Source organism: Pan troglodytes, chromosome 4, assembly GCF_028858775.2.
Source record: "Pan troglodytes isolate AG18354 chromosome 4, NHGRI_mPanTro3-v2.0_pri, whole genome shotgun sequence".
Taxonomy (NCBI): Eukaryota; Metazoa; Chordata; class Mammalia; order Primates; family Hominidae; genus Pan; species Pan troglodytes.
The window spans coordinates 78,719,279-78,841,174 of NC_072402.2; the positions used below are offsets into that span (position 1 = coordinate 78,719,279).

The 121,896-nt window shown below is 41.4% G+C and overlaps 4 protein-coding genes and 1 pseudogene across 10 annotated transcripts; 3 read left to right on the top strand and 2 right to left on the bottom strand.

The window, feature by feature from the left end:
- Positions 1-13,511: 13,511 nt before the first annotated feature.
- Positions 13,512-37,307, top strand: C1QTNF3 (C1q and TNF related 3). Of its 3 annotated transcripts, XM_016953466.4 has the most exons (7): positions 13,512-14,167; positions 21,236-21,347; positions 23,536-23,690; positions 28,115-28,244; positions 33,007-33,106; positions 36,265-36,420; positions 36,563-37,307. In XM_016953466.4, the coding sequence occupies exons 1-7, from the start codon at positions 13,532-13,534 to the stop codon at positions 36,615-36,617; spliced, it is 1,344 nt and encodes a 447-aa protein (XP_016808955.1). In that variant the 5' UTR covers positions 13,512-13,531; the 3' UTR covers positions 36,618-37,307. The 3 variants fall into 3 exon arrangements, with proteins under 3 accessions (XP_016808955.1, XP_003310807.2, XP_517838.6); XM_003310759.6 differs by lacking the exon at positions 36,563-37,307 and having other exon boundaries at positions 13,516-14,167; positions 36,265-36,515; XM_517838.7 differs by lacking the exon at positions 36,563-37,307 and having other exon boundaries at positions 13,677-13,948; positions 36,265-36,515.
- An 11,578-nt stretch (positions 37,308-48,885) lies between these two features.
- On the top strand, positions 48,886-69,929 carry AMACR (alpha-methylacyl-CoA racemase). 3 transcript variants are annotated; one of them, XM_009449327.5, is made up of 6 exons: positions 48,886-49,243; positions 51,117-51,260; positions 52,298-52,458; positions 58,213-58,399; positions 67,607-67,998; positions 68,748-69,929. In XM_009449327.5, the coding sequence occupies exons 1-6, from the start codon at positions 48,997-48,999 to the stop codon at positions 68,799-68,801; spliced, it is 1,185 nt and encodes a 394-aa protein (XP_009447602.3). In that variant the 5' UTR covers positions 48,886-48,996; the 3' UTR covers positions 68,802-69,929. The 3 variants fall into 3 exon arrangements, 2 of the variants coding, with proteins under 2 accessions (XP_009447602.3, XP_009447603.1); XR_010157261.1 differs by lacking the exon at positions 52,298-52,458 and having other exon boundaries at positions 48,905-49,243; XM_009449328.4 differs by lacking the exons at positions 52,298-52,458; positions 68,748-69,929 and having other exon boundaries at positions 48,887-49,243; positions 67,607-68,442.
- A 1,274-nt stretch (positions 69,930-71,203) lies between these two features.
- On the top strand, positions 71,204-110,719 carry SLC45A2 (solute carrier family 45 member 2). Of its 3 annotated transcripts, XM_063811344.1 has the most exons (8): positions 71,204-71,235; positions 72,589-73,060; positions 74,849-75,025; positions 93,042-93,367; positions 102,551-102,694; positions 103,591-103,714; positions 107,898-108,109; positions 110,399-110,719. In XM_063811344.1, the coding sequence occupies exons 2-8, from the start codon at positions 72,676-72,678 to the stop codon at positions 110,621-110,623; spliced, it is 1,593 nt and encodes a 530-aa protein (XP_063667414.1). In that variant the 5' UTR covers positions 71,204-71,235; positions 72,589-72,675; the 3' UTR covers positions 110,624-110,719. The 3 variants fall into 3 exon arrangements, with proteins under 3 accessions (XP_063667414.1, XP_526962.3, XP_024212412.3); XM_526962.9 differs by lacking the exon at positions 71,204-71,235 and having other exon boundaries at positions 72,247-73,060; XM_024356644.3 differs by lacking the exons at positions 71,204-71,235; positions 93,042-93,367; positions 107,898-108,109; positions 110,399-110,719 and having other exon boundaries at positions 72,247-73,060; positions 103,591-103,708.
- LOC104006477 (26S proteasome regulatory subunit 10B-like) lies at positions 84,627-86,424 on the bottom strand (annotated as a pseudogene).
- Positions 110,720-114,259: 3,540 nt separating the features above from the next.
- Positions 114,260-120,150, bottom strand: RXFP3 (relaxin family peptide receptor 3). The gene has a single exon (XM_054684419.2). It carries the CDS (start codon positions 118,516-118,518, stop codon positions 117,109-117,111), a length of 1,410 nt encoding a protein of 469 aa, XP_054540394.1. The 5' UTR covers positions 118,519-120,150; the 3' UTR covers positions 114,260-117,108.
- Positions 120,151-121,896: the final 1,746 nt, after the last annotated feature.

Sequence of the window (121,896 nt, forward strand, 5' to 3'; positions counted from 1 at the left end):
GATTCCTGAACATTATTAATAAGTGTTCTACTTTTAAAGGGAACCCAAAGTTTGCATTGGTCAGGTGACCTCTGCTCACATTCCAGTAAGGATGTGGTTCTGCTGATGGCATTAGTAGGTTACTATTTGTGCTTGTTAAAATTGCGGTTTTTTTCTTGTTATTTTTCCTGTCTGCACTGTATTTCCAATTCATGAAAATGTCTCAACTACCTGGACTGGTTCATTAGAATGTAAAAGTCATGGCCGGGTGCGAGACTCACACCTATAATCCCAGCACTTTGGGAGGCCCAGGTGGGAAGATCACTTGAGCCCAGGAGTTTGAGACTAGCCTGGGCAACATAGTGAGACTTCATCTTTACCAAAAGAAAAAATTAGCCAGGCATGGTAGCACATGCCTGTAGTCTCAGCTGCTCGGGAAGCTGAGGTCGGAGGATCACTTGAGCCCGGGAGGTCAAGGCTGCAGGGAACCGTGATTATACCACTGCGTTCCAGCCTAGGGAACAGGCTGACACCCTCTCTCTCTCTCTCTCTCTCTCTCTCTCTCTCTCTCTCTCTCTGTATATATATATATACACACACACATATACATATACATATATATGTCATGGTAAAAGTTAATAAGTATGATTCTTAGAGACAAAATGATGTCAAAAATAAAAGGTGAACTAAAATATGCACAAGCATGAGTAAGAGAAAAGACAAAAGTGCTGTACCATGATGAACATCCAGGATTGCACACATTGACTCTGTTCCCTCACTCCCCCTTTTTTCCCTTCCCTGATATGTTTTCTATCGTGAAACCATAAAATAATGACTTGGAACTCATCAAAACCTTGCATAATTTTCAATCAAAGCAGAGGACCTTTTCTGCGAAAGTAATGAGATTTTTCTGGAGCAAGTGTAGAATCATGCATTTCAGGATAAAACTGATGGATGCCATTTCTAAATTGGAGAAGGGAGGTTTCTGAAATTCCAGTGACAATGACTAGGGTAGGTGATGCATCTTAAAGTAGGTTGATACCAGGAACTGCAGCCATCTAAAGAGAGGGTCCAGATTTTGACGGGGTGAGTGTCACAGGACAATTGACCGTATTTCCCCGAGGCTGAGCAGCTGTCCCCAGCTGCTGTGTGTTTCAGAGCTGAAGACAGATGTATGCAGATTTCCCACTGCATATTGGAAAATATTAGATTTTCATGGGCATAACTGCCAGGACGTTGAGTCTGCCCCTGGAGTTTTGATTTATTATTAAATTCCCCATGGACTTAGAAAACAGATGTGGGTCACCCAGCACCTATCAGGGTATAAATCCATGTCAGTGATTAATCTGTAGCCTTAAACTTCCTGTTATGAATTGAAAATCCTTCTACAGCCAGGGAATGTAAATTTGATTAGGTTGACAATTTATATCTCCCTCCCATGCCTGAACCGATAGGCAGAACACTGTAATAATACTGTGGTCAATTTAGAATCAACCCCTTGTATGTCAGTCCTCAGATGTTAATTGGATGTTTCACACAGAGGTCAACTTTGGCTTTGAATGCCTCATCTGTGCTGATTGGCTGTTGTCATTGTGTTTGTTGTGCAGTATCTATATACTTTTCATACGGTGAGAATCCCTCCTTTTGTGTGACAGTAGTGGGATTCAATGTCCTGCTGTCCAGTGTAGTACTTAAGTTTGGAGTTTTCCCCTTCTTTCTACCATGTGGTAGCTATGGCATGGGCATATAGTTTAGAATTAGCCAATCAGATAATTGGATAACTCCTACCCAGGAATTTGGAATAAATGACAAAGAACAAATGGTCAGTTAAGAAATAGTTATGGTGGTTTACAGGTGTCCAGGAGGATGTAAGGTCTGACTCTACCAACAGTGACATTACAGCCAAACTGTTCCTGCTGAAAAATAAATTGATTAGTTTCCTGTGTGGAACCATCTATACAGTTTTGCCTGCATTTTTCGAAGCCTGGTCCTTTAGCTGCCAGTCAATTCTGTGAGCACCTTGTAACTTTTTGATGCAAAACTTTTCTGCCTAAGACAACATGTGATGATTTCTATTGCTGACATTCAAATCCTTAATTGATATACATGCTTTTTGGTCTACATATGGCAGAGAGTAGTGATGATGATAATCAAAAAGGAAAAGGAGGGAGAAAAGGGGGAGATAGAGGAGATGATAAAAAATATGGACAGATATAGAAGATACAGACAAAACCAAAAAGGAGACAGATAGGAAGGTAAAAAAAATACAGATTCCTACAGTTGGTTTAGAATCACCACTTATTGCCCTTTTAAAAATTCTATTTTTCCATGTGCTGATAGTTTTTCTTGAGTTATGGAACACAGTGACTTCCCCTACAATCTCTTTCATAATTCAGTCAAGAAGATCCTGGAGTGATCAGGCTTAGAATAGACCAGTGGTCTGCAAATTATGGCCTGTGGGCTGCCATTTGTTTTTATAAATAAAGTTTTGTTGGAACACAGCCCTGCTCATTCATTTCTGAACTGTTCATGGCAGCTTGCAAGCTACAGTGGCAGACCTGAGTAGATGAGACAAAGATTCTATGGTCCATAGAGCCTAAAATATTTATTACACAGCCCTTTACAGAAAAGTCTACTGGCCCCTGGATAGAGCATCTGAATCTCTGGGAACTGAGATACAGAACTGTGTTTATCTCATCTTTCACGCCTCTCCTAGATGCCCTCCTTTTCCAGCTAAAGTTTCCCAGTGTGGAGGATTAATACAAGAGGTCTGCTCTTTTTCAGTGGGCTAAGATCCATTTTCCCAGAGGATAGGAGCAAACAAGGAAGAAGAGATGAAAACAGCTCAACTCTCTTTAATCCTATTGAACTCCCCATCTGGGGGCCTGGTTCTGGGGGACTCTGAAAGCCATGCTTCTGGGCAGTGTGCAGAAGCAAAAGGCTCAAGGTCACACCGCTAATTATAACAGCTGAGACCCAACGCCAGGTCTTTCCGTACTCGGCCTGTTTCTCTGCTTGTCACTCTGCCTCATCAGGGAAGTCTTAATAGGAGTAGTGGCATTTGAGTTTAGCTTAGAAACCAGAGGGATAATCTAGCCAGCAAAAACTTAATTCATCTCTTTTCAGTACATAATTACTGAAGAGCAACATCTCATTGTACTAGATACACAATATGTCACCCATAATGAAGCATGAAGATCACTGGACTAAGAGTCAGCAGACTTATGCTTTGGTTCTGGAGCTGCCACTAATTAGCTGCACTGCCTTGGGCATGTTACTTCTATTTTCTGGGCTATTATTCAGTCAAATATAATAGGGTGGGGAAATGGGTTAAATGGGCTGCAGCTGGCTCTGCTTTTCTTAAAATCCTGTTGTACTGTTATTGCTCATCACACAGGTGTCCTTTCCAGAGATACACATGCCGGTTAGGTGCATAAAAACTGGATGATTATGTGCCAAAGTCTGTCTTAAATGGGGCCATCCAAGGATGCAGTTATGGAGCATGAGCATTTGACTGGATTTGTAGGAAGGCATGCAGACAGACAGGCAAATGGCTCTGAAAGATGAGAGCCCCATGTCACACCAGCAGACAGGAACCAATGGGACACGGTTCGGTGGACTCCTGGTTTAGAATCCAAGAATGCTTTTTCTTTACTGCCTAGTTTAAGGCTCAGAATAAAGAAATGTATTTGGGATGCCAACCCCAGATCTGCTCCCTTTGTGGTTCGGGTGGAGTGTCTGAAATCAGCATTACTCATGTGGAAACATTTTGCTCCTTAATAGTTTCAGAGTCCTGGAACAGCCTGTGGCAAACCATGAAAGCAGGCAAGACAGAGCAGCTCCATTATTTGCTGAATCCAGTGATTAATTTTCAAGGCACACTCAAGGTTTTATAAGGATTATTCATAAATTTATACAGCTTTATTCCTTTAAGATGTTTATCTCTGTTTCTATATAGAAATCTGGCCTTATTTTTTCAAATTCACCTTTGGAAAAATCGAAGAAACTAAGAAAATATCTTCAAAATTGCAGAAGCCTCCCAAACTTAACACCAACACCCTGTAGTATCTGGAGCTCAATTCAATGGAGGCATAATTTGTCCCAGCCAATTATTAAAAAAAGAAATTGTTTTTAGTGATCTGTAACCTCTTAATAGGTTTAATGACTCAAATCCTATTTTAATTGCTTAATCACGAGCAGGAAATACAAAACAATTTATGCAGACTTGATGTTTTCTGTCTAGTAATTTTCTTTAACTCTGCCCCTTTCTCCAATCCCTGAGCTGTAATAATAGCCAACATTTGACAGTGAGTGGGTGCCAGGCACTGTGCTAGGAAGAAAGTGTTTTGCTGCAGCAATGTCTCTTTTAATCTTCACAACAACCATGTAAGATAGATATCATGAGCCTCATCTTACTAATGAGGAAACTGAGACTTAGAAAGGACAAAGTAACAGCTAGAAAGTCAAGGAGATGGAACTCAAACTCAGGTGGGTCTGCAGCTAAAGTCAATATGCATCCATCTATTCATCCATCTATCTGTCCATTCATTAGCAGATATTTATTGCCATCTGTCATATGGCTGGCACTATGTTAGGCATTAAAAGTACAGTAGTAAGAAAATAAAGATCTCATTATGGTATAGATGGTCTAGTGAGAAGAGAACAGCATTAATGAATACAATAGATAAATATAAATTTTAATTTGAAAAGTACTGCAAAGATGACATTTTAGTGCTCTGAGATCACAGGGGAAAGAACATATCTAGTTAAGGATGTCTATCGAGTGGGACAGTCCATAGACTATCTGTAGTAATAAATTAATTCTGAAAGCACAGTGGCTTAACACAATAAAGTTTATTAATAACTTGGAGTACATTTTTTTTTTTGAGACGCAGTCTTGCTCTGTCACACAGGCTGGAATGCTGTGGTGCGAACTTGGCTCACTGCAACATTCACCTCCAGGGTTCGAGCAACTCTCCTGCCTCAGACTCCCGAGTAGCTGGGATTACAGGCGCCTGCCACCATGAGTACATGTTTTATAAAGGTCAACAGAGAGTTCTCCTCCACCCAGTCACTCAAGGACCCAGGCTGACAGAGACTCTGCCATCATAGCTCCACTACGTGGAACACATGGCCACCAAAGTAAGTGAAGGAGGAGAGGAAGAGTAGGATGATCTCACTGAATGTTTTCAAAGGCTAAGCTGAGGAATAGCTTGCCTCACCCACACCCATTGGCCAGAACCCAGTCAGCTGGCCCCAATTTAACTGGAAAAATGTCTAGGACGTGGCATTGTTTCTGTTGTGAGAAATCAGGAAAGGCCTCCCAGAAGAAGGACCGGACATGTAGAGGAAGTACCCTGCCTTCTCAGGAAGTATCTTGGGACAACCAAATAAATAGAGGATTTCCAGCTCTCTAAATCCTTCAGCTCCCTTACAATTGCCTTATTTGAGCTCAGGCAGTGTTTAACTAACCAGTACAGCACATACTTAATCCATTAATTTGGTTTATATTTTCCGTTTACTTATTCTACCAAGGACAGGCATTTATGGAGTATTTACTATGTATGAGTTGCAGAACAGGCTGTATACAAAGATAATCTTGGTATTGTTATTTCCCTCAAGGATGTTTAATCTAGTTGAAAAAATAAGACAGATATGTAGAGTATTAAGTAATAACACAATAAAGACAATGTTGAACCACCTCAAAGGTGTAAACAATAGAAAATTTATTATTTCACGTAGAAAACAGTTGAATGGTTTGAAGACTGGGCAATTAGGTAATTTGGTGGCTCACAAATGCCATCTAGGACCAGGTTATTTCCATCTTTCTGCTCTGCTATCCTAGGGTTTGCTGTAGTGTCCCATTTTGTATGTAAACATGACTATATTCAGTGGAAGAAGAGAGAGAAGAAGTACATTTCCTTTCTGTATGTCCCTTTTCAGGAGTAAGGAGTCCTTCCCAAAATTCCCCAGCAGATTCTCTTCTTTATCATATAATGTCAAGTCCATGCCTAAAATAATCCCTGGCCAAAAGATGAATCTAGTCATATTTTATTTCCTGTGACTAGAACTCACTTTATCTGAAAGACAGAAGAACAAAATCAAGACTCTGTTACAAGGTGTTCCATGCTGGGTAGGTCTATGCAAACCTACCCCCAAAGTCCAAGGAAGCTGAGAGGTCGAAGACAGAAGCTGACATATGCAGTTTCTCTGAAAGAAACATTTAATAGGAACTTAGGAAGAGAAGCCATGTCTGCGTCTCAAGTGGTGGTGAGAGGAGATGATGGATCCCTGTGCCATTACTCCCCAAAGCCAGAACTTATATGTCATAGGGAAGGGGTATATGTGATTCAGATGGGATGTGTAGGACAAGTGAGGTATGATAACATCAAGGTTGTTTTAACCGAAGGGCAGGATTTACAGTAAGTATGTGCTCTTACCTAAGGAACAATAAATATACTGGAAATTTTAGAGGCCTTCCCAGGACAGGTGTTAATCAGAAGTCAACATGGAAGATTAGCATTCAAAATGGAGTTGCTTTGGCCTCCACAAAAAGAAAAAAGAAAATAACAACAAACAGTGTCTGCTATAGTGGTGATGCCAAGCGCTGAGTAGCTTGGACATGTACCATAACAGCAAGAGAACACTTTGTGGTATTATCTGAATAAGCCTAGTAAACTTCATGAAGAGAGAGTAAAATAGGAGGACTTTTAAGGCAAGGAGACAATGACTAGGAGAGAGGCGCACATGAGAAGGATTGATGAGCAATGGAAGTAACTGGCTAACTGGGGTGGAGGGGTCTATGGAACCCTAAAGAAGGCTGAGCTTGGAGGAACTGGGGATGTGGACAATGAGGTGATCTCTGCAGCTTCATTCAAAAAGACTTATACTATCTTCTCTGGAATATTTCAGAATGAGAAAGTTATCTTCCATTGTCTCAAGAATCACTGGATTATTCTTCATGATTATCAAATGTTCTCAACTCTCCTGAGATGTTTATTTACTTTTTACAGTGTGAATTTTTTGTGTCAACTTGGCTATCTTGTGGTTCCCTGTTGTTTGGTCTAACACCAGTCTAGATGTTGCTGTAAATATATTCCTTTAGATGTGATTAATATTTAAATCAGTAGACTTTGAATGAATTATATTACCTGCCATAATGTAGACAGGCTTCATCCAATCAGCTGAAGGCCTTAAGAAAACAGACTGAGGGACCCTGAAGAGGAAACAATTCTGCCTCCAGACTGCCTTTGAACTCAAGACTGCAATATCGACTCTTGGAATTTCCAGCCTACTGGCCTGCCCTGTGAGTTTCAGACTTGCCAGCTCTCACAGTCACATTAGGCAATTCCTGAAAATCAGTCTCCCATTTTGAGGAATTTACTTGGATCTTTCAAGATCCTGCTGTAGCTAAGCAAGATCTTCAAGAAAACCCTTGTCTTGCCTTCATTGTGTAAATGCAATTTGCCTTGTCAAATGACTAGGAGGCCAGTATAGCAAGGTCCCTTTGGGAAACTGGGTTCCGGAGGGTCAGAGCTGCCTCTGCTTCAGGCTTCTTCATGATCTGGATCAAGCTTGTTTGACTTCCATCTACAGAAGACAACCTTGGCTTCTCAAAGAGCAAAATAGGGCTGAGCAGGCTAGCCCTGGGGAAGGTCACTGTGTCCTAAGGCTAGGGGAACCAAGGGAAGAGGTTGGTGTTATCTGGATTTAGAAGCTGGAAGAAGGGACCCTACAGGGCTGAGACTCAGGCTTCTGAGGAGGGGGAACTGCCCAACTAAAACTGATACCTTTGCCAGGGTACAATGAGGCTAATTCTGGGAATATAGAAAGAAGCTGACCTGGAACCAGCTACAGCCACCAGTGTCCAATACACAGTTAGCAGGTCATCTTAGTGAGAAAGACTCAAAAGATTGTCTGTGAATACCCTAAATCCAATCCAGGTATACTGGATGCAAACACTAGGAGAAAAAAGAAAGCTTTTATATAAGGAATTATATTGTCCTCTGTCTGAAGAAAGAAACGATTAGGAAAGATGGAAGTGATCTGAATAAAATTTACAAAAGGAGAATTCAGACAGACCAACCTGGGTGATGTGTTTCAAGCTCTGCCCCAGGAGCTTGAATGTCTGTTCCTTGTGGCAGGAGCATTCCTAGAGACTGGTGCATCAGGTTTTATGTTGTTGTCTCTCCGCTCCAGCTCACCCTTCAAAACTCTGCCCTGGGATGTTGGAACTCAGATTCTGCAAATAACTTTTCTCCTTTGTCAACCCATAGGGGGTGACAGAAGAGGGTCCTGGATGGCTGTAGAAGACACTTGCTCTTTTTTTTTTTTTTTTTTGGCTTGCTGTTTTTGTGTCATCTGAGCAAAGGCCCTTAACCCTGGTAGCTATAGTTGGTTCCAGGTCAACTTCTTTCTATATTCCCAGAATTCTTCTCATTGTACCCTGGCAAAGGCATCAGTTTTAGTTGGGCAGTGCCCCCTACACAGAAACCTGCAGGGTCCCTTCTTCCAGCTTCTAAATTCAGATGACACCAGCCTCTCCCCTTGGTTCCCTCAACCTTACAAGATGGTTACTTCCCTGTGTTGTGTAATTTCTTATAGTAAATTCTCTGTGTTAAAATATCTAGTGTGGTTTCTGTTTCTCTGTTTGGAGCCTGATGGACACAAATGCTCAATGACACCAGCTGTTAACATTATCCAACAAGTTCTCTCTCTCTCTCTCTCATGCACACACACACACACTCACTACCATGCTTAACACACACATCTCTGATTAGTATTTGGCTTCTCAAATAGATTTGTCTACCAAGAGAATTTGTTTTTCTGCAAACATCTATAATACATATAGCCAGTTTGAGAGTTATATTTTTCATTATAAATGAATACATTAAGATGATAGTTTTTGTACATGAGTCTCTGAAAGCCTTATTCTTGTGATGGAGACAGATCCATTCCTGGGACACTGGCAGTGAGTTTCCTGCACTTGAATAATGACCCTAAACATGTAATTCCACCAAAATTGTAACATCCTGACCAGCTGACCAACTTCCTCTCTTATTCCTTTGTTCCTCATTTTGCCCTGTGCTGGTGGCAAGGTGAACCCATTTTTCTTCAAATGGCAATATCTAATGTCTATAGGCAATGTCCCCTTTCTGAACACACTCTGATTCTTTTTAAAACTTCTTCTTCAACTGGAATTTCTCTGTAGAGCATCTGAAAAAGCCCTTAACATGAAGTCATAAACAACCAATACAGCTAAACTACCTCATCTCAAGGTGTATATTAATTTTATTTGTATATTGATAAATCTATAATTGGTTTAAATCAAAGAGACTAAGCCTTGATTTTAGAATCTCAGAATTCACTGTGCTTAGTACGGGGAGTATTTTTCACTGGGAAGAGGCAAGAGAGAGGTGGGTCACATTTCCACTGCTCTCGAAAATCATGCAAACAGTTGCCTCCTTTAGCTGCTCTTTAAGTTGGCACTGATACAAAGACACGTTCAGTCCAACACAGTTCTTGACTGTCCCTTGGCCAGACCATAACTGATCTCCTTTTGGCTTAGGCCACAGTGAAGCACCATGGGGGAGGCCACGGAGTACCTACACATCTTATAACGGCCTCCTTTGTAAAGCTAAACAAATATTTCCCTCTGCCTTGCAAAGCTGAGTCACAGATCTGGCTTTTACATGTATATTCATATGCATCTGCACCTCTGCTGCTCACATTAGTGGCCGTGCCAACATCCTAACTGGGCCCTTGGGGCCAAGGCAGGCAGGATGCAGTGACAGTCCCAGTGTATCCAGGAGCCTGATGTCCTCAGGTGTCTTTTGTGAACTTTCACAGCCAGAGACAACTGTGCAGAACTGGGACTTCATCACCTCCAGGGAGGTTGCCTGGGGCAGATTCTAGATGTTTTTAATATTCCACCCATAGGTAAAAAATTATGCCCAATTGTTATTCACATCTTTGAAAACTAGACATAAGGAACATTCTGGAGCATATATGAAATGCTAACCAAGTAAGATTTAATAATAAACCAATGTTTAAAATGCGTTTAATGAGAAATTACTGGAGGGAAGTAAAAGATACCTATATTGAAAGATGAGGGACTCTTCTCTCTGGCCCAGTTTTCTACTTACTGCCCATGAACTTAAGTAATTTACTAAATCTTTTCAGACTGTCATCTCTGCGTGTACAAGATAGTACATGTATAGACTCCAGACCTCTACTGGGTCTGGAGTGTTTTTTTTGTTGTTTTAAAAAGTTTTCATACATGTTCTCCCTATTTGTTTGCTAAGACTGACATAGCAAAATGCCACAAATGAGATGACTTAAACAGGGAAATTTATTGTGTCACAGTTTTGGAGTCTCAACGTCTGAGATCAAGGTGTTAGCAGGGTTGGTTCCTCCTAAGGGTTGTGAGAGAATGATCTGTTCCATGCCTCTCACCTACCTTCTGGTGGTCTGCTGGCAATCTTTGGTATTCCTTGGCTTGTAAATGCATTACCCTCATCCCTGCTTTCATTTTCACATAGTGTTCTCCTGTGTGCATGTCTGCCTCTGTGTCTAAGTTCTCCCTTTTTATAAAGACACAGTCATTTTGGGTCAGGGCCCACCCTAATGACCTCATCTTAAGTTGATCACCTTTAAAGACCTATTCAAAAGTAAACTGAGGCACAATACAGTTTTAAAGAGTTTGAGCAAACAGCAATTCATGACTCAGGCATGAGTCTAAACCAGAAGAGGTTCAGGAGCTCTACCAAGGGAACACAAGGGGTGGGGAGGCTTTTACAGGACAAACACAGATATAAAGCAAATAAAATAGTTGATTGGTTACAGTTGTACAATTGCCTTATTTGGTCTCTCCCATTGGAAAGCTTCTGAGTCATTTAACTTACATTGTGTTTTTCTTTAATATAGGCATTTACAAAAAGTTGCTGAAGTTAAGTTTTGCCTATGTTTGCAAACCAAGCAAGGTTAAGGCCACTTATGAAACCTAATTGGCTTTGTCTGCTAAGGGATTCTTCAGGCCTGGTGTCTATTTTCATTTACTTTAACATCCCTATTTTTAAATAGGTCATACTTGTAGGTACTAGGGATTAGGACTTAAATTTCTTTTTGGGGTACATAATCCAACCCATAATACTTTCTGACCCCAATTCTTGAAGGCAGGCTCCCTGGCAGCTCTCAGACTGACCTCCTTCTCTCTGCCATTGACCCATTATTGATTTCTTGGGAGAGATCAATAATGGGCCAATGGCAGAGAGAAGGAGAGATCCTTCTTTGCAGAATCCTTCTCTGTAGATATTTCTCTATAGCAAGGCAGGAGAACTCACTCTGGAAAGACAGATGGAGTCCAGTTCTTTCCAGCTGCATAACACAAGACAAGTCACTTTACCTCTGCAAGCTTCTATCACCTCATCTATAAGATGGGATCATAGGTTTGCCAACAGAAGTCAGTGAGATAAAGCAAAGTAGTACTTGGCTAGCACATGGTAAGTGCTTAACAAATTACGGATATTATTATTTATTCCTTTTGAGTCAATGAGAGGATGGATCAGTGATTCCTAACCCTGGATGCACCTTAGAATCATCTGAGGGAAGCTTTTAAAAACTGCCCAGGCCCCAATACAGATTCTGACTCAATTGGTCTGGGATAGAGTCCAGGCATTAATATTTTTAGAAGCTCCTTGGTTTAATATGCAGCCAGGGTTGAGAACCACTAGAATAGATGACAGGATTGAAAACACGAATGGAAAGTCTCAATGCGGTAGAAAGTCAGAGGCTGATTTATAGTTATTTAGCAAGATGGCCCACTTCGTGGGGGATGCATGATGGTGAGAGCCAGAGACAGCTCTTGGAAAACCTGTGAATTGGGTGACCTAGATTTCAGAGCCACTGCTTGCTTTGTGGTCTCCCTGTGACATTTTCTCTGGGCCTCCCTGAGGAGGGAACACCCCCAGTGAGACACTGCTCTGGGCTTTCCTTCCCACAGCAAAAGCCCATCCACTTGCTCACCCTCCAAACACAGGCGCCATCCTTTCCCCAGCTCCAGCTCCAGGTCTGGGAAGAAAATCCTCAGTTACTAAGAATAACAGTTTGACACACTTCCCTTCCCAGGGACATCTACCTTTTAATGGTGGACATGACAGAACTCAAGGAATCCTCCAGTGAGGAAGGTTTAGATGCTCAAGGGTAGACTTGTAGCACGGAGATGGCTGAATTTTTATGCCCTACTAGGTGGGAACTGACTGCTTGGACTGAACATGACTCCCAAGGCCTCTGAACTGTGGCCTGGAGAGCTTTTAGTTCACAGAGTAACTCTCTCCCTCCGTCCCCAGCACCAAACCCTTTCCATGTATAAGTGTGGACTCTGGAAGCGGCTGTTCTGGTAGCTGCAGGAGGGGCCAGGCTAGCTTTTGACAGTTCTGGCCACTTCCAGAGATGGCTCTTGGTTCTCAGGCCCTTGGCTGAGCAATGGGGGCAGCTGTCAACAGCTCTCTCTCCTCTCCCCTTTCCCCAGCTGCTCTGACTCTTCATCAGCAGGCTGAGCTTCTCCAAGCCTCAGTTTCCCACAGTGCCTCCTCGCCCCCTTCTCATCAAACGCTTGCCACCCATGCTATTTACGGTCCTGGGTCTCTCCAGTTTTCATGAGAGAAGGCCAGTAACATTTTCTTAAGCGAGTGAATGAGTAATATAAATAAAATCGTATGTAAATAGAAGCAATTTTTGATGACAAAACTGTTTAAATTCTCTTAATTTATTATCCTGAAGCAATTAGGAATGTCCATTTTCTTTTTGGCTGAATTAATAAAAGTATAGCAACTAAAGCAAAGACATGAGAATCCTCTTAATCTGGATACGCTGTGTTTGAAATAACGTGTTTGGTGCTTTCCACTTCTTCAGTTTTGTTATTTATTTATTTTTTAAGTAGAGACAGGGTCTCACTAAGTTGCCCAGGCTGGCCTTGAATTTCTGGGCTCAAGGGATCTACCTGTCTTGGGCTCTCAAGGTGCTGGGATTATAGGCATGAGCCACTGTGCCCGGCCCCGTTTCTATTTTAATCAAGAATATGTCAAAAGAAAGAGGAGCCAGAGACAGCCTTCTCTTAACACAAAGCAGGGTGTTGTATCTTCATCTGACAATAAGTGACTTGGTTAACTTTGATTTAATTTTGGCTTTTGGGAAGTCATGGGGAAAAGAAGTAAAGCTGAGGATGGCGAAATACCTTTGCTAAACCCAGAGACACTGCACCTGAATCCTGCTCAGTGTTTTGTAGGCAACCAACTGCCTTCTGCCACTGGTATCCGGAAGGGGAAATGAGTTACCTTAAGTGGGCCAAAGTGGGGAAATACTAACAGTACAGCTAGAAACCAAGAGCTGTCGTGAAAGCCCTGAATGGGTTCCCACTGCTATTTCAGACAAAACTGATGCAGTTAAGCCTGAATTTCCTGGCAAGCGCAAGGGTAGATTTTTCCAAAAGGCTTTTTAGACTGCAAATACACAGCCTTTCCATGTCTAATCACAAAAGCAAACTGCTGGACACATGCTCTCTGTTCCCAGCTGGTTGTGTATGTTTTCTTCACACTTCAACAGAAACGTGCCAAGGTGTGACATTTATGAATTTCGCCAACTGGGAACTGTGCACACAAATCGTTCTTGCTTGTGGTGTGGGAAAATGATGAATGGGGGCTGTTCTGCCTGGGGAGGAGGGCTGCTGTCACTCTGGCATGCCTACAGCCTTATTTATTACACACCAAAGTATAAAACCACTCCGCCGCTGCAGCTCTCAGCTCCAGTCCTGGCATCTGCCCGAGGAGACCACGCTCCTGGAGCTCTGCTGTCTTCTCAGGGAGACTCTGAGGCTCTGTTGAGAATCATGCTTTGGAGGCAGCTCGTCTATTGGCAACTGCTGGCTTTGTTTTTCCTCCCTTTTTGCCTGTGTCAAGATGAATACATGGAGGTGAGCGGAAGAACTAATAAAGTGGTGGCAAGAATAGTGCAAAGCCACCAGCAGACTGGCCGTAGCGGCTCCAGGAGGGAGAAAGTGAGAGAGCGGAGCCATCCTAAAACTGGGACTGTGGATAATAACACTTCTACAGACCTAAAATCCCTGAGACCAGATGAGCTACCGCACCCCGAGGTAGATGACCTAGCCCAGATCACCACATTCTGGGGCCAGGTACTCAGAATTCTCTTCTAAGGATTTTTGTGAAAGCTTAATGAGTGTTGTTGTTGTTGTTGTTGTTGTTGTTCTTGTTCTTTTTTTGGCTCAGATTCTTAGAATCAATGAATGCTTTCGAGAAGTTCGCTAAGCTGCTTGTGAATCTCTTTCTGGATTGCTCTTGGGTACAAGAGAGACTGTCGGTCTCTGTTAGAAAATCAGCAGAGGCAGCAATGATGTGATGGGATAGTGGCCGTAGCATCTCCCCATCAGAAAGGGGAACCTGGCCAGCCAGCTTCCTGCTATGCTGGGACTTGATTTCCTTCTTGCTCTGTTGGTCCGGAAAGGAGTGCTGACCCATGCAGACAGATCGGTCACTGTAGACAATCATTTGTTGTTCTTAAGAGAATTGGGCTTTCTTCATCCCTTCCGGCAGGGAGAAGCTGCCCTTTGAGTTTGTCAAAAGCAATCAAAGTTTTTTTACTTTGATTTGTGAGTATACTGTGACATTTCATGGCAGTCTTGTTTATTTGATTTATAGCATTCTAGATTGTTAAGCCTCTCTGTTCAGCCTGTTTTAAAAAGAATTAAAGAGTTAAATAAAAAATAAACTGTTTGAAATGCATACCTTATAGCATGATTTGATGCCTGATAATCACAGAGGACTTGATCTATTTCTCAGGTTATAAATTCAGCTCTAAGGAAATATCTTTAACTCTTGGTAGTATGAGAGTGAGTTAAGATTTCAGTATAGTGAATTGCAAATTGGTGAAATTCAATGTAATTTAAAATATTAAGTACAGGAAGAGACATATTTTGAATTACCCTCTAGACATCTAGTATGCTGAAAACTGTTAGAGGGGGCAAGAAGAGTTACTTTGAGTTATATGATATTTGAACATACAGGTTTTTACTACAAGATTTGATTACTTTAATGCATTAAATAGGACCTGAAGAATTTCATGTAATTGAAATCTTAATCCTTCCTACCATGGATTCAGAAGTTTGGGTTGGTTGTTTGGTTATATGGTCAGACCAAGATCACACACAGAATCAATTGCAGATTTGAAACTAACCCAGAACTTCTAACTTGACCACACAAGGCAGTTGCCCAAACCATTCTGTGGGGGATGCATCCAGAGAAAATTGCTTCTTTAAGGAGCCACGGAAGAAATGATAATCTCTAAATATGATCCTATCTTTTGAAAACCACTTTTAGAGATTGTCTATTCATCTGATAATCTTTTGGCTAAAGGGTAATGATTAACACTAATTTGTGTGTGGGTTTTTGTTTGTTTTTGTTTTGTGGTGAAGATATTTTCACTTGTGTCCAAGACTTGATCTGGACTTTCCATTTCACACATGGTATCTTTCTTGGCCAACAGATGGTATCTTTCCTGGCCATGACAGTGTGATTCCCCCAGAGGAAGCAGAAGGAAGTTAAAGGTTGTCTTTGGTCATTATGTCCTGACAACCAACACCCAGCAGGCCACTGAAATTCAAATCACATTTCTCCTTCACTCTACCTTCTAGGTTCCTGAAGTATTTTCAAACAAACCACCAATAGGAGATATTGAGGATATTTAGAGTTACTGACATTCTGGAAGTTTTCAGTACAACTCCTCTACCAACGGCTATGGAAACCACAGTTTGAATTTAGGATTGTGCTATGTTCTTCCTTCTTTCCCTACTTCCCCTGTCCCTTTTCTTTGATCATAATTCAATTTTCCTCTTATTCATTCAGTTCCCGTGTATTTCTTGTGCTTCTACTTTGTACCAAACTTTAAAAGGGGGGCCAGGGATATATAAAGATAAATATGCCTGAGCTCCCATGTCCAAACCATCCTGAAGGGCTGTAGTAGAGATAAATTTTTGTTAATTAAATTAAGTTTAATTAAATGCCATGTGTTAAATAAAGTCAGTACATGAAAGGCAATTGGGCAAAAGTGTCAAAGTACTGATAGTTTTTGAGCTGGATCTTAAAAGATGGGATTAAAAGAATGACTATCCACAGCAAATTTTAAAAAAAAGTGCTGCAACAGAAACTGGAAAGCCTGTGAGGAGTTGGCTGTGGCTGAAGCTCCTGGGTTGGGGATGCAGGGGTGGGGGTTGGGGGGACGATGGGACATTACATGATTTTAGTGCCAAGAAGGATTCTGCTAGCTGGTTTAGGAGCTTAGATTTTGCTTTGCTAGCTAGGTTTTGTTTGTTCATAGCAGGACAGTGAGGTAATCAGATATATGGTCTGGAAAGATGCTCCAGCTGTGGGTTCATGGTGGAGTACAATGGCCAGAGATCTGGGGTGGGCAGACCTGGGCTCTTTTTTCCTGGTATTTTCTTCTCTGTAGCCTCTTTTTCATTCACCTTTGTCAATCTCCCCTCCTTCTCCCGGATACCCATTTCTCCCTCCTCCCACTTCCCTTCCTCTTCTTTCTTTTCCCTTTTCTTGGGGCAGGAGGTTTAAAAAAAGGAGCTATGACTCTCCTTCCTAGAAGTCACTTACTAGTAGTAGAGCTCAGTTCTGCATCACTACCCCTAGGCCTCCATCTGCAAAATTGATGGAGCATTTCTTAGAGACAAACTCTTTCTCGCATGCTGCAAATTTACCTGCCTTTTGCATACAAATTTGTCCTGCTTTTGGGAAAGGGGATGATAAACAAGGAGATCATAAATAGCAACTACCTACATGTAATTTTCCCTTACCTAGGAGAAAACTTCTGAATTAACACATCCCTTCCAACTTGTTCTAAGAGTCCCAGCAAAAGATTCAACAATGCAAAAGCATTGCTCCATTCAACTGAACTTTGAAAGACAAGGCCAGAGGAAGGAACGTGTAATGCAATGCTGCTGAAGGGTTCTCACGAGGTGCTCGACTAGTAGCAACCAGAAGTCTCTCACTGTTCTGGTGGCAGCTCTGTGCCCTCAAAGTGCCCTCAAGTAGCTTGGTCTTGCACTTCCAATCCTAGTTGGCTCTAGCATTGAGCAACTTCATCTCCTGGAGCTGAATTCTTGTGCCTAGATACTAGACTTTAAAAACAAAATGTTTCTAAATTATTATTTGAGGCTTTGGAAAATACTTTAGTATCTTTGCATTGTAGAGCTGGAAAAAAATGCAAGACGATTGTAGGGAAAAAGTGGGAAATCTTCTCTTGTTTCATCCTCTGAAGATTCTCTGAAAATTAACTGTCCAAAGGCAGATCAATAGGAGAAACACACATACCGCATGGGGATGATTTCCCAGTAGCCCAATGTGGTATGCATGCTTACACACCCTTCCAGGTAGGGTAGCAGGGAGTTGGGGAATGTAGAAGTAAATTACAAAGTTCCTCTGAGCCCTGGGGGAGGTGCTGTTACCAAAAGTGAATCCACACGGGTCTGCAACAACCTCAATTCTTGGCTCCTCAATTCCATTGAGGGTCATAAGGCGGAAGGAGAGACCAACGCAAGTTTTAGAGCAGGAATGAAAGTTTATTAAAAAGTTTTAGAACAGGAACAAAAGGAAGGCAGGTATACTTGGAAAGGGCTAAATGGGCAACTTGAAAGACAAGTGCACGGTTTGACCTTTTGACTTGGGGTTTTTTTACGTTGGCATACTTCTGGGGTCTTGCGTTACTTCTCCCTTGATTCTTCCCTTGGGGTGGGTTGTCCACATGTGTAGTGGCCTGCCAGCACTTACTTGGGAGGTGAGCATGCATAGTATGTTTACTGGAGTTGTAACCATGCTCACTTGAGGTATTCTTCCCTTACCAGCCAAATGCTCCTAGGAGGTCATTTGCCAATTAAACTCTGCCATTTTGCCTCTTAATGCACATGCTTGAGCCCACTTGCCCAACTCCTGAGATCTTATTGGGAAGCTGCCGATAACCAGTTTCAGGTTTTTGCTATCTTTAGGAAGACTGCCTTTACCCGGCACTGGCTGCAACCAATTATTATTTTAGAGAAACAGTTAAAAGCCACTTGATCATCACCTGATGATCATCTGATATTCCTGGTCAGGTGGAGCCCTCCCCTACCCTGCTCATGTCTGAGTAGCTACCTACTGTAACAGTGTCAAGAAGGGAAGGGAGAGAAATTTACTGTGAACAGAGGTTGTCTTAAAGCTTCCCAGATTATGGCTCCTAGCTGCCCTCAGGAAATAGAAAAAAAAGCCTGTCTGAGCCTTGTGATGACTCCCAGTCTCTTCACTTCTCCAGTGGTTGATCTTTCCTGGTTATTTGATGAGATTCCTAAGGAGGGGGTCTTAAGACAATTGCATTTCTTTTGGAAAGACGCTTTCTTAGTCAAATAAAGAAATTCCAGACAGAGTCCCTCCCGGCACTTCTGGAAAGAAGATCAGAGAGACTGGGAGGCAGGGAAAGGTCAGAGAGAGACCTTGGATCTGAGGCTTCTCTCTCTTTTTTTAATAAGAGATTTGCCACAAGCCAGTTTTCCCTGTGATAGCTCTTCCAATACGTCTTTCTTAAAACACCTAAGTTCAGAAGGATCATGAGGCCCCTCTCTCATGATCTGCATTCATACTGAAAATCAAGATCAAGCAAGCTTTTGTCCTGCTCTGCAGAGCCTTCCATCTTCCCTGTGCTCACCTTATCTTTGTGGCTTATTTCTGAAGCCCTCCATTTCCAAAGCACTCAACACGCTGAAGCAGGTATTTTGAAGAGTCATTTTCTGTGCACCAACACCACCTCATCCAATCCTCTGATTTAATAGCCAAAAACAAAACAAACAAAAAAAGATGTCTGGAGAACAGCGACTTCTCTAAGGTCACGCAGCACTATGATGGAAATTCTGGTTTCAGTCCAGTGGGTGTTTCAACATTCCTAAGCATCTCAGTATTTCCATTCCATTCCTACATCGATGGTTCCACTTGAGGATTTTCCCTCCTTCCCCTCCCTTCTCTATCCTTAAAATTCATCATTGGCAGAGCCCTGGATTTTCTGAGGTTTAAAAGGCTGAATTTCACATTGGCAAAACCATAACAGGAAATATGGAATCCTTCCTTCTCAGATTACAGTTTTGGATTAGAAGGTGGGGTGTGCCGTGGTGTCTTTGACTTTCCAAGTGTCCTGAAATCCCTCAGATAAAATCCCTGAGATGAAATCCCTCATCTCAAACCAATGGCTTTAGTTGACTTTTCTTCCCCTACCAATTTGACAGAAGGTTTTCATAGACTCTAGTTCTTGTCCAGGCTTGAGCCTGGTAGACTGAAGACAAGACTAGGAGTTAGCTCTAAGTTATAGCTCCTGATCAGGCAAGACTTGGGTTCTGAGAGGTTGCAGGAGAATGCTTGTGCTGCAGATACTGTTCAGTGTTTTCCCTGAATAGCTTGGTGGAAAATTTTAGGACAAAGCAGTGAGAGAGTGAGAACAAAATTCAAGCCCATTTTTTATTAAAGAAAAGATAGTAAGGTCTAAATGTTTAACTGTGTGAAGTTTTGATCCAGTTCTCTGCTTAAATTTTTAGTGACAAATACAACTTGAATTTTAAATTCTTTTTTCCTCTCTCTGTGTCTCCTTTTTCTTTCTCTTCTTCCCTGGCCTCCTTTTTCTCTCCTTTGCTTCATTTTTTTCATGAATCTCTTAGCAACAACATGCTGTTTTCAAAAGACCGTTGAATTATAATTGATGTCTAGGAACATTTCCACAAGTATTTTGTATGACATAATTAAAAGGCAAGTTGCCAGTTTAGATGGGAGTTCAAATTTCATAAGCAACTTTAACTCTTCTGTCAATCAACTTCCACTAGGTCTTTAGCTCTTTGACGGTAAACATATATTTTAGAAATTTATCTTTGTATAAATAAGCATTTCACTCAGTGTCATACTTGAGCATGTTTAGTACCCATTAAGTGCTTATTAAATATTGGTTCAAACAGTGAGATAATCATTTCACAATTTTTTTTTTTTGAGACTGTGTCTTGCTCTGGTCGCCCAGGCTGGAGTACAATGGTGCTATCTCAGCTCACTGCAACCTCCACCTCCTGGGTTCAAGTGATTCTCCTGCTTCAGCCTCCCAAGTAGCTGGGATTACAGGCATGCACCAGCATGCCTGGCTAATTTTTGTATTTTCAGTAGAGATGGGATTTCACCATGCTGGCCAGGCTGGTCTCCAACTCCTGACCTCAGGTGATCCACCTGCCTCGGCCTCCAAAAGTGCTGGGATTACAGGCGTCAGCCACCATGCTCGGCCCAATCATTTCACATTTTAAAGTAGAATGTGTGAAATAGAAATCATGTTAAATAGTTGATTTACTTATAAAGTTAAAGTTGTTTCAAGATGTAGATAATTAATAAAAATGTATTGGACTTATAGTTAATAGCAATGTATTATATTCTTGAAAATTGTTAAGAGTAGATTTTAAGTGCTCTCTCTACAAAAACAGTATATGAGACAACGCATATGTTAATTAGCTCAATTTAGTATTTTGCACTGTGTACTTATTTTATAACAACATGTTATACGTGATAAATATATATATAATTTCTAGTTGTCAGTTAAATAAGTAAATAAATGTATTGGACTAAAAAATACTTTATTTCTAAGACAGTTTAAGTGTGCTATGGCTGTTTGAAAAACTAGTGTTACTATTCAGAATTTCTAAGAGATCTTAATCTAGCTCTTAACTCAGTATCATGGATATAGTAAGCATTTAAAAACAGTGCTTAAAGTGGATAATTCTTGTAATTTGAGGACCATCTACTCAATTTAGCTACATCTGGGGCTATGGCAGTTGGAAAAGAGAAAAGGCTTCCAAGTCCACTTCTGAAGGAGTTTCTTCCTTTGCTGTTACAGTAGCAGCAGGAAGGCACTTTCCAGAAACAGGACCCAACTTCCCACCCCCACCCACACGCTTTTCAAAGAGCATCTTCCTCTATTGACTTTCTTGTTGCCTTTTCCTTTGATCATCAACTGACCTTAGCTACTCCCTGACCCTTTGCCATTGATATCTCCACCCCATCCCATCTTTTGTGATCTTGCTGTGATTCGATTGGAATTAAGTTTACCTAAGGGCCAAGGCCAGTGGAAATTTAAAAATCCTAATTGCTCACAAGTACCTTTTTTTCTGAAGCTTCTCTTTCTGTCTTTTTAGTCTCCACAAACCGGAGGACTACCCCCAGACTGCAGTAAGTGTTGTCATGGAGACTACAGCTTTCGAGGCTACCAAGGCCCCCCTGGGCCACCGGGCCCTCCTGGCATTCCAGGTAAGGATGAGCAAGACATACTGTCAATCTAATTGCAGCCTGAGCTAAAGTAGGAGCAAAGGGCAAACCTTAATAATTTGGGATCACTTCTGTGTGATCCAAAGGATCCGCTAGACTCTTGGCACCCTGGAATACCAGGTTCATAGACTAGGAGGCTCCTCAACAGCATTGAGTCCGAAACGACCAGGTCATAGTCTTCGTTCCAGTATATCTGCCACAGCGTGCTTTATGAAGGGCAGAGTAGAGCCAAAAGCTTACTGCTCTGGGCTACAGCCATCTCAATGCCAGTCACTGAGCTGTGCATCCTTCTGTGTGACTCTAGGTCCAGCTAAGTGCTTCTTCCTCCAGTCTCAGGATCTCTCCATGTTCAGCCGTCTCTCAGTTGACTCTCATGCCACTCTTGGCCTCATGGAAACATTTTTAGGCTCCAGTACCATGTAGTGATATGGGGAATGCTCTGGAGCTACATGAGACCCCACTAGACCAGCAGTTCAGTCACCTGTACTGTGCCGATGCCACCAGGCATAGGAGAGTGCCGCGGGCCTGCTGGTACCCTGGGTCAGTCCAGGAAAGGGTAGCCCAGGTCTCCTCAATATGGGGCTCCCAAGCCTATCTTGCGTTTTATTGTCTTCATCCTCAGGTTAATCCCTAGGGTAGGGCCTCATCTCAGGGTCTGGCCAAAGTCCACTGGCTCTTCTGTGACTTACTCTCATTGATGTTAATATTTATCAAATGTGGTTCAATTTTTTTTCTACTTTTGAGTAGCTTCTTGCACAAAACCAAATTTACAGCAAGAAAATCTTATGTTAAACTTTAAACTACACTTACTGGCTTGGAATCTATGTCATTGGCCATCAAGGACAGCAGCCAGCAGGAGCAATGATGTAGGGGTAGGGCCTACTTCGACCCTTGTAAAATCTTCTCAGGTCTTAACTCTTCTGAGGTTACACAAAAGATTGGCCTTGGTTAAATGTTTTCTAACCAGGAAATGGCTTTGTCACTGAACACATTAATTTGTAAACACAGTCAAAGTTCATCCATTTGGTAGGGTTGTAAGCCTGGTATGGTAACCAACCAAGGGTAGCATGCAAAATGAACAGCAAAAAGCCTGAAATTTAGCAAATATTAAAAATAAAGAAGAGGTGTAGAAATTGTCTCTTGGTGGCAAAGGGAAAAGTTAAAATTGTTTTCCAACTCTTGCTTTCAAAATCATTGCTGTAATTTGTTTAATGAATGAGTTTACCTTTTCCCCAGTTATAAAAGTGATGTGTTTTTTGTAGAAAACTTCAAAGAGACAGAAAAATATACAGAATGACATGAAAATTACTCATGTTCCACATTTAGAAAAGAACCTCTGTAAATATTTTTCTGTAACTTATTCTTGTCTTTTTTTCCCTATGGATATAATACATAAATACATATTTTTCCAAACAAAGATAGTATCATGTTATTTCTATTTACTCATAACTTTCTTTTGCCTGAAACAAAGTCTGGCTCTTTTGTCCAGGCTGGAGTGAAGTGGCATGATCCAGGCTCCCTGTAGCCTTGGCCTCTTAGGCTCAAGAGGTCATCCTGCCTCAGTCTCCCAAATAGCTGGGACTACAGGTGTGCACCACCACTCCTGGCTAATTTTTTAATTTCTATTTTTGTAAAGATGGGATCTCGCCATATTGCTCAAGCTTGTCTCAAACTCTAGGGCTCAAGTGATCCTCCCACCGTGGCTTCGCAAAGTGTTGAGATTACAGTTGTGAGCCACTGTACCTGGCCACTTATAACTTTAAAATCTAAAAATATCATGAATATCACTATATCATTAAATGTTTTTCTTCAGCCTTCTTTTTTATGACTATATAACATAGTTTCTAGAATATGTCGTGCCCTCCTAGTATTGGTGATTATATAGGTGGTTTCCAATCTTTGCTATTTTAAATGATAATGTGATAATCAGATTTGTACACAATTTTTCCTCCAAGCCTCGCTTCAAAGGATAAACAGGCTTTGGAGCTTTAGGGTATCTAAGGCTTCTTTCAGAGCCTATTGCCCTATTTAGATGATGATACCCCTTGGTTATATTTGGGATTGTTTTGAATGGTCCCCTTTCATAATTGAGTTTGGATAGTATGTCTAGAAATGGATGGTAAGTATGAGTGACTGGGTTTTCTCATGTGATGATGTCTGGTTGTTTAAGGAAACCATGGAAACAATGGCAACAATGGAGCCACTGGTCATGAAGGAGCCAAAGGTGAGAAGGGCGACAAAGGTGACCTGGGGCCTCGAGGGGAGCGGGGGCAGCATGGCCCCAAAGGAGAGAAGGGCTACCCGGGGATTCCACCAGAACTTCAGGTAAACCATCCTCGGTACATCTCCTGGTGGCTTTCCAACCTGCCTGACCACAAGGGGCCAGGAATCAGGATGTTCGAGCGCTTCCTCAAGTCTTCCCCAATCCTGAGTAAATCTGAGTCTCAGTTTGTTCATCTACATCACAGGATGTTTGCATAAGGCCCATACTGTCCAAAAGGAGGACTTAGATATTATTCTTAGGGAGGAGAGACATTTATGAAGGGTGAAATCTAAGTCCCTCATAGAACCAAATCCAAGGCAACCCTAAATATAAACTTATCTCCTATTTTCCCAAATAAGATGTTTTAAGAATGTAATAAGATGTAATAAGGGTTTGGGCCAACTTGAATGTATAAACATTTAAATACATAAATGGAATGATGAAATGTCTAGTTATAATATTGTATTTATTAACATTATTATATTTACATATACTAATCCATACATAAATATTGATATATATTGTTTTCTCTCAACTCAGATTTTGTGGTATAATTTTTGTTTATTTTTTGAAACAGAGTCTTGCTCTGTTGTCCAGGCTGGAGTATAGTGGCACGATCTTGGCTCACTGCAACCTCTTCCTCGTGGGTTTGAGCAATTCTCCTGCCTCAGCCTCCCTATAGCTGGAATTACAGGCATGCATCACCACACCTGGCTAATTTTTATATTTCTAATACAGACGGGTTTTTGCCATGGTGGCCAGGCTGGTCTCAAATTCCTGGCCTGAAGTGATCTGCCTGCCTCGGCCTCCCAAAAAAGTGCTGGGATTACAGGCTTGAGCCACCACACTTGACCTTGTGGTATAATTTTTACTTGAGCTTTTCTTGTCAGAATCTTCTTTATCAATGGAGAATTTCAGTTTTGAGCCATCCAGTCAGTGTTCCAGACCAGATTACATTCATTTCAGCATAAAGTTTAAAAAATCAATTTATGAGGTTAAAACTGTACATTTTTTTCCAGGCTCAAGTACCCATTTACCTATTCTTTCTCTCTCTTTTAAATGATCATTAAAGTTCTTATTGCCAACAAGATCTTAAACTTGTAAATGTGAGGTTAGGTCACAAGAAAAATTACTAACTTTGGGTTATTTCTGGAAGGTGGAGGAGGGCTAATATTTTGAAATGGATCCCCTCTGGGGGACTTCTATCAGCATTGAAAACTAGCATTTTTTAAAAATTAAGTTTCTTTCTGACTAGTGTCTTCCCAAAAAAAGTAACTTGTGGATAAAAATAAAGTAACTGAGATAAAGTACTGCAACATGAGAGATTTTTGAAGAACTAGACTATAAAGCGATTCTTGCCTGAAAGATCAATTAGGGGGAAACTGTCTTTCATTTGTGCGTGTACGGTGGTGGTTTGACCCTGTATAAGTTCCATCATTTTTCTGGGCCTTGGTTTTTCAAGTTTAAAATAGCTTGAATAGTTAGTGTGTTACTCTCATTTGTGGGTTTTGCAACTTTTAAATGAAAGCCGTTTTGTTTTGTTTTGTGTGTGTGTGCACAGGCTGGAGTGCAGTGGTGTGATCTTGGCTCACTGCAGCCTCCACCAAGGTTCAAGCGATTCTCTTGCCTCAGCCTCTGGAGTAGCTGGGATTACAGGTGCGTGACACCATGCCCGGCTAATTTTTTTGTATTTTTAGTAGAGACGGCATTTCTCTATGTTGGCCAGGCTGATCTCAAACTCCTGGCCTCCAGTGATCGGCCTGCCTCGGCCTCCCAAAGTGCTGGGATTACAGGTGTGAGCCACTGTGCCTAGCCAAATGCTGTTTAATAATTTCAGCAACCTGGGATCCATGTGCCAGTATAAATTTACAAACAAAAAGGCTAGAGATGCCACTCAGCCAGGTTAAGGTATTTAATAAGACAGAAGATAAACATCTCAAAGCTAGACACTCTAACCCATAACCTATGAATGGTAAACCACGGAGAAGGGGCCCTAGAGTAGCCAGTTTGATAGAGAACATTCTGGGCAATTATTAAATTTGTCCCATCAGCTATTTTACCCTAAAATCACAATACAAACATTTGGGTCTTACACAGATTGTGAAGGAGGGAACTTCACATTCTTTGAAGGTCCCAGCAAATTAAAGAGTTTATTAATCTAACTTACACTCAGTTTCAATGACTCATTTGGACGAAGGATTAACTTTGACTTTCATAGCTCATTCTTCAATGGTGGTTTTAAGCAAAAGCTTTTCTTTTCTTTTCTTTTTTTTAACCTTTATTATAAGTTCAGGGGTACATGTGCAGGTTTTTTACATAGTTAAACTTGTGTCGTGGGGATTTGTTGTACAGATTATTTTATCACCAGATATTAAGCCTAGTACCCATTGGTTATTTTTCCTGATTCTCTCCCTCCTCCCACCTTCCACCCTCCCATAGGCCCCAGTGTGTGTTGTTCCCCTCTATATGTCCATGTGTTCTTATCATTTAGCTCCCACATATACATGAGAACATGCGGTGTTTGGTTTTCTGTTCCTGCATTAGTTTGCTAAGGATAATGGCCTCCCGTTCCATCCATGTTCCTGCAAGGGACATGATCTCATTCTTTTTTATGGCTGCACAGTATTCCATGGTGTATATGTAGCACATTTTCTTTATCCAGTCTATCATCAATGGGAATTTAGATTGATTCCATGTCTTTGCTATTGTGAATAGTGACAAAAGTTTTCTTGACAGGCGGAATTGTCTCAAGGCTTTTAAAATTATTGTTAACATTTTGTATTTTGAACTTCAACCCTGTCTTTGGATATTAGTAGTATAGAGGTGGTAACAATAGTAGTAGTGGTGGCAAGAGGAGGAAGAGTACTACCCCATTCTCCACTTAGGGGATATAGAAATTTGAGGCCCAATTACTAATTACTCAATTGCCAAGTGACAGAATTAAGAGAGGTGGACCTTAATCTCATATCTTTGGACCCAAATAGACAGCCTTATTCCCAAACTCATAGAGCCTCTTGGTTGCCACCGTGAGCAGGTTTCTCAAGTTAATTCTCTTTGCTGATCTTTTACTGATTAAGCAGAGGCTTTCAAAGTTGCTTAAAAGATTACACATAAAGTATTTGTAACCATTCCCAGAAATGGGTGTTGACCATTAAATGACTTCTCGGATTCTCCCATCTCTAAACTTTACAATTCCAAGATGACATTTTTTCATCCAAAATCATGCTGAGAAATTTTTGCTGTTCTAATATTCAAAAAGATTGCTAATTTTAGTAAACCATTTTTCTATATTTTAGATAACTGCAAACACTCCTTTTTACCTTTTCAAGGTTATTCACGTAATATCTTTTCACTGTTAAAAAAAAATTAGAAAAGTTCTGGGCCAAAAATAATAAAACATGCCAAGAGATGATTACTGTTAACATACAGTTATGTAACTTTTCAGATTTATGCATACTTAGATACATGTTACTTTTAAATATGATGGGAACAGATATACTTATTATTACTTTATTTCATGAATGACAATCTATCCTAAATGTCTGTTCATATAAATAAATACAATCCTATAGCTTTAAAATTAGTATCTTTTTTCTGAATATAAAATTAATACATGCTAACTTGAAAACTATAAGTGTAATGAAGAAAGGAAAACTTTCCCACGAAACTTCTACCAAGAAAGACCTGCTATTAATAATTTCAAGAATATTCTTGCAGATATTTTTCTGAATTGCCCACACAATAACTCCATCCACATAGACACAGTTAATAAAGGCTGGTATCAGATAATAATGATCTTGTGTTGTCTACTTTTTGGGTAAACAGTGTATTGAAGATATTTTCTCCTTTTATACAGATGCACATTTAGATCAGCATCAAGAATTCTCAAAGTGTATTCAAAGAATTAATTTCATTAGAAATTAATAGGCTGGGCACCATGGCTCACGCCTATAATCCCAGCACTTTGGGAGGCCGAGGAAGGTGGATCTCTTGAGCCTAGGAGTTTGAGACCAGCCTAGGCAACATAGTGAGACCTCGTCTCTATAAAGAAAAAAAAAAGAAAGAAATTAATAGGTATCTTTTCGGGAAAAAATAATGCAGGGTTACCAAAATTAAAATGTTTGGCTATAGGGTTTCTCAGGTCCTTGAATTTGCTAATGTGCATTTCTCGGCTATAAGTGGAAAATTTCATATAAAATTTTCTGGTATTATTTGATAACAGAATTTTAGTATTTCAAAAATCATTTGAAAGACAAATAATCTTTGAAATATATGTTCAGAACTGTTGATAGACATTGTCAATCTAATGGCTGCATAGCATTCAAATGTTGGAATTACCATAATTTATTTGTTTGTCTCTCCATAGATTGATGTTTATTCCCAATCTTGCTGTTATGTATAATGTTTAACAAACTAATCTGCATAAAAACTTCTTGACTTCTTTAAGATAAATTGCCTATTTATTGACCAATAATTCTTTCCTTAGATTGCATTCATGGCTTCTCTGGCAACCCACTTCAGCAATCAGAACAGTGGGATTATCTTCAGCAGTGTTGAGACCAACATTGGAAACTTCTTTGATGTCATGACTGGTAGATTTGGGGCCCCAGTATCAGGTGAGATGGAAACAAAGGATGAAGATTGAGTTAATCAATGTAATAATAAAGACAATTAAGGAAGGAAGGAAAGAAGAGAGGGAGGGACGGAGAAAGGGAGGGAGAGAAAGGAGGAGGAAGGGAGTAGGAAATAATGACATTAAGGTAGTTATTTTTTTCTGATTCAGGTTAAACCAAACAGCTCATTTAGATTTCTGTTGGATTTCAAAGTAAACGAATTAGAATCTGAAAAGACAAAAATAGTTTTTAAAATATGGCCATAGTCATTAATATTATTAACTCTGATTTAGACCGAGCTAAATAATTCTTAAGAGGACATACTTACCTCTGACTTTAAAAGTCCTTAAAACATAATTCTCAGTTTAAATGTGTCATAACTGTTTCCTCCCCCTGCCACCACCTCAAGGAGTGCCTGATCCTATTTTTTTAATTAAAAGAAATTGAACAGGTAATACATTTACTTATTTAAAAAGTTAAGGCCCGGCGCGGTGGCTCATGCCTGTAATCCCAGCACTCTGGAAGGCCGAAGCAGGCGGATCACGAGGTCAGTAGATAGAGACTATCCTGGCTAACATGGTGAAACCCCGTCTTTACTAAAAATACAAAATATTAGCCGGGCGTGGTGGTGGGCGCCTGTAGTCCCAGCTACTCAGGAGGCTGAGGCAGGAGAATGGCTTGAACCCGGGAGGCGGAGCTTGCAGTGAGCGGAGATCGCGCGACTGCACTCCAGCCTGGGCGACAGAGCGAGACTCCGTCTCAAAAAAAAAAAAAGAGCTTGTTTATGCAAATGAATACAAATATATCTTCTCATATTTCTAAATAAAAGCTAGGACACTCTACATTCTGATTGTGTCTTGCTTTAAAAAAAAAAAAAGCTAACAATATATTTTAGAAATCTTTTCACGTCATTACTTCATCTTCTTTCTTGTAGCTGAATGTACCAAAGTATATTTAATGAATTCCCTTATTGCTGGACATTCGGGTTGTTTCCAGTTTGCTTTTTTTTTTTTTTTTTTTTTTGGTGGTGGTGGATTTTGTTTGTTTGTTTGTTTCTAGACAGGGTCTCTATCGCCCAGCCTGGAGTGCAGTGGCACCATCTCAGCCCACTGCAACTTCTGCCACCTCTGCCTGCCAAGCTCAAGCGATCCTCCCCACTCAGCCTCCTGAGTAGCTGGGACTGCAGACCCAGGCCACCACACCTGGCTAATTTTTGTAGTTTTAGTAGAGACGGGCTTTACCATGTTGGCCAGGCTGGTCTGAAATTCCTGGCCTGAAGTGATCCACCTGCCTCAGCCTCCCAAAGTGCTGGAATTACAGGTGTAAGCCACCATGCCAGCAAGAATATACCACTTTGTAATTGATCACTTACAGGTATATCTGTAGGCTAAAGTTTTAGGAATATTATCAGTATAAACATATCCATAATTTTTATCAATTTTGCCAAATTGCTCCCTGTAAGGGTTGTACCAATATACTTAAATTGTCAAGATATGAAAGCACTTATTTCCTGATAGCCTTATCAACAAAATGTGCTTTCAAGTTTCTGGATAGTTGATAAATAGAAAATCCCACTTTACAAACTTTTTACTTTAAATTAATTTTAGACTTATAGGAGAGTTATGAAAATATTATACAAAGTTCTCATATTTTGTTTAACCATCTTCCACTACTATTAACATTTTAAATAACCAAAGTGCAATTATAAAAATAAATAATGAACCTAGGTACAATACTATGACTAAATTATGGACTTCATTCAGATCTCACCAGGTTTTTCTGATGCCCTCAGCTTTTCATTCCATTTATTGTCTGGCCATTTCTACCATGGGTTCACGCCTTTTGTTCTATAATGTTCTTTTATAGAGGTATTTGCTTTATTAGTATAAATTCATGGCTACATTTTTCATCTACTACATGACAACATTTTTTCTTGGAGAGTATTGTTAATCCATTAGGGTCATTTTTGCTTTTCTTTTCTACTTTAAAAAATTAACTGAGGGTTGAATGAGTTTAATTTTCCTAGACCAGCCGTATGCTCTAGTTTCTTGGTGAAGAAAGGACCAGGGCAGTTTCTAGACTGGATAACTCAAAGGCTCCCTCCCCTGCTGCCAGGGGACTAACGGATTCTTTTAAGTATGGCCCTGATGTGCGTTTTTCTTGGTCACACTTCCACTACCTCTCCAGACTGCACCGGGTCCATGAAAGCTTCTGAAGCCAGCCTTATACTTCCTGGTTCCCTTGCCTTCAGGAGACTTTTTCTTTCTTTCTTTCTTTTCTTTTCTTTTCTTTTCTTTTCTTTTTTTTTTTTTTTTTTTTGCTGGCAGATTTTGAGATTGGCCACTGCAGGTCCTCTTTCCACATCCTACACTGTATCTAGCAACCATCACCCCAAACACAGCCTTGCTTCCGCTCAGCCCTGTTCACAGGAGCTTGTTTTCAACATTGCTCTTCCACGTGGCCCTCACTATCAGGGAGTGCATTTCTCCTGGCACTGTGTGACACCTGCTGCCACCTGGCCTCCTCAGAGCCTCGCCCAACCTCGTGTTATCTCCACATGACTCTGTCCACCCTCGGGGCATTTGGCAGCACTTACAGGTATTTTTGAAGTTCATTGATTTTCTTCCAGTCTCCTAGCGTTGCAGAACGTGGATATTTATTTGGTTTTTGTTTTTCAATTCTACTCATTTCTCTATATGGTATCCAGAATTAAAAGGAAGAAACTTCTGATGGAGGCAGTGGCCCTGTCAGATTTTCACAAATGCTTTTAAGTGCACCTTGATTTATTTTTTCTACTCAGTTTAAGTCAGAAATGAACTGAGATATGAAATGATAGAAGCAATCTTTCATCACACTTTAATGTCATGAAAATCATCTTTAAATGTTCTTGTGTGATTTTCTGCTCTGAAGGTTTATGTCATAATTTTCTTACAACTATTCTGTTAAATGCTATCTATGCCACAGATTATATTAATGCCTAGAAATACCTAGTCCACATTTCCATGGAATTAAATGGCTTTATAATTGAAGCCTAAGTAAGGATTTAATTTTTTAGAGCTCTCTTGGGCCAGACGTTCAGCTTCTAGTGATACCAACTGTCATTTGACTCTCACAGTTTTCTGTTTCAGTCTCCATTTTTGCAATAGATTGCAAAAAGACCATTTTGTCCTTTTCAACTTTGGGAGTGAAGAGACGGAGAAGGCTGGTTTTTGAAATTACAGCAACACAAAGACCTCCAAACCGTAGTGCAAATGTGTCTCCTCTGGTTTCAGTACCTTCCCTTGCAGGAAAGCCACATGTGGTATAATACATACTCACTTCGGTATTTCCAACTCCAGGCATTTCATTTATTCACCATCTGGTGTTTTAGTCTCCTCTTTCTAACATGTTTTTGCAACCTATTTTTAATAGTAGTCATCATTTTGTAAGAAAAACTAGTATATTTTCCTGTCATTTTGATTTCAGCTTTATCTTCTTGAGGCATTGAAAATTATGTGTGTGTATGTGTCTAATAGGAAATTTTGTAAAATGTGAAAAACTAAACACATATAAACTATTTTCCTTGAGGCTTTTAATTTTTATCTGCCTTTACTTTTCCTCTGTGGGCCAATCTCTAGGCATATGAATAGGCATGATAAACTTTTAGGCCATTTCCTTTGTTCCCAGAACATTGAATATGCATTCCTGGCACTAGACAAAGCATCATCATACTTCTTCATTTAATTTGACTTAGAATCAGGTGAATTGACATGGCACCCTTACAACTTTCATCTTACTTGATTGCCCTTTGAGAAAGAAATAGAACTATCTTCTATTAAAGCTATTTCTGGGTTATTGTCTTGAAAGGCCATTAGTTTAAAATGTAACATGGAAATCAGTAAGAGTTTGATGACTTATGTTCATTCACCTTTCCAAAATGCACACCAAAATCCCAGATCATTTAGAGTTTGAAAAATTTTCCTTTTGTCTTGTCTGTGTGCTATTGGATTCTTCTTAATCATTCAGTGAAAGTATCTTGTGTGCTGGAATTTAGAGTATATTAGGTCATATTATATTGCTTTCAATTAGGAGCCCTAGGCTCTTATTAAAAAACTCAAATCTTTTAAAATATATGTTCGTCTTTTTCAAATGAAGAGGATACAGACTTTTAGTGACAAGGTCCTGTTGCTGAGTCTAAGTTGGATCTTTCTGTTTGTTGTACATAATTTCACCAACATACAAGGAATAGCATGAGAAATTACCAGAACCATTTCTTTAGAACTCATAAACATTTGTTCTGTGCTCCAGGATTTCCTCATCTTTGGCTAATCCCTTTGGTGAGTTTAATCATCTGTTATATTGTTATAGTTGCTCATTTTCTTAAGTCATGGAGCATCGTTGTTCAACCACAAACATCTCTGCACCTTGGTAACACGAGTTCTGTGGTACATGAGGATGATCGCTAACCTATGCCCAGGAACAATGCCTACTTTGCCCTAAGCACTTTGTCAGGGCACAAGGCAGTGAGATACAGCTAAAATGAGGTAGGCTGCTTCCCTTAAAGACTTTTAAGTCTTATTCGGGATACACAGTGTACACATTGAAAGCACTTGGAAGGGGAGTAGATATAGGGACATTCCTGCAAATTAAGGCCAAGGAGAGACACCATACTACAAAGAATATCAATAAAAGACATGTGAAGGCATTTGGCAAATCTCCAGGTATCTCCAGGTCCTCAATGTATAACATGTTAATATCAACATGGATATATACCTGCTTTTTTCAGGTGTGTATTTCTTCACCTTCAGCATGATGAAGCATGAGGATGTTGAGGAAGTGTATGTGTACCTTATGCACAATGGCAACACAGTCTTCAGCATGTACAGGTGGGTGGTCTTTTCTGTCATGGGTCTCATCCATGCTGCCATTGTTTGTTCAAGGAATGCCTAATGACAGGGAAGCGTATAGGAGTCAATAGAGCCTGACATGGCCCCTATCCTTAATAAGAGCCCTCATGCACCAGTATGGCCACATTATCATCATTATTGTTTGGGAAAAAGTAAATCTGATGAACTTGAGCATCAGCAGGTTGATAAGAGGCCTTGCATTAATTACTAGCAGCACTCCCAATAACCAGTCATTTGGATTATTTTTATAACTCATTATTTTTCTCGTCTCTCTCTGCCCCTTTTTCTGCTTTCCCATTCTCCCATGCCCTCTGATGTTAGCTTGGAATGTGGCAAAGAGGCAGAGAGCCGACACCTTTCTTACAATTAAAAGGGCCATGAGTTATCTATGAAAAACTTTGTGGCTGTTATCATTTCCCTGTTATTTTTGATGATGTGTGATAATTGCTGTGTTTACTTCTGGAGCCTTACCTGAGTGGGAAGATGTATTTGAAATGCCAAAAGACAGGAAGATGAGTTAGGGTAGGTGAAATTGTTGCAAGTAAGAGATCCAGTTACTCTAACATGCTAGAAGTTGATTTTTCTTCACCAGTCCAGGGCAAGAGTTCCAGGTTGAGAAAGAATGAGGGGTTGTAGGAGAGGTGCAGGTTGGGAGTGGGTTTATTCTTCCTGTTTTTTGAGGAAGCCAGGCTGATGAAAGCAGCTCTGCTGTCTATAAAACTGACTTTGAGCCAGGCGCGGTGGCTCACGCCTGTAATCCCAGCACTTTGGGAGGCCGAGGTGGGCAGATCACGAGGTCAGGAGATCGAGACCATCCTGGCTAACACGGTGAAACCCCGTCTCTACTAAAAATACAAAAAATTACCCGGGCATGGTGGCAGGCGCCTGTAGTCCCAGCTACTCGGGAGGCTGAGGCAGGAGAATGGCATGAACCCGGGAGGCGGAACTTGCAGTAAGCTGAGATTGCGCCACTGCACTCCAGCCTGGGCGACAGAGCGAGACTCCATCTCAAAAACAAAACAAAACAAAAAACAAACAAACAAACAAAAAAACTGACTTTGAAATTCTCTTTGGTCATTGTCATTGCCAGAGTCAGAAGGAGAAAAGCTTGCTGCTGCAAGCTTGTGGAAATATTTATGGATCAGGAATTCTGTTCAGAGAACTTAGTCACATTGTTTTCCACCCAACAAATGCAAGGGTGACATGGAATTGCAGTGCCAATGGAACAGAAGAAAGGGGATTCTGGTGAACAGCTAACCTTCTCTGCCCTCTGGCTTCCAAATATCTGCTAAATTCTTCTTCCTACACTTACAATACATGTCTCCCCATCTCTCTGTCCCTATGGGAGACAGCCTGTGAAGCACAAATAATGCATCCAGCTCAAAGCCCTGAGTCAGTCAATGAGTAGTCCTTTTTATCGGATTGGTTTGTTGGCTGTTTTTCTCTTTGGCTCCTGGTTCTGTCCTCTAGGAGGGTCTTCTTTATCTGCTTTTCTCTGTGGCACATCTGAAAGGTGAGCAGGGCCTCCTCGAGGCTCTCTCACAGCCCACTTCCTGCTGGTGCAAATTTGAAAGCGGAGTCAAACAGCCCAAGCCTCTGGAGTCTGGTTTTGTGTCTCTGGCAAACCCATTTCCTCAGAAACTTACTTGGCAGGCTTTTACTCTGTTTTTTACTCGATTTTACTCTATTTACTTAGCTGGCTTTTACTTCATTTGTTAAATAGATTAAGTGAAGTCAGTTACATGTGTTACTAAACCACACTCCATATACTTTTCTTGACAGTTTTCAGCCTGCTATTCCTTGTCTTCATGCCTTTCTCTCAAGTTAATGGAGTTACCCTGAGGCCTTCTAAAGCAATCGATTTGGGCAGAAAGGCAATATTTTTAATCCATCAGATTGTGCCACAGCTGTGTCTACTTGATTGAATGAGTAGTCTTTTTTTATTATGATTTTACTTTAAGTTCCAGGATACATGTGCAGAATGTGCCGGTTTGTTACACAGGTATACATGTGCCATGGTGGTTTGCTGCACCTATCAACTCATCATCTAGGTTTCAGACCCTGCATGTGTTAGTTATTTGTCCTAATGCTCTCCCTCCCCTTTCCCCTCACCCTGCCACAGGTCCTGGTGTGTGATGTTCCCCTCCATGTGTCCATGTGTTCTCATTGTTCAACTCCCACTTATGAGTGAGAATATGCGGTGTTTGGTTTTCTGTTCTTGTGTTTGTTAGTTTGCTGAGAATGATGACTTACAGCTTCATGCATGTCCCTGCAAAGGACATGAACTCATTCTTTTTTATGGCTGCTGAATGAGTAGTCTTAAGGAAAAAACATCAACTTTATCACTGCTCTTCCAGATATAAAGACACCTGGCTTTTTTAACCTTGTTAGGCCCCAATCACGTAGACACTATTTACTTCCTTTTCTTCAAACAAGTCAGTTTTTGCCTAACTCATCTTTTGTAGCAACATCTTTCTAAAAGCAGCAAAGAGTACTTTGGCTTTTTCCAATCACTTCCCTTTCTTACCCTACAGGCATTAGATCTGTCTTCCAAGTTATCACGTTTTCCAAATGTTTTTGCACAGCGTAACATGGATCTTCTGCTTTCCCAGACCATGATATTTGTTTCCCCATTGCTCCTTGCCTGACCATGAGCCAGTGTAAGCCTATTTTTATTTGGGTTGCGGAGCAGCCTCCTTTTGTACCAAATTCTAGCTTAGTTAGGGGAAGCTAAATTACTGTAACAAAAACCCAGTGGAATAGCTCAAACATAATATAACTTTCTTTCCTTCTCATCAAACAGCCCAAGGTTGTTCCAGGTTGGAGCAGAGAAGAGAGAGAGCTCTTTTCCACATGGTCTCCAAGAACCCAGTATTCAACATATGGCTTCTAAGATCATTCTGGTCATTGTCATGAACATTCCAGACAGTCATAAGAAGGAGCAGGGAGGGGTTTTGTGAGAGTGTTACTAGCCAGCTTTAGAAGTGGCACATAGGTCATTTCTGCTCACAGGCTGTTTACAGAACTTAGCCGCAGGATTATACCTGTGGGAAGGAGAGAAGGGGAGCACAGACTTTGGTGAAGAGCTGGTTGTTCATGGCAAAGACTAAGTAGTTTGTTCCTCTTTTTCTTTCCAGCTATGAAATGAAGGGCAAATCAGATACATCCAGCAATCATGCTGTGCTGAAGCTAGCCAAAGGGGATGAGGTTTGGCTGCGAATGGGCAATGGCGCTCTCCATGGGGACCACCAACGCTTCTCCACCTTTGCAGGATTCCTGCTCTTTGAAACTAAGTAAATATATGACTAGAATAGCTCCACTTTGGGGAAGACTTGTAGCTGAGCTGATTTGTTACGATCCGAGGAACATTAAAGTTGAGGGTTTTACATTGCTGTATTCAAAAAATTATTGGTTACAATGTTGTTCACGCTACAGGTACACCAATAATGTTGGACAATTCGGGGGCTCAGAAGAATCAACCACAAAATAGTCTTCTCAGATGACCTTGACTAATATACTCAGCATCTTTATCACTCTTTCCTTGGCACCTAAAAGATAATTCTCCTCTGACGCAGGTTGGAAATATTTTTTTCTATCACAGAAGTCATTTGCAAAGAATTTTGACTGCTCTGCTTTTAATTTAATACCAGTTTTCAGGAACCCCTGAAGTTTTAAGTTCATTATTCTTTATAACATTTGAGAGAATCGGATGTAGTGATATGACAGGGCTGGGGCAAGAACAGGGGCACTAGCTGCCTCATTAGCTAATTTAGTGCCCTCCGTGTTCAGCTTAGCCTTTGACCCTTTCCTTTTGATCCACAAAATACATTAAAACTCTGAATTCACATACAATGCTATTTTAAAGTCAATAGATTTTAGCTATAAAGTGCTTGACCAGTAATGTGGTTGTAATTTTGTGTATGTTCCCCCACATCGCCCCCAACTTCGGATGTGGGGTCAGGAGGTTGAGGTTCACTATTAACAAATGTCATAAATATCTCATAGAGGTACAGTGCCAATAGATATTCAAATGTTGCATGTTGACCAGAGGGATTTTATATCTGAAGAACATACACTATTAATAAATACCTTAGAGAAAAATTTTGACCTGGCTTTAGATAAAACTGTGGCAAGAAAAATGTAATGAGCAATATATGGAAATAAACACACCTTTGTTAAAGATACTTTCTAAACTTGTTTTTAATAAACTTTAATAGTCATAGAATTGTAAATCACTATGGTTAACAGAAAGTGAAAATATTTTCATGAAGATGATGTGAACAGCCATGTGAATAGGTGACTTGGGCACACAGCAGGGTCATATGACTCCAGAAACTTCGCTTTTCAGTTATTCCATTGTTATAATGTCAACCCTTTAAGACATTGATGTTTAGAGGGCTCACAAATAAAATCTGAATACCTGTAAGGAAAAAGGTTTTTTATCACATACCTTAAGTCTTTGTAATGTTCATGCTTAAATTCTAAGTTTTCACCTTAGTGACACACAAGGTTTGGTTGTAGGCAACAAGTCCCAGCTATGTGGGAAATTGTTTCACAACAGAGATGGGAAAAGGTGCAGATAATTTCCAATGCCTTCACAATTTACCCATGACCAGAAATATACTTGGAAGACTAATTTCACAAGTGTCCCAAAACTGAGATGCTAAAAAGGAAACAGTAGGTAGGTGTCATAGGAAATTTACATGTACCATCTAATAAACAAACTTGCAAATTCTAAATCTTTTTTTTTTTGAGACAGTTTCACGCTGCTGCCCAGGCTGGAGTGCAGTGGCATGATCTCAGCTCACCGCAGCCTCCGCCTCCTGGGTTCAAGTGACTCTCCTACCTCAGCCTCCTGAGTAGCTGGGACTACAGGCGCCCACCACCAGGACCAGCTAATTTTTAATGTTTCTAATAGAGACGGGGTTTCACCATGTTGACCAGGCCGGTCTGGAACTCCTGACCTCAGGTGATCTGCCTGCCTCGGTCTTCTAAAGTGCTGGGATTACAGGCGTGAGCCACCGCACCCAGCCGCAAATTCTAAATCTTAAAACAACTCTGCAAACGAAGCACTTGAGTTTCTGCTTGCTTCAGGGATGTAATACGGTGTAGAACTGTTTCACATAATGATCAGCCTTGGTAATTTTCCAGTGTAGAAAACATTATATTTGACCCTTGGACAACAAAGAGATTATATTGAAGGAATTTTATTGATTGTATCATGAATAAAAGCTGAAGTCAAAATTAAAATGTAAAAAAATAATTCAGAGGATGGAATATGCAAATGTAAACTCCAAACGATGTGGCTGGAATTCATAAACATTTACTTTATGCAAGATGCTGTGCTATTCCAGGCACTCCTATGGCATTTAAAGTACAATTCTTACCTTCCCTAATTTTTCAACCTAGTAGAGGACAATAGGCTAAAGGGAATAAGTACATGGATAACAAAACATAAAGTAGAATGTTTTTACAGCCATAGAAGGCAAAGGGCTAGGAATTCACAGGAGAGAGAAACAGTATCTAGCTGAGAGCATAAGAAAAGCTTGTGGAAAAGATAATATTTGATGGCCAGAGACAATTTCTTGCTTTGGTATGTTTGAAGTGTTATATTTAAATATATATATTTTTATTTAAAAAACTCACTATAGAAAATTTATAAAATTCCCCAAAATATTTAGTATAAAATTAATCATCCCATCAAATATTAAATAATATTACTATTTTAAAGTGTTTATTTCAGTCTTTTCCTGCATGTATTTATGGCTTTCATTTTTAACTATAGTAATAAAATAATTTGAAATTAGCTTTTTATATATTTTTGTATCTTGCTCTAATGGGTTGGACTAAACATATTAAGAACACTCTCAAATGCTACTAAGGACAATTTGAAAACATAATTTTAATGAGTGCATAATTTATTTAACTTTCCTGTTTTGGAAAATTTTTTTTTTTATTACAAATAATATGTCATGAGCATTCTCTTTTTAAAAAAATAAACTATGTGTGCATATAATTATTTCCTTTGATTAAATTTCCAGAAGTGAGATTATTTGGTAAAAAAGCCTAGACATTTTAAAAGCTGTTAATAATGTCACATTTAAAAAAAAATAGCTTAAACTTATGTAAGGAGGGACTTTATTCAAAAGGATTATTGCCATAAGGGGAAGGTGACTACGACAATAGGGAAAAGGCTCTGAGATCTATGAGATCTGTAGCTCAGAGGACAAACACAAATAGGCTTTCTTTTATGGAGAGAAGTAAACAAGAACTGGGTGCAGGGGATGGGATGGGTGACAGGTATGATGGGACATTGACTAGGGAACACTTTTTCCTGAGTTCAGCCAGTTCCCTGAAGGAGGGGCCTCTAACTTTAACATGGCTCCATGTTCCAGTGCCCAAAGTGGGCCAAAGTTTAGGTACCTGGGCAAAGGGGAAAAGCCTTACTAAACTTCGGTCAAGTCAAGTTAGTTTGCATTTTGCCCAGATTGAACAGTTCAACAAACACTTCAGCTATTTATAAGACAAAAAAAGTGGGAATTTAGAGGGTCTGTGCCTGGTCATGTTCTATATAAACAAGAAAGTTTTAAGTCATAAGAGAAAGCATGATTCTTTGCAGCAAGCCATTTCCCAGAACAAAAGGGAAGGAGGATTTTTAAAGTTCCTTTCCAAGAACACGGGGCTCAGGTAAGGTTCAACATTGCCAATAAATATTGTCAAATTGTCCTCCAAGAAATCTGCACTTCTACTAGCAATATTTGAGAATGCTAGAAATGCTGCAGATAGGTAGGATTGTGATTCATGAGGATGGGAGACAAAGTGTTCTATGCAATGAAAAATAGTTTGGAAAAAAAAAGAGGCAGGGAAATTGCAAGCTGTTTGTATGCAACAGCATAGTGTGCAGTCAGCCTGGAATGAATTGCTGATACAGCGTTAAAGCAGGTATGGCTAGAAAGGGAGACAGAAGGAATGCCATAGGCTTTCAATGCCAAGGTGAGACCTACACTTAAATTAGCAGCTAAAGAATCACTGTTAAATTGTGATCAATATTTTGATGTAACCAGGGCTAAGTTTTAGGAAAATCAATCTGCTGAAAATGGGAGGCTTTGAGGTGCTCACATTTTTTTTCTTTTAAAGACAAGCATTGATTATGTCAACCTTACAAAAAAAGACACTAGAAAAAAATTAAATATGTTGGGTTTACTTGGTAATAGAAATAAGTATTATAATCTGAATGCATGGAATGGCAAACCATGAGTACATTTGGTGAGGCAAGGGGAAGGGGAACTTTTGTTAGCAAAAAAGGTTTACATAAGCTGCTTAGAAACAGAGTTCATTGGTTCTAGAGGTTGAAAGCCAGAGTTGTTAGCAGTTTATGGATGGAGGCGCTGTTAGTGGGCAAGTGTTCTTGAGAACATCATATCTGAATTATTACAGTCCTGGAGAATGTCTAGTCATAAACCAAAGGGTTTTTAGAAAGTTCTTGGAAACAGTTTTTCTTATCTCAGACATATAAGCACGAGCATCCTCTTTTTCGGGCTTTACCAGCTCTATTTTGTCTGGGTCTGATGAAAGTGATTTCATCCTGGTATCTGCAACTTTCACAGCTAGCTAATGCTGAACATACATCCCACCCTCTCCCCACCAGCCCCGCACAATTTCTTCTCCAAATGTTTATTGGACAGTGCAAGGTAAGGAGGCACAACCCCTGTTTGGATGGTAAGTGTTAATCCAGTGGAATGGACATAGCAACATCATGCTTTGCAGAATGCCTTAAAAATAGTCTCTACCCTTATTTCCCCTGCAGAAACCCCACAAAACACACCCACTGTCACTCATTTTGACTCTTTAGTGTCACAGCAATATTGTGGAATAAGAAAGAAGTCTCTCCCCTCTTGGCATAAATGAGTTACTTTTTGGGCAAGTTACTCAATGTCTGTGCCTGAGTTTCCTCACTTGTAAAATTGGGTTGTCTGCTAGCATGTACCTCAAAGAATTGTTAGAAGAGAAATTAGTTACTGCATGTTTTAATTATTTAGTGATACATAACGACCACAAACTAACAGCTTAAAATAGCACACATTCGTTGTTTTATGGTTTGTGTGGGTCAAGAGTCCAGGCATGGCTCAGGCAGATTCTTTGCTTCAGAAGCTCTCACAGGTCTACCGTCATCAACGAGGGCTGGCTCATCTGAAAGCTCAACTAGAGAAGGCTCTGCTTCCATGCTCCCTAGTGTTGCTGGCAAAACTCCATTTGTTGAGGGTGTTGGGTTGAGGGCCTCAGTTCTTTGCTAGCTGTTGTCTGGAAGCCACCCTCAGCTCATTATTATATGGGCTTGTCCAATGAACTGCTAACTTCATCAAAGCATGGAAACTGAGAATATGATGCAGAAAGTCTGCTAGCAAGATAAAAGCCACAACAGCTTAGAACTTAATCATGGAAGTGACATCCCATCACCTTGTGGTATTCTGTTGGTTGGAAGCAAGTCACCAGGCCAGCCCAAACTCAAAGGGAGGGGGTTTCACAAGGCCATGAATTCCAGGAGGAGGGGATCAATTGGGCCATCTTAAAGTTAACCTTAGATTGCCCTCCAGCCCCTAATGACTCAAATAATTCCCACATGCAAAATACAGTCATTTTCTTGCAAGGTCCTCAGAGGTCTCACATCATCATCATAGCATCATCTCAAAGTCTAGAATTTCATCTTCTGCATCATGTCCAGATATGGGTGAGGCTTTTTGGAAGTAATTCTTCAGTCCAGCTCCTCGAGTACAGTTACTTTTGATCTGCTAACCTGTGAAACCAAAAAGAAAAGTTATTGGCCCCCCAAATCTAATAAAATAGTAGGACAGGAAAATACATATAACAGGTGTAAAAGTTTCTATTCAAAAAAGAAGGGAATGAGAGTGACAAAGGCCAAAGATTCATAGCAATTCTTAAATCCAGTTGGTCAGAAATTATAAGTTCCTTGATTAGCTTTCAAGGCCTATAACACTTCAGCATGTATCTCAGAGAGATTAGTTTAAAAAAATATAACCATAAAAAGAAAACATGGGCTGGGCGAGGTGACTCATGCCTGTCATCCCAGCACTTTGGGAGGCTAAGACAGGTGAATCGCTTGAGCCTAGGAATTTGAGACTGGCTCTATTTAAAAAGAAAAAGAAAAAAACAAGATGATAACCACAAAAAGAAAAATGATAATCTCAAAAGGAAAAAAATTCTTAATATTATCAAGTATCCAGTCAGTGTTTAACAATATCCCAATTGTCTTACAAATACCTTCCTACTGTATGTTTGGTTAAATCAGGATTTCAAACAATATTTGTATATTACATTCGATTGATGTATCTAAGTCTTTTTAAATGGGCAATAATTTCTTGCTTATTTATCATTTACTTTCTAACATTGTGGATTTTGCCAATTATATCCTTTGGTTTATCCTATATCCTCTATATTTCCTATAAGTAGATAAATAAGATGCCTTGATTAAATTTAGGCTTCAGATTTTTGCAGAAAAACTTCATAGGTGGTTCTGTCCATTGCATCATACAGGGAGGTACATAGTGCCCTATTATATTGATATTACAGTTATCAGTGGATTCGGGATGTCAAAGCCAGATTTATACATTATAAGTTCCCTGCTATGGACTGAATGTTTGTATCTCCCCAGAATTCACATATGGAAACCCTAATCCCCAGTGTGATGGTATTTGGTGATGGAGCCTTTGGGAGGTGATATGGTTTGGCTGTGTCCCCACCCAAAAAATCTCATCTTGAATCGTAGTTCCCATAATCTGCATGTTTTGTGGGAGGGACCCAGTGGGAAGTAACTGGATCACAGGGGCAGTTTTCCCCATGCTGTTCTCATGATAGTGAGAGAGTTCTGACAAGATCGGATGGTTTTATAAGCACCTGGCATATCCCCTGCTAGCTTTTCTCCTTCCTGCTGCCTTGTGAAGAAAGTGCCTTGATTCCCTTTCACCTTGAGCCATGATAGTTTCTTGAAGCCTCCCCAGCCATGCTGAACCGTGAGTCAAACCTCTTTCCTTTATAAATCACCCAGTCTCAGGTATTTCTTCATAGCAGTGTGAGAACGGACTAATACAGGATGTGATTAGGTCAGGAGGGTGGGGTCCTCATGATGGGATTAGTGTCTTCATGGGACATGAGAGAGAGCTTGCCTCTCTGTTTCTCTCCCTCGCACTCTCTACCTTGTGAGAACATAACGAGAAGCCACAAAGAGTGCCTTCACCAAGAACTGACTCTGCCAGCACCTCGATTTTGGACTTTCCAGCCTCCAGAACTGTGAGAAATCAATGTCTGTTTAAGTCACCCAGTCTATGGTGATTTGTTATAGCAGCTGAAGAGACTAAGACATTTCCCCCTTTAGCTTTTTGCCTAATGTTTTCAGCAGCCACTTAGGATTATAGCTGAAATCTGCTATTTCATTTGGGGTTGCAAATAGTGAAAGTTTTAAAGACAGATATTCTTTCATTAGCTATTTGGTTATCCTGAAATACCATTCATATGGAGGGCAAGATAAATATTCAACTTTTACAATAAAAAGTTGGTGCCCTAACAACCTCCAGCAGGGATCAATGAAGGCTTTAAAAACCATTATTGTGAACTCATGAATGTTCATAGTATTTGATGTGTTTTAATCCACCACAGTCACTATTCTAGTTTAACGGGCTCCATCTTAATTGTCAGTGGGAAGCCCTTCAAGTTAGTCCCTCTGCCCATTTGGGTCAGATTTAGGCTGGTGCCAATCCTGCACAGCTGGCAGGAGTTCAGCAGGGCAGGGGTGAGTGGAGTCTCTGTGCAGACTCTCCATCCTAACCAGACATTCATGCTGCAACCTTGAATGTGACTCTAGCAGCTCAAACTATTCTGTGCCCTGCCAATTGCCTGAATTCTGGCTTTCCCAGTAATTCTATGAGCTACTTGGTATCCTTCCAGTGAACTTTTTTTTTGTATTTATGCCAAGAATCCTGATGGATCTAAGAAGAAGTAGTAGAAATGGGAAGCCAGTTAACATAAAATTGAGTGGTAAGGTAGTTTAGAAAAATAAATGCAATATAATATACTTTATCAAATAAAAACCAAAATAACATTTTGACAAAACAAAACATAGTATATAAGCAGTACAGCTATGTCTGCAGATAGATATAATGGACTGTAGGACATACATCAAAGTCATGGGAGTGTTTGTCTCTTTTTTTTTTTTTTTTTTAAACTGAGTCTCACTCTGTCACCCAGGCTGGAGTGCAGTGGCATGATCTCATCTCACTGCAACCTCCACATCCTGGTTTCAAGCAATTCTCCTGCCTCAGCCTCTGGAGTAGATTACGGGGGCCACCACGGCCAGCTAATTTTTGTATTTTTGGTAGAGATGGGGTTTCACCATGTTGGCCAGACTGGTCTCAAACTCCTGACCGTAAGTGATCCACCCACCTCGGCCATCCAAAGTGCTGGGATTACAGGCATGAGCCACCGCACCTGGCTGTGTTTACCTCTTGAATGCTGCGGTGGGGGAGGCAAAGAAATCTCACTACAGGTGAAAGTTAAAGAAGACTTTAGCTATGGAAGGAGTTTAAAAGCAGCTTGCATTATGATGCATTTACCCCCTTACTACAGGGATGCCCTGAAAGAGAAAGAAAAAGGCAAGTGAATCTCCATATTAACTGGATTTTGTGTAAATAGATGCATGATATTGTCTAGGAGGAAGAGAATTGAAAGACTGAATGCACTTAACAAGATATCCCTGGCCAAAGGATTATTTATGGTAAATAAACCCGGAATCTAAGAAGCATGGTTCCATAGCTAAAGCAATTCTCTGAGATATAAAATGAAGTCTATTAGGTGACCTGAGAACCTCGTTAGAGACTTCATCTGTAATTTGGGGCAGAGGGGGTATTCGTTTACTAAGGCTGCCACAATGAAATACCACAGACTGGTTGGCTTAAACAATAGAAGTTTAATTTATCACAGTTCTGGAGGATAAAAGATCAAGATGTTGGCAGGTTTGATTTCTTCTGAAGCCTCTCTCCTTGGCTTGAAGACAGCAAGTGTCCTCACTTGATCTCACTGTGTCCTCACATGGTTCCCTTAGGTCTGTGTTTTTTTGGTCCTAATCTCCTCTTCTACAGATACTAGGATTGAATATTAGTCATATTGGATGAGGGCCCACCCATATGACTTCATTTTGGCTCTATCTCTAAATACAGTCACATTCTGAGGTATTGACGGCTAGGGATTCAACATATAAATTTTTATTGATTTATTATTAATACATAATATTCGTACATATTTATGGAGTACATGTGATATTTTGATACATGCATACAATGTGTAATGATCAAATCAGGGTTTTTAGGATATTCATCACCCAGAACATTTATCATTGTTTTGTGTTGGAAACATTTCAAATCTTCTCTTCTAGCTTTTTGTTTGTTTTTGTTTTTTTGTTTTGTTTTGTTTTCTTTTTGGAATAGGATCTCACTCTGTCTCCCAAGCTGGAATGCAGTGGTGTGATTATAGCTCACTGAAGCCTCAAACTCATGGGCCCAAGTGATCCTCAGACCTCAGCCTCCTGAGTTAGTAGGTTTATAGGTGTACACGACATCCAGATAACTTTTCAAGATTTTTTTTTTTCCAAGACAGAGTCTTGCTCTGTCGCCCAGGCTGGAGTGCAGTGGCACGATCTCAGCTCACTGCAACCTCCGCCTCCCTGGTTCAAGTGATCCTCCTGTCTCAGCCTCCCTGGTAGCTGGGATTACAGACACGCACCACCATGCCCAGCTAATTTTCATATTTTCAGTAAAGATGGGGTTTCACCAATTTTTCAAGTTTTTTGTAGAGATGGGGTCTCACTATGTTGCCCAGGCTGGTTTCGAACTTCTGGCCTCAAGTGATCCTGCTGCATCAACCCCCCAAAATGCTGGGATCACAGGTGTGAGCCACTGCATCTGGCCACTATTTTGAAATATACCATATACTGTTGTTAACTACAGTCACCCAACTGTGCCATCAAATACTATTATTTAGCTATTATTTATTCCTTCTATCTAACTACATGTTCATACCCATTATCCAATCTCTTTTCATCTCTGCCCCTCCATCATTCTACTCTTTATGAGATTAAATTTTTAACTCCCACATCTGAGTGAGAACGTGTGATACTTTTCTTTCTGTGTCTAGTTTATTTCACTTGACATAATGACCTCAAGTTCCATCCATGTTGCTGCAGATGACAGGATTTCATCCTTTTTTTATGACTAAACAATATTTTATTGTGTATATGTACACATTCTCTTTGTCCATTCATCCAGTAATGGACACTCAAGTTGATTCCATATTTTGGCTATTGTGAATAGTGCTGCAATAAACATGTGGGTACAGGTGTTCCTTTGACATACTGATTTCTCTTAAGATTTTTATCAAGACAATATGTGCACAGCTGAACATAGACCCTTATCAGTTTTTGATTTTGCCTTTTGCCTTGTGATCTTTGCTTTGCCCTTTGCCTTGTGATCTTTATTGGCCTCAGAAGCATGTGATCTTTGTTCTTCTTGTTTGCCCTTTGAAGCATGTGATCTTTGTGACCTACTCCCTGTTCTTAAACCTCCTCCCCTTTTGAAATCCTTAATAAAAACTTGCTGGTTTTGCGGCTCAGGTGGGCATCACGGACCTACCGATATGTGATGTCACCCCTGGTGGCCCAGCTGTAAAATTCTTCTCTTTGTACTCTTTCCCTTTATTTCTCAGACTGGCCGACACTTAGGGAAAATAGAAAGAACCTATGTTGAAATATTGGGGGCGGGTTCCCCCGATACTTTTGGACATATATCCAGTAGTGGGACTGCTGGATCATATAGAAGTTCTATTTTTAGTTTTCTCACAAACCTCCATACTGTTTTCCATAATGGCTAAACTAATTTACATTCCCACCAACAGTATATATAAGTTCCTCTTCTCTGCGTCTTTGCCAGCATTTGTTATTTTTTGTCTTTTTGATAATAGCCAGTCTAACTGAAGTAAGATGATATCTCATTGTGGTTTTGATTTGCATTTCCCTGATGATTAGTGATGTTGAGCATTTTTTCATATACCTGTTGGCCATTTGTATGCCTTTTGAGAAATGTCTGTTCAGATCCTGTGCCCACTTTTTCATGAGATTATTTCATTTTTTGCTGTTGAGTTGTTTGAGTTTCTTGTATAGTCTGCATATTAGTCACTTGTTGGATGAATAATTTGCAAAATATTTTCTTCTATTCAATAAGTTGTTTCTTTATTCTGTTGTTTCTTCTGTTGTGCAGAAGATTTTGTTTAATATAGTCCCATTTGCCTATTTTTTGTTTTTGTTGCCTATGCTTTTGAAGTCTTAGTCATAAAATCTGTGCCTAGGTCAATGTCCTGAAGTGTTTTATCTGTTTTCTTATAGTAGTTTTATAGTTTTGGGTTGTATGTCTTAAGTTTTTTAATCCATTCTGAGTTGATTTTTGTGTATGGTGAGGGATAGGGGTCTAGTTTCATTCTTCTGCACATGGATTTCCAGTTTTTCCAGCACTACTTATTGAATAGAATGTCCTTAATGTATGTTCTTGGTGTTTTTATCGATAATCAGCTGGCTGTAAATATATGGATTTATTTAGGGGTTCTTTATTCTGTTCCATTGGTCTTTGTGTCTATTTTATGCCAATAGAATGCTGTTTTGGTTACTACACCTTGGTAGTATAATTTGAATTCTGGTAGTGTGTTGCTTCCTGCTTTGTTCTTTTTGTTCAGTGTTGCTTTGGCTATTCAGGACCTTTTGTGGTTTTATACAATTTTTTTTTCTATTTCTATGAAGAGAAAGCCACAGAGTCCTAAAATAATTCTAAAATTCATCATGACTTTCTTGCCTAAAAGATCTTGATTTCAATCGTGCCTAGTTTTGCTTTAATCACTTGCTTGAGAAATACATAAATCCCCACTTAAGATTAGTGCAGGCATATCTCTGGCACCCATTTCTGGTTCTATTAAAATTCCTAGAGATGTCAAAAATTACATTAGGCCACCTGACAGGCTATACCTAGAAGAGAAAAAATGATTTGTAAAAGCAGTGGGGCTATTTGCGATTGCTTTTTTTTTTTTTCTTAAATATCACCTATTAGGTTGAAAACCTGAAATTGCAGCTTTCTGTAGAAATGGCGGAAGACAAACTAACATTTTTAAAGCGCTCTCATTTAGCTCTGATGAGTACTACACCCCTGATATTCTTCTGATACTAAAATAATTTTCCTAGTGTAGTCTAAACTTTTTAAAAAAGACATGTAATCCGCGGAGTTTGTAACTCAAAACGAGTGCATCTAGGAGGTATTGCAAGCCGTTTCTGGATTAAATTCCCAGCTAGCTAGCTAGGGTGAAGAAGACAATCTGCAGCCTAGGGAAGAAAACGCTTTCGCATTGTTCTTACGTGTTTACGTTATTTTATTTCCCTAGAGCGAGGCAGGAGTAGGGACTCGAATGGTACAGTTGGGCTGGGGATCGCCATGGTACAATAAAAGCGTCCAGAGAGGACGGTAACAGGCAGGAGCTCCAAAGGTCGGTCCCTGAAATTTAAGACTCAGGAATTTAGGTTGCACAAAAAGGAAAGCAACCTACTGCCTTTGGCACTGGCGGTCCCGGGAGGCCGGGGGTGAGGAAGCGCCCAGTGCGCAGACTCCGCGGGCTTGCGCAGGCCCACAAAAGAGGGACGGGGGTGGTGCCTTTGGGGCGCGGCGCCGCGGCTGGGGGCGTGGCGCCGGGGATTGGGAGGGCTTCTTGCAGGCTGCTGGGCTGGGGCTAAGGGCTGCTCAGTTTCCTTCAGCGGGGCACTGGGAAGCGCCATGGCACTGCAGGGCATCTCGGTCGTGGAGCTGTCCGGCCTGGCCCCGGGCCCGTTCTGTGCTATGGTCCTGGCTGACTTCGGGGCGCGGGTGGTACGCGTGGACCGGCCCGGCTCCCGCTACGACGTGAGCCGCTTGGGCCGGGGCAAGCGCTCGCTAGTGCTGGACCTGAAGCAGCCGCGGGGAGCCGCCGTGCTGCGGCGTCTGTGCAAGCGGTCGGATGTGCTGCTGGAGCCCTTCCGCCGCGGTGAGCCCGGGCCCCGCGGGCTGCTCTCGGGAAGTTCCCGCGGAGGGGAGGGGTCTGGCCGTTCGATCGAGGCTGCACCCGCCACACCTTTGCCCTGTTGCCGCAAGAACCCTTGTCGGCCCCAGCCTTCCAGATTTTTGCCTCCTAGGGTATTGTTAGTGATCATTCATCCCAAACTGGATTGTCCAAAACTTGGGTTCTGAGATACTGCTGTTGCCCGGTTTCTCCTTTTGCCTCTCTGACTCCTTCCCAAATTCCTCCTTTTTTTTCCTAAGAAACGTTCCGTATTTGCCTTTCTTAATTAATTGAGGGTCTTGAACCCTGTGAGAATCTAATGAAAGCCATAGGATTCCCTTCCTGGAAAACTGCATATAGGCGGTCATTCGGCTACCGTTTTGGAGTGCTGTACCCTCAAGCCATCCACGGGCCCAGGCTAACGCTCCTCCCTGCCTGAAATGCTGGCGTTCTAAGTCTCAGCATCTGCTCCCTGAAGCCCAGTTACCCATTCCCATCATTTTCACCTTTTTGTAGACTTCCACCTTTCAGAGCGGCAGACGCTGGCATACACAGGTCCTGGGCATCGCCGTCAAGGCTGCCCGCCAGGCAGCTTCCACAAATCCCAAAATGAGCCTTTCCTTCTTCCTTCTAAAACAGCATCTCCACCTTCTGTATTATTTATTTCAGTGAATGCCTGAATCTCAAACTTGTACTTCATCATGGACTCCAGTCTTCCTTTCACATCCAATTTCAATGATCATCAATACAGTCATTTTGCTCCTTAGCCCACTCGGACTATTTCTCTCCATACCTGCTGCAACTGCCTTGACACTGGCGTGACAGCCTTTTAAAAACTGGCGTTTGGGGCTGGTATCACTCCAGTGGATTCTCAGACAGCTGCCAGAATAACTTTGTTCAAGTAGAAATCCAAAGCATTGCCTGGTCTATAGTGGGAAATCGGTAAATGGTGAATGAATGAATGCCTACGGCACAGCCGGCTTATTTAAATGCGTTAACTCATTTAACCCTCACAGCTGTATTTGAGGCTTGTAACAATAATGATTTAATAATTAAGATTATGTAATAATTTAAGAATGCTCCATTTAAGATGAGGGAGGCTTGTCCAAGGTCTTGTAATTAGGAGGAAGGTCGGCTGGGAATACGGATATAGCCTCCGGGTGAGGAGTTGTGACTGGTGTTTAGGTAGATGACTAGAGGTTTTCTGTGATTTATTTAGCCTTAGGAAGGTAAAGATAGTGAGTTTATTATGTAATTTTGATTACTTTTAATCCCAGGAAATTTCAGGTGCTGGTTACCTGGGGTTTGTGCTATAAATACTATACTTGTTGATAGCTTAAAAACTCTCAGGTACTATTGTCACTAACCACTCTTTCTACAGATGGGTGCTAAACTTTTTCGTGAAGGTACTGATGCTAGGCACTTTAGCGCCTATGGAAACATCAGGTGTAAATTCTGCAGGAGGAGCTCATGAGCTGATAGGGAAGATAAGTGTATGCATGTACAAGCAAGTGCAGCTAAGGTGGGATGTGGTAAACACTGATGCGGTATAGAAAAAGAGAAAAGGGATTTACTAAAGGGATGAGACCCTGCTCTGGGGATTGAATAAATAGGCTTGGATAAACCTAGAGGGAAACAGAGATGTACTGGGAGAAATTACATCCTGGGAAGAAGCCACACATTCCAGAAATGGTGGCTTCACTCTTTGAGTCCTTAACTGCTGTAAACATGCCATTAGCCTACAGCAAATGTTATTAATATTACTTGCAATGGTGCTATTTTATGTTTGTCTCAGAGAAGGGATTATCTCCATCCTCAATTCATACTCTCTTAAGAAGATCGTTACTTTTCTCTTAAGGTGTCATGGAGAAACTCCAGCTCGGCCCAGAGATTCTGCAGCGGGAAAATCCAAGGCTTATTTATGCCAGGCTGAGTGGATTTGGCCAGTCAGGAAGCTTCTCCTGGTTAGCTGGCCACGATATCAACTATTTGGCTTTGTCAGGTATGTTGAAAAAAAATTTAGTCTACACTTTTAATTTATTCCATCAAGATCTACAGGTATGTTGATTAACAATAATTTGTAAAGGTGAAAATTTAAACATTTATCAGAATCAATCAAGAGAGCATGGGTGTTTAAAATGGATCGGTTTGAGTCTTGAAACAATCATTCTCAACCTTCCCTCACCCCACCCCTTAACAGGTTGGAAGGATAATACATGCCCACTACTATCATTTATTTACTACATTTGTTGAGTCAATTCTCAGACAAACCCCTGCTAGGAATTAAGAGGCTTACTGGGTACTACGGATGGTTGCTCTGTGGTTTGAAAATGTTGACATAGTTAGATTCTGACAGCTACTTCTCCCCCGGACCCCGAAACCTCCGGACCCCGAAATCTCCACCCACCATATTGAGAATCATTGCCTGAGTCATTGTTTCAGACTTCTATGAGCACTAAAAAAAGCCCATGGTTTTCAGGTCCTAATAGCACTTTATTAGAGTTTTTGCCTGTGACAACATGTGAGATAGGCCTGATTCCAGAATTCTAAGAACCATGTGTTGTTGACTATAGGACATTTCAGATTTTCTGTGAGTACACATTTAAAAGTTGAGGAAAGAAGTGGGTATAGAATTGGCTCTTCACATCTACTTAAAAATTAAATTCCTTTTTTTTCTTGTCTGCAAGTATTTTCTTACATTTCTTTATGCTAAGAATGAAAGTGCATTTACTGTTTTAAAACCACAAAATAAATAATCATTTTCTTTTCCAAAAGTAAGTGAGTAAAAACTTAGCAATATTTGAAAATGTTGGTTGGAATAGGTTTTAGAGAGGAAAACAACAAAACAAGGATCCTGTCTTGAGGGAAAGCCTGTTTATGAGTTTACTGACTAAGCTCAGATTTGGAAAAGTGATGTATACTAGCTTTCACTTAGATTATCTACTGGAGAGATTGATTATTCCTCTAAGATGCTCACATATTTATTTTAAGAAGAGATTAAATTTAAAAGAGACATTAAATTTGTTTTTAATGATGTAGGTGTTCTCTCAAAAATTGGCAGAAGTGGTGAGAATCCGTATGCCCCGCTGAATCTCCTGGCTGACTTTGCTGGTGGTGGCGTTATGTGTGCACTGGGCATTATAATGGCTCTTTTTGACCGCACACGCACTGGCAAGGGTCAGGTCATTGATGCAAATATGGTAAGTATTAATTGGGGTAGATGCCTGCCACTTGTCCCTAAGTTTAAGATATAGCTGCTTAAAATCCTTTTTTTGAAGAAGAAGACAAGAGATAAATGACATTTGAAGTTTCAAGCCAGGTTACCAAGGATATCCTTTTCTTTTTAAAATAGACTTATGTCTTTTATATATCTGTTAGAATGTCATATTTTGATCATCTGTCCTTGGAGTCAGTTCTCTGAACTTTCTGTGACTCATGTGATTCCTACGTTGTTTTAGGTTGGTGCAAAAGTAATTGCAGGTTTTGCCAAATATTTGCCAACCTAAATATTTAAACAATTTTCCCCAAGTATCTCTTGTGCTTAGTATATCATTTTCAAGCAGTCGTCATTCAAAAAAAGTTCAAGAAGTCTCCCTCAGCTGGTAGAGAAAATTCTTAGGAATGCTAAGGTCAAATGGACCTCCCTGTCCAAACCTTCCTGCTGCGTTTTATAGGGGATGCTCTGATATCATAACACTTCTGTTTGTTCACTGTCATCCACTGAGTGCTTGCCTCATGTTCTGCTGAGCACATTCTCTGTGTGATTTCTTCTTATTCTCAAAACTGCATTTGGAATACCTTGTTGTTTTAAAGAGGAGGGAACAGAAGCATTGCCATTTGCTCAAGATCTCACAGCTAGTGGGTAAGAGAGCCCACTCCAGCACCACCACTGCGTGTTTGCATTTTCACAGACATTTGGAGGTGGGATGGAGAATGGATTTGAGGAGACAAGACTGGAGGTACAGAGACCAATGACTGGGTTATTGCTGAAGAGATCAGGGCAAGTACTAAAGCAGTTAATGGTAGAGTTGGTTTGCATTGAAGGGACATTTGAGGTATAAAATTGCTGGGAATTGATAATGGACTGACAGGGAGCGAAGAGGGAGAAGTTGAGGCTGGCTCCCAGGTTTCTGGCTTAGATGACCTGCTAGTGTCCTGAGGGAAGACTGCTGAACACAGTGGGCAGAGCATAGAGTGGCAGCTGACTACCTCCGTCCCAGCTCTGCCATTTACTAGCTCTGTGATCTTGGGCAAGTTACTTAACCTCTCTGTGCTGTAGTTTCCTTTGTAAAATGGAGATAATAATGACATCCACCTCATAGCATTGTTAGTTGCTATGAGAATTCAATGAGTTCATCCATTGTTCAGTGTGGGAACAGTGCCTGGCGTACAGTGGGCCCTCTGTAAAAGTTTGTCATTGTGGTTATTTTTACTAGAAGAAAAGGAACTCAGTTTTGGTCTTTTCAGTTTTAAAGTGCCTTTCAGATATCCAGGTGGGATACTTGAGGTTAGGGACTGGAAACAGATTTCGGAATTATTTGGGAGCCATATGCGACTATGTGATCCACTAGGAAAGGGGATAGAACACCGGCATTTAAGGAATGCGTGGGCAGAAAAGAGAAGCAAGGGCTGAGGACAGCTAAGGAGAGAAGCAGAATGGAGTGTTGTCATGGAAACCAAAGAAAGGAGTGGTCAGAGGGTCACATGTTGGTGGATACCTCAAGAGTTTAGAGACTGAGAGTGTCAACTGGATTGGGTCCTGGCTGATCTTCACAAAATCCATTTTCTACCAGAAACCCCCTCATCTCCAAAGCTTCAGCCTGCGCTTCCTTCTCCTGTTCATGGTGAATCATGACCCAGCCCTGTACTGAGTGTGTGCCTGTGGGACACTGTCATCAGGGCACATCTCACACTTTCCAGTGTGCCCTCTCTGAAGTGTGTACCAGCAGCAGGGGAGTGTGGTTTATCTTTCGTGGGCCAGCTCTTGGCGTACTCATGGCATAGTCGCTGCATGAGATAGCAGCACCGGATTTATACCAGTACCCGCCAAACTCAAGACCGGTACCTTCCACAGGGCTTCTGTGATACACACAATTCCCTGAGGGAGACGTGCTACTATCATTGGCATTGAAGACTTGAAGGCTTGGAGAGGTTAACTGCCTTCCCCTAAAGCAGATGACGGGAAAGGGTCTGAAGCACTGCCCCAGGCAGTTGGACCCTAAAGCCACTGCTTTCAACAACTTCCCCTGCTGCCCCAAGAGCATGGTCCCTGGGGTCCAAAAGGAATGAACTAAGAGCAAACATGGAGTCTTGGGAGTGTTAAGGAGAATTTGAGCCTAGATACTTCTCTAGTAATAATTTGAATAATTTACTGAAGAGATGCAATTGATTATCATCAAATATCAATAAAAGGTGATTGCTGCTTTCAGCAGAATGTAGCTAATCAGAATTATATAATGATTAGAAGATAGTAAGGTTGGCTGGGCATGGTGGCTCATGCCTGTAATCCCAGCACTTTGGGAGGCTGAGGTGGGTGGATCACCTGAGGTCAGGAGTTCGAGACCAGCCTGGCCAACATGGTGAAACCCCATCTCTACTAAAATACAAAAAAGTAGCTGGGCTTGGTGGTACTCGTCTGTAGTCCCAGCTACCTGGGAGGCTGAGGCATGAGAATTGCTTGAACCCAGGAGGCAGAGGTTGCAGTGAGCCGAGACCACACTACTACACTTCAGCCTGGGTGACAGAGTGAGACCGTGTTTCAAAATAAATAAATTAAATAAAGAAGATAGTAAGGTTTTAGGGTATGTGAAAATGTTGTAATCTTTCTTCTGGGTTCATATTTCCATTAGGGGCTAGTAAGTGTTTGCTAATTACACAAGGCTAAAAGAATCAGTAAATCATAGTCATTACTTCATCACTAGGACCCCTTGTGACACAGGCAATTGCAGAAGCCAATTAGGGGAAGGCAGATACCTTCTAATGGGCCAAAAGTTTTCACAGTGTTTAGCAGCAGAATTCCAGACCTGGGCCTGCCTGTGAAGAGCTGGAGGCTGCCTTATTGTAGTGCTGTTTCCTTGGAAACTGTAGTTAAGATAACTCTGGAATATGGAGTGCGTTTTGCTGTATTTACACTCAATCTGAGCCCACATGATGAGCACAGCGTTGTTAAATTAACTGTAGCATAAAGCTGCCCCCTTACGTATTTTAAGTTCCACCTAAAGGTTTCTCTTACATAATGAGCTGTGACCTAACTGGATGTGTAAACAGACTGTAACCTGCTTTTGTAACAAGCAGCAAGTCTCAGCCAATCACAGCAGCCGTACTTCAACTAATCACAGGCGGCCAGCTGTTCAAACAGTGTTCAAACAAGGCAAAGGTCCACTTGTAACCAATCCGGCTGTTTCTGTACCTCACTTCTGTTTTCTGTACATCATTTTCCGTCCATAAGTCCTCTTTGGCCCCAGGGCTACACTAGTCACTCTGAACCTAGTCTGGTTCCACAGACTGCCCAATTCATGAGTCATTCGTTGCTCAGTTAAACTCTTAAATTAATTCGTCTAAAGTTTTTCTTTTAACAGTATCAAAGGTTGGTGGCAAATTGAGGCTGCAGTTTCCCTGTGTCAGGGGGCTCTTCACTCGCATGCATGGTATATGAGTGATGGGGCAAGAGAAGCCATGTGCCAGGGTAGCCACTGCCAGGCCTTATGATGAGACGAGGAGGGTTCCTGCTGTATTTCTTGTCCTGTACCTCCTCTGATGCTAAGGATTAGACCAGAGCTTGTTTTTGTCCTGAGTGGACCCAACTGGATCTGTAACTCTGTTAACACGTCTATTTTTCAGCAGTCTCATCAGGGCGTTCAACATATAAAAGAGATTAAAGGGGTATTTTATTAGCATAAAACATTTTATGTTTACATATTCAATATTTATATATTATTTTGTCAGACCAACGAAGCTGTTCTGCTAAACACAAACACTGGAAGTTAGAGTTTATGGGTGATTGTCTCATCGCTTTCAGTATTCAGTTTATTACTGTATTTCATTTTGGCTGGATGTTGGGAAAATCCTGAGTTACAGAGATAAGTTAAAAATATCCATAGTTTTTACACAAAAATTAGCTGGGTGTGGTAGGCACCTGTAATCCCGCTACTCGGGAATCTGAGGCAGGAGAATCGCTTGAACCTTGGAGGTGGAGGTTACAGTGAGCTGAGATTGTGCCACTGCACTCCAACCTGGGCAACAGAGTGACACTCCATTTCAAAAAAAAAAAAAAAAAAGACCCTATATTTTTAAAAACTTGCTTAAAATTTCAGATTGCATTTCATTTATGATGAAGCAGAACAAAAATACTTTGTTTCAAGGTCGACTCACTACAGTGTGTAGAAACTTCTCACATTCTTTGGCCTGAACATGAAAGCCAGATAAACAGTATTCAGAACTCTCTGCTAAAACTCTCTCTTGCACTGTATGACAAGCTTGCTTCCAGTTCATCTATTATCGCCCTATTGATTCGGCGTTAGGCTCTGAGAGAAGCAAAGCTTGAGCGGAAAGCAGGCACTTGCTTGTTGAAGGTGCTAACTTGTTGGTTTTGTATGAGTCTGCACAAATTAAGAGGAGAGGAGAACCATGCAGAACAAAAGTTTTCCTTGATAGTGTTTCAAATACAAGGTAAGATTTATGCAAAATTGGAAGGAAAAGCTTTATTTTAAAGTCTAGCAACAAATGTTAATGAGTTGAGGCTCTGATGAGTCAGAATTTGGTATAGGATACATTTAAATATGTGCTCAAATAACATAAACATAAAATATATTTAAAATAGTGCACATATACATGCATATGTGTATATATGAGTGTGTGTGTATGTGTATAAATGCGGAACTCTAATATCTCTGTAATCCAGCCTCAAAAAAAGGCACTGCCATAGGCCACTTGCATGAACTCAGCTATTTGGTGACAATAAATGTCACAGCCATAAATTCAGATGTGTGTGAAATTTCAAGTTAAGAGGGAAAATTGGATATATCCAAAGATACATTTTGTGGTTGTTCCACAGTCAGTAACTGAGAAATTGCTAGCAGTTGGAATGAGGCCTGCTCTATTGGTAACTTTTGAGACAAGGATGCTTTGAGGGCCTTCCTCCTGGGGTGCTGGAGACATTAGGCTCATAAAAGGCATAAAGATCAGAACATCATCTTCTTCAAATAGTCCAGTGCCTCCAGCCTTTGAGTTTGAGCCTTGTGATAATTGTACTTTATTGTGTAATTACTTCAGGACTCAGTGGGAAGGTGGCTTGATGAGATGACTTTAGGACTCAGTGGGAAGGTGGCATTCCCAAACCGGTTTGCCTGGACTCAGAAAATGCACATACCTGCCATCCATATTGTTAGTTTATTTTATAACTTTCTAGTGATTATGAAATACATTAAATACTCAAATACAGTTTTCTTGGGATTGGAATCAAGCCAGAATAAGCCAAATTTTACTCTTATGTGATTTACCTTTAAAATGTGGTATGGTTTATACATCTGTGTGTGTTTATAGGTATGGAGATCAGAAGATGGATTTTTAAAAGCTCTTTTAATTTTTAACTTTTTATCTTGGCAGTTTTTAACATTATAAAAAGTAGAGAGAATAGTATAGTGACCTTCCATGTACCCTCACCTAGCTAAATCACTAGCATTTTGCCAATCTTATTTGAAATGGAAAGCAAAGGTCATTTCTTCTAAGTCTTATAGTATTTTTGGAACTGAATAGTGCAGCCAATTGTTATTTTAACACAAACTGCTCTAACTCACTTTCTGGAAATACCAGAGAAGTTGTGTAATTAGGTAGAATCTTCGTATACTCTAAGATAAGAATTTTTACGCAAATTTTTTTTAACTTGAATAGGAGGAATTATTCATGCTTTGACACTTGAGTTATCTGGATTTGTCTTGTATTTTGTTTTCTCAAAGGTGGAAGGAACAGCATATTTAAGTTCTTTTCTGTGGAAAACTCAGAAATCGAGTCTGTGGGAAGCACCTCGAGGACAGAACATGTTGGATGGTGGAGCACCTTTCTATATGACTTACAGGACAGCAGATGGGGAATTCATGGCTGTTGGAGCAATAGAACCCCAGTTCTACGAGCTGCTGATCAAAGGTAAGTGAACTTCACGCGTCTCCCCCAGTTCCCCTTTTGCTGTGGATGTTCTTTGGTTGTATTTTAAAGACTTTTGGCATCTAGGATGTCTTTTATTATATAGCCACTTTCTAATTAACCTAATTATAGCCATCAGTATAATGTGGGGCATTTTCCATGGCTTTTAAATTGACCAGCAGTCTTACTAGTCTATAAAATAGCTGAGGGTTTTAAAAATAATAATCCCTTTTGTAGGATGTTCGGTGCTTTTATTACAGTTCACTCCTTGTGTTGGATAATCTTGACCCTGTGTGCCTAGATCTTACTCTTCCCTAGAAATGATCTCACATGGGTTGCTTTCCATTCAATATTCTACCAGCTCCTATTTCTTGGTAGATGTCCCTTATGGCACTTCAATGTCAGAAGTCACCAGAGCATGGAAAGATTTTGCCAAATGAGATTCTGTTAGAATATGTTACTATATCACTATGCCTTTGCAGATTACCTGTCTTGCAGATTCTTGCCTTCTTGGCAAGTTGCCATAAATTAGCAAGAAAATTTGGGATCTCTTCTTCCCTAATTAAATATTTGGATGGGAGTCGTTTTGTTCCTGAGAAATGTTTGAATTTAGAGTTCACTCTATAAATAATGTAGAATCTAAGAAGTTTTAGAATATACTCTGAAGTGATGTGAAAGCTGATCACAGTGCATTTACCTTTCTACTACAAGTTTAGAGTTTCATTGTTATGTTTGGTAGCTTTTCAGATGCATATACTAAAAGTTATTTGCATATAGCTGGAATGACTTTTTTTAAATTTTCCAAATTTTTGATGTGTTCTCATCTGATGGAGTAATTGTTTTTGCAGGCATCTGAGAGCATTTTATGATTAAACATATTAACTTCACCTATTCAAATATAGTTGGAAAAACTGTAGAAGAACACAATGGTTTATCTAGATCATAAAGGGTACCTCTCTGTCCAGAAATTAAAAAGCTTGCCTTTTGTCACTGCTCCAAATAAATTGGAAGCTCTGGCTGCTCATGATGCTCTGGTGGAGCTCTGTGGAGCCGTGAACACTGCCACCTGCAGTCTGATGAAGATAGCAAATGATATTCATTTTCTGAGTTCTGGTCCTTGGCCAGGTCTGGGAGAACTGATCTTGCTGAAAATACAACAGGAAGCAGAATCGTGCCAGGCAAGGCAAACCCCCGTCAGTGTGAAGCAATGGCCATCGTTGCAGCCCAAGTCATGGGGTTTTGTGTGGCAGTAACCGTTGGAGGGGGCAATGGCCATTTTGAGTTGGATGTTTTCAAGCCAATGATGATTAAAAATTTATGTTACACTCAGGCTGCTGGGGGATGCTTCAGTTTCCTTCACAGAAAACTACATAGTGGGAATCCGGACCAATAAAGAAAGGATCAAGAAGCTAATGAATTAGTCGCTAATGCTGGTGACAGCTCTCAACCCTCATATAGGGTATGACAAAACAGCAGAGATTGCTAAGACAACACCCCAAAATGGATCAACCTTAAAGGAAACTGCCGTTGAACTTGGCTCTCTCACAGCAGAGCAGTTTGATGAATGGGTAAAACCTAAGGACATGCTGGGTCCAAAGTGACTTAAATAAGTTTTAATGAAAATAAACGTGTAAAATTAAAAAAAAATACTGGATATTTTAAATAATTTAATGTGACAACTCCCAGGACTCCTCAGGATCCCTCAGTCCTGGACTTGTTATTGTTGCTGTTTGTTTAATGATTTTCTTAAATTAAATCTGTATTCTTTGGCATGTGCAGCCACCAAAGTCAGCTGAGTTAGTTTCAGCGAATGATTGGACAGAAATGTCCTTAAATGCCTTTTTTTTTTTTGTTTACTTGTTTGTTTTAATCTAGGGGACAGGGTCTCACTCTGTTGCCAAGGCTGGAGTGCAGTGGTGTGATCATAGCCTTGAACTCTACAGCCTTGAACTCTACAGCCTTGAACTCTGGGGTACAAGTGATTCTCCTGCTTCAGTCTCCCAAGTAGCTGGGACTACAGGCACGCACTACCACAACTGGCTAATTTTTTATTTTTGGTGGAAATAGAATCTTGCTATTTTGCTGAGGCTGATCTTGAACTCCTGACCTCAAGCTATCCTCCTGCCTCAGCTTCCCAAAGTACTGGGATTTCAGGCATGAGCCACTGCGCCTGGCCCTTAAATGCCTTGAACCAATAAATCTCCCATCTTTTTCTGAGGCACCATATGCCTTAACTTCTTGCTTGTGAAGAGCCTCAAGGTCAGCCAGAGGTGAGAGACGAGGGCCTTTACAGATCTCTTCCAGGCATTCATACTGCCCTGCATGTGTGCGTGTGCGTGGCCTTCTCAGGAGTTGCAAAAAAATTCTCAGGAATATGTTGGAGCTTTTCAAAGCCCCCTATGGATATCCCATTCCCCAGTTTATTCTTTTGAGTTTTTTGGTCAGCATCTTATGAGCTGCAATAAATAACACCACCTAAGACAGCTGCGATAAAATATTGCCTTTTTTTTTTTTTTTATTAAATCAACATTTTAGGGACTAGAGCAAAGTGAGCTCTGAGTCAGAAAGACAAGCCCTGAGAATGGAGCCTTTCAGGGAGCTGCCAGACAGGCTAAATAATGACAGTTCTCTGGGGATGGGGTTTTGGGGGAAGCTCCAAACTTCTTTTCCTCCTCTCGGGGCTATTCTCCTGCTGGTTTTCAGAACTGACCAGAGTTGAGAGGAAGTTGTTTTTCAAGGCTACCACAGGGAGAGGGTTGAAATTAGCACAAGTTCTGACACCACAAAGCTCACTGCTCTTACTGAGATTCAGCTGTTTTTCTTGCATAAATGCTCCTTGGCTTGCTGCAAGCTTTTAATTTCCAGAATTATGAAAAAGTTAATTCTGACAGTTGTTGTTAGTGTTCTCATTGCTTTAATGCCGGTTTTTGAAGGCTGTCATTCTGCCACTCTGGAGTTAACTCCCTTCCTTGGTGTATCCTGTTATTTTAAAACATATACAGTAGTCCTCTCTTATCTGTGAGCGATGCATTGCAAGACCCCCAGTGGGCGCCTGAAACTGCAGGTAGTACTGAACCTGATTGCTGTCAACTGGAAGATGTTTCTGTTTATGTCTTCCACCCACAAAGTTAATGCATTTTCCATCTTAATTAAGCACTTATGCACTCTGGCTGTAACTTTTCAGTCTGAGTTGTGACAGCAAAACTAGCATGAATTTCTTTTTCCTTCTCCCCTTCTTCACAATCTCATGAATATAAGATTCATTCTTAACAGTCGATTTTAGCAACCTTGGCTTATGAGTTTTATTCTTCCCTTAAGCTGAGAGCTTTCACCTTTTCACTTAAGGGAAGCACGTTAGGCTTCTCTTTGGCATATCCACATTGCCAGCATCACCTTTGCTTACAACCTTTGGGGCCCTTAGGAAGTAAAATAAGGGTTACTTGAACACAAGCACTGCAATACTGCAGCAGTCAACCTGACAACCTAGTTGGCTGCTAAGTGACTAATGGGCTGATAGCCCCACAGTGTGGATGGGATGGACATGGTTCATGTCCAAGGCAGGATGGAGCAGGATGATGTGAGGTTTCATCATGCATCATGCTACTCAGAACAACATGCAATTTAAATTTATGAATTGTTTATTTCTGGAATTTTTCATTCAGTATTTTCAGACCGTGGTTGACTGTGGGTAACTGAAACCACAGAAAGCCAAACCTCGGATGAAGAAGCACTGCTGTATGTGTGGAGTGCTCATTTTTCATATCCACACTTCACCTCAATGAATGAGCCTTCCTGGAAACACTGAAAATGAAACAAGACAACATTTTTCTAGCAGGGTCATTGCTCCAACCCCTTAACTCCTGATCACCTTCTCCTGGGTATTCTTCTGCTGAGTTTAAACTTTGTAACTCCCCTGATTTTTTTACAGCCCCCTCTTTTTGCATCCATAGCCTTTTATGATATCCTTAACCCTCATCTCCCTTCATAGTTTACCTAGGATCCTTAGCTGACAGATGACTTGTGCTATAGGAGATAGCATGTTAAACCACCTTTCACTTAATCTACCTAGTCCGTGCCAAAATGCCTCAGCATTCTCTTTCTTTTATAATATTTATTTACAAAAATAGTACTTTTACTAATCACATATACATTTCTTCTCTCTCAAGTCCTACTGGACAACCCCCACATCTGTAGTAATTTTTTGAGGGCCAGGTGCGATGGCTATGCCTGTAATCCCAGCACTTTGGGAGGCCAAGGCAGGTGGATCACTTGAGGTCAAGAGTTCAAGACCAGCCTGGGCAACATGGTGAAACCCCGTCTCTACTAAAGATACAAAAATTAGTCAGGTATGGTGGCGCGTGTCTGTAATCCCAGCTGCTCGGGAGGCTGAGGCACAAGAATCACTTGAACCGGGAGGCAGAGGTGGCAGTGCACTGAGATCGCATCACTGCCCTCCAGCCTGGGTGACAGAGCGAGACTCTGTCTCAAAACAACAACAATAATAGTAATAATTTTTGAGGTAGTACTAATTACATATCTAATTTACTCCCCTTTGTGTTTTAGATCTTTGATACCATACTTTAATCTGTATCTTCAGTTTCTGAACATAAGTATGCAAAATCTTTTTAAGGTGCATACTCTGCTGCGTCCCTGCTATTTTCTAGGACAAAAAAAATCTGAAAACACTGAGAATTTTATGACATTTTGAGATAGCAAGTCTCTTATAGTACAATCAGGTAAGCAATAGATAATTTTCAAAAGCTGTTTTATCAGTAGATAATTTTCAAAAGCTGGGTGATCTCTGTCACCCAGGCTGGAGTGCAGTGGCATGATCTCGGCTCACTGTAACCTCTGCCTCTTGGATTCAAGTGATTCTCCTGCCTCAGCCTCCTGAGTTGCTGGGATTACAGGTGCCCACCACCATGCCCGGCTAATTTTTGTATTTTTAGTAGAGACGGAGTTTCACCATGTTGACCAGGCTGGTCTCGAACTCCTGACCTCAAGTGATCTGCCCCCACTTAGCCTCCCATAGTGCTGGGATTAGAGGAGTGAGCCACCACTCCTGGCCTTCAAACTATTATTTCTAAAAAATACAAAATAACAAGTGTTGGCAAGGGTGTAAGGAAACGAAACACTTGTGTATTACCAACGAGAGTGTAAAGTGGTGTAGCCACTGTCAAAAACAGCGTGGCATTTCCTCAGAAAATTAGACATAGAATTGTATGATCTGGCAATTCCACTTCTAAGTATATAACCAAAAGAATTGGAGGCAGTGACTCAAACATATATTTGTATATCTGTGTTCATAGTGACATTATTCACAATAGCCAAGAGGTAGAAGCAACTCAAGTGTCCATCAACAGATGAATGGATGAACAAAATGTGGTACAGACATAAAATGGAATGTGATTCGGCCTGAAAAAAACAAGAAAATTCCAACACGTTACAACAGAGATGAATCTTGAAGACATTATGCTGAGTGAAATAAGTCAGTCACCAAAGGGCTAATACTGTATGATTCTACTACATGAAATGTCTAAAGTGGTCAAGTTCATAGAGACAGAAAGTAGAATGGTGGTTGCCAGGGGCTGTGGGGAGGTAGGAGCGGGAGTTAGTGTTTACTAGGTTCAGAGTTTCTGTTTGAAAAGTTGAAAAAGTTCAGGAGTTGTGTGGTAAAGATGGATGGTGGTGATAGATGTAAAGCAGTATGAGTGTACTTAATGCCCTAGTACTGTACACCAAAAAATGGCTGAAATGGTAAACTTTATGTATATTTTACCACAATTTTCAAAAATGAAATAACAATTTAAAATTATATGTTTGCTAGGAAAAAAAAAGCAATACGGATTTTAAAAAGTAAGAAGGGAAAATTTTCCTTTGTTCTTACGGTTAGGGAAAATTTGGGATGTGGCCTTCAAGAATTTTTATTGTACACATACAAATGCACAATTATTCTATTCTATTTTATTTTTTTGAGACAAGGTCTTACACTGTTGCCTAGGCTTGAGTGCAGTGGCACAAACATGGCTTACTGCAGTCTTGACCTCCTGGGCTTAAGCAATCCTCCTGCTTCAGCCTGTCGTGTAGCTGGGACCACAGGCCTGTGCCACCAGGCCTGGCTAACTTTTTGATTTTTTTGTAGAGACAGGGTCTTTACTAAGTTGCCCAGGTTGGTCTTGAACTCCTGGGCTCAAGTGATCCTCCTGCCTCAGCCTTCCAAAGTGCTGGGATTACAGGCGTGAGCCACTACACCCAGCAATTATTTTCTGTTTTACAATTTATAATTTATAGATATAATTATATAAATTTATAATTTATAGCTTTTTATACAACAGTATAGCAAAGACATTCTTTCATGTCTGTACAAAAGATCTTCACCCTCAGCCATTTGATATAGCAGCCATATCATATTTTTGATCTGCCTGTACTAAAATTTATATAACCAATTCCCTATGCAAGTTCATTTACATTTTTTCCAATTTTGTATTATAAAAATAATTTTTATGGCTGGGTGTGGTGGCTCACACCTGTAATCCCAGCACTTTGGGAGGCCGAGGCGGGTGGATCACGAGGGCAGGAGTTCGAGACCAGCCCGGCCAACATAGTGAAACCCCATCTCTACTAAAAAATACAAAAAATTTGCCGGGCATGGTGGCAGGCACCTGTAATCCCAGCTACTCGGGAGGCTGAGGCAGGAGAATCTCTTGAACCTGGGAGGTGGAGGTTGCAGTGAGCCGAGATCGTGCCATTGCACTCCAGCCCAGGCAATAGTGTGAGACTCTGTCTTAAATAAATAAGTAAATAAATAAATAAAAATAGGGAGGCTGAGGCGGAAGAATGGCATGAACCTGGGAGGCAGAGCTTGGAGTGAGCCGAGATCACACCACCACACTCCAGCCTGGGTGACAGAGGGAGACTCCGTCTCAAAAATAATAATAATAATAATAATAATAATAATAAAATAATGTTTACAATTGCCATCCTGGACATATATCATTGAATACTTACAACTTGAATTTTGACTGCTTACTATATACTTAATATTATAAAGCAGTAAAGTTTATGGCATGTACTTAAAAGAATAAGCATTTTGTGTAACTGTGTGTGTGTGTGTGTGTGTGTGTGTGTGTGTGTGTGTATGGTAGTTATTTTTTGGAATCAAAACATGCTTTCCCAAGTTTTAAATGGTGTCTGAGTCCCCAGGCTAGTTCCTGAAAATCTGTTTGACTTAAAATGCCAGAAATTTCATAGTGATTGTACCATAACAGCTAGCCACAATCTATAACTGTATTTATACAATTATGGATTCTGAGGCTTGGGACTGGATTCCAAGTTCCATATTGGAGTGTCAGGAGCACAGCAAACAGCTCACCTTAAACCACTGGTGTTTAATCCTGTGGCCTTGGTCAGGGTCATGGGCAGGATGGGAGATTGTGGGCTGTGAAGGGATGGTAGACAATGGGAGAATTGGGGTGTTAGAGTTAGGGTAGGATCTGGGGACTTTTGATTTCTAGTATTTTTCTAGCATACAAACTATGACCTGTGTAATCTCAGCTATAAAGTTAAAGAGAGAACACATTGGCTCCAGCTTTACTTAGTGTTATGATTCTGATCACATTCTGATAAAAAGAAACTGTTTTAAAAGCATGTGAAGATCACTACTTTTTGCTCAATGCTCATTTTATGTGCCTTTCACTCACAGAGTTCAGGGCAATCAAGAAAGAACATCAAGTGAAAGACATCCTGTAGATTATAGTGATAACCTGAAACTATGGCCTCATATCCGTCCTGGTATTTGAATGGGACTGGTGGTTACAGAAGAAAATGTACTTATATATCCCACAGGAGGCTGTTTACAAAAATCTGGAACTGTGTTAGTTCTTCTTATTTCCTCATAGTCCTCAAAACCTTAAGAAGAGGCTTCAGTATTTATGTCTTCTTACCTCTATAGGGACTTTACCATCTTCAGAGCAATTTACAATTAGCCTTGATTGTCAACATGCTACAGAAGGAAGGTATTCTATAAGTGAGGATTATTCAATTAACTTGGCTAAACTTACACACAGTGTGATGCATAAAGAAAGGGCCTTTCATTATCATTCGACACTTAGCCATGCACTTTTAAAAGCCCGCTTATATGGCGAAGAAAAAGGACATTTACACCAACTATTGTAAAGCAGCCCTGCTCTTTGGGTATAATTTAATCAGAACTGGAGTTTGGGCATGTCTGCAGGGGTAGAACCACATAGTCAGTAAAGGAAGCGCAGATGGGGTCAAGAGCTAGAGAGGCCACCTTTCCTGTTAAGTCCCCAGGTAGCTGCTGTCATGTCCTCTGCACTGTGGTCTTGATGGGCCCTTCAAGTCCCTTTCATGCCGGAGAGGAAAGTCTGCATGCCCCACTGTTGACTGGCTGGCTAATAAGTTTCTGTTTTGTTTATTATAGGAACAATTTGCTTGAGTCTTTGGTTACCTTACAAGTCCTTCATCCTAGTACAAAGCCCTTTTGGGCTCTTTTATTTTAAAAATGTATGTATGTTTGTATGGATGGATGGATGGGTGGATGGATGATGGATGATGGGGGTCTTGCTGTGTTGCTCAGGCTGGGCCTTGAACTCCTGGGCTCAAGCAATCCTCCAGCCTCAGCCTCCCGAGTAGCTTGCACTATACTCGTGCCATCACTCCTGGCCATTCCAGCTCTTTTATTTTAACAAAATAAAGATAAATGAATGTATTTTAAAAATTGCAATCCTGAATTAAATAATTTGTCTTCAGGCTTCTTCCTTGGAAACTGAGATGGCCAAATGTAAAATTGTTTATATTTTATTTTTTTAATAAGGTTTGAATACATTATAGAAAATAGGGAGTTATTTTAGCTCAGTATGACTGGTAATAACACCCTGGGGAAATTTTTTTTCAAAATCTACTCAGAGGTAGGAAATCAATTTCTGGAAACCAGACCATTGAAAACAGACTACTTTTGATGAAATATGAATAATAAAATCTCAGTAGTGACAAGTCTGACTACCTCTGCCCTCTCTAGCCTTTGGCTCTAACCTTAAACTGATTTTACATTTTTTTCTCTTGACTCATTTGAGAAGCCCTTATAGAACATCTTATTTTGCATAGTACAGTGGGCTCAGCATTCATTTTTATTGATTATAATTGCTCTGTTCAAAGCATAATAATTTAGGAAATTGTATTTTTCCTCAGGACTTGGACTAAAGTCTGATGAACTTCCCAATCAGATGAGCATGGATGATTGGCCAGAAATGAAGAAGAAGTTTGCAGATGTATTTGCAAAGAAGACGAAGGCAGAGTGGTGTCAAATCTTTGACGGCACAGATGCCTGTGTGACTCCAGTTCTGACTTTTGAGGAGGTTGTTCATCATGATCACAACAAGGAACGGGGCTCGTTTATCACCAATGAGGAGCAGGACGTGAGCCCCCGCCCTGCACCTCTGCTGTTAAACACCCCAGCCATCCCTTCTTTCAAAAGGGATCCTTTCGTAGGAGAACACACTGAGGAGATACTTGAAGAATTTGGATTCAGCCGCGAAGAGATTTATCAGCTTAACTCAGATAAAATCATTGAAAGTAATAAGGTAAAAGCTAGTCTCTAACTTCCAGGCCCACAGCTCAAGTGAATTTGAATACTGCATTTACAGTGTAGAGTAACACATAACATTGTATGCATGGAAACATGGAGGAACAGTATTACAGTGTCCTACCACTCTAATCAAGAAAAGAATTACAGACTCTGATTCTACAGTGATGATTGAATTCTAAAAATGGTTATCATTAGGGCTTTTGATTTATAAAACTTTGGGTACTTATACTAAATTATGGTAGTTATTCTGCCTTCCAGTTTGCTTGATATATTTGTTGATATTAAGATTCTTGACTTATATTTTGAATGGGTTCTAGTGAAAGAGGAATGATATATTCTTGAAGACATCGATATACATTTATTTACACTCTTGATTCTACAATGTAGAAAATGATGAAATGCCACAAATTGTATGGTGATAAAAGTCACGTGAAACAGAGTGATTGGTTGCATCCAGGCCTTTTGTCTTGGTGTTCATGATCTCCCTCTAAGCACATTCCAAACTTCAGCAACAGTTATCACACTTTGTAATTTGCAAAGAAAAGTTTCACCTGTATTGAATCAGAATGCCTTCAACTGAAAAAAACATATCCAAAATAATGAGGAAATGTGTTGGCTCACTACCTAGAGTCCAGAGGGACAGTCAGTTTTAGGGTTGCCTGTATCCAGTAACTGGGGGCCTGTTTCCCCGTGGGTCTCTGGGCTGTCAGCTTTCCTTTCTCCCTGTGTTTGATTTCTCCTCAGGCTGGTAGCAAGTTCTGGATCTTATACCCAACACGCAGCAACATCCAGAAATAAAGATCTCAGGACCCCCCAGCAAGTCGTTTTGTGTCTCCTTGGACTAAGTTAAGTTACAAGCCTTTCTTATACCTGTCTTTGACAAAGAAGACGGGATTGTCTTTACATAAAACCAGCCTGCTCCTGGAGCTTCCCTGGACTCAACTTCCTAAAGGCATGTGAGGAAGGGGTAGATTCCACAATCTAATCCGGGTGCCATCAGAGTAGAGGGAGTAGAGAATGGATGTTGGGTAGGCCATCAATAAGGTCCATTCTGCGCAGTATCTCAACTGCCGTTCAACAATCGCAAGAGGAAGGTGGAGCAGGTTTCTTCATCTTACAGTTGAGAAAACAGAGACTCAGAAGGGCTTCTTAGTTCATGTTTCCCTTAGCGCCTCAGTGATTTTTTCATGGTGGCTTAGGCCAAAAGAAATATCTAACCATTCAATTTATAAATAATTAGGTCCCCAACAAATTAAATATTATGTCCTACCAACTTATTAGCTGCTTGAAAAATATAATACACATAAATAAAAAAATATATTTTTCATTTCTATTTCATTGTTAATCACAACTACTTACTAAGGAGATGTATGCACCTATTGGACACTGTGCAACTTCTCACCTGGAATGAGATTGGACACTGCTGCCCTCATTTTCTGCTCCATGTTGGTGTCCATATAGTACTTGATTTTTTATCAGACGGCCTGGAAAACCCAGTCTCACAAAAATATGAAATTATCGGAAGGATTATAGTGCAATCTTATGTTGAAAGCATGAACTACCTCACTAGTAGTTCATGTGATGTCTGACAGATGTTGAGTTTCATTGTGTTTATGTGTTCAAATTTTTAAATATTCTGAGATACTCTTGTGAGGTCACTCTAATGCCCTGGGTGCCTTGGCACAGTTTTAGAAATACCAGTTGAAACTATTTGCTCAGGAATATGCAACTAGGAAGGGGCAGAATCAGAATTTAAGCTTTCGTATTCTAGCCTTCAGTCTTGTTCTTCAACCATTTTTAGGAACTTTCCCATAAGGTTATGTTTTCCAGCCCAGGCATGGAGGATCACTTGAGGCCGAGAGTTCGAGACCAGCCTGGGGAACTTGGCTGGACCTCCGTTTCTACGAAATAAAAATTAAAAAATTATCCAGGTATGGTGGTGTGTGCCTGTAGTCCTATCTACTCAAGGGTGGGGCAGGAGGATCACTTGAGGCCGAGAATTCGAGACCAGCCTGGGGAACTTGGCTGGACCTCTGTTTCTACGAAATAAAAATTAAAAAATTATCCAGGTATGGTGGTGTGTGCCTGTAGTCCTATCTACTCAAGGGTGGGGCAGGAGGATCACTTGAGCCCAGGAATTAGAGGCCACAGTGAATTAGGATTGCACCACTGCACTCTAGCCCAGGCAACAGAACAAGACCCTGTCTCTAAATAAATAAATAAATAAAATAATAATAAAAAAGATGTTTTCCCTACAACTCAGACTTTTCATTTGAACTCAGGGTCCAGCAAGGAAAATATAACCCACTCGAAGTCTTTAAAACAGAGGAAATTTAATATAAAGAATTCCACTGGTGACGAAAGAGCAGAGAAGCCCAGGAGATAGTGAGGCAACCCTGATAGGAACATAACTAGGAAGCCAAGACCACTCCTATGGTTGCAGGGGTGATGGGAAAGCTGGTGTACTTGGACCCAGAAGCCAAAGTTGCTGCACCCACCTTGGAGACATAGACACTGGCAGTAATACCTCAGGGAGAAGAAAGAAATCTAGGGAAATATCCTGGCTTCTTTCCTTTTCTCTCTCCCCTAGTCTTCCTAACAGTGTCTCCCATTAGCCAAATCTACCTAGAAGCCAGAAAACAAGGGAACCCTGGAAATGTAGCCCCAAAAGATAAAGAGCACCAAAGGAAACAGATCTGAGCAGACAGGCAGCACAAAATGCAGTGTGTATGGTTTATTCACTCAGTAATTCCTTTAGCAAATGTTTATTGAGGATCTACTAGGTGCCAGGTATCATGATACTTGCTGGGGATACCATAATGAACAAAACAGACCTGTTCTCTGCTCTTCAGGAAATCAAAGACAAACACAGGATATGGAATAAACCCAGAATTATCTCATTGTAAAATGTGTTAAGTACCACGAGGAGAAATATCAGGGTGATCTGACACAGCTAATGATTTGAAGAAGGGTGTGACCTGCCACCATTTTAAATCTAGTTATTTCACTCCTGAGCTGTGTGTGTGGAAAACTTGTAGTAAAAAATAGAATGTCTATATTTATAAAAGAAGTTTATGAAAAGATATCAATTTATTTACATTTTGACAAACTCTATGTAATAAGGCTTTATTACCTCACAGCCATGTGTGTGATCATGTGTAATAGCATGTGTGTATGAGAGAGAGAAGCCATGTGTAATTATGTGTAATAACGTCTGTGAGAGAGAAGCCATGTGTGTGATCATGTAAAATAACGTGTGTGAGAGAAGCCATGTGTGTGATCGTGTAAAATAACGTGTGTGAGAAGCCGTGTGTGATGTGTAATAACACGTGTGTGAGAGAAGCTATGTGTGCAATCATGTGTAATAGCATGTGTGTGTGAGAGAAGCCATGAGTCCGATCATGTGTAATAACGAGAAAAGCCCCATGTGTGATCATGTGTAATAGTGTGTGTGAGAGAAAAGCCATGTGTGTGGTCATGTGTAATAATGTGTGTGAGAGAGAAGCCATGTGTGATCGTTGTGTAATAACGTGTGTGAGAGAGAAGCCATGTGTGATCATGTGCAATAGCATGTGTGTGTGAGAGAAGCCATGTGTGATCATGTGTAATAGTGTGTGTGAGAGAGAAGCTGTCATGTGTAATAATGTGTGAGAGAAGCCGTGTATGATCATGTGTAATAACGTGAGAGGAGCCATGTGTGACCATGTGTAATAACGTGTGTGAGAGAAGCCATGTGTGTGATCATGTGTAATAAAATGCATGAGAAGCCATGTGTGATCATGTGTAATAGCATGTGAGAGAGAAGCCATGTGTGATCATGTGTAATAACGCATGTGAGAGAAGCCATGTGTGACCATGTGTAATGTGTGTGAGAGAAGCCATGTGTGATCATGTGTAATAGCATGTGTGTGAAGCCATGTGTATGATCATGTGTAATAACATGCATGAGAAGCCATGTGTGATCATGTGTAATAGCATGTATGTGAGAGAGAAACCATGTGTGATCATGTGTAGTAATGTGTGTGAGAGAAGCCATGTGTGTGATCATGTGTAATAGCATGTGTGTGTGAGAAGCCATGTGTGATCATGTGTAATAGCATGTGTGTGTGAGAGAAGCCAGGTGTGATCACGTTTAATAGCGTGTGTGTGAGAGAGAAGCCATGTGTGTGATCATGTGTAATAATTGTGTGAGAGAAGCCACGTGTGTGATCATGTGTAATAGCATGTGTGTGTGAGAGAGAAACCGTGTGTGTGATCATGTGTAATACTGTCTGAGAGAGGCCATGTGTGTGATCACGTGTAATAACGTGTGTGAGAGAGAGGGAGAGAAGCCATGTGTGTGATCACGTGTAATTGTGTGTGTGTGAGAGAGAGAGAGAAAGAGAGGGGGAACAGTACAAAGGAGGATCCCTTTAGAAAAATATTCCAACGTCTTAAGGAGCCAGAGGGCTCATTCACAGCTGCTAATCTCTGTCATGCTTTCCAGCACCACCCCCTCCCTCTCATCATAACTTGTGATCTTAGAGGCAGGAAAGAATTTGAGCCCCTCCCCCAGCCTGACCATCTCTGTTGGTTGCTCGGCCAGGCTCCACGTCAAATTCAGTTTGAAACACAGACCCTAGGACCACGCAGGAGGTGGTGGGCTCGCAGGAAGGTTCCTCTCTCAGTGGCCATGGGTGGCAACAGTGGGCAGGCTGGCCGCCACATCTATAAATCCCTAGCTCATGATGGCCCCTTTGACTCTGTGGAGCCGCCTAAAAGACCCACCAGCAGACTCATCATGCACAGCATGGCCATGTTCGGAAGAGAGTTCTGCTACGCGGTGGAGGCAGCGTATGTGACCCCAGTCCTGCTCAGCGTGGGTCTGCCCAGCAGCCTGTACAGCATTGTGTGGTTCCTCAGCCCCATCCTGGGATTCCTGCTGCAGCCCGTGGTCGGATCGGCCAGCGACCACTGCCGGTCCAGGTGGGGCCGCCGGAGACCCTACATCCTCACCCTGGCAGTCATGATGCTCGTGGGCATGGCTCTGTACCTCAATGGGGCTACTGTTGTAGCAGGTAAGTGGGCTGCACAAGGTGGGCAGGCAGGGATATGTGTCTTAGTGTGTACCTCTACAGGAGGAGGATGTTAATGTGTTTGACCTTTCCTAGAAATTTGTTAGAATTGATCTCTCCTAGGTTACAATGAACTTCCCCTTTGACAAATTTGGCCCAGATTCTGTGGTTGGGGAGCCTCTACTTCTAGAAATATCAAAATAAATATGTTTCATGGTTGTGAAGATTTAAAAATAGGATTAAATTTGTATCTATTTTATTAAATTTGTATCTATTTTATGGAATTGAATATTTTTACATATTTATCAATTGAGTTACTTTTTGAGCCCATTATGCTCTATTTAATACTCTTATCAAATTGACTGGCTGCCAAATAGCTCCATAAATATTTACAATAAGTCGCCTGTGTATCCAAATAAGTTAATTCTGTTCATAGTTTTATGTAGAGCGTTTTAATAGGCGTAGGGCATAAGCCCATCAGCTCAAGAGGACCTTTCTGGCATTGCAAATTCTGGACAAAAGCAAACCTGAGGGTAGGCATTTTTTCTAGCCATTAATCAGCTACCAATTAATCAGTAATTGATGGTAGTACAATAAAGTTGCATTGCAAAAAGGATCGCTAAAAATAGCACACATTTGTAGATCATTAACTCTCAAGCTAGCAGAATAGGTGATTATGAGGCAGGATAATCAATTATCATTTGTACATATTTGAAAGAAAGCGTAAATGTACAAATGTAGGATATTTCCAGGAGAATGAACAAAAAGCTGATAAGCATTGTTGACTCTAAGGAGGGTTACTGAAGGACAGGAGGTGAGAAGTGGCGGGTAGACTTATTGTTCATTTAATTTTATACTGCAATTTTTAAAACGTGTATATAATCTATGCTATTCTTAAGTTTAAAAAGCAAATGGAAACAAGAGAAACAACAATGTATCTTTTATAGGAGATTGGGTAAACGAATTACAGTGTATCCATAGAATGAAAATCCAGCTGTTAAAAATTGTGAGGAGCTGAAATTATATGAAGAAAGTTGGTTACTGCGTCAGTGCTGTTCAAAGATGTGGCCTCTGACCTGCCCCTCAGCATCAGCAGCGGCCGTTAGAGATGCAGTTTCTCGGGCCCCCTTCAGGCCCACCAATTGAATCAGAGTCTTGGGAAATGGGGCCAGCAATCTGTGTTTTAACAAGACGTACAAACGATAGTTCAATATGCCAAACTTTGAGAAGCACTGCGTTTGACTACCATTGTACACGTGTGTCTGTATGTGCAGAAGTGCGTAAAAGGAGGCCTTAAAGCCTGACCTTTGCTGGGGCTGGGATTGGAAGCATCTCCCTCAGCTTTTTTAATAGAATTGGAATTGCTTGCGATAAGCACGCATACTTTTTTATTTAAAGAGATATTTTACATACCAGAAATTTCACTAATTAAAAGTGTACAATTCAGTGCCTTTAGTATGTTGTGCAACCATTACCACTCTCTAATTCTACAACATTTTCATCACCCCAAAAAGAAACCCATTACCATCAACAGTCATGTCCACTTTTCCCCTATGCACCAGCCCTAAGCAACCACTAATTTACTTTCTGTCTCCATAGATTTGTGTTTTCTGGACATTCGCTTGCATAATTTTTAAAACCTGAAAAAAAAATGTAAAGCTATTTTTATTCGGAAAAAAGCAAAATAAAAGCAAGGAAGATGATTTTATGGCAAGAAGTTTAGGTGGAAATTACAAAACGCGGATGATTCTAAAACAGGATTTAGGAGACCAATGTTTATTTTTCTTTTAGCTTTGATTGCTAACCCAAGGAGGAAGCTGGTTTGGGCCATAAGTGTCACCATGATAGGTGTCGTTCTCTTTGATTTTGCTGCTGACTTCATTGATGGGCCCATCAAAGCCTACTTATTTGATGTCTGCTCCCATCAGGACAAGGAGAAGGGCCTCCACTACCATGCCCTCTTCACAGGTAGGGAGTATTCCAGAAAGTCTCTCCTTCAGCTCCCCAGACAATGAGGCACTTCCACTAAAGCCATCCAGTGTCTCTACACGTGGAGTTTTTTGAATGAACGGGTCAGCTGATGGGCTGCTCCCATCATGCGGGCACTGTCTCCCCGTGCATTTCTCTGAACAGTCAGCTTGTGACTAGTGCTGCAGTTTCTGCAAAGGAAGTTTACAGAAGAGCTTTCTTAAGAATGCTTTGTGGAGACAATTACAACTGAAATGAAAAGAAGCCTTGTGGATTGTACTTTTGCATTAGAGCAGAGGATCTCAAGCATCAGCAATGTAGCATCCACATTCCTTAGAAGGTCATTGAAAATACAGTTGCCTGGGCTCCTTCTCCAGTTATTCTGATTCAGTGAGTCTAAGGCGGGGCCCAGACATTTGTATTTTATTTAATAAAGACCCCAGATGATTTTGTGGCAGGTTTAAAAAACAAAAAGAGAAAACAAACCAAGCAAACAAAAAACTCAACGTCTTAGAAATTTCTTAGTTATGTAAAAGGTTGGCATTTCCTCAACCTTGTGGTTTGAAAAAGTTCATGCCAGGAGGAAAATGGGGGCTCTCTTGATCTCTTGGGACTGTTGCCAGCCTACTTTGGTTACTGTTGGTCAATTGTTTAGAGCAATGCTACTCAGAGCACCAGTTAGGACTATGCTAGAACTAGGCATTGAAATATAAGGCGACAGGAGGATCCTGGCCCAAGAGGATTTTTATATCTAAGAGGGGGACTCTATCAGCCCACCTTATTTGATTGTCTTTGTAGCCCAGTCAATGCATTTTTTTACGTTTTGATGTATTCTCTCTCCTTCCATGGCCAGGTAGGTCCATGAAAAGCAAGATTTCAAGTTTTGCTCATAGTTTCTGTCTCTAGAGCTAAGACTGCTGCCTGCCCATGGAAGCCACTGGAGCCAATATTTGTCATTTGAGCAAACATTTGAATAGTTGAAAACATGAAGGAGTGAGGCCGTTGGAGCACAGTTGGTAGATCCTCCTTTGTGTAAGGAAGGCAGAGGGGCAGGAGTGCAGCCCCGTCTGTCACTGGCCCCTGCCCACTATGTCTCCAGGTGTTTAAAGGCACCTAAGACATGGCCAGGGCTTGAGACTTCCCCTGCCTCACCTTTGCTCTTGGCTTCCCTTCCCACTGCACTTTCCACGTGTGTCTCCTCACTCAGGTGCTCCCACCCCGCTGGCCTCCTTCTGTCTCTGGGGTCAGCCCAGCCCATCATACCTGCCCCAGGGTTTGGCATGAGCTCTTGCCCTGCCTGGGACACCCTTCCCCATATAATCCCATAGTCATGCCTTTATTCCACTCAGATTTCTCATCAGATATCTCTCATCAGTGACGTCTTTCTTGGCTACCGTACCTGGCATAGTATGACCACTCCTCTTTCTCCTTATCCTTATTGGGTTTGATTTTTCTTTCTAGTGCTTATCAATACCAGACTAACTGACTGGCTATTTATTTATCTATCATCTGTCTCTCTCTCTCCTTCTCTTTTTTCTTTCTGGTTGTCTCTCCCATTTAGAACATCAATCCCAGCTGAGCAGACCTGTTGTTTTGTTCTCTGATGAATCTTCAGTTCCTGGAAGTGTCTGCTACATAGTAGGTGCTCAGTAAATACTGAACAAACATTTCTCAAATACCCCATGTATGATAATAACCATGTATTAGGTATTTTCTCTTACATTATCTCGATCCTGACAATGGCCATGTGGAAGTGGTGTGATTCCCATTTTTCAGATGTGGAAGCTGAGCCTTGAAAGCAGTGGTGTGCTTACAGCTGGCTCATGCTGGCTTCTTGAGAATCAATTGTCAAATTTTAGGAATTCAGTGAGCTTGTTGACATCATATTGCTGGCTTGAAACTGGCCATGATGGCAGTATTAAAACTCTAGAAATTGGCAAAGCTATAAATCATGGTTTTTTTTTTTTTCTTGGAAAGCCAGTTGTTAAATATTTACCTGAAGTCCACTGATTGGAGTAGGAGGGGGGTTCGGTGATTAAGTCACTTGCCCATAGTCCATAGCCGGAAAGTCTCAGAATAGATTCCAACTTCATTTTCCTAACTTGAATCTGACAATTCCTTCTGTTTTATTATAATTTGTTGAAATTAATTACAAGGTCATGGGAGACTTTGTGGCTTTTGAACTCGATATTAAGAGTTTATTGATCTACAGGACATTGGACAATGTGGCCACCACTTCCCAGCTTACAATTGTATTAGATGTGGCTAAAAGACCCATGCTTTGCTGCCTTGATATTAAAAGACAAAACTCTGTGTTAGGGAAACTTTTCCAAGGCCAATACATGATAGTATTGTAAACCAGAATTAAAATTCTAACCCCCAGCTAACTGAAGGACCCTTCCTCTCGGCCAAGGTCATCCTAAAGCAAATCTGAAATACTAGTTTAGGCCATGATGGGAATGGGTGGTTGGACATGCCTCATTATACCTCTGTCCCTTTGGAATTCAAGCACAATTGATCAGCATTAACATTAAAGCAGAGACTTTAAAACTGACAAAACAGACTGTTTGTAGCAATTAGGTATTAACATGATAACATAGCAGGCCCTGAAAGAAATAGAAGTATTTCACCCCAATATACATTTATTTGATATATTTTGAAATGGCCCTGAAAAGCTGTCTCTTATGGGGAAAATCTACCTTCTGTACTCCTCACTCTTCCCTTTCCAGTTATTTTCCTGATTTAGGATAGAATTAACTAAAGTATCTGGCACCTTTTTAAGTCTGATAGGAAACGTTTACAATCTATTCTCTCTGAAGCCTGCTACATGGAGGCTTCATCTGTATAATAAGAACCTTGGTTGCCACAACCCCTTATTTTAACCCAGACACTCTCTTCTGTTGCTTCCAAGTCTATAGATAAACTCTTTCAACCAATTGCTAATCAGGAAATCTTTGAATCTTCCTATGACCTGGGAGCCCCACTTTGATTTGTCCTGCCTTTCCGAACCAAACCAATGTACATCTTACATGTACTGATTGATGTCTGATGTCTCCCTAAAATGTATAAAACCAAGCTGTAGCCCTACTGCCTTGGGCACATGTTTCAGGATCTCCTAGAGCTGCGTCACAGGCCATGGTCTTCATATTTGGCTCAGAATATATCTCTTCAAATATTTTACAGAGTTTGACTCTTTTCATTGACAGTATTTTTATGAGTTTCAGACAATATATCCCTTTTGAGATTTTCTGTTGATATTAGTATACGGTATGGTGCCAGTAAACATCAATAATTTTAATATTACCTTCATTCAGGCTCTTAGTACATCTCATCTGAGCTTTAGTACTGTTGATGGAAAAAAATTAAAATATTTGAAGAAGTTTATTCTGAGCCAAATATGAATGACTATGGCTTGGAACACAACCTCAAGAGGTCCTCAGAACAGTTGCCCAAGTTGGTTGAGTTATAGCTTGGTTTTATATATTTTAGGGAGCTAGAAGTTACAGGCAAAGATATAAATCAATAAATGTAAGGAATACATTGGTTCAGCCCAGAAAGTTGGGGCACCTTGAAGAGGGGGGCTCACAGGTTATAGGTAGAGTCAAAACTTTTTCAATTGGCAATTGATTCAGAGTTAAGCTTTGCCTAAAGAGTTGAAGTCAACAGAAAGAAATGCTTGAGTTAAGGAGGATTGTGGAAGCCAAGGTTCTTGTTATGTAGATGAGGCCTCCAGATAGCAAGTTTCAGAGAGAATAGATGGTAAATGTCTCTTTTTGAGTCTTAGAAGGTGTCAGGCTCTCTAAAAAAAAACTGGTAAGGGAAGGAGGTTCTCTACAGGAAAAAAAAATCCCCCACAAAAGATGGCTTTGCAGGGCCATTCCAAGATATATCAAAGAAATATATTTTGGGTAAAATGCATTAATTTTCTTCAGGGTCTGTTATCTGTCATGTGATGGTATACCAGAGTCAGGTTGGAATTTGGCATCCTATTGCTATGAAGAGTGTTTTGTATGGCAGTCTTAAGATCTCTATTTTAATGTTAATGCTGGTTAATTCTGTCTAAACTCCAAAGGGAAGGGTTATAACAGGGTATGTCCAACACCTCCCTTCTCATCATGGCCTGAACTAGGTTTTCAGGTTTCTTTGGGATCCCCTTGGCCAAGAAGGGTGTCCACTCAGTCAGTTGGAGGCCTTAGAATTTTATTATTGGTTTGCAGTACTCATCCTTTAACTGTTCTCCAGTCTCCAGTTTCTTCCCACTCCAATTGAGCCAACTGATAGCTTCCAGATTCATATTTTTAAAAGCCAACCGTGACCAGGACACTTTCCTGCTTGATGAGCTGCAGTGGCTCCCTATGTGCCTCATGGGTAAATAATATTTTCCTAGACAGAGGTTCAAAGCTGCCACAATCTGTTCCCATCCTACTCTCCAAGCTTTACTTCCCATTACTCCTTCCACATTCTCTGTGCTCTGAATAATTTTTCATCATGTTTCCAGGAGCAGTGGGCAGGTCTGTTTTATTCCCTGCATCCCTCACTCCTCTACCACTGCCTTGCATATTGTAGGTGTTCAAAATAAATACCAATGGGACAAATGAAGGAGCCAGCCCTTCCTTCTTCGGGTTCTGGGTCTTTGCTCACATCGAAAGTTTCTTTCTCCTTTTCTGCCTGTGGAGATCAAAGCTGCTTGGAAATGCTCACTCACTTTCTAGGAACAAGGGCCATCATTCTCTTCGAAACTGCAGGTATACTTAATTTCTAACTTGGTTGGGGACTAGATCCACAAAATAATCAAAGTACAAAAGTTTATTGAGTAGATGAACATGAAGGTGCCAGTGAGGTAGATAACTCCATCAGGAAGAGACCATTGAGGCTGCAGTTGATCACACATACATCCTGAATTTTCATCTCCTCCTGGGGCCTTTATGGTCTGTTTGGGCTGCCATGCCAGAATGTCACTGACTAGGTAAACAGAAATTCATTTTCCCACAGTTCTGGAGTATGGAAATCCAAGATCAAGAAGCTGTCAGGGTTGGTTTCTGGTGAGGCCTCTCTTCCTGGCTGGCAGACAGCCGCCTTCTTGCTGTGTCCTCATGTGGCCTTTCTTCTGTGCACCCGCACCCTCACTGTCTCTTCCTTTTCTTACATGAACACCAGTCCTATTGGATTTGAATTAGGGCTCCACCCTTACAGTCTCATTTAACCTTAATTACCTCTTTAAAGGCCTTGTCTACAAATACAGTCCCATTGAGGGTTAGAGTATCAACACAGGAATCTGGGGAGTACAGGGACACAATTGAGCCCATAATTGAGCCCTTTCACTTTTACCCTTGTTGCCACTGAGTCCAGCTCCTGAAGCTTGGATGGGATGTGGATGGAGCACACATGCTTTTCTCTCTCTTCCCTCCCCCCCAATCCCTTTTCTTTTCCTTCTTTGCATAATGAAGATATTCTAGAATTTTCAAATAAACAAGAAAAACACAAAAGGTCTTTTTGTGTTCATAAGAGCAGTTATGGAACTGGAGTATTGTGTTCCAATCTAGCTGTTCTCAGGTTCTCATGCAGAATGCTCCCTTTAAGATCTTCTAAAATCCCTCCACCCCTGTCCTGCAGGGAGGGGAAAAAAATCTCCCCCACCCCCCTCACCCCTCCAACCTCCACCCCATCCTTGGAGGGAGGGGCAGTTGGTGGCAAAGGGAAAGTTGGCTCACACCCTGAGGAAAACATTTTACCACCTCCCAGCTTAGATAAACAGTCCAGCCCCAAAGGGCTACTTTCTTATGTCTCTTTCTTGGCCTTTGCCATTTTCCACCTTCCATGTTAGTTATTTGAATACATTTCTAATCATACTCATTACACCATAAACTTCTTGAGGGAAGGGGGCTGTCCAGAGGTAACATACGTGTGAATGAGTGAGAGGATAAAGGATGTGTGAATGAGAGACAATGTTATATGCACTTTAATGATCTTTTTTGGGGACTGGTACTGCCACCCAAAAATCCAGGTTGATTTCCTTCAGCCCTTCCCCGTGTTCTCGGCCCCTTCCCTATCAGCACTTGGTATATGCTTAGGGAATAGAGTGATTAGGAAGGGGTTGTTTGCAAGTCACTAACGCCCACAAAACAGTGGCTTAAAGGCAGATGTTTATTTTTCTTATGTAACAAAAAGTCTGGGAGTAGGTGTCTGCTGGCTTTCAGTCAGCTGCTAGATGTCAGAGCCAACAATTTAATGTTTCCTTGGCAGCTTTATGGATGTTTTGCCTCCTGGATACAAGACAATTGCTACGGGTCCATAGCTCTTGTTTGTTTCAAGACAAGAGGAGGGGAGAGGAGGGTCAGGGAGAAGGAAGGGGGAATGGGGAAAGAGCCTACATTCACTCTTTAAATGAAGAAAGCAAATCTTCCCTAGAAACCTCCCCTCTCCCAGAGCTCTGCTTGTTTCTCATTAGGCAGAATTGGGTTATGTGAGCATTCAGTGGCCTAAGGAGGTTGAAAAGTGAGGGTTTTGCTGGGAGTTGGTCATATATCTCCCTAAACCACATTGGGGTTTTATTAGCAAAACGGAAGGAGCAATTACTATTGAATAGTCAAAGCTGGTAGCTATCATATAAAATGCAAACACAGTTGAATGTTAGCTTAATAAGAATAATTAAAGACCAAGACTATTACAAGAAAATGAATTAGAGCTTTTGAAGTCCCATATATGAGTAAATAATTAAAGGATAATTATATTTTGGAGTGATATACATGCCTGCTCGCAATTTTACCTGATCTGCACATTTGTTCACTCTCTCCCCTGTATTGTAATTTACAAGGTATTTATCTACCCCTCCTGCAAGATTCGTAAACTCTCCCATGAGGGTTTACCTGCAAATTCCCCATGGCTTCTAATTCATTGCCTTGCTGTTAGCAGGCACTTAAACATGTTAGTTGTGTAAAAGGAGACCCGAGGGTTACATAACCCTGTTTATAATTCATGGTTTTAAATGACACGACAAATTGCATCAATTGGACAAATATGCTCATTTAATTACTTTGTCTCATGACCAGCACTGAACCCCAAACCTCAGCCGACTGTCTCCAGTGCATGTCTTTGCTCATATGGAAGCAGCAGAGGTTGTGTGGATGGCTCAAAGCAATTTCTTTCCCCAACTAGAAAAACAACTTAAAACATCTTCCTCTTTTAGGACAGTGCAGTGGAGTCTCTCACTTTGTTTAAGGCTTAGATTCTAAAGTCCCCAACTCAGTGACAATGACAATCGACATTATTCGTAAATATCTCTCAGATTACTCATAAAATACAATATGCTTTGTTTTGTGTGTACAAACCTGCACATATATATATATGCAGATTTGTCTCTCCTTTAATGTTTACTCCTGAAATTAATAGAATTACCCATACTATTTAAAATGTTACTCTTGTCTTTCTTGCAATCTCTCTCTTTCTCCCTGTGTTCAAAGTGTGAATAGTTGAATTCTGGTGAGTTAAATGTGGGATATGTGATCCCACTGTGGTATCCTCACTCTGAATGAAAAACTGCATTAAAAGATGAGTGAAAATAACAAGCAGGGCCTTGTCCCTCTGCCCTGTCTTTGCATACATGCCAAACTTTTTGAATTTACATGCCCTTGACAAAGAGATAACTACAGCATTCCACTTGAAGCAAACATTTTCTGGCAAAGGCATGTTCAGTGTCAGGGCCCATTTTGATTTTTCATCAACAGCAAAATATTATTCACCCAAGGAATCCAATCATCCCAGTAAATTGAAATTCTTTTTTTTTGTTTCACTGCTGTGGTTCTGTTCCAGCATTTCCAAATGCTTCATAAATAAGCATCCAAGGGTTCATTACCAAAATATTTCCCAGCATATTTCTGACATTTTTTGGGATTTTCTAGAGAAAAGACTGTACTGGCTCCTAGGGAGACATTTAATTCCTCTAGCTTCTATCTTTCATATTTAAAGGCAACTCTATCCTCCTCCATCCCTGGCATATGTGGTAGCCATGGTAGGTTTGGTGGGTCCACCCACATCTTCTCACCACACAGATCCTTCACTCCTGGGTGCACCTGAGGCTGTGGAACCCAGTGAGCTAACAGAGTGGTACTCACCAGGGAAGACTGGAAATCCTTTTGTGCCCAGGGAGTCTAACCAAGCGTATTTCTGCTACTTGAACCCAAGACTTTGCTGTTCTTAGCAGTGGGCTTTCTTGCTTGGCGGGAGGCTGGGATCAGGCATGACAGGAAAGGCCAGCCCTGTTCAGCTCCTGGTTCCTCCTATTCACTGCAGAGTAGCCTCAGCATTTCTGAGCTTTCGTTCCTTCACAGGCTTGCAAATCTCTGCACCATGTTAGTTAATAACCACCTTGCAAGGGTCACAGGCACAGCACAATGAACCATCTAAAGGATTTCATCTAACCCAAAGAGATGAAACGCCAAATGTTTATATTTACTTGATTTCCGCTATCCTCACTATGCCTGCAAACATTTTATTTGTAATGACTCAGTGAGAAACTTGCCCCATTACATCCTTGGAAGAAGAATGGGTAACTTGTCAGATATCAACTTCTTTTAACTTTTGTTTTTTAATACTTCAAAGTATGCACAAAAAATGCGAACATGCAACAAATGCTCTAAATAGCAAATAATTAAGGGCTAAGAAAAGAGTCTTAAAAATGAAATTGAAACGAGACTCTTTGACTAAACCTTTTACACAGAGGAAAGGAGTCACTTCATGTTTGAGACTGTTTTCACCTTTTCTCTTTTTCATCTTTAGATGAGGGGTTTTGTTTCATCAAACAAAACCTTTGAAGTTCCACCCATGGTAGACTTTCACATCTCCTCATTCAGGCAGCTTGGAAAGGATGTGGCCAGGGCAGAAACCAAGGATACAGGGATTTCAGCTTGTGGATAAAAAGGGTGATTTATGCAATTTAGGGTGATTAAGTCTCCAAATTGCCATCTCTTTTCCATTCAAATGGGATCAACACAACTCTCAAAGAATCTCCAAGTCAGATTAGAGAAGTGGGAATCTGGGGGACTTTGTCCTCCCTGTTTCCTCTGCTCGAAAGTGCTTTCCCAGGTACCAATTGGCAATTGGCTTTTGGCCTCCTTGCTTTGTTACTCTGATCGCAAACACACACCCCCAGCCCTGACTCCCGTCACAGAGGTACCCATCATTACTTGACACTGTATTATTTTTTCATTTATTTATTTCTGTAGGTCTGAATCAAACAGATTTTATTCAACTTTTTAGAATGAGGGAAACAAATGATATAAAATAAGTCACAAAAATGCTTTCTTATCCTACTACCTCAAACCATTTTCAATGTTTTACAAAATGCTCACCTAGCAAATACGAAAAGCTTCAACACATTCTTCTCTTGTAACTTCTGCTGCAATAAATGCGATATTAGCAAATATACAAACTTCCATATCAGTCCTAAAAGTTGGATTACTGAATTATTATACTAATTTGTATGATGTTACTCATATTTTTATTCATACACTTTTAATGAGATCATTGGCAATACGTATAGTATTTTCTTTAACTTCACTTTCACATTAAGCCAATGTCTTTTATATAGCCATCAAAAAGTAAATTACACAGGTTTATAGTTCAATTTAAGCTCTAGCGTCTTAGAATCAGCCACTTTCTAACCTTTCATGATGCCTTCCTGCTTTGCAAAACCATGATCAGCATGAATTGCAAACATACCTCCTTCAGTACAAGCATTTCTCAGGTCTCCTCCATTAAAGTCATCTGAAAACTTCACAATTACTCCATAATTAATTTCACCATACTTTGTAAGGGGACTTGCATGGATTTTCAACGTGTCTAATCTTGCTCGTTCATTTGGCAAATCAATATGTATTTTTTTCTATCTAATCTTCCTGGATGCAGCAAAGCAAGATCCCGTGTATTTGGTCTGTTGTATTTTAACTGTGTGCAGAGTATCAAATCCATCCATTTGATTCAGTAACTCCATTAAGGTTCTCTGAATCTCTCTGTCAGCTGAAGTACCCTTGGAAAACCAACAACCATCAATAGCATCTAATTCATCCATAAAAATGATGCATGGTGGATGGTCCCTGGCATAATTAAACATTTCTCTGATCCAATGAGCCCTTTCACCAATGTGCTTGTCTACAATAGAACTAGATACAACCTTTAAGAATTGCAGTCCTGGCCAGGTGTGGTGGCTCACACCTGTAATCCCAACACTGTGGGAGGCCAAGGCAGGTGGACCTGGGCACCATGGTGAAACCCCATCTCTACAGAAGATACAAAAATTAGCTGGGTAACTGGGTGTGGTAGCTCTCACCTGTAATCCCAGTACTTTGGGAGGCCAAGGTGGGTGGATTACCTGAGGTCAGGAGTTCGAGACCAGCCTGGCCAATGTGGTGAAATCCCATCTGTACTAAAAACACAAAAATTAGCCAGGCATGGGGGTGCATGCCTGTAATCCCAGCTACTCAGAAGGCTGAGGCAGGAGAATCGCTTGAACCCAGAAGATGGAGGTTACAGTGAACCAAGATCACGCCACTGCACTCCATCCTGGGCAACAGATGAGACTCCGTCTCAAAATAAAAAATAAAAAATAATTAATTAACTAATTAAAAATTAGTTGGGCATGGTGGTGCACACCTGTGGTCTGAGCCACTCCAGAGGCTGAGGTGGGAGGATCACTTGAGCCTGGGAGATGGAGGTTGCAGTGAGCCAAGATCACAGTACTGCACTCCAGCCTGGACAATAGAGTGAGACCCTGTCTCCAAAAAACAAAAAAAAAAAAGGAAAAAAGTTGCAGTCCAGCTGGCCAGCAATAGCTTGTGTGCCAAGAGTGTTTTTCCTGTTTATGGTGGTCCACATAACAAACAGCCTTTTGGAGGTATTATTCCTACACGTTAGAATAACTGGGTTTGTAAGTGGTAACCCCTCAATTCCCACATCTATTCTGATAGCCCTCCAATCGCAGAATAAGAAACATCCCAGGATCCTCATGAGACATGTTATAAATCAGTGGCTCCACCTCTCTTGGTAAATATCTCATGATAGTTAGTGTAGCCCTATCCAAAGCAACTCTTGTTCCTGGCTTCAGCTACTTTTATGAAGCTGTCGACGACAACTCCCAACATATCTTGGTCCATCTGCAGCTTTAACAATGAATTTTTCTTCAGTTAATTGTTTAAGCATGTTACTTACAATCTGCCCAACACTTTTTAGGGCCTTCAGATCATTTTCAGACTTTTCATACGGCTTGGTAAATTCTTTGAATTGTTCCCTTAGCTCCTTAAGTTGGCGCCCATCTCCATGCACTCTGGCAGCTTCTTGCTGTAGTCCTGAAATATCTTATCTCTAGGGTCCACCATGATGAGAAGTGCTATTTGTTTATTGTTTATTGTCTGTCTCTCTAACCATCATATAAACTCCTCAAGTACAACATTGTGTTTCCTGTTCATTGACCACCACTATCTTGAATAGTGCTTGGAATATGGAAGGTGCTCAAAAAATATTCGTGGGATGGATATTCAATTTTAACATCCTAATTTTATTAATGATTAAGTTGTGTTGTTGAGAGGTAAAGTGGCTAACCCAAGGTCACACAGCTGGTTAGTGGTAGACTAGGGGTAAAACCAACCCACCAACCAACCAACCAACAAGCCAGCCAGCAACCAGCTAACCAAAGATGTGGTTCATGAGTTAGTCTGGATTCCTCTAAAAGTTGAACCCCAGAGGTTTGTATACAGATAGTTTATTTGGGAAGGGATTCTAGAGAGCAAGAGTAAGGAAATGGTGGATAGGAACAGGCCAAACAATAAGCATTACAGAGCTGGCTCTGAGGAGGCTTAGGAAGGGAACCAAAGAACTCTCCATGTAGGGGATGAATGAGGGAAGATTAATCCAGTCTGTACTGACTGACTAAGGGTGGTACCATGGGTTTTGTAAGCCCTGAACCCCAGCTGTTTCTGTCTTCCCTCAGGTTAGGCACCATCCAGATGCACCTGTCCAGTGCAAAGCTGGCCGGAGCTGGCTTAGATTTGGTCACTGCAGCAGCTGCTGGAGCAAGGGAGGCAGGTGGGGACCGAGAAGGTTTGCAGTGGCTCACAGGGGCTGTCTAACTCAGCTGATGACTTCTAGTCTGCAGCTTTTTCATTCTAGCATTTGTGCTCTTTGCTCCCTGGTCACCACTAGGAGGAGTTAAAGCATTTTGCAAAATACTTCACAGTGTGCTGAGCCATTAAAACTTAGAACTGGAAATATTAGTTCTGTAAACTTTGAGAAAGCTCAAGACAGCCATAAATGCCTCCAGAACGAGGCCAATTAATGCCTGACCTCCTGCACAGCCTTTTCTTCCTGGGGTTCTTACTGCCTCCATGGGGTCTGACCAGGAAATGAGGCACCTATCTTCTTGCTCTTGGATCCCTCAAGGCTTCCAGGGGAGGCTCTGCTCCTCTCTTCCCACCCTCCAACTCTAGCTAGGCCCATCAAGCAGGCAGCAAGACCATCACCGCCTAAGGGATTTACCAATATGTGTGCACCCATCATGAATGCTCTGTCTAGCCTGGGAAGCCTGGTTCTTAAAGCACATTTTCTAATGAATCTACTCTCGATGCCTTCGCAGCCTAAGGGCTTTTGGAACTCTGAAGCAAGACAAACCTTTCTTATTTCTCTGCTCTCTACTGTTACATACTGTCCTCAAAGCAGTGAGGCATCCTGGCCCAGCTTAAACGTGAAAGAAGAGCCCAATGAGAGAAAGGGATGCCAGGATTAGAGGTAGGTGGATGGAAACAGTGAGCAATATTTTAAACATATTATCTCAGCATCTTTGAAGAGAAAAGTTGCTTTGTAAACCTAAAGAAATATCAGATCAGCTTGTCTGGTCAAGCTGGTCTTTGACCAGAGCATATGTATCATTTTTTTAATTTTAATTTTAATTTTTTTTTCTTTTCATTGGGGACACAACACATGTATCATTTTGACTGCTTTTTCTGTACTCAGCCTCCAATAGGGCAGAGGTCGTGTCTGTCTTGCTCATTGATGTATCTCAAGTGTTTAGCATAGTTCTGGTGAAGATAGGTGCTCTAACAATTTCTATTGATAAACAAATGGGTCAAGGACACCACACACACACACACACACACACACACACACACACACACACACAGACTGAGAGAGAGAGAGAGAGAGAGAGAGTAGCTGGTACTTATGTTAACTGTCCAGGATTTAGTATGTACCTGGTGGGAATAGGTAGGAAGCACGCACCTAATCTGACACTTTCATTGCTATTTTTTTCAACATGTAGAAAAGAATCAGAATGACTTCCTCATGAACCCCATGGGAAGATGGGAATTCTTTAGTCTGTCCTCCTTCAGAGGTGAAGTAGCAAACAGCACATAGCTAGCTCTCATGACTTGAGCTGTGTCAGCCCTGGTGCTGAGCTTGCTAAGCCACACACCTGATGCCTGCAGGCAATTACAGGCAGATGGTAGGTGCAGAGTTTGACTTAGATGGACTCTCTTGAGTTTCCTTTCGTCCTTTAGATTCCTTGGTACTGACAGTTTCCCAGTTTCCCATTTTACCTATCATAGTTGTGGACTAAAGATAATTTTTTACATATTTCTATATATTTGGACTTCTTCCAGTATGGGCCACTGTTCAAGTTGCATCATTAGTTATGAAATATGACATCTGTCTTCTAAAGCCATTTATTCTGCTGAGTTTGACAACACAGCCTGGCTTGGTGAGGAAGGGGCCAGCTGGACCACTTCTGGCCCTTCTTTGTGAAAGCTTGTTATCTAATGTGGCAGCAGATGTCCTCCGAATGCTCTGGCTTATGGCTTGCCCAATAGCCTGGTGATTGATTCCAGTGGCCTCACAGAGGCTCATTTTGGCAGCAGAGGTAAATACAGTCTGGATGTAGGTGTGGGAGGTGGTAAAATGGTAAAACTATCAGCCTTTATCATAGCGCAATTAGGTTTTGTTGGGGAGATTGTCTTTGAAGATAAAGCCCTTGGCTTAAGCAGAAGAAGCAAAAGAAAGGCCTTTAATGAATTCCTGCAGCCCTCTACTGGCCCTCATCATATCTGAGGCAGCAAATAGATAGATAAAGTTTAAATATTTTTTTCCAGTGTCTTAATATTCTGTTAGGATAATTCCCCCAGTGGCCCACTTTGCTTTCCTGGCATGTCCTGTTGTACTATTGTAACTTGCAGCTACAACTACTTCAAAACAGTAGCTTTGGGACAAATAAGACAGTTCTTCCTTTTTTTTTTTTTTTACCCCCTTCCCTAAGATAAGAGAGTGCTAATAATTCTCTAAGTTATAGATTATGTCAAAGTTTTAAATTAACACATTAATAAAGGAAACAATGGGGAAGATATAAGAAGAGTTTCCCCCAGGTTCTTGAAGGAAATGTGTGTGTGTGTGTGTGTGTGTGTGTCTAGCAAAATAAAAAATGCTAGACTAAATATGAACCTGGTTAACCTTCTACAAGACAATAAAAGTATAACCCCTCTGTAATACTTTTGGAGTAATTTCCCTACCAGGCTATAAAAACCCTATTCATATCTGCAAACTACCTTAATTTTACGGGACTGCAAATCACTGTGCTTTATCAGTTATGAATTGTGGGTCAAATATCCTGTGACAACAAAGTACCATTTCTCAAGAAAGGAAATTAGTTGGAAACTGCTGTCACCTGGCCACTCAAAAGAGTGATGCTTGGCCCAGCAGCATTGGTGTCAGTGGTGAGCTTGAAAGAAATGCAGAATCTCAGGCTCCACCTTAGACCTTCAGAATCAGAACTTGCATTTTAACAAGGTGCCCACATGATTTGCGTGCACATTAAGGTTTAAGAAGGCTGCTCTAGAGGAATATTTTAAAAATCAAGCAGTTGTAATTTTTACACTTTCCAAGTTTGAGATATATTTTACTTTCTTGATACTTGCTACATGCCACAATAGGGTCAGGGATAAGCCCAGGTCTCAGCCCTCAGAATAATCCATTAGTTCTAATCACTGGGCCTAAAATGACTAAATCCTTTCAGCAAGTTCCAGGCAGGCTGCCTTCAGCCAGTTCAGTGCAGTAGCTATCCTCTGCTTCTAGGGGAGGCTTTGGAATTAGGGTTACTATAGGAAGTCAGCAGGGAGCTCAGTTTTGGGTCTGGTTCTGCTATGGTATGTGCTGGGGCTTGACATGGATTATTTGCATTAATCCTCACTAAATTCAGATGAGGAGGCTGCACCACCCTTGTTTCTCAGAGAAGTGCCCAAGAGCATGTGACTAGAAAGCACAAAGATAGGAATGGAAATCAGGCACGATTCCAAATCTCTTCTTCCCTCTGTGTGGTCTTCCATCACAGAGTCACTAAAGCTCATAGCTTTCTGATCTAACTCTTCAAATCTCCTTTTACCTCCAAAATTTTTTAATTCATTGATATATTGAACTCTTATAACTTTCATTGCTAATGAAGAGAAATCCTGTCAGATTTACTAATAATCGACATCACCTTGTTACCATTAACTAGCACCAATAATTGACTCTTCGAAACTCCTCTGTACTCTGAGTACCCAGCTCTGAGTTCTAGCTTATCATTTATTACTGTTTTGAAAGTAGCTTCTCCCATTATGTGCTTCTCCCACTTGAAACCACCTTCTGGGGAAAAAAATGGGAAACTGTCTTTTTTATGTTTATATCCCCAGAAGTTTGTAGAGTCATTTACATATATTTAGTGCTCAATACATGTTTATTGAACTAAAGTAAACCAGTAGACATGCAACTGCATCAGGAAACTCCCCAATTGTAGGACTCCATTTTCCAAATTAATCTCTAATACAAATCCATCATTATATGCATATCCTTATATTTTTTTCCATAAAATAAAACTACCATTCCATTGCACAGTGGAGGGTTTATTTCACATATCAATTCTTTCAAATGAGCAAGGGTCTTCTGCTCTATATTCTTCCAACTGAGGCAACCAGTAATGCTCAGTTGAACAAAAGTTTGTAAGATAGAGGCATAAGTGATAAGAAATTGAATGGCAATGTGAAAACCCTTGATCTGTTTACAAATGATAGTTTCGAAAAAGGAATGTGTCTGTCATAGGGTTGACTTAGGTCAGGGGTTCTAAACTAGGGGCCACTTTTCAACCTCCTTCCCTCAGAGATATTTGGCAATATCTAGAGACATTTTTGGTTGTCGTAACGGGTTGGGGAGCAGACTTAATACATTCTTATTGGTTGATTGCTTGGCTTGATGCATGACTTCTGATACCTTCTGCATCTCTACAATTGAATAGTCATTGTCTAATAATAATCAGAGGCACTACAAATCCCAGAACATTCTTCTGAATCAGTCATAGAGTGTGGCTGTTTCAGGACCTTCTCTTTCTCTCAAATCCTGGGCACTTCACCATCATCTGTCCTTTATCTGTTTATGTATATGCTCATCACATATAACTAGACCATAAATTTCTTGCTTCCAGAGACTATATGTCTTACTTCACTGTGCCCCATTGGCCACAGTTTCTTGTAATTCTGCCTTAAAACACTTCAGCATTCAGGACATGCTAATGATGCTTTATTTTTGGAATCCAATGATTAGATTGCTGGTCCTCCTTAAATAGGCTCTATGTTAAATTGCAACTAACCAGAATATGAAGTGACCAAAATTGTCTACTCTCTCACTAATTTGAATAAATTAGGATTCATGGTACTTGACATTCAGGTTTGTGTTCTTGAGGTCAGAGTTTATGTAACTTTAGATGTTTAGGGTTAGAGAGGAACTCCTTTAGTTCTATTTTCTTCCTTGATTCTCTAGCTTGTGAAGATGTTGTCCTTATCTGAGAAATAAAATAGAGACTTCACTCATACACACACACAAAAAATCAAAAACAAAAATGAAAGCTGATCTGTTGAGCTAGATAAATTGTGGTTGGTAGGTGTGATGAGAGTTTGACGTTTAAAGAATTTTGACAGGAGGATCAGTCCTACATAAGTTTGTGACATATGTAGTGGATGTGTCCGGCATTCAACTCTTTAATTCCCTCAACATCCCATAATATGTCCACCGCCCCCTCCCCAACCATGCTATCTCCCCACCTTTATCAGAAATGACTGATGTCTGCACCAGAAGGAACATCTGAGGAACAGTTACTACTTTGGTGCTGAGTAATTTCTTGCCCATACCAGGAACACGTGTATTTTAAAACAGAAACTCACAAAAGGAATAACTAATAATGGGATTTTAAATATCGGATAATTAGGGTTGAATAGATTTTGAGGAGCCTTTCCTCAGTATCCCTCAAGTGACACTGTGTTTAAGCCTGAGAAGATAAAACAAGCACCAAAAAGACCTCAGGTTGGAGTCCTGTGAAATGATAATAGGATTTTTAAAAATTCATGTTTAAACTTTTGTTCTCATTATTTCCTGTTCCCAGCTATCAACTGGGAACAAGTACCTTGAGCTTCTAATAGAGGAAGAAAGACAGCTTTTGAGGGTGTTTCATCTTTGCAAGCTTACGTCATCCCAGGAAGCTTAATAATAGAGAAACTACAAGTCATTTAATTTTATTGCTGCCAGAAATTGGTTTTCTTTGGGGCTTTTTCTGGTCAGAAATTTAAGTTCAAAGGCAGTCTAGAGAATGCACTTTGGAAACGTCACAGTATCTCTGATGGTAGCAGTACTTAGTAAGCCCTTGCTATGTGTCTGGCCCCATCCTGAACACTTTCTATTTTCAAATCGTGACCCTACTAGTAGGTTACTCTTTTACTATTACCTCCGTGTTCTGGGTGAGGAAGCCCAAGGTCACAGCAAGTAAATGCTAGAGCCAAAACTTGAACCCACAGTGCCTGGCTGTGTGTTTTTCAGCATCTTGCTGTATTGCTTTTCCAATCATATCCAGGCTGCCTCTGCTGTCTTCAGGGAGTTTTCCCACTGAAGGGGAGTGTCTATGCATGAGGAAAATGAATGATAATTTGCTAAATATGCTAACATAGATTTTCTTGCTTTCCAGGTTTTGGAGGTGCCCTGGGTTACCTTTTGGGTGCTATAGACTGGGCCCATCTGGAACTGGGAAGACTGTTGGGTACAGAATTCCAGGTCATGTTCTTCTTCTCTGCATTGGTGCTCACTTTGTGTTTTATTGTTCATCTGTGCAGTATCTCTGAAGCCCCACTTACAGATGTTGCAAAGGGCATTCCCCCACAGCAAACCCCTCAGGACCCTCCATTGTCATCAGATGGAATGTACGAGTATGGTTCTATCGAGAAAGTTAAAAATGGTTACGTAAATCCAGAGCTGGCAATGCAGGGAGCAAAAAACAAAAATCATGCTGAACAGGTAAAGATGCAACATTTTTTCTTTACAAGGGAAAATATTCTTGCTCTTTGTTGTTGTTGTTGTTTTTAAATTCTTTGTTTTGTCTGTTTGTTTGACGAGAAGAGTTTCATGGGGTCTAACCGAATTCCCAAATCCCCGGTAGCTATCATCCCTTGGAATTAAAATTTTATATCTCAAAGAAAAATGTCTGCATTTTCCTCTGGTCCTCCTGTCTCTTACTCCTCTCAGAGCATCCAACCAGGGAAGATGAAGCCAGTTGAGAAAGGTTAGGCAACAAGAGAAGCCTAAAATCATCCTTAGGCCAGAAGAAATATCCTCTTAGATTAGGATCATAAATTAGAAATTTTTTCCTCCAAATGGTAGCATCCTTGGGTTGGTGACTGAGTTGGGCATATCGAATTTGCCTGTTATGAGTTGATTGGATATTTTAGTTCATTTTCAGTGAACTGCACAGTGAATTCATCAGCTTAAAATTTGAAATAAAACTCAACTAACTGCCAGAGAAATGAGACCATGTTCAGATGAAATGATCAGAGAAGAGACTAGAATTAAGCTGAGCAATATAGTAGCTAATAATCCTGTGGGACTATTTAAATAAAAATAAAAATAAAATTAGAACTTCATTTCTTCAGTTGCATTAGCTACATTTCAAATGCTCAAAGGCCCCATAGGGCTTGTAGCTAAAATATAGGACGGTGCAGATGTAAGACATTCCCATCATTGTAGAACGTTCTGTTGGACAACACTGATGAAATAATTGCATTTTCCTTCAAGCTAAAATTGAATGCCAAAACCTCAGGGATATAGAACAAAGGATTTCTTGATTGACAAAAGGTTGTAGAAGACTTAAGTTCAAATCTTGGTTCCTCTAGCTGCTGACTTGTGTTATTCATTCAATGAATCACAAATAGCTACTTGCTATAGGGTAACCTAAAGATTAAGAGCACAGTGCTTAAATCCTGGCTATATCACCTCTGGATTGCATGACTTTGGGCATTTACATTTCTGTTAAATGATAAAATAATTCCATCTACCTACAAGGGTTTTGTGCAGGTTGCAGGGGCTAATTCAGGTAAAGTTACTTAGAGTGTTTGCTACCACATAATAAGCTGTTGGGTTTAGGTCTTGTTATTATGACCCTGGCAGAACGCTAGAGTGCTTTAAGCACAAACAGGGAACACAGATCTGGACTCCAACAACTTTCAGACAAGCTCAGTGAATCTCACCTTCCTGTGAGGTCAACTTCTTTTGTTGGCTTGGCCAGTCTATTTTCTAGGATTATTAGGATGTTCAACTAAGATAAAGCATACAAAGACACTTTTTCAAACTTCACATAAATATATAAATACATTATAATCATTATTCATTTAACAAACAGCTTGGGGTACTGAGTATGTGCAAAGCACTGTACTAGATATTTGGGGACCATAAAACTGACAAATGTCCAGTCTCTATGCCCAGGAATTTGCAGCCTAACACGTGGCATATGCCATTTATACCATGACTCATAATCCATGATAGAACATGGTAAATGCTATAAAACAATGTATCAGTTCAGATCTTTTAAAAAGGCACCAAGATAGGATTTGACATGTAAGAGATTCACTGGAGAAAACAGCATGAAAGATAAAGTGGAGAAAGCAGAAATAGGAAGGGAAAGTCTTCTTATCTTGATGCAAGTCAAACACCTGTGAAAGGAGAAAGGAAAGGAAAGAGGATAGGGTAGGAAGCCTCTCAGATGCAGTGAAGTTTCAAGAAAGCTTCACTCAGGCCAAATGGGAGTCCTCCAGCCAAAGATGCTCCTTAGAGGAGTCCCAACTCTTGTAGGAACAGGCTAACACTAATACCCCCCGTCTTGTTAGTGACTATCTGGGAACAGCCAGGAAAGGGGTAACTTTGGCAGGAACAGGTACAGGAACAGAGTTCCTTGGCAGGAACAGGAACAGTGGATCCAGAGAGGCAGCATTCAGGGCTGTCGATCAACTGTGTTTTCTCCGGTAGGTGACCCAAATGGCACATTTCCAAGGTGGCCACAAATGGCAAAATAGCAATTGCTTTTAGTTTTAAAAGGGAAGGATTGTGCCTAAATAAATGGAGAAAAGCGTTACAGAAGAGATCTCCCCTGAGTTGTGCCTTGAATGATAGTTAGGATTTGAATAGAGATTTTGGGGGAAAAATACTTCTGACAGAAGAGCATCAGCAAAGCCACAGACATAAAAAAAATTTTTTTTAAAGCATGAAGCATATTTGTAGAAAGTATAAGTGGTACCATAGATCACAGAGTTTGTAACTTTAGAAATAAAGTTAGGAAAGCAAATTGGAGACATATTTTGGAAGCTTTTGAATGCCAGCATAGGAACTAAAATTTTATTAGGTGGATGATGGAGGTCCATCAAAACTGTGGGGCAAAGGACTCCTTGATGTTAGCTTTTTTTGGTTGGTTTTTTGTTTTTGATGTTAATCCAGCTGCTGGCTACAGGGAATAAAGAGGTACCCAGGAGGGTTTATTTGGTTGAATAATAAGATTTCTTGGAATGAGTTGCACTGTGTGCTTGGTTCATTCACTTGTGCATTCTTTTATTCATTCAATAGCTATTAATTACACCTGCCAGACCCAGTGCTGAGCATCAGAATACTAGTGAACACCACAGCCCTTGTTCTACCCCATGGAGTTGTCACCTAGAAAAGTGTGCCTATGTGTTATTTTGCTTTCTTAATCAAAGTTTAATTAGATTTACAAAAAAGTTGCAGATAGTAGAGAGAGTTCCTATGTATGCTTTACCAGCTTTTCTCTTATGTTAACATCATAGAGAACCATGTACATTTGTTAAAATTAAGAAATTAACACTGCTTCAATACTGTTAGGTAAACAGCAGACTTATTTGAATTTCACCAGTTTTTCTACTAATGCCCTTTTTTTTAAAAAAATGTATTTCCATAGGCTATTGGGGAACAGGTGGTGGTTGGTTACATGAGTAAGTTCTTTAGTGGTGATTTGTGAGACTTTGGTGCACCCATCACCTGAGCAGTACACACTGCACCCAATTTGTAGTCTTTTTCCCCTCATCCCCTTTCCACACTTACCCCCTGAGTCCCCAACGTCTGTTGTGTCATTCTTATGCCTTTGCATCCTCATAGCCTAGCTCCCACTTATGAGTAAGAACATACAATGTTTGGTTTTCCATTCCTGAGTTACTTCACTTAGAATAACATTCTTCAATCTCATCTAGGTCACTGCAAATGCCATTAATTCATTCCTTTTATGGCTGAGTAGTATTCCATCATATATATAAAAGATACTTGCACACACATGTTTACAGCAGCACAATTCGCAATTGCAAAAACGTGGAACCAACCTAAATGCCCATCAATCAACAAGTGAATAAAAAAACTATGATATATATATATATCTATCTATCAGATGAATGTCCATAATAAAAAAAAATAGATGTTGAAGTGGATGCAGTGAACAGGGGACACTTCTACACTGCTGGTGTTGATGTAAACGTGTACAACCACTATGGAAAACAGTGTGGAGATTCCTGAAAGAACTGAAAGTAGAACTACCATTTGATCCAGCAATCCCATTCCTGGGTAATATCCTTTTTCTGATCCAATCTAGGATACCACATTACATTTAGCTAAGCGGTTTACAAAATTTAAAAACGGTACTTTATTTTAATGGTATTTTAAGGAATTTTTTTGCGCTATGTATAGTCAGCAGAAAACCTCATTTTTTTGTATACAGTTATGTATATAAATAAAAGCAATACATCTTAGCTGTTAGTTATAAAAGTCGGTAAGTAGTTTTCCCTTGAGATCAAGTGCTTCCTCCAGTATTGTTTACTCTGTTCATTTGCTTAGCATTTTTCCAAAATAAATGCAAAAGTAAACTTCGACACTGCTCATGTTTGAATTGGCAAAATGGTTAGTATGATCTGCTGAAACGAGGCCTCATTCTATAAACATGACTGCCTTCGAGTTGAGTTGCCACAGCGCATCAACCTGCCTCTCGCCATGCCACTTGATAGGAGAATACAGTTGAAGAGAGTAATCTATTCATCTGATTCCAACAGTAGCTCCTATTTTAGGATGAGTGCACTGTTTTTCATAACTGTAAGAGTGCAATGAGGAACTACGAGGTCATTGGGATAAAGCCTTCATTTTATCTCGATCACTCAAGTAGAGAAAATTTGAGATTTTAGGTCTCCTAATGCCTGGACTCAACCCCCTTTCCCTATACCAGGCTGCCTGGAGGAGAATACTTGTACTCTTTGACCCTCCTTCACCAAGAAGCCAGAACTCTAAGATTACTAGTTGGACTGGAGCCCTTTGTGCATTTATGCAGGACAGCCAAAGAATCATGGAATATCTATATGATAACATTCATGCAGTCATTAAAAATGTATGTTTCCGAAGGTTTACTAAAAATATATCAGGTAAAATATACATTACATGCACAAAACCATCTTTTTTTGGGAGAAAACAAAGCTGCATACATAGAGGAAAAAATGGAAAGGAAATATACAAAAAATGAAAAGTCTGGATGATAGGCTCACAGAAAGCTTTAATTTTCTATTTTTAAATCCTGCAATACATCCAAAATTTCTATAATAGATAAAAAATAAGGGGAAAAGTAATCTAATAATGTGAAAGTGAAAATTAAAAAATAATGTGGTGGTTTGGGGAACAAAACAAGGTGCGGTTTTACTAAATAAAAGTATATACGTGATAATAGATAACACCCTGATAGATTATCTACCTCTTTGATGTCCCCTTCGATAGACTGGGACTCCCCCTCCAAGAGTCGCATAGGACAGGGGTCGTCCCATCCACTCAGAGGCTGCTGTGAGGATCAAATGAAATCAACTGAGTGGAAGCCTTTTGAAAGGCATGGAACTCCCACACGAGTACAAAAATAAATACGACAGATAAAACGAACTTTCTAGTAGGGGCCACATGAAAAATTTTGTAGTCTCTGAATGATCTTGTTATTTGGTTTAAAAAACAAATTGAGACCAGTGCAGTGGCTCATTCCTGTAGTCCCAGCAACTCATGAGGCCAAGGTGGGAGGATCCATTGAACCCAAGTGTTTGATGCTGCAGTGAGTTGTGATCATGCCGCTGCACACTTGTCGGAGCAACAGAGAGAGACCCCACCTCTAAAAACATAAATAAATAAGCAAATAAAATAAGACAAAAAGATAAAGTAAGAATATAGCACAGAGTAATGCATCTTACTCTCAAAGCCATGGATTTGCACTTCTCTTCCAAATGTGTGCCCTGGGAGGTCCCCAGTTAAGCAAAAGAAGTCTGCACTTCCCCAGGGTCAGGGCCAAGGCTTCAAGGCTGTCATTGCTTGCCAAAGACATTGCTTTCCAAAATAAGGGTGGCTGTGTAATTTAAGAACAAATTTTTCTTTTTTAATGGCAAGAGGGCTGAATTATTTCAGAAGTTTAAACCAGATCTCATAAAATCTATCTCCAATTCCTCCATGTCATCAGTTGCTCCCTTTAACATTTAAATAGTCTCCTTTTGAGGGTATGTTTGTGAAGTTTTCTTTCTCCCTGACGACTCTGTACCTTTTTCGCTTGTAAATTCATCACTACCCAGTCTCCAGCTGACAGTGGTGCAAAATAAATGCAGTAAAACAACTCCCAAGGTTTCAGAATCATTGAAAGGATTTTACCAAGGGAATTGATGAGTCAGGAATAATATCCCAGCTGGGTTTTTATTCTGAGTTAAAATATACAAAGGGGCTTTGAATATTTACACTCTCAGCTTTTACAGAAATACTACGCACATTTTGAAAGCTCATATTTATTTTTAGAAGAAAGGAGAAATTAGGCTAACAATGAAAGCAGGCTGAAAATTATGTATAAGTCAGAAGCATACATTAATATTTAGAATGAGGCTGAATACTTGCTGACCAGATTCACTTTCTCAGTTCTGCATTTTTGGAAGGAGAGGAAGGAAAGTGATGAAAACCATGTAATTGGAGGCATGAAAACCAGGCTGTTGTTTCTTGGGCTATTGTTAGCTGCTTCTTTCTGTGGTTGAGGAAAAAGTAGTAATTCTGCACTTCATTTTGGTTATAATCATTTATTTTTACAGGTACCATATTGAACTTGCAGAAAAACAGTTATTTTCCTTCAATCCAGGGAGATGTCTATAGTGTTTAACACTGATTATCAGAGAATGAGTATAGTTATGGTCAGTGGGCTAGATACTGCAAGACTGATGAATTTTAAAAAATCAACTTACACAACAAAATTAAAATGGGTGAATATAATTTTCCACAGCAAAGAAGTAAAAAGCATGATTATATAAGGTTAAGAAGTATAAAAAATATGCTGTTACAGTTAAAATAGAAAATCTCAGTAGACTGTCTTATAAACTAGCCAGTACTCAATGTCATGATTCAGAATAAATAAAAATATGACAAGAAAGACCAATTACCAAATTGTGTCTGATGTTTATGGTCTCAGTGTCTTCAGGGAAGCTAATCAATTAATATTCCCAAGGTTTCTTTCTTCTCTTATATGACAAGATGCTAAAAGCTATTATCATTTTTTGTATTTCAAAACAGTTGTATCAATAGTTTAAAGTTTCTCATTCTCTCAATGTTTCTGAAACCAGAAAAACTATAGCTTCTAGTTTTAACCTAATTTAAATCTAAATTAAGGAATTGGGGCCTATATATTCGTTTTTTACATATATGTGTGTGTGGGATGGGCCTTCCTAAAGTTAATGGAAAGATAGAATTAAAAGATAAAAATTAAAAAGAGTAAACTTTATTTCTTAATATAAGCTCCATTGAGTTCATTGCTTACTTTCATAAGCAATGATACCAGCCATTTAGCCCATCCCTAAAGAACTGGGGGTCCTGGAGATTTAGCTATGTCAGTGCAGCCTTTTTTACAATATTAACTGAAAAACCATGGGTGCCCTTTATAGATTTTTTAAGATTAGGAAACAGAAGTCAGAAGGAGCTAAATCAGGACTGTGGGGTTGATGCCTAAAGATATTCCATCAAAATTATCACAACATTGCCCTTGTTTGATGAGAGGAATGAGCAGAAGCATTGTTATGGTGGACAAAGACTTCCTGGTGAAGCTTTTGTGTGTTTTTCTGCTAAAGCTTTGGCTAACTTTCTCAAAACACTCTCATAGTAAGTAGATATTATCAATCTTTGGCCTTCCAGAAAGTCAACAAGCAAAATGCCTGAGCATCCCCAAAAAACTGTTGTCATGGTCTTTTCTCTTGACCTGTCTGCTTTTGCTTTGACTGGACCAATTCTACCTCTCGGTAGCCATTGCTTTGATTGTGCTTTGTTTTCAGGATCATACTGGTAAAGCCATGTTTCATCTCCTGTTACACCTTTTTGAAGAAATGTTTCAGGATCTTGATCCTGCATGTTTAAAATTTTCATTGAAAGCTCTGCTCTTGTCTGCAGTTGATCTGGGCACAATACTTTTGGTACCCATTGAGTGGAAGGTTTGCTGAACCTTAACTCTTCCATCAGAATTGTGTTAACTGAACCAACTGAGATGTCTATGGTGTTGACTGTTGTTTCTGCCATTAATTGTCAGTCCTCTTCAATTAGGGCATAAACAAGATTAACTTTTTTATTTGCAAACTGATGTAGACGGTCTGCCCCTGAGGACTTCATCCTTAACACCATCTGGTTCCTTCCTAAAATGAGTTATCCATTTGTAAACTGCTGATTTCTTTGGGACGTTGTCTTCATAAACTTAAAAAAAAATCAGTGTTTCACCATTCTTCTACCGAAGCTTCACCATAAATTTGATGTTTATTCTAGCTTCAATTTTAGTAGAATTCATGTTGCTCTGTTAGGGGCTCTCTTCAAACTGATGTCTTATCCTTCTTAGTGCCTCAAACTAAATCTTCTTCAGACATGCTATAACAAGTTAGTATGAGTTTATATTGCTTCAAAAAATTTTTGGAATCCATGCATAATTTTTTCATAATATGCATTTTCCATTAACATATTGAAGACCGCGTGTGTGTGTGTGTGTGTGTGTGTAAACATATATATTTGAGTTCTACATTGTTCTTACTTCTAACTCAATGTAAGGCTCATTAACATGTTTCTGCTATCATTAGGATTCAGAGATATAACCTGGGAGGAGACATCTGGCTAAGAACAGGGAGCTGACTGGCTCTCTGTATTAATGTTCTAATGAATAAAAAATTTTCACAAACTTAGCTGCTTAAAACAACATAAGTTTATTATCTCACAGTTCTGTAGATCAGAAGCCTGGGTAAGCTGCACTAGGTTTTCTGCACAGGGTCTTACAAGGTTGAAGTCAAAGTGTTAGCAGAGCTGTATTCTCATCCGGAAGCTCAGTGGGAAGAGCCCGCCTCAAAGCACATTCAGGATGTTGGCAGAATGCAGTTCCATGTGGTTATAGGATTGAGGTCCCTGCTTTCTTGTGGACTGTTGGCCTGGAGTTGCTCTCAGCCCCTAAATGTCACTCTCAGGTCCTTTTCAAGTGGCTTCCTCCACCTTCAAAGCAGGCATTTCTTGTGCTTTGAGTTGCTCTGACTTTCCCTTCTACTACCAGCTGGAGAAAATTCTGTACTTTTCAAGGGCTCATGGAATTTGGTTAGGATCACCCAGGTAATCTCCCTTTCAATTAACTCAAAGTGAGCGATTAATAACCTTAATTATTAATATATCTGCAAAATCCCTTTGCCATGTAACAGCACATAATCACAGGGATGACATCAGGGGACCAAGATCATGACAGACATCTTGGATTTGCCTACTATGCTCTCACAGTTAAGAGACCCAAGAATTATAATCATCTAAGAGCTGGCTTATGTCTGTGACCTTTGTCCTTGTGCAACAGTTCTGTCATTCAGAGATAGGATGCTCAATGTCTCCTACACCTTGGCCTGAAGCTAGCACCATTCTCATTCCCTTTGCCCTTGTGTCCAAAGCCTCATTCTGGGCCTGAAACTGCCAAGCAGCCACTCGTGCTTAACAGAATACCTCCTGTGAGTCTACTCCATGGAAACCTAGTTCCATGTCCAGGAAAAGTGACACTTTGTGTGATGGCTGACTGAAAAATACATAACGTGTCTGTGTGCTCTGGCTCCCTTAGCTGGCTGAGTTTCTGCAGTGAAGATCACACCTCTGTTTCATGTTTTATTTCAGACTCGCAGGGCAATGACATTAAAGTCACTGCTGAGAGCACTGGTGAGCATGCCTCCTCACTACCGCTACCTTTGCATCAGCCACCTCATTGGATGGACGGCCTTCCTGTCCAACATGCTGTTCTTCACAGATTTCATGGGCCAGGTAATGAACGTGTCTGTGCACACAATCACTGTTACACATCATTTCCTCCATTAACACCTGTTGAGGTTCTTCTGGGCTATCCTCTAAGATTGGCACAGTAAGAATGTAGGAAAGGGTACCATCAAGAAGCTGGCTTACAGACAGGTGTAGAAAAATGCTACTATACCCTGGACAACTAGAGGACACTACGGAGCCTGCCAGTATTTAATCAAATACAACAAATAGGGCCAATTGATGTGAGCTGTAGCAATCATGGCAGGCTTCAAAAAGGAGGGGTGGGGTTCAGGCCAGGCATGGTGGATCATGCCTGTAATCTCAGTGCTTTCGGAGGCCAAGGTGGAGCAATCATTTGAGGCCAGGGGTTCAAGGATGCGGTGACCTATGACTGTGCCGCTGTACTCCATTCTGAGTGACAGACCAAGACCCTGTCTCTTAAAAAATAAAATATGATAATAAATACACATAAAAAAGGAGGTGCAGTATGGTCTGGGCCTTGAAGGGTGAGTAGGAGTTAGAGGAATATTAGAGAGGGAGAAAACATTCCAAGCAGGAACAGGAATGGCCCATGTGGAGATGAGTCAGAAGCCGATTGGCTGTAGCAGAAGATGAGTGGTAGGATTGCCTAAGTCAGGTGGGGCCAGCTGTGAGATGGAAGGAGGAATGTTAAGGATCCGAGAGAGTGTTGTTGAGATCTGATGCAGCAAGCATTAGATTTCTGATAGGTCCTTGAATGAAGATGTGATAGGATGGAAGGGGCGACTTGGTCATGACAGCATCAGCTCTGTACTTTAGAAAGTACATTTGCTCCCCAGGGCTGGGGAAGCAGAGTGCATGCATGAGAAGGGGTTCTTACTACATTGCATTTGTACCTCAACAGCCTCCAATCTCTCTTTCAGATTGTGTACCGCGGGGATCCCTATAGTGCACACAACTCCACAGAGTTTCTCATCTACGAAAGAGGAGTCGAGGTTGGATGTTGGGGCTTGTGCATCAACTCCGTGTTTTCCTCACTTTATTCTTGTAAGTCTTTCTCTCTCCTAAGGATGTCTTCTAAAAGTTTCTGGTCTAGCACAACTTGGATTTGATATTTCTATGTGTATTTCCTACTGTTTAAAATATCAGATTCTTAATAAATCTATGGACGTCAGGAAAAACTATTACCTTAAAAAGAACCATATAAAGCATCCTTTTTTCATCGTGAATTCTAGGTGTCATTTCCTCACTGATTACTTTGCTCTTGGAATCAGTGGGTTCCTGATCAAGTTTCTCTGGAAAATGAAAGGGAATCTTTACAAGATGAAGTGTTGGATGGATGAGTCCCAGCAGGTTCGTGTTCTACTGGAGCAAGATCATTGGTAGCATTTCATAGATAGGCTTATCAGATTTGTAGATGATACAGAAGAGAAGCAATATTAATATGACAGGTGACAAAGTCAGCATGCAAAATGACCTTAGCTCAGATGTGTAACTGGGTGGGTTATAGGAGCACCACACCAGGATTGGGGACAGCTGGCTTTCCTTCCCAGGTGCCAGCTTTTCTGAGCCTCTTAACCTCCACTTACCTAAGTTGCAGCTGTGAAGACACTGAACAAAGGGATTTCTGCTATTGTCTTTATGTAAGTCCAGGTGGCTGTGCTACAACTCCAGGGCATTGCACAGGCTGCATTGTACTTGCAACTGTGTATGGATATCTCCAAGCTCTGTATACATTGAGTTAAGTGAAACGTCTGGCCTGAAAAATGTATGCAGTTCTCCTAATTATAAAGAGCTCCTATAAAGGGCTCTTCTTCTGCAAGATTGTAAGAATAACTGACCCCCAACTCAGGGCTCTGGGCTTTGGACAGGTCCAGGGGACAGCAGGGATATGGCCCAGGTGAAGGAAGTGGGAAGAGATGGGGAGAATCCCTGTTACCATTCTCAGGAGGACTCACTCTGTCACTGTCAGCCTGCTTCTTGTGAAGGGAAAGCGTGGATGTATGTGAGGGCCCCTTCCCCCTCCCTTTACCTAGCCATAGCACAGCAGGAAACCTGCCTCAAGACCTCTTAAAAATTTAGCCCAATTGGGAAAATGGGACCTCATATAAACATGCAAGAAGTTCATGAGCCCAATAATCACATAACAACAACATTCATTATTTTAAAATTTATGATACTCAAAGAGTAGTGCTTAAAGATTACATTTATTTAGCAAACTCTTTTCTTCCTCTTCGAGTGTGCAAACTAAGAAAAATTCCAGGAGGAAGATTTCAAGCACTTAAAATAGAATAAAAGAATGTTAGACTAAAAGGGTCTAGTAAATTATCCAGCTTAAGTCCTTCATGATTTCAAGGGCTGAGGGGACTATTTACCACTACCCTCATTCTTTTTTTTGTTTTTCTTCTTTTTTTAAGACAAAGTCTCACTCTGCCACCTGAGCTGGAGTGCAGTGGCATGATCATGGCTCACTGCAGCCTCAACCTTCTGGGCTCAAGCAAGTCCCAGCCTTCTGAGTACCCGGGACCACAAGCACATGCCACTGTGCCTGGCCTATTAATTTAAAAAAAATTTTTTTTGTAGAGATGGGGTCTCCCTACATTGCCCAGGCTGGTCTCGATCTCCTGGGCTCAAGTGATCCTCCTGTCTCAGCCTCCCACAGTGCTGGGATTACAGGCATGAGGCACTACATCCAGCCCTACCTTCATCTTTGTCAGAAAAAACAGTGTCAATCTAAACTTCTTTTTCCTCAGGGAACTCCTACTAGATAACATTCCATTAGTCTTGTCTGCATAAATTTTATGGCATTTGAAACTTTAAAGCATATTATTTTAGGTCCCTTCTAGTTAAAAGCGTTTCTAGTTACAAAAGAAATTATTAGTTGAATAGTTTTCCAAAGTTTTATTAATGTATAAATCTACGGGATCCCTACCATTGTAAATTCAAATCAACATTTTATTTATAAAATACCAGCCAGCTCTGCTCAAGGATTTTAGGGGTTCCCCATGCCCATAGGATAAAGTCAAATTCCTGAGCTTTTCACAGTTTGGCCTAGTTCATACTTTGCCCTTTTTCACTCCCATATCAATTAACCACCCTCAATGACCCACTATGCAGACTTTCTCATCTCTGGGTATTTGCCACTGCTTTTAGTTTCTTCTGCCTGAACTGCTCTTTCTACTTCCCCAACTGGACAACTTCTAATAATATTTTTAGACCCAGCTTAAATATTACTTCCTCAGTGAAATCATTCAAGTTTTCTTCCCCCTGCACCTCAACCCACTCTGGGCAGAATCAATCCTTTCCTTTCCTTCCAGAGCTCACTATATTACCCTCTATTTTGGATTCATCACATAACATCAGGAGCAGATTCAGAGTTTCTATCCATATGGAGGTTGGCAGGACAATCTGGCTGCTGAGGTGGAGAGTGCTGATAGGGACTTGTTTCTAAGCTCCTTTTGTATACAGCAGGTACAGGTATACCAGTTAGAACAACAACACTGAGTACTAAGATATGGCCTATTGTTCATTTCATAATATCATACACTACTAGTCATAACTGGTGCTTAAATCTATAATTTCCCCTCAGTCCTGAAGAGAGGCATTGTGTGAGGATATGACTACCACTGGGTATCAGACCCATCAGAGGGCAATTCAAGCTTGGCCCTGAAGTTCACTGAATTATCTCTGTGAATAAAGTATTCTTTGCCAGACTTTCAGTCTCTGTACTGAAGTTACTTATGTTTCCAAATACCTCTTTGCCCTACTTTGCCTTCTCCTCTGCTGGCATACACACTTGGATAAGAGCATTTCCCTAATGGGTATTGATGGTATCTTTTAGGTATTGAGACACTTTAGATTACATTTTCTATATAAATATAATTATTAAGCAAGCAGAAACTGTTCTAGCTTTATTCTCCTTTTTGTATTCTCAACCTTAACAACAGTCCTCCAGTCATGGTATAAGTTTAATAGAGGAAGCAATGTTGCCTACTTGTCATTTCCAGATCTTTGTCTTCCATCAGTGTAAGACAGTGTTTAGTTTCATAATTGATTGAAATGTACTGCAAATAAGGTTGCTTGTCTACAAGGTGTAAGTCCAATAATTATATGAATAGATATGGAAAATGTCATTCTTAATAGTCACATTTCAAGTATCTGTTATTTATCCTCTGATTCTTGTGTTCCAGGAGAATGGGGCAGGGAAGAGATGAGGAATGTGTGGATTAAAAACAACTGAGGGAAGAAGATAAAAACAATTTAGAGATTTTCCTTGCCATTGTAGAAAACCTTGTAAAATGTTTTAAAGCAGAATTTTTCATTTTTAAAAATTAGCTCTGCCACTATACTGATATAAGCAAGCCAAGTTGACCTGCTAGAAGAGGAACCCAGTTAAGAGTCAACTGTCTCCAGCTCAGTCTGTCTTGTTGCTTAATTGGATGTTTTCTACATGCTAGGCATTAGGCTGGGTGATTTCATAGACACTTCATCTCACTTGATCCTGGCAACAACTCCAAAAGATGGTTTTATTATTCCCAGTTTTCAGATGAGGAAGCTGGGGTTTTGAGAAGTCAAGGAACTTGTTTACCAGGAGTTAGGGAGCCAGCGATGAGGAGATGCTGGGTGCTGTGGGAGCCCCTTACCAGTCTGGGAAGGATTGGCAAGTCAGGGAAAGTGTCTTCAGATAATCGCACATCTTTTACCTCCTTCTCAGGTGTGCAGACTCCATTCAGATGGGGGCTAAGAAATCATGAATGACTTAGATCATTCTGTAAATTTTGGTTGTTTCAATTTTCCCCAACCTGACTTTGGGTTGTAGGGCCAAGATAGGCCTGTGTTATTATTTTCGTCCTATGGGGCCACAGCCCATCTGATTCAGAATAACCCACACTTTTCTTGAAGCCCCAGGTTCCCATAGTTAGGTCAGATTTTCCACCACCTTTCTCGCTTCTTTTTGCTATCCAGCTGTCTGCTAAACAGTGCCAGATTCTTCTTTGTAGAAAAAAAATCAGCCTACCAAGGCAATTTCAAGCTGTCCTTTATGCAAAGGTCTTTAAAATGGTTCCAAAAGCCAGCTGTTTTCAACCCACAGATAAGGGGATTCTTTTGTTCCTAGCTAAGTATCAAAGGATGTCTAAAAAGGTGAATCTTCAGAAGAAAGGATTGTCTGAAATTATTAAATGTTATGAGGCACTGCCAGCTGTAATTTCTCCCTCTCTTCTTCCCACAGACTTTCAGAAAGTTTTGGTATCCTACATTGGATTAAAGGGTCTTTACTTCACGGGATATTTGCTGTTTGGCCTGGGGACGGGATTTATTGGGCTCTTCCCGAATGTCTACTCCACCCTGGTCCTGTGCAGTCTGTTTGGTGTAATGTCCAGCACCCTGTACACCGTGCCCTTTAACCTCATTACTGAGTACCACCGCGAGGAAGAAAAGGAGGTGTGCTGTCATTGAACCTCTGCCTTGGGTAACATCCAGACTCATCTGAAGGCTGGGGAGGATTTGGTAGCAATGTGTAGAGCAGAGCTGGAAAATAAGGGTTCTTGAAACAGCAGCAGTCAAATGCCCAACCAACTGCAACCATGATCTTGTTGCTGCTCACCAGCCCAGCCCAGCCCAGCCCAGCTGTCCTGTCCTCCTTATTCTCAACTCCTGCTCACTTAGGGAGCTGTAGGGCAAGAAGTGTTACTCCCATTTTTCTAATTAGAAAAAGGCTTGGTGAGGCTGAGAAACCAGCCCACAATTACACAAAGACAAAAAAAGGGGGACCCAGGTCTTCTATAACCACCTCATAGGTCTCCCTGGTGCCACCTGCAGCATTTCTAGATACCCACAATAAGGGTCTCCCTATCCCCAACTTTCAGAGGTACATAGTGGAATTTCTTGGCATTATTTGCTGAGGGTAGGAAAGTCCTAGGCAATGGAGTCCAGATTTTAGTAAGTCAGACCCCATGTGTGAGAAGGAAAGCTGGAATCATGGGTGGTAATCCCCACTTTGCTGCCCTGAGCGGGACCTGCGCCATTTAAACCTTGGAACGCAACTAGTGAACAAGCGCCTATGCGGTGCTTATAACAGAGTCGGTGTTTCCACTCTAAAATTACCACCTCTTCTTATCAAAATTTGCAACTTTCTTCCCATGAAAACAGGCTTACAGTTCCTTAACTGGAGCAATGATATAAAAGCCACAGAGATAACTCCAAGTTTAATCCAGCTCAGCATGAAACTGCAAAAACACTGAACATATAACCATCAGACTATAATTCTGGCCATGTTTTTCATCATTTGATCTGGCAGCAGGGCAGAGGTGCACCAGGAGTAAAAACCTTTCAAAAAAGAGGTGTGGCTTTCCTCATCCCCTGGCAAACATTGTCACCAAGGTGGGATGTTGCTGCTAATGGGAGAGTCATCATAAAAAACTGTCCCTACAAGGAGAGTGTTACATGGTGTTGGGGGAAGAAAACCTACGCTTCAGGCTCAGAGAAACCTGGATTCAAATCCTGCCTCTCTCATTTGGAAGCTGTGTTACACTGGGGATGTTATTTACTTGTTTATTAGTTAGCACTTAGAATGAGTTCATTTTTAGGTGAGATAATATATTCACAATGATACACAAAAGTGCACACTGTGTGCTCCCTTTACCATTTACTATCTCCCTCCAGCCCCAACGTGTTACCACTCTTACTAGTTTTTTGTTAATCTTTCCGGCATTTTTAAATAAAAACCAAGCAAATGTAAATCTGTTTTCTTATTTTCCTTTCTTATTCAAAGGATAATATGCGTTTTTCAGCATAATGCTTTTTTTTTGCCTAATAGTGTAGGAAATCATCATTTAAGCTCGCAGGCCCTCAGTTTCCTCATGAGGCAAATGGAAAGAATGTTATTTACCTTATAGAAAAGCAAACAAGATAGTGGATGTGCTTAGCATAGTGCCCCCTAGCACCTGACAAAGACTCAAAATGTGATAGCTAGTATTATAATTATTACCATGGGGGTAATGATAATAACATGTGAATCCAGGGAGGTGGTGAGGTTGAAATACAGTAACAGGTAAAAAAAACCCAGGCCCAGCACATAGGCGATACCCAACAAATGACAAAGTTATCAGCCAGTTCGGAAGAAATATCAAGTATTAACCAAACATTATTATATTAATCAAGTAGCAACCATATTTTGAAAGATTGAAATGCTTTTTAAAGTTGCTTCTCTTAAGGACATCAGCAATTCAACATCCTTCTTAAAATCTTTGAATTTTTAACACTAAGAAAGGAAAAGAATGGGATATTTATTAAGTATCCACTACATTGTATTGATTATGGCCCACCACTTGTTTTTGTACAGTCTGCGAGCTAAGAATTCCTTTTAATTGTTTAAATGATTGGAAAAAACGTTCAAAAGAAGGTTAATATCTTGTGACAGGTGAAAATTACATGAAATCAAATGCTAATACCCATCAATATTCAGTTCAGTTCCACATCACCAATTCATGAAAATTACATGAAATCAAATGCTAATAATGTCCATCAATATATATTGGAAAGCCAACTCAGCTCCACATTGCCCCTGCTTTTGCACTACAACAGCAGAGTTGAGTAGTTATGACCAGGGCTGTATAATCCACGAAGCCAAAGGTATTTACTATCTGGCTGGTCACAGAAAAATTTTGCTGACTTGTGCCCTAAATGACAGTTCCTTGTAGGTCAAATGGTGGTTCTGTGCTTCCTTTGCAGAGGCAGCAGGCCCCAGGAGGGGACCCAGACAACAGCGTGAGAGGGAAGGGCATGGACTGCGCCACCCTCACATGCATGGTGCAGCTGGCTCAGATCCTGGTCGGAGGTGGCCTGGGCTTTCTGGTCAACACAGCCGGGACCGTTGTCGTCGTGGTGATCACAGCGTCTGCGGTGGCACTGATAGGCTGTTGCTTTGTCGCTCTCTTTGTTAGATATGTGGATTAGGTCAATAAAGAGACAATGACCCTAACCTCAGATACAGTGAAGCACATGGCAGGAAGTTAACATTTTCTGCAGCTCTGAATCTTAGGGTCTGCCCATTGGACGCCCACTATTGTGATTTCAGCTGTGGAATCTGCCCACCTCTCTCTCTCTCTCTTTTTTTTTTTGAGATGGAGTCTTGCTCTGTCACCCAGGCTGGAGTGCAGTGGCACGATCCCGGCTCACTGCAAGCTTCGCCTCCTGGGTTCACACCATTCTCCTGCCTCAGCCTCTCGAGTAGCTGGGACTACAGGCGCCCACCACCATGCATGGCTAATTTTCTGTATTTTTAGTAGAGACGGGGTTTTGCCATGTTAGCCAGGATGGTCTCGATCTCCTGATCTCATGATCCGCCCCCCTTGGCCTCCCAAAGTCATGGGATTACAGGCGCAAGTCACCGCGCCCGGCCCCACCTCTCACTTTAAACCAATCCTCTGCACAACAGTCCCCATATTTCAGGCAACGTTTGCCTGGACTATGCCTCCATGCATCGGTGGCAAGGGGTAAGTGTGGGTGGCAGCATCTCGGTGCAAGGGTGGAAGAGGCAGGAGCTGCTTTTCACAGGGCATTACAAATCTTGCTGAGACCTCAGAAGCAGACTAATTCCATATACAATGCTTGGATGTGTTCTGTGAAGTGATTTGATTTTTTTTTTAGCCAGGGGTGCATATATATTGGGGAATCATGTATTTCATCAAATTCACAAGTATTCAAAATATTGCTAATGATTTATTCTCTGATATTAATTTATTCATAATTTGCTCATAATTAATTCCTATTACTTTATGATACCCCTGACAAGTCTACGCAAACATCTCATGCTGGAGAATTCACCACTTTAAAATAGTTCATTTCATTGACACAGTAAAAATATTTCTCTCTAGTCTGCACCCTTGTTTTGTCCTCTGGATTTGATGTGAAAGTCTTTCAAAAAAACAGCCCCCTGTTTCTCCTCTGATCTTCTCTTCTCCAAGCTAAGCAGTTTTTCTCTAACCATACCCCTTCAACTGCCCCATGATGAGGTTTTCAGCAGCCTTGAGAGACAGCATGGTTTAATAAAAATCATGTTTTGGAATCAGCTGGTTTTGAATCCTGGCTTTGCCACTCAGCAGTAAACTATGTAATCTCCCCAAGGCACACTTGCTCATCTATACATTTGGGATAAGAATTGCTATCTCAGAGAGTTGTGATGATTAATAATATGTAACATTGGTTCAGGCATGGTGGCTCATACCTGTAATCCCAGCACTTTAGGAGACCGAGGCAGGGGGATCCCTTGAGGCCAGGAGTTTGAGACGAGCCTGGGAAACATAGGGAGACCCTCTCTCTACAAAAAAAATTTTAAAAATTAGCTGGGCATAGTGGTGCATGCCTGTAGTCCCAACTATTGGGGAAGATGAAGTGGGAGAATTGCTTGAGCCTGGGTGATCGAGGCTGTAGTGAGTTGTGATTTTGTCACTGCACTCCACCCTGGGAGACAAAGCGAGTCCTGGTCTCAAAACAAACAAACGAACAAACCACAAAACACAAACCATGACATTTATGGAGTCTTTACCACTATTCTAAATGCTTTAACGTTAACACAGCAATTGTGGGAGTGGGTGCTGTTACCACTCTCCATTTTTTAGATAAAGAAATGGAGGCAGAAAGACATAACTTATCTGAAACCACACAATTCTTAAGTGACAGAGCTGGGCTTTGAACCCAGTCACTTTGGTTCCGTTGCTTCCTGTAGGGACAGCACTTAGCCTGGTGTCTGGCACATGAATGGAGGCATGTGATCCACAGCCCATCCATCTTCACTGCTTCCCCTACTCCTCTCTCCACCTAGGCAGTGTAGAGTCCTTGTGAGCATGCTGGCGTCAGCACATCCATAGCCTCCCACCTGCCTCCACCCTCTACCGCTCCTGCAAACGACCACCCTTAGCCACTTAAGGGTGGACAGACTCAGTGGCATGGAATTCCCTCTGGAGGATAGACTCAAGAAAGAACCCATGGATTCCTTGTAAATAGACTCAGGGCCATTTGGACAAGAGATTCCAAGGTCTCAGGTACCCAAGCATAATCTAGGAGGTGGGAGGACTAGGGGGGCACAGATTCCAGAGGGTCCTGTGCAATCCTTGCCATGTGGGGAGGGGCAGGGGAAGAGCAGGGTCTCCTCTAATGATGACACCCAGACCAGGGGCCCTGGCTGCCCAGGTCTAAGGACTGTATCTACTGAAGTTGGCCAGCCTAGGAGCAAAGAGCCATTTGTTGTCATTCTGTGCTGCAGCCTTCTTCTCCTTCCCAGCCTCCCCAAGTGTCTTATAAGGCAGTGGCATTCCTGATATCTCACACGCGCTTTCCTCCTGCTGCTGCTGCTTGGGCTTCCACTTTGTTGCTTCAATTCTACCATTACTTCCTTTGTGTTTAAAGAACCCACTCTCTGCAGCTACCTGGTTCTTATACCTGTGACTGAGGCAGTGCTGGGGTGTGGAGCAAGGCATCTGAAATGCCCCTGTGAGTCTGCCCGCTTCTGGTGTATATGTTGGGGGGAACAATAGAGGGCAGGGGTTTATGCTAAAGTGGCCACTTCTTCCTGCCCCCTGCTCAACCTCGTCACCTGCAGGGCATGCAGCTTCCTTATCCAGGCTCCTGCAGTGTGTCTGTCCCATTCTCTCCAGATCACTGGTGCTTTCCAGACCCAGCTAGGCTGTCTTCTCTGGCTTGAGCATGCTTTTTTACTTATCACCCTCCAAGCCTTGCTCCCTTCTCATTTTCTGCTTCCCAATCAGGTCCTCCTGTATTCTATTAGTACATTCACTCCCAAATGAAATAATCTCTTTCTTTTCACAGAATATATACAAAATTACCCCTTCTTCTCTACTCCACCCTCCCATCCCCCTGCCATTATCCATCCTGGAGAAATAAGTTAATGACTCATTTAGAGAGGCCACTAGGGAAAACACCTGCTCCCAACCCCATTGTGTGGGATGAGGATGGGTAAATGCTCAGAGGACTTCATGGCACATAACTCTTGGCATTAGGAAAGAAACAGCGACAAGCCACCTCTCTTATTTCTCTTACCTGTACTTGGCCTCTGCAAGGTTTAGAAATGGAATCCTCTCCAGGGTTCAGTGTTTATTTCCTGTCCGTTTCTCCAAAAACTGTTCTGATGTGTGAAGATGTGGAAATGAATAGATGGGCCAGCTGGAAAGGTGACCCACAGCTGAGGGCCATCTTATTGAACCCCAAGAAGTCAAATGTAGTCATCCCTAACCAACCATAGGGCACTTATGCGCACGCGCGCACACACACACACACAAATATGCAAATACTCATTGAACTCAACTCCCTTGAGGTTTGAATGAATAAATATAATCCAATTTTCAAAGTCTTTAACCACATTTGGGAATCTAAGTATTTGTTCTCAGTATACCAATGACATATTCTTTCTGGCAAAAGAAATTTCCTTTCCCCAGACAAATAAAACTAGTACAAGGACGCATACTCTCAACAGAAATCCTGGGAAATCCAGGAAGAGAAAGAGAATCCCTACTACTTTGTTTCCTGCTTCCCTAACCAAGCATCTGACATTCCAACACCAAAGCTTTTAGTCACCACATTTTATTAGCGTTGAATATCCTCTCTACCTCCGAACCAACCCCTGCCATTCTGCCTAAACTGTGCCCATATATTTAGACCTGTCTCAAATATTATTTTGACCAGAAAGTCTGATCTCCCAGCAGGATCAACTTTTCCTTCCTTTGTCTTTCTTTCTTTCAGCCTTACTTTGACATTCAGCTCATCATTCCCTGTCTTATCTTGCTTGTGCTCACCGCTGTCTGTCCTTTTACATGTGGAGGTCAGAAATGTGTCTGGTTCATGTACATCACCTCAGCACCCTGTACAGGGGATGGCACAAAACAGCCACTCAAAAAGTAATTGTTGATTACAATTGATCTGACCATTTCCTTTGGTGACCCTTTGTCTTTGTGGTAGACCAAAGTCATGATCTTTGATCCCTCCTGCCACGTTCTCAGAAGCCTTGTGCTTGGGATTTGGACAAAGTGACCCTTTTTATAGAGGTTATTTTTTTCCCATTCCTCCAGCTCCTTCTTTGCTGTTTTTCTAGTGCCCATAGTAGCAGATGCACATACTTCAACACCCTTTCCTAAAAATTCTGAGCTACCCATACATTATTTTATTGTTAAATTGAAATGGAAATTTGCTTTGATAAGAATCTCTCAGTAAGAGTCTATTATCCGTGTTATAGATGTATCTCCTACCATGCAAATGTTAGTTTTTTCCTGTGTTTACTTTTTCATGTATTTTGTATTTTGGGGACCTTTGTGGAGCTTACATTTCAGTCTTTGTTAGCCTAATTGCTATTCAATATCTATATCAATAATTGTTCTTCCCAAAGGGTGAAGAAAAAAATGGACTACTTCAAAACAAACACACCATTCAGTTTTCTAAAAGAGCTGACTTCACAAGACTGCTCAGAATCGCGACTGGCAGCTTCTGCCTTTGTGGGAAGGCATGAGTGTTTAGTCATTTCACTGTGTTTTGCAATCACAGAAAGCAGATCAGGGAAGGCGGGAGTTGTAGATCTCACACTTTGAGCCCTGAATCTCAGATACTGCAGAAAACTTTCAACAACATTACTAAACAATTCTACTGTTCAAGAGGCTCTTTAAACAGACCTGTTTTTACGAATGGCTATTTTTTATATTAAACCAACCACCCCGGTGGGTGCCTGCATCATTAGTTTTTTGGCCCCAAACCAGGTTGCCGAAGAGAGTAGCAGTACCTCTATGAAAGCCAGCAGAGGGGTAGGTAGACTGATGTTTGATCCCAGTTCTTAGAAGAGCCTCAAGAAAGGACTTTGTGAGGGTTTAACATCTTAAGCTCCTGTGATCAAAACAGAGTCAACATGAGAAATGTGAGGCAATCTTCGGAGACAGCTCCATAAACTGTCTGGAGGCTGGGAAAGAATTTGTCATGCATGCTTAATATGTAAAGCACTCTTTAGAATAAATGGAAATTGGTGATGGTAATGTCCGATGGGAATTCCTATTTCCTACCTTCTCTTGTCAATAATATAAGCAATAAAGAAGCCCACACCTGAAATTCTGATGATACCCTCAGAACAGTTTCCCCAGTACTCTGCTCGCTTTAGAACATGGTACCTGAACCTTCTATTTTCTTTCCTACCCCACACCTCTGTTTGAGAGATCCGACCCAGCTTCTAGGAATTTGGTTTCCAAGATTCCACCTCCCCCCGCCCCCCGCCCCAATTCCCCTTGCACATTTCTGAGGTATTTCTTCCTCTTCTATCTAAGCCTACCAGAAAAAAATAAAATAAAATAAATACTGAACCATCCCTCTACTCGCTGGTCCAGGGCCTCAATCAAAGGAACAGCTTGATTCCCAAAGCGTGGGAAGGGAGGAACTGAAGAAGTGCCCCCACTCCTCCCAGTAGAGCTATTCAAGATGCCTCTGGGCCCAGCTCACCGGCAGCACGCAGACTGCTCTCAAAGGAACTGGAGCGCCCGAGCTTCCTGCGCGCAACGCGCCAGCGCCCCACTTCCAACTCTGCTACCAAGTGAGCATATGAGCCCCCTTTTACCTTTTGGGGCAGCAGCCTGAAGAAATTTCCCTGTCCAGCCCTTCTAATCACACTGTGTCTCCTCCCTCCCGCAGTGACGACACTCCCCAGAGAATGGCTCTCCCAAGCTGGTGACAGGTGTTATCCGCCTGCTAACGTCTGAGCTCCGGGGCTGTGCAGCTAGGTCGGGCTCAGGGTGTTCCCGCTGGCCCAGTCCGGAATGATAATTGTCATAATGACTCCATTGGAGGTGGCTTTCCTTTGCCGTTTCTCCTGCGGGCGGACCAGGATGGTCAGTTCTTTTTCTTAACTCCAAAAGCGTTTCTTGCCTACCAGCTCTAGATTCCTGGGGCAGCCCCGCAGCAAGTAGGACCTTGGCGCTGCTGCAGTCTCGTTTGCCAAGACGCAAAGGAGTGTTTGTGCCGACGGCTGCCCTCTCCGCAAAAGTCGCTGGAATAAACGGGCACAATTGTCTGCGCATCATTTGGCTAAGCCCCGCTCCCCGTGCCAATTTCTCTACATTTTTGCTGCTTGTCTTCGCTTCTGGGCGCCCCCACACTACTCAGCGTGGGAAGAGTAAGGAGAGGCTGTGGGGTGCGGAGCGGAGGTTGGCTGTCTGGCCCGTGGGGCTCGTCTCTATCCCTTTGCCAATTTCCTCTCTCCACCTGATTTCGAAGCATCTCCTCTCCAGAGTAGGTCCTCGGCCTATCCACAGGCTCCTCCTCCATGCTCTGCCCATCCTCCTCCCACCTACTTCTTAAATGGGCCCCCCCCCCAGCCCTCCTTCATCCTTTCACCTCTTTATCGCCCGGGGAAGGCCACCTTGCCCCGACGGCGCGCCCTGGGCCTGAGGCCTGCGTCAGTAGGCAGAGCTGCTGGGCAGCAGGTCGTAGCGCCCCCCGCTGTAGACCACGACGCCAGGTGGGTAGTAGAGCAGGTCCGGCTCCGCGGCCGCGTGGGGCGGCGCCAGGGCCTGCAGCCCCTGATCCTCGTGCTCCGGCTTGGTAGTGGCGGTGAAGGGGCGCATGCTGGTGATCGAAGGAGACGCGATGCGCCACAGCAGGCTCTTGAGCGCCTTGCGGAACTCACGGCGCACGAGGCAGTAGAGGACGGGGTTGAGGCAGCTGTTGGAGTGCGCCAGGCACACGCTCACAGGGAACGCGTATACCTGGCACAGGAAATACTCCTGGCTGAAGGGCACCGCGTTGAACTTGATGAGGATGCTCCAGGTGGTGAGCGCCTGGTTGGGCAGCCAACACAGGAAGAAGGACAGGACAACGATGGTCACTGATTTGGTGACCTTCGACAGTCTCCGGGTGCTGGCTCCGGTCGGGCGTCCTCCGGCTACCGCGGCCCCTCCTTTGGTCCCCGCCGCGCGGCGGTCGGCGATGAAGCGCACCAGCAGCAGGTAGCACAAGATAATGATGCCCAGCGGCAGCACGAAGCCCAGCAGCACCTTCTGCGAGTGGTAGAGGCCCAGCCAGAACTGCCTGTCGCGGCCCAGCAACTTGTCCGGGAAACGCACCAGGCACAGCTCCTCGCCCATCACCTTGACCGTGGTGGAGAAAATGGCACTGGGCAGCGAGGCCAGCGCGGCCAAAGCCCAGATCCACACACACAGCGCCTTGGCCGAGAAGCAGCAGCTGTCCCCCAGGCTCCGGCCGCAGCAGTCGCCCCGGCCGTGTCCTCGGGTCCGGTGGCTCTTCAGAGCCGAGGCCACCGAATGGTAGCGCGTCACACTCATGGCAGTGAGGAAGAACACGCTGGCGTACATGTTCATGGACGTCACCATGGACACGATCTTACACATGGCCTTGCCGAAGGGCCATTTGAAGTCAAGAGCGTTCTCCACCGCCCAGAAGGGCAGGGTGAGCACAAACTGAAAGTCCGTCAGCGCCAGGTTGGTGACGAAGAGGTTGATGGAGGACTTGCGCCAGCCCTGCATGCTCTTCATCAGGTAGAGAACCAGCAGGTTGCCCGCCAACCCCAGGGCGCACACCACCCAGTACACCACGCTGATGAGAATCCGCACCCGGGCCTCTGTGTCTGCGCTCTCTGCCCCGCCGCTGCCCAGGGGATGTCCTGGCGGCGCGCCGTCCGGCAACTCCAGCCCCAGCTCCCACCACAAGTCCGGAAGCTGCAGCGACGCGTTACCACTCGTGTTGGCCGCCTCCAGAAGGTCCGGGACCAGACTGAAGAGTTCTGCTAGCTTGTCCCCGCCTGCTGCCTTATTCATGGTGGCTATCGTGGCTGCATCGGCCATCTGCATGCGCAGGTACCTCTAGGTCATGTTCTGGGGGACAAGACCTAAGATAACACGGTTTACCCCAGTTTTGTTGCCAGGCTAGCCTGCGGGACGTGCGTGGGAGCTTTCAAAGCAGCTACTGAAGAGAGAGCCCAGGAACTGGGTACTAAGCGCGTCCTGGCGCGCAGCGAACGCCCTGGACGCAGGAGTTGAGCTCAGCGGCTGCTTTGGAGCAGAGTTGAGGAGTGCAGCCCGTAAGGCAAGCACTCGGCGTCCAAGGGTTCTCAGGCCAAGCTCGGAGTCCCTAGGTCCTTATGTACAACGCAGACTTCCCCTCTCCGTGTCCCGCGGTCACTGGGGCACTGGCGCGTAACTCCCCCAGCCGCTCAATTGTGCGATTTGGGGCCGCTCGCTCCCTTTCAAATACCTTTATCCGTTTCCTCTGGGACTGCTTGGATGAGGTTTCCGTCCTTGGAGAGAAAGAGATCGTAGAGTTCCATCCACCACGCTCAGCTTCCTGGAGGTCAGTGGGTGTCTGCGTCTCTCCGCGGTTGTCAACTCCGGGTGGGTTGCCAGCGGCTCTCACCAGTTACGGTGGCACTTGCACGGCCAAGGCGGCGGGCCCCAAGGAGCATGCGTAATCCCGGGGCGCCGCGAGGGGCGCTTTCCGAGGTGCTGAACCCAGCCGCGCCCGCGCCGCGAGGGAGAGTTGAGCTGCAGGCAAAGCCCACCCGCCACTCCCGTTTTCCTCCCCAGAGTTTCAGCAGGAAGGGTCTTAAGAGTTTATTTTACACCTGCAGGAGAAAGTCGGCTTTGACGTGAGTTTCCTCTTCCTTTCTTATTCCCAAACATTATGATTAGAAGTTTTTTTTTCTTTCTTCCTCACTCCTACTTTTCACTGGAATTATTCCATTTGGTGAGGAATGGTTCTAAAAATATGAGCTATCCTGCTTACTTTCCTTCTTGAAAGTAATAACAGCGGCCTCTTTTCATGCTCAAATGAGATAATGGGTACTTATTGGATACACAAAGGACAGCTCCACCTCCCCTCTTTAATTAGCTGACCACTTATGCAGTACCTGTGTTTGTCAGGATTTTCAAAGGGTCTTCACATGGCAGAAGTCTGGGCTCAAGGGTTGCCCCTACTTTAATGTATTCTGAGAGGTGACACAAAAACAGAGCAAATAACTGATGGTCCTACTTCACAGAAATTAAATGCCCTAAGCCCAAAGCGCTTCAACAAATTGTTTGATCACATACAGGCCACAGTCTCTTTACCTAGATGCAAATAGAACAGAGGATATCACTGGGCTGATCGTGAACCACCAGCCCTCCTATTTCCATTACTGTTAGCATCAGGACTCTTTTTCAGGCGTTTTTCAGACCAATGGAAGTACATTCTAAGGACTCTTCCAAGGGAATGAGTGGAAACCACTTGAATTACTTCTCAAGCTTCAGTCTACATAAATGCCAGGTCAATCGCTCTGGTGCAAATTACACTTTTAGGACTTACTTTAAAATTTTGAAATGTTTTCCTCTTGGTCTGGGACTAAACTGAAACCAAAGTTTCTTAAGCATAATTGCCCTCACTCCTGGAGTACTACAGAACTCCCAGCTTTACTTAAGGAGATAAAGAGGATGCAACCTTCAAGCTGAGGAGATAAGAAACAGAAAAAGAAAGAAAGAGAAAAACAAAAAGAAAGAAAGAAAGAAAAGAAAAGAAAGAGAAAAAGGAAAAAAGAAAAAAAAAGAAACAAGAAACAATCTTGATTCCAAAGGACTTTTAGCCCTGAAGAGCACACACCTTGCTACGGATGCTGCACAGCTCCGTCTTCCCACTAGAGGGAGTAAGGGCTTTAGTAAAAACCTAGCCAAACACAAACATCTCCTTTGATCAGTTCTTACCTGGAGATCACCCCTGCCCTGAGGATTCCTCCCAAAGCACAGGTTATTTCTATGGATGACTATTATCCTGGTTTTAGTAGCCTCACTTTCACACTCAGTTTTGACTTTATTTTTAACTGGTTATTTCTCCATCAATTTTCTCTCTCTCTTCATCTCTGTCTCTATTTCTCTTTTCTAATATTTCAAGGGACTGTTGAAACACAAGAAAAGCTGGGGCATACCCTGAAAGCTCTCTGCTGTTAAATTTTTGGTATGTTCACACCAATGACCTCCATCCCACACATACACAGCTTCTCAGTGCTTCTAGGCACACCCAGGAATATATCTACTTGGTCTGCTCCAAATCACATGTACATATTCATACTTTATGAAAAAATTATAGGGGCCTGATTCAATTCATCTCACATTCATTGGCCACTTACTCTTGCCAGGCACTGAGATAGGCTGAAAGACATAAGTCCTCTATTTTGAGCCTCTCTGGAATTCTTAATCTAGATGAGTGTGCAATCTACTAGTGTCTAAAACTATATTTTTTGTTTAGTTTTGTGCATGACTAAGTTATCTAGAATGTGATGATTCATGCCAGATAAGTGGACAATAATTTTACCTCTTTTATTATTTCCCTTTTTTTTAAGGGGTGGGTAGGTAACAAATAGTTATACCTTGATGCGATATTCCAGTTTTAGGTTTTTTGGGAGGGGGTACTCTATGTTGGTATTTAAAGAAACCATAAAGGAGGAAGGGTGCAGAGCTTGTTATGTTACATATGTGGTCTGTTTTCCTGTTCCTCTTCTTACCAAAATTGAAACCAGGCTGTGATGGGGGCCTGGAGGAAAATCAGCAGCAAGAAACTGTCTCTCATTCACAGTGGCAGGGTGTGGGATCTTGAAACCTTTTTCCGGGCTTCTTTTGTGTTCCTGAAGCCACGTGGGCCATGCGAAGCCATGAGGACAGCATAAAATCATACTCTAGCATGTAACCATTGGGAGCCCATGATCATAGAAGGGAAGAAATCACCTGCTTTGGTCCAGCATTTTGCAGAGGAGGCTTGAAGAAATGAAGGTATTTACCAAGAATCTCACCACTAGGAAGGAGCCACACCTGGTCTAAAACATGGTCTTGACTCTTAAGTGATGTCTCTTGACCTATGCTCCATTTCCCAATTTGGATCTAAGTCTTCCATATTGTTTTTCAACAAAGGGGTGGGTGGTAGGCTGAATAATGCCTCCCCACACACACAAATATGTCCACATCCCATTTCCCAAGCCCTTGGATGTTACTTTATACAGCCAAAGGAACTTTGCAGCCACTAGAAGCTTAACTAAGCAAAAAGATGGATTCTTTCCTAAAGCCTCAAGAAGGAAACAGCTCTTCTGACATCTTGGCTTTACTCTAGTGAAACTGATTTTGAACCTCTGATCTCCAGAACTGTGAGAGAATAAATGTACCTTCTTTTAAGCCACAACATTTCTGCCCATGTGTTATAATAGCAATAGA

Bases quoted from the DNA above. Each gene is read 5' to 3' on its own strand.
- C1QTNF3 (XM_016953466.4), top strand. From the start codon at position 13,532: ATGCTCTCTGTTCCCAGCTGGTTGTGTATGTTTTCTTCACACTTCAAC. The intron at 14,168-21,235 runs GTACTCAGAATT...CTGTCTTTTTAG, and splicing joins TCACCACATTCTGGGGCCAG to TCTCCACAAACCGGAGGACT. The intron at 23,691-28,114 runs GTAAACCATCCT...TTCTTTCCTTAG, and splicing joins GGATTCCACCAGAACTTCAG to ATTGCATTCATGGCTTCTCT.
- AMACR (XM_009449327.5), top strand. From the start codon at position 48,997: ATGGCACTGCAGGGCATCTCGGTCGTGGAGCTGTCCGGCCTGGCCCCG. The intron at 58,400-67,606 runs GTAAGTGAACTT...ATTTTTCCTCAG, and splicing joins CTACGAGCTGCTGATCAAAG to GACTTGGACTAAAGTCTGAT. The intron at 67,999-68,747 runs GTAAAAGCTAGT...ATTTCTCCTCAG, and splicing joins AAATCATTGAAAGTAATAAG to GCTGGTAGCAAGTTCTGGAT.
- SLC45A2 (XM_526962.9), top strand. From the start codon at position 72,337: ATGTGTGTGATCACGTGTAATTGTGTGTGTGTGAGAGAGAGAGAGAAA. The intron at 73,061-74,848 runs GTAAGTGGGCTG...TTTTTCTTTTAG, and splicing joins TGGGGCTACTGTTGTAGCAG to CTTTGATTGCTAACCCAAGG. The intron at 75,026-93,041 runs GTAGGGAGTATT...CTTGCTTTCCAG, and splicing joins CTACCATGCCCTCTTCACAG to GTTTTGGAGGTGCCCTGGGT.
- RXFP3 (XM_054684419.2), bottom strand. From the start codon at position 118,518: ATGCAGATGGCCGATGCAGCCACGATAGCCACCATGAATAAGGCAGCA.